Source organism: Mustela nivalis (assembly GCF_964662115.1).
Source record: "Mustela nivalis genome assembly, chromosome: 7".
Taxonomy (NCBI): Eukaryota; Metazoa; Chordata; class Mammalia; order Carnivora; family Mustelidae; genus Mustela; species Mustela nivalis.
This window is the reverse complement of record NC_139026.1, coordinates 9,774,643-9,911,027: the sequence shown is the minus strand read 5'-3', so window position 1 is coordinate 9,911,027 and position 136,385 is coordinate 9,774,643. Positions and strand designations below refer to the sequence as shown.

Below are 136,385 nucleotides of genomic sequence, written 5' to 3'. Positions count from 1 at the left end.
TCCCAGTTCAAAGGCCACCTCTTCCAGGAAGCCTTCCTCCTGGCCCCAAGCAGAAGACCCTACTTCTTCCTTCCTCTGAACACCTCTACACTTGGCCTTCACCTCCCCTGTGACATGGGGGACTGGGTGCCAGCCCAATTGTTCAGCCTCCCGCCAACCATTAGCTATCACATTATCAGGTCCATTTTACAGATGGGGGCACTGAGGCTCCCAGGGATTACACAACTTGCCTGTGTGTGGCAGAGTGCCCTGATGGCAGGATGGCAGGTGGCTTTCTCTCCACTAACTGTGTAACTGTGACACAGCATGAATGAGAGGCAGGTTTCTCCTGAGCTCTCTCTCAAGCCCTTCCTGCAGCAAAGGACCGCCCCATACACCAGGCCCTGCTCTCCACCACCCACCTGTGGGGCTTTGCTTACCTGGCCCACGGGGCCATCTTCAAAGCCAGTTCACGGCTGATGCAGAAGCCAGCACCCCCGGTGGCAAACCAAAACTGTACCAGCCTCTGGGGGGAGAGGTGGGAAGGGCCAAGGTGTAGGATGAGCCTGGGGGTGGGAGGGCCACGGCTGGGCCCCCCTCCACTGGCAACCAGCATGACTCAAAACCTTTTTATTTCACCTTTCCCTAAAGTCTTGCTACAGCTTGACATCATCATGCCCATTTTACAGACAAGAATACCGAGGCCCATTAGTCACATGGCTAATTAAGAGTGATGGGGTCACCAATTAGACATAACCTATTTGTCCGCAGAGCACACCTTACCCCTTTCCCCAGAGGAATGCCCCCACCTCACCCCAAGTGGTTCAGGAGGGGCCACCAAATACAGCACCTGCTCCCCTGGGTCCCAGGAGGGGGCACGTGCCCCAGGAAGAGTAGATCGCAAGGCCACAACCCCTGACCCAGTGATTGGTCCAGTGACAGGCACATGACTTAGGCCAGCCAATCCGAGTTCTTCCCTGAGCTCCTATGCTAGCTGGGAGGAAGAGACGCTTTCTACAGGGTCACCAGGCTTGGGAGCGGTACTCCTGAAATACCCCATACCAAGCCACCTGCACTGACTGGTTTCATCACTTCCAGCTCCAGGGACTGAGAAAGCTTTTCTGCACAAGGAGAGAATGAAGCTTCCCACGGAGTAAAGAGAGAAAGATGGGCAGGCCTGTGAGCCCCCAAGGCCAGCAAACCCCTTGACATCTCAGTCTCGGGAACCTGTAACCTCCCTTGGGGTTTAAACCACTCTCTGCCCTGCTTCTCTGGGAGGCCTCATGAAGTCACAACTCAAGAATTTCTCTAAGGCTCTGACAAACCCTGCTCCCTTTCAGCTGTCCTATCTCTTGACCAAACTCCCTATGGTTACCTTCTCCCAAGTACACAGTTGGTGCTTAATGGATGCACATTGCATGGGGTTGGGTTATCTCCTACGATGCAGCAATGAGAAGAACCCGGGGCAGGAAGCTGGGAAGCCTGATTCTGGGGCCTCAGCCTCCTCCACTGTCCAGCTGTGTAACCTAGAGAAAGCCACCACTCCTCTCTGGGCCTCAGATTTGTCACCTTTGAGCACCCCTGCTCCAGTTCAGCCATCCCTGTGTCCTCCTCCTAAAGACCTCTATGAGCTGCTTCCGGAAATGACACCCTCTTAGACAGAGGTGTTCAGGCCTCTAAGCAGAATGAACAGGTTCTTAAGATCCTGACATACAGTTGGTGCTCAATGAATGCTTGTTTAATGACCTATGGGTCCAGGGCTTCTCCTCCCAGATAATTAAAGGAACAACAGCAGTAGCAGTAGGCATACCCATCCCTGAGCACTGACGTGCAGAGAAGGGAGGTCACCAGCCTCAGGTCCCAGAGCTGGGACTGAGCCGGAGCCAGAAATCTTGCCTACTTTTGCTATCTCCCCCCACACCACATAGCCTGGGGGGAACCTCAGAATCCAAACAGGCTAGGACACATTGGGGCAGAGTCTAGGGATCCCGCCTGGGTGCAAGGGTATTAGTGCCCATTGAGGGGTTGGGACCTGCGTGTCGCCAGCAGGTGCTGAACCTCCCCAGGAGGAAGGCGCCGAGATGAAGGCTGAGCTGGGTTGGGTACCGACTGCTGACACTCACTAGTGTCATCACATGCCAGATCCCATTCCAAGCACTTGGGTATGTGACCTCATTGAATTGTTCCCTTTTCTTCTCACAACCACCCTATTAGGTGGGGACGGTTATCACCCATTTTGCAGATGAGGAAACTAAGGCAAAGAAGGGTGGGGTGACTTGAGCAAAGGTCGGGAAGCCAGGAGGTGGCAGAGCTGGCGTGTGAAGCCAGGAAGCCAGGCTCCAGAATGGCGTTCTCAACCCCTACAGCCAAGCATGGGGAGGGGGGGGGCCGGGGCACCCCTCGCTCACCTGGAGTCGACTTACACACACACACCCAGGGCCCAAGAGGATTTAATTAGGGCTCAGAGGCCGATTAGCTGCTGATAATTAAGGTTGTGTGTTTCCTACTCTTGGTTTCCCTAACGAAGCAGATGGGGAGCAGGGGTGGTAGAGAGCCCCACTGCGGGCCCAGCACCTGCTCCACGTGCGGTCTCAAGGCAGGGGCACCGCCTGACTAGCTTTTTCCCTGGGGCCAAGGGAGCCCTCTAGGGGCCTGGGCCACACCAATGCCAGAAGCCTGGGTCCTGGGGACTAGGAGAGAACCACGCTCTGTACTTACACTACAAAATTCTTCCCTGTTCAGCTCAAAGTCCAATTTAACTGTTATCCTGGTTTTTGGCTTATTCGTTTCCTAAATCTCACAACCCTCATTAACGTCCATCTAGATCTGGAGCTGAAGCTGGTGCTGGGGACCCCATTGTGCCGGGTGTCACCTCTTTAGTTGCCAGTCAGTGAAGTCCGGACAAAGGAGGGGTACAGAGGGGCGGGGAGAGCTCAGGGGGTGGGGGGCTGCGCAATTTACCACAGGGCCCAACAGTTTCCGGCATCTGAACAGTCTGTGCAACTGCCTGACAATACCAGGGGCTGGGAGCCCTGCCATGGAGTCGGCGCCTCAGCTCACCGCCCCCAACCCCCACCCCACCTCAACCCCACCCCCACATCCCTGTCACTGTGTGACCAGAAGGAGCCGCTGCTCCTCAGTGACTGAGGCCCTGCTGCATGCCGGAGTCTGCGCCTCACCTGCATCATCTGAGCCTCCCCATTTCACAGAGAAGACAGGATCGGTGGTGAAGTCAGCAACCCAAACACACAGCGAGGAGACCAAATGGGAAAGCCAGAAAACCCACCTGGCTCCGCCAGGGCCCTGGCCCCGCCCCCACATGGCCCCGCCCCATATGGCTCCGCCCTGGTGTCCCCGCCCCCATGTGGCTCCGCCCATGGTCAACGCATGAAGGAGGAAGGAGGAAGGAAGGGACCAAGGGACCCACCGTGCGGTTGTGGGGCCTGGGCTCAGAAGCGCGGATAGGCCGGTTCAGGCTGGGCCGGCCTACGTAGACGTCGCGAGTCTGTGGGAAGGCTTTCAGCAGCTTCAGCAGTGCCCTTGGGTTCACATAGTTGTCGTCATCCACGTGGCAGAACCACCTGTGGGGACAGAAAAGGGATGGGAAGCTTGGAGGAGGGTCCCCAAGGGCTGCCAGCTAGCCAGACTCCCCCTGCGCCCCCCAATAAGTCAGTCAGCAAAATTAGGCAGGGAGAGAGTAGCTAACACCAAGGGCCCATGCCCTGTGTGAGCTCCTGAGGAAAGCGTGCCCGCTTAACAAGTGGGACAGAGGCTCAGAAAGGTTAAGACACCTGCCCAAGGTCACACAGTCTGTAAATGGCAAGATTTGAACCCAGACCGTCTGCCCAGAGACAGACCCCAGGAGGCCCTTACATGCTTAAATTCACTGGACCCAGCTGACTTCACTTTTTTGTCACAACACCCTATTCAGGAACTAGACCGAGGCAAAGGTCACACTTGCCCTCAGAAACCCAGGTGCACTCACCGCAGCCTGCTGGCCAAGAAGGTGTCAAACTCAGCAGCCATCTTGCAGGACAGGGCGGGGTGACTGTGCTCAGCAGAGCAGTTGGTGACCACGAGGTGGGACCCTGAAAAGTGGGGACAAGTCAGGGGACCCTGCCCAGCTCCTCCCTGCAGCCCTGCACACCGTGAGGATGCGGAGCAAGACCCCACCCATTCCCATTTTACACACAAGGAAACAGATGCCAGGGAGGACTGACCCTCCCAGGACCCCAGAGCTAATGAATGGGAGGCTGGGCTGGGACCCAGGGGTCCAGGGTACTGCCCAGGACAGCCGCTCCTCGTGTCACACCCACTTCCAGGAAAGAAGCCTGCTCCCCTCCCCACATGGCCAAGGAGGGCAGCCCTGTTTCCTGGGGACCCGGGACCAGGGGACAGCCACACCAGCTTTCCCTGGAAACAACTGAGGAGTCTCCACCCCCATCTGGAGTTACCCAGTCTCTCCTGGAGGCCTTCATCTGGGCTGTCGGTGAAGACAAATGTCTAAGAAGGAGAAAGAGGGAGGAGTCAGGACCCAAGTCGGCCAAGGGCAGCCCGCAGCCACGCCCCTGCTGAAACACGGGTCCAGAGCTGTGCCCTCCATCAGCGACAGACACACCCCTACCAACATCATCACACACTCCTTTCAGACACCATGACTTTCTCAGCTACCCCCACAAGACACACAACACAGCCTCCCAGCATGCACCAGCCACGGTGTCACCTGCCCGAGCACCCTTATAGACCAGCGCCCATGGAGACCCTCCCAGAGTCACACCGTCTTCTCTCCCACACACATACACACGCTGCGGTCCCACTTGGCCCCTCCATCACCACATTTACACAACCCAAGACACTTTGTCAGGAGACAGACTCTACGTGGGAAGACCCACGCCCTGGGGCACCACACCAGCCTGGGGAGTTGGTCGTGTCTCTCCATAGTCGCACCGGCTGCCCCAGGGCAGGTGCGGGGTCCTTACACATCTCAGAAGTTTTACATCATGATCCAACCCTAGCTCTGTTGACCTCCCTGAACCTCAAGCTAGGTGATCTGTTCCCCTCACAGAGGGCAAGGCTGTTCTCCTCACAAAATGGCTAAGGGACAGACTATGGTTGTACAGTTGGAAACTGCTGAGCTGGGATTCAGACCCACAGGTCTCAGAACACCCCCAACCCCGGGCAGGGAGAGGCCGCTCAGGCCCTAGATAAATTGAACACAAACTGAATGAGAGACAAATTAGAGGTTGCTTGGGGCCAGACAGAACACAGCTGGGGACCTGTCTAACCCCCATTCCACGCCCTGCCCAGTACATGTCCCTTTCCCTGCCTGAGCAAGTCCTCTCATTTGCCAAGCACAGCAAGAGCCTCCTCTGACCCATAGGGGGCCCTGCCCAGATCCTGAACAATTTTGAATTCTTTCCAAGGGAGGACCAAGGAAAAAGCATCCCACCTGTTGAAAGGCCCTCAGCCACTCCGGGGCTGGCCCTGTCCTCCTTCCAGACTCAGGGCCTCCAACTGCATGCCCCTCCCTGCTCAGCCACAAACTTCTCCCTGGTTTCCAGGAACCAGCCCTTCAGATCAGGTCAACCCCTGCCTTGAGCCTCAGTTTACCTGGCTGGAAAATGGGGACTAGGGGTAGCTGTGATGGTGAAGGGAGATGATGTGAGAAAAGAGAAGAAAGAGGTGGCAGTGAAGCCAGCCTCCGCTTCCTATCTTGGGGTAAACTGAGGCATCGGGGGCCAGAATCCAGGGTTGGGCACAGGAAGGGGCACAAAGGAAGAAGTCCTATCTCCTCGGGGCCCATAACCATGGGCCTTCTGAGCTACTTACTATCTTTCAATGAATTCGTGCAAGATCTTCAGATCTGTTCTCTTGTCGGCACCAGAACCAGATAATACCCATATTCACCACCCCGCCTAGCGCCTTCTGTGGCTCCCTACTGCCCTTGGGATAAAGGCCACCTCCTAAGTGTGGCCATGAGGGGCCACCCAGCCCCTGGGCCTGACGCAGCCTATCTCGCCACTTCCTGCCCCACCCCTCTCTTAAACCCAAAGGTTTTTCAGTTCCCCAAATGTGCCACACACGTGCACGCTCCTCTGAGCCTTTGAGCATGCTGTGCCCGTTTCTTGTCCCTTAAGTCCTAGTTCAGTCGCCGCTTCCTCCAGGAAGCCTTCCCTGACACCCCTCCCATGTGTCCCTCACTGACCTGTTCCTCCTGATGGTAAGTAACAGCAGCCCCTCAGTTACAGAAATCTGTCCTTTGGACTCTCCCACCAGACAGTGAGATTCTGAAGGGCACTGGCCTGGTCTGCTTTATCTCCCTGTCCCAGCACCCAGCTCACCTCCAAGAGGCCTGGGCAGCACCCACCTCCTCAGCAGCCCCTCCCTGGAATATGTCTCCCGCCTTCAGATTTAGATAACACTGGAGGTCCCCGGATATCCCTGCAGAAAGTGCTGGTGGCCCGACACTGGCCCTCTTCTTTGTCCATTCACTGCCACAGCAACGCTATCCTGCCTCTCGGCATTCAGCCCCATCAAGAAGACATCAAACCCCAAGGCAACCACAGTTTCTCCCTGGGTGCCTCAGATTCAGTGGCCCAGCTCCCCCCAGACCTGGGCCCCTCTGGGTGCTCTCCATCTTGCTGGGTCCCAGCACCTTGGAGTCACCATGCCTCCTCTCTTCCTCACCCAGGATGCCAGCTTTCCACAGCAGCCAGCATGGCCAGCAGTGGCCCAGCCCTTCCATGGTCCTCTCCTGCCGGCTTTGCTGCAGTCACCTTTGCCCTGGTCTCCCAACTCTGTCCTGCTCTCACCCCAAGTCTGTTTTCAACACAGCCCCCTGGGGAGCCAAGGAAAGAATTCAGGCCTTTCTTGCCCTGCTCCCTGGCACTTTCGCCACCAAACAGCCATCAGACGTTGGAACTCTCTGGAGTTTGGAGCATGGGCCAGCCAAATGGGCCAGGGCATATTTGCTGATGGATGAATGAGCCCGAATCAGTGGGGAAGTGGGGGGTTCCTGCAGCAGGGCTAAGGGCTGGGCGGGGCGTGTGAGGCTGGCGTTCTGTCCCCGGGAACCCTGAGATTGGCACAGAGTAGTGGGCAGAGTTTCCTCTGAGCCAAGGGTTGCATTTAATTTGTTTGAGGAGACTCTGACAATGGTTAAAACCTCACAGGAAAACAAAAGGCCAGGCAGCCCGCTGGGGTCAGGGGAGGGGGGCTGGGGGCCATCTGCTGGAAGATGTGAGGCAGGCACTGTGGCCCCACCCCCAACCCACTGCACTCGAGGGGCCTGCGGGGAAGGGAAAGCTCTCCCCACTGATCGCAAAACAGGCCTCCCCCAGCCCGCCCCCTCTGCCTGGGACAAAGGCCACACGAGCCCCAGCCTGCCGCAACAAAGGCCCACCTGCCACCCGGCTGCCCTTAACCAGTTGGGGCGGGCGCCCAGCCCTGGAGTTAACCAGCTCAGGCCCGCTCCTGATGGCAGAGCTAAGAGAGGCTCCGAGACCCTCCTGTCCTGTGCAGATGGGGAAACTGAGGGCTGAAAAGGGGAGGGCCTCGGCCAAGGTCGCAGAGAGAGATGAGCCAAAGGATAGAGACAAAGGGGCCCCAGACGAGGTGCGAGGTGCGAGGTGCGGTGCGGTAAGAATGTGTCTCCCTGTCTCCCTTCCTCTTCCTCAATGCGAGCATCCTTCCTGTTCTCAACTCTGCATAAAGGACAAGTTTTCTCGACTCTGCCCCTTTATGCTGGGGTGGGGGTTGTGCAACTAAGTGAATTCATCTCCCACCTCAATCCCTCCCACTCGTGGCTGTCGTGGGGGTGAAAGGGAGCGAGGCATCTGATGGGCAGCCCCTGGGGTACTGAGCCGCTGACAGCTCCTCCCGCTGCCCGCCTAGCTGGCATGTGGGATTGAGCTCGAGACACAGAGTGGGTGGCTGCTTCCTCTCCTTTGCTGACCTGGTCCTGCCAGGCCCACCCAGGCTGGGGGCCCAAGGACCCTCTCTTGTAAGCCGAGTGATGAGGCAGCTTCAGGATCCTGGGTCTTAGCAACGAAAGAAGGGTCCCAGCCAGGAGGAGGGGGCTGGGTTCCCCTGGGCTCTGCACCCCTAGGCCTTTGGGGTGTCGCTGACAAGCACTTCCCCTCTCTGGCCTCAGTTTCCTCATCCGGGGCAAGGGCACCACCATGGTGATCAAGACAAGGCAGGAAGGGGCCTCAGATCACGTGAGGCAGGCTCCCGGGTACACAGACCCAGCACCATAAACAGGAAGGTCTGCGGGGAGGGCCAGACTCGGCGGCTTCCGCAGGAGAAACCGGAATCTCCCCCAAGATGAGAAGCAGCGCGGGGGCCCCAGGGAAGAACTTGGGTGCTGGCGTCCCACTGGAGGAAGGGTTAGATAGGGTGCTAGAACATCATGGTCAGGAAATCGAGGGTGGGGTGCCCTCGTCCCAGAAGGCCCTGGGCTCCTATAGACATCACCTTCCCTACTCCTTGGTCTCCCAGGAGCCTCCAGTCCCCCCCAAAGGCCTAGTCACTTCCTCCCACTGAGCCAGTCACCGTAGTAGTGTGTGTATAAAGCTGTGTGTGTGTGTGTGTGTGTGTGTGTGTGTGTGTGTGTGTGCGTTTGTGTGTGTTTGTGTAAAGCCTTCACCTTCCCCAGAGATGGTTCCCTAAATCACTGACTTGGCTTGGGGAGGGCACTGGGTCTGGGGAGGGCAAGAACCAGAGGGACTCAGCTTGTCCCCAGAAAGACACAAGTCACACACCCCTGTCATCCATCCACACACGTCTTGTCATGGCCCGTCTAAGGCGGATACCAGGCTCCATGCAGAGGCGCATACACACACACACACACACACACACACACACACACGCATGCACACACACACACATACTCACATGCTGGGCACACCTCTAACCTCTCCCCGCCATCCCTCCCTCACTTGTCCACCCCCTCACAGCAGACCTCCCTACTCCGTCCCAAACTGCCCCACAGGAAAGGAGCACAGGAGATGAGACTCAGCTGCGCTGGGCACGCCCTGGGCAGCCGCCGCACAGGGCCCAGGGCTGTCAGGAATTCTGAAAGGATGCCCCCCCTCCCCGCCCCTCTCCGCCCAAAAGGCGACCCCCAGACCTTGCCCTCCTCAGCGGCTCGGCGCCTGTTCCCCCCACCCCAGCACAGCCAGAGCAGTGGGACAGCCGCCGGGGCCTGGACTGCGGGGGCACACAGCAGAGTCAAGACCTCACAGAGGTCTCTAACCCCGCCGCCCGGCACCTCCCGCTGGCCCCATCGCCAGGCTGGGCCAAGGTGGGCAGGAGCAAACTGGTGCTGGAACAGCCAGGGACAAGAGGGACCCCCAGGAGTCTGGGGCAGGACCTGGGCTGACCCCTGAAAGACAGGGAGCAGGGGGCCTAAGGAGAACCTGGCTCCAGGGCCAGAGAGGGGCACAGGCAGGACGGCAGGAGCCCCTGATCCCAGGAGGAGGGAGAAATGGGAAGACAAGCCCAGATAGGGCAGGTGGGCAGGTGGCTTCTCCCTGGAGGCCACCGGGGACCTCAGCCCAAAAGAAAGGCCTCCGGGCATCCCTCAGGCCAGGGCCCACTCCTGGGGCCCAGAGTTGCCCACTTGTCACCTGTTCCCTGGTCCTGGAGACCCACGTGTCGAGCAGCAGCTCCAGGCGGGAGCGGTGGAAGGCTCGGGTCGTCTTGACTGCAATGAAGACATCCTGCAGCCGCAGCTCACGGGACAGAGGGCTTGGCGGGCTCAGCCTGGGGGTCTCCTGCACGCCCTGTGGGGACAGGCTCGAGTGGTACCGTAGGGAGAGGAGCCCCATGCACAGAAGGGTGAAGAGGGCTCCCGCCAGGCCCCGGAGGAGGCGGCACTGCATTGGCCCTGGGACCCCAGACAGCTCAGCCCCCGAATCCCCGCCGGACAGGGAGGCAAGGCTGGTTCGTCGGGGGCCCCAGCCAAGGCAAAAGTCTGGTAGGCATGAGGGGCAGGTGAGGAGGGGAGAGGTGGGGACTAGTGCTCTGGCCGCGGAGGCCAAGCCCGGGCAGCCCGGCCGACGACGACGCCGCCGCCGCCGCCGCCGCCGCCGGCCCTCCCCACCTGCTCCCGCCCGGCTCTGGGACGCCTGGCCCCGCCCCTGCCTCTCGCGCAGTCCGAGGGGCGGGGCCGGCCCCGGGGAGCCCCAGAGGTGGCCAGAGAAGGCTCCACTGAAGGGACAGCCCCAGCCCCGGCCGCCAGCCAGCTGCTGCAATGGGGGTGGGGACAACACCAAACCCTCCGTGCCCCATGGAAGGGAGGGGCCTTCCAGCCTCCCCACTCCCCAGAGGCTGTCGCTTAGCTCATTCAACACGCATTGTTTTTTGGTGTCCTGCTCTCCAGCCTCTCAGCTTTTGCTCACACTGTACCTCCTCCTGGATGCCCTCCCCCATCCTCCCCATTGTCACCCGTGTTCCTTTCACCCAGCTTCATACTTTTTGGACGTTAAGGCTCAGCTCAAGGGTTCCTGCCTCTAGAAAGCCTTCCCTGATACCCCCCCTCCCAACCTCCGGAGCGCCCACAGTAGTAGTTGGCTCTGCTCCTTGGCTCTTGACAACAGCTCAAGCATTGCTAGTCCCAATTGAGAGCTGAGCATATAAGGCATGGAACGATCGAAGATGACCCAGCAGCTCAGCCACAGAGCCAGTGGAACCCAGGTCTCTGGACCTCCCCTGGCCCACTGGAAACCCCAAGGAGTGCCTGTTCTGCTGTGGCTCACCGCCACCCCCCCCCCATCTCACTCAGCAGTCTTTATTGCTGCCTCTCTCCCAACCAGGTGGCGACCAAGGGCATTCTCCAGCCAGCGCCTCCATCTGGTTGGACACAAGGCCACTCACATCTCATCCTTCCTCTGTTAAAACCCTGCATCTCTCATCTCCCTCAGAACAAAATCCCAAGATCATACAGCAGCCAACAGGTCCTGTGTGAACTGGCTCCCCGTTCCCTCCAACCCCTCCTCCTCCTACTCTTCCCTTGCTTCCTCCACTCCAGACCCACTGAACTTCTGGCTAGTCCAGGCACATACCCACCTCAGGACCTTTGCACATGCTGTTCCTGCCTGGGCCTTTCCCTAGAAGTTTGCACATCTCACTCCTTCACTCCTTCAGATCTACACAAATATGTTCTCCATAAGGACTTCCCAGGCCATTTTTTTAAAATTGCAGTATCTTCTCCCCACTCCTACCTAGCACACCCCCCCACCCCCGCCGTCCCCAGGCCTGCCCCTTTTTCTGCTATGTTCTCTCCACAGCACTTTTTATCTTCCAATACACTGTATATTTCACTTGTCTATTGTCTGTCTTTCTCGTGTGTATATCAGGGCAGTAAGGGGCTTTTTTATTCACTGAATCCCCACTGCCTAAGCACATAATAGGAGCTCAAGAAATATTCATTAAATGCAAGAAAGTACCAGAAAAACACAAGAAGATACCAGATGGCTGGTGGATTGCACTGGGCCTTCCATGGTCCAAGCCTGCACTAGGTCTGCGGAGGGAGAGGAAAGTAGAACCAACCCTTTTGAATCACCTTCCTATGGGCCAAGCCCACTCATGGCCCATCCCCTCAGAATGGCATATCCAAGAGCTGATCCTAGGATTCATGCCACATGGACCAGGGTTCAAATACTGACTGGGCTACTTACTAGCTGTGTGGCTTTGGGCAAGTTACTTTACCTTTCTGAATTTCAATTTCACCATTTGACAAATGAAGACAAACTTAAGATGTGGTAAAGATTAAGGGGTTGAGGGCCTCCCAGTAAAAGCATACCTACCATGGGACCAGACAAAGGCAGCTGCCTCACTGATGTCCCACAATGTCACCCAGACTCATATTCCATAGACCAAGCACTGGTCCATGCACACAGCGAAAAGTGGGGAGGTTCATTTACCCAAATGGGCATTACCCACTCCACCCCTCCACAGGAGGGGAGAGGTGGGGACTAGTACTCTGGCCCCGGAGGCCAAACCTGGGCAGCCCCGCCGACGCTGCCGCCAGCCCTCCCCACCTGCTCCCGGGGCACGGGCCCACAGCCACCTTCAGAGATCCACCATCCTGCCACAAGGCAGCCCATGGCATGGCTAAGAAGTCCCAAGGTCTGGCAGAATCAAGTAGGCTTCATGGAGATGGTATCTGAGCCAGACCTCAAAAGACACTAAGATATAGGCAGCCCCCAACCCTGAACTTGGACTTCCCAGCCTCATCTCCCACCACTCCCCAGGGGGCCAAATTCAACCCATTTTCTGTCTCTGCGGCTTCACTCTGGAGATTCCCTCCACCTGGTAACCCACTCTCCCAAAACCTGCACAGGCTGACCCAAGTTCATCACTGTGACTGAGGGCAGTAGAGGATGACCGAGGACAGCACTTAGGCATATCGGCCTGATAAATACTTCTTGAAGGAATCCCAGACCCTGAGCTGAAGCCGCGCCCCCGCAGTGATCCTGTCTGCACTGTCCTCTCGCTGGCAGAACAGTCTTAGGACCTGAATGTGCACAGACGGTTTACTCTGGGTCCCCTGGACTTGGTAACCGGGCGCTTTAAGCCAAGACCATACCCTGCTAGCCTCAGTGTCCCCTCTCCAGGGGATGCTCTTTTGATGATCGGACACAGGCTGAGCTGAGCGTGGAGGTGGCCCATCTGTGGGGCCCTTTTTCGGTCATTCAGGGGCAGGTAAGGTGATGCCAGCAGATGGCGGGCGGCTCTGGGATGAGCCAGGAATGAAATCTGACCCTTCCCATGAGTAATCAGGGGGATGGGGGAGCCTGAGAGGTGGTATCAGCCTGATCTGGGGGTGGGACAAGTCCGGGGAGTGGAGAGGGGGCCCTGCAGCAGGGGAGGCAGGCAAGCAAAACGCCACCAGCTTCTATAACAAACCGTTTAATGTTCCATAACGTGCAGATTCTGAGTGAAAAGGGCCCGTTAAAAATCAACAGGCCATACATTCTGGTGACGGAGCAGCCACCTTCTCCCTGCTGTCCCTGCAGAGAGATGGCGCTGTGAGAACATGGTCCTCGGCGTGCTCCCGGGAACACATGACTGTTAATGCCCAAGGTCACGGGCCGGGGTCTGACATTTACACAGGAGAGAACCACAGATACACAGGAGACGAGAAAACGTGAGGGGCACGGTGGGCCAGGGAGGCCCGGTGCCCATGTGTGGAGGTATACATAAGGAGGAGTGTGAGTGGGGTAGGGGGGGCAGGGGCTCGTGGAACGGGCTTGGGGTTCCTCAGACAGAAGGGAACGAGAACCCAGAAGACCTCAGGTGCCTGCCGTGAGAACCTGGGTTTGTAAACCAGTGCACAGGAGTGAGAGCTCAGATGCTTCTGGGGAGCAAGAAGGACAAGGACACAGACGCGCACGTGAGACCCGCGAGTGGCATCACAGAGACACGGGGGGGCACACGGAAGGCCCAGAGCAGCAAGTACAGGGGTGGTGGGAGCTCTACCCCAACGGCTCCCGGGATGGGGGAGAGCCCAGAGCCGGGGGCCCCACGTCTGCAAGTCCAAGGGTCTAGTTAGGCTCAGGATGGGGAGAACCCAGCTCCATTGCAGACTCCTGGGGCCCCGTCGGGGGCTTCGCAGGCATGTGAGGAAGCCGCAGGCATCGGAAGGGGCCCCTCAGGCCTCGCTGCTGCCGCCCCCGCCACCGCCGCTGCCGCGCTCCACCCACACGAGCCGGGCCTGCTCCTGCAGGATGCGGCCGCGCACCACCTTGGCCAGCTCCTCGGAGTGTCCCCACGCGTGCGCCGGCACCTGCACCCAGGAGCAGGGCAGCCCCCACAGCACCTGCTCCGAGCGATGGCACTGCCGCAGCAGCTCGGAGTCCCGGCAGCCAGGCCGGCCCAGCAGACCCCTGCCGAGAGAGCGGGTGGGCCGTGGTCAGAGCCGGGGACAAGGACGGCCGCAGACGCAGAGACACAGCAGGGTGTGGAGAGCCGGAGAGAGGACGGACAGAGGCAGGGAGACACAGAGAGACACAGACATCCAAAGAGAAGGAAAAGGCTGGTCCTACCCACCCCCAGCCTTCCTTACCTGACTTCCCGGACATTCTTCTCTGTCACCTCCACGTGGATGACAATGGGGTAGATCTCGTTCTGGACCAGCTCCCGCACGCCCCGTGCGCCCAGCTCCAGCAGGCAGTGCTTCTTCTCCGGAGACCAAGGCTATATTTTACTCCAGCCCAGAGACTCGAACTTCCCTGCCTCCACGGGGCCCCTGGGGCACAGCCCCCCATGGGGGCCCCCATCCCCCTCCACAAGGCCCCCTCTTATGGCCTTGGCAATAAGGAAAGACACGCAAGGGAAGGCGAGAGGCCCGGAGAAGTCAGTCCCACCCCTGCTCCAGACCTCACCCTTGCCATCAGTGAGATGGAGTGAACCCCACCACCACCCCCGTGCCTGGCAGTCCCTGGCCAGCCCTCCAGGTAGCAGTGAATCTGAGATGGGACAGACAGGGGAGATGGACCAGCCAAACACGTCAAGGCTGACCCACATGTGACCAGCCCAGCCATCCTGTTCACAGGTGAGGCAACAGGCCCGTGGAAGGGCAGGGAGCAGCACAGGCCTGTGCTCAGACTCTAGCCCCCCCAGCCCAGAGAGGTAGCCCCCCACCCCAGCACCTACCTTTCCGACAGACTCCTGGATGGCACGGAGTCTGCTGCCCAGCCCGGGGGTGGCAGGCTGGGCCTTGGGGGCTCCAGGCGCTGCGGATGAGCACTGTTCCTCCCCAGAGAGGCTTTCTGCAGAGCAGCAAGAGGCAGGGAGGAGGGGCCAGTGGGCTGGGCTGCCCTGAATAGCCGCCCAGCCCTGCTCTGCCCTCCCCACCCCTTCCCCGGGCACAGGCTCACCCGCTGGGCACACTTGGAAGTCCAGCCGGGAGTTGGGCAGGTCAAGCAGGTCACGGATGAGCCGGGACGCCAGGCACTCGGGCAGCAGCACGACAGGCCGCAGGGCAGATACCAGCAGTGGCCGCACCAGGCTGTAGGGTCTGAGGCTTCGCTCAGGCTCTGCGGTGGGGTGGTGTACGGAAGAGACGAGGCTGCCCACAGGGTCCTCCTTCTCAGGGTGGCCAGCCGCGCCCATACCCAAAACCCCATCACCTCTTCTTTCCCTTCCTGAGCCCTGTTGCTGCTCCTCATACGTGTGTGTGCACGTGCACACACACACTTCAATGTGCCAGTGATTTCCCACGACCCTCAGGAAGAAGGCCACATCCTCCACCAGGTGACCCAGCCCTGCCAGCGCCCAGACAGGGGGCAACAACACCTGGTCCAGCTGCCTCCAATCACAAGGCCTCCGCATAACTTTGCAGCTGCCCCCCCGCCCCCACAAGGCAGTATGCCCCCAGGGGAGGTGCCATGGTGTCCCCTGGTCCAAGCACAATTCGCAACAGAGCTGGCGTTTGGTATATGCTTGCTGTACTCAATGGCCTGCACACACACCACACACAGCCATACCTCAGTGCCTTTGCATGGCTGTGCCTTGTGCCTGAAACAAACTCCTCTTCATCCCTGAAAATCCCACCTCAGACCATCTCCCTTCCAGAGAGTCTTCCCAAACCACCATCCTCTTGCCCATTTGGGCTCCCCCAAGCCCTTCTCCCTGATCTGACCCGAGGCCTCCCCTACTGCCTCCAGAAACCCACTCTGGGGTCTTGGTGGCGCCCGCCAGCACACAGCCATGAGAGGTGCAGTTCCGCCCACTTCGCCTGACAAGAACAATGCCGTGCTCACGTGTGCCCCAAAGTCGCACAGACCCACAATCCCACGTGCACACAGATGCCCCCTTCAACCAGCTCCCTCCACCCTGGTGGCCCACCTCCCCCCTACCCCGCCACCGGAAGCCTCTCAGGCCCCTGGACACCCAGCTCCCCATGGGAAGCTCCACAGCAGGCCCTCTCAGGCCAAAAGGACCACGGGGGGCCCAGGCCTCCCAGACAGACACTCTTACAAGCCGCACGGGGTGTGCCATGGCCACGTGTGCTCACCTGAGCAGGGCTCCGGCAGAAGCGGCTCTGGAGAATCCCCTGACGAGCTTCCCCCGTGTTTGGGCTTCACCAGCCGGAGCTGGTCCAGGGCTCGCTTCTTCAGCTGGGGAGGGGACAGAGGAAGAGGAGCCCCTGAGAGCCAGCTCTGTCCCACCCTCAGGGAGGAGAGGAGGGACGGGACCCCAGGGGCCGGGCTGCCCCTGCTGTCCATGCTCTGCGGAAGCGCTTGGGTCAGCAGGAGAGCCCCCTCCCCACCAGGCCGTCTCCCCGCCCAGTGCAGAGCGCCCCACCCCACCCCAGCAGGTGAGGGCCACCATCCCTGTGGGCTCAGGGAAGCAAGCTTGTCAGAGGCACCTGAGGTCCACCCCCCACTTTACAGATGGGGAAACCGAGGACCAGCGACCCAAGGAAACTAATGTCACATAAGAGACAAACTTTGGGACTCTTTCAATGGATGAGCAATGTGATCTTGTGTAAGGAGAAAAAGAAGGTCAATAATGACAGCACCAGGGGCACCTGGGTGGCTCAGTGGGTTAAAGCCTCTGCCTTTGGCTCAGGTCATGATCCCTGAGTCCTGGGATCAAGCCCCACAACAGGCCCCCTGCTCAGTGGGAAGCCTGCTCCCCCCCCACCTCTGCCTATTTGTGATCTCTCTCTCTGTCAAATAAATAAATAAAATCTTAAAAAGTACTAATAATAACGATGACAGCACCAATCACACCAAGAGCCACCAGGGGTCTGGTGACTACCATGTGACAAACACTGAGGCCCAGATGTCAAGAGCTCACTGAAGCCCACGAGGCAGGCAACATACCCCCCACTTTGCAGATGAGGAAACAGAGCCTCAAGGGTGGGTCAGGTGCTGGTCCAAGGCAGTGCGGCTGGCAAGTGGCAGAGCTGGGACTCGAGCCTGGACAGCCTGGCTCCAGAGCCTGAGTTCTCATCTCTGCGAGCCCCACAGCCTCGAGTTATTTTTACTTCTCTGAGCCTCACTTTGCCCCTACGGATGCCAGGAGGCTCACCCAGCCTGGCCCTTATCCAGGGACCAGGAAAAGGGGTGTGACTGCTGCTCTGTCAAGTGCTCCCAGTGGCCAGGCCGGCCCCTGAGCACCGGGCACCCACCACCTCCCTTCATCCCCCCAGCGCCCCTGGTCAGTGAGCCATTCCTCCATTTGCCTGGAACCCAGGAGACCCCAGCCACATCCAGGGGGAGGAGAGAGGTGGGGGCCTCCCTCTCCTCCTCCCCGCAGGGCTGCCAGAGAACAGAGCCCGGCCTCACCCTTTGGGACCCCATCCCTGGCAGCCCCTCACCCCAGGCCCTTGCCAGGCCACCCAGCACCACTTACGTTACTTCGGGACCCTCGGTGGCGGCTGGAGAACAGGCCCTTCTCCTGAACTTCTAGGAGCTGCTGGGCTCTGTGGGGGAAAATAGGAGGCACGTGTAAGGCATTTGTAGGGAGAAAGGGAGCCCCTCCCCTCCAGCCCCCTCATCCTGTCCGGGAGGAAGGCCAGGGGTTTGCAGGGAGAGGGGAAAAAGTCTCCCAGCCAGCTCCTGGCTCCCTGCGGGACCTGTCCCCAGACTCTTAGTTCCATGTCACCTCTGGTAATTGGGCACAGTGCCCCGGTCGAGGTCCCGCAGCGTCAGGGGGTCAACCCGGGTGCAGAACCACTCTGGCCGCCGCTTGTACGCCGGGTCCACCAGACGCAGGATCTCCTGGGCTTTCACACATAGGGCATGAGGGTCCGCTCGCTCGGGCAGGGAGAGGTTGGCTCGAATATAGAAGGGCTCGGTGCTCAGCCCCTTTGTCCAGGCATCCAGGGCCTCGTGGAAGGACTGACAGGCTGAACGTGGGCAGCAAGGAGGGCAACAGGAGGATAAAGTCAGAGAGCAGCCTCGGGACACAGACACCCCTTCCGAGGCCTGCGCTTCCACAACCCTATTCTTCCTCTTTCTAGAGCCAGAGTCTGAGGTCAGAGAGGGCAGGGGTCTGCCCAAGGCCACCAAGCCCACTAGGAACAGAGCCAGAACTTGAACCCAGGTCTCTGGACTCCTGTCGAGTGCTCCTTTCACGATAAGCTCTTACTGAGGATGAGATGGACAACCAGCAAGCGAGACAGCAGTTCGGGAGGGAAAAGCATTGCCAAGAGTCAAGCAGCAAAGTCTTTCTCTCTCTCTCTCTCTCTCTCTCGTGCCTTGGTTGTCCCACCTACACAATGGGCTGGACAAGCCCTCCCTTGGGCTCCCTCCTTCTACGACCTGGAGTCCCCAGTTCCTCCCTGCCCGGGGCCAGACTTACCCTTGAAGTCCATCAGGAAGGGGAGCGTGGACACCTGGTTCCAGGGCAAGGTTCTCTGCGGGACCTCACCTTCCAGGCTTGTGCCCTCCAGGCCAGCAGCCTCGGTCCTTGGCTGAGAGAAAACCCAGGCAGGGAAGGAAGTGAGCTTCCCAGGGCAACACAGCTCTGGGGCTGGAGGAAGACTGGGGTGGGGATGACATGTTCCATAATTCTGATGCCCCCACCTGTCAGGATGCCTATCCAATCAGATCCGTCTCCCATCAACGGGACTCCCCACCCAGGCTGGCACATCCTGTCTCTCCCGTATTCAAGGGTGGACATCCGTCCAGGTGTTGTCAGTCTGCCCCACCTCCCAGCCCCTGCCGAATCAGATTTAATTTTCTGCTGGTTGAGGTAAGACAACCAGCAGTGCCATCTCTGAGCCTCCCGCTTTGGTCAACACCTCCCCCCAACATTTGGTGACCCACATTCACCAATCAGAAAGCTCCAGGCCCAGCTAATGTGTTGGCTCCACCCCCAACTCAGAGGGGCGGGATCTCACCTCTCTGGACTCCACCCTGGCGGACCCTGGTCCAGAGAGCACCCTCCGCACGACCGCCCCAGACCAGCTGTCCCCAAGGAACGACAGGCCATCTGGGCCCTTGTCATGGGACTCGGGCCCCCCCGGGGGACTCCGGCAAGACACCCGGATGGCCAGAGACCTGGGAAGAGAAAAAGGAGAGGGGAATTTGAGTTCCGTCAGTATATACGCTCAGTTCAACGTTCTTGGGAAAACCATCACTGCTATCCCCAAAATGTGACATGACTCCCACCCGGGGGCCGCTGCCACTGCCGTGTGGCTGGAACGCCCTTCCCCCTCTTCTCTGCCTCTGCTCTGCCTGCAAAAGCTCAGCTCCGAAGCGACCTCTCCCTCCCAGACCCCTGCACATGGTGAGGCAGAGCTCTTCCTGCAGGACCGAACCACGAGCTCGGCACCTGTCGGGGAAAATCCCCTCGGAACCAGGCTGCTAGCTGGCTCGGCTCCAGCTCCCTAACACCAAACCCAGTGTCTGGCACATGGCAGACGACAAGTTTGTTAAGCCCACAGTTGAAGGAGGAAGGTCACCGTGAGAACACAACACAGACCAAAGATGGCTACAGCCGGCTGTGGGAGCACAGAGGAGAACTTCCCGGAGGAAGAGACCTCAGGGCTACACGGTGGTGGAGAAGAGATGCGCTTCAGGAATAGACAGAGAGGAGGTGGTGTTCCAGGCCAAAGGGCTGGCAGGGGCAGAGGTGTAGAGGACAGAACACAGAATGTGGGGAAGGATTCAGTAACAACAGTATCGATAGCGGCACCGAACGCTTACTGAGTTCTCCCCGTGTGCCAGACGCCACACTAAGCTCCTTGTCCTAATTAACTAATTTGACATCATGGGAAACAGCTCCCAGAAAAGGCTGGCTGGAGCCGGCCTGCAGAGGGCACAGAATGAAAGCGTCTGGCCTTCCCCTTGTGGGCAGTGGAAACCGCTGACAGTTAAGACAAAGATTCACCCAGATTCCCATCCTAGCGGCACTCTTCCTGTCCCTGGATAGAACTGGTTGGGCCCAGTGGCCAGCTCAGAGACAACTGCCTGGAATTCCCTTCTGTGAGCTGCACCCCCCACCCCACCCCAGGCCAGAGCATGGGGGAAGAGGAAAGGCCAGAGTGTGCCCGGCCTCCCCACCCGCCCCTGCAACTGCAGTGCACGGAGCCACACTGCCCCCTGCTGCCACTATGCGGTGAGCAAGGCTGCAAGGACTTTAACCCCATCAGCACCTACGAAGCGTGGAGAACTCTGATGAGGAACTTTGACATTCAGTCTTTCTTGGCTTCCACCCCCTCAAGTCAAAACAAAGAGCCAACCTCGAGGGGCTGCGGCTGGACATGGGGGCCAGAGGCATCCACGCTGCCTTCATGGGCCCCTCAGCCCCAGGACTGTCCTGGCTGCTGTCAGTGTGGCCCAGCCAGATGGGAGGTCCAGGCTGGGCCTGGCTAGGCTGCCCCACAGCTGGAGACACACGGTCCCGCCGACGCCCAGCATTCACTGGGCCCCAGATTTGGACGAGTGAGCCGGCTGCTTGATTCTGTCCCCACAGCCACAGAGCGGGGATAGTGCTGGCGCCGCCTCCCACCACAGGGGTGGTAGTCAAACTAATATAGAGATGCAGGGAGAGTGTAAACCAGAGGGCTCCAGGGAACACCCAGCTGCAGGCCCAGCCCCCCTGAGGGTTGTGAAACTCACAAGGTCATGGCCAGGGCCATTTCTGATTGGAGTGACACAGAAAACGTGCGTGGAGTAAATCCAACCATTGTTTGGGAATGTGTACTGGGTGTCTGTCACTGTGGAGTGCCGTCAGGGGAGTCTGAGGGAAGGGGCAGCAGCAGGGATTCTGGGGCCAGGCGGCCTGGGCGCTTAGCCTCTGGTCCTCAGCAGCCCCAGCGGCATCCACCCACCTCACGGTGGGACTCAGTGACTCAAACTCGGAGCACTCAGAACGTGGCCGGGTAACACTGAGAGCCCAAGAAGACTTGGACACCTACTGTCCTCAGGTGTGGCCCCCACTTTCCCCACCTGTTCCAGGCCCACAGACAACCAAGCATCACGGCTTCCCCAGTGGAGAGCCCACCCAGCAGCCTGCACTCAGCCCTTCTCATCCCACCTGCTTGCCCCACCCCCACCCTGGCACCCCACCCCACCCCCACAATCCCTCCCAGAAACCCTAGGTTTTCAGGCTCTTCCCACCAACCCGGCTCTGGCACCACCTCCTTCAGAACACCCTTGCCCAACTCCCCGAGGGACTAAGTGACTTCACTGGGGAAAAGGGGAGAATCCACCGGGGAGGTCCCTGCAGCCAGGTCCAAACTGGGTCCCTCTCGGCACCAGGCCTCAGCAGACAAGTACATGGGGACGGGGGATGGGGCTGCCTCCTCCAGCCTCTGGATTCCTGAGTCTCTAGCAACACAGTCGGACTGACCCCAACCCTGCCTGTGAGTGGTAGGAAGGATGGGGGTCCCCATATCCCAGGCCCTTCCCCAGTGTCTGGTCAGGAGTCGGGTCATAGAGGGAAACCGGGCCAGTGCTTCGCTCCGCCCACTCTAAGCAGTGATGGGCGGAGCAGCCTGGAAGAGTGCTCCCCCGCTCCATGCACGGTGGGAATTCCTCCAGGCAGTGCACATGACCACTCTGCTCCAGGCCAGGGACCTATGACCCTCAGACTCAAGCCTGTCACATAAATGACCTCATTTAATCCTCCCAATAAGGGTGCCTGGGTGGCTCAGTAGGTTAAAGCCTCTGCCTTTGGCTCAGGTCATGATCCCAGTGTCCTGAGATCGAGCCCCGAATCGGGCTCTCTGCTCAGCAGGGAGCCTGCCCCTCTCTCTCTCCCTCTCTCTCTCTCTCTCTCTGTGCCTGCCTCTCTGTCTACTTGTGATCTTTGTCTGTCAAAAAAGTAAATAAAATCTTTTTTTAAAAAATCCTCACGATAGCTCCATGGGAACCGTCTGTGAGCCCTCATGTAAAGAAGAGGGAAACTGAGGCACGGGGCAGTTATAACTTGACTTGACAAGGGTGGCCAGGCCTGCGGGTGGTGAACTAGACCAATAACATCTCTGGGCAGGGGCAGACAGTGCCAGAGCTTCGGGGTCCACGTGAGCAGTGGGCCTGCCAGCGAGCCCTACCCTGACACCCAGCGACCCTCGCCCAGTGCTCGCCCCACTCAGCGCCCCACTTACACTCTCTGGATCTTTCTTGCTATCTCCCCGCCTGCCCAGGTGTCCACCCAGCCTTCACGCTGCACCCGCTGCCCTGGCCTGAGGCCCTAGGAGCCCAGAAGGGGTCTCCTCCTAGGAGACCTGGAGGTTGCAGAGGCCCAGCACACAGTGAGCACGGAACACAACCACGAGCTGAAAGCAGCTTAGCCAGAAGCAAGGTATGACGGAATCCCCAATTCCACCACCTAGTGGCCTTGGGACAAATTCCTGACTCTCCCTGGGCCTCAATGTTCTCATCTGTATAATGGGACTAAATGTCCCGGCCCTGCAGGGTTCCTGTGGGGACCGAGCAGCACTGTTCCAAACACACTCATGGGGACCCTGGGGCCCTACGCCAACCCCACTTTACAGAGCCGGAAACTGAAGCCGTGGGAAATATAGAGACTTGCCCAATATCCCTCTGGAGCTGGTGACAGAACCTCAGTGTCTGTTCTTCCCACCATGCTCTGCACGGTACCACCAGCCCAGGACGCACACACACGTGGGCAGCACCCCGCCCACCGGTCTGGGCTCCCCCCTCCCTCCCCACCCATCTATCCACATCCTTCTCTCTCAGTCCCCCACCCCAGCCCCACTCTGATCTGTGCTCTGGTCCCCCACCAGAACTGCAGAGGTGGCCCCTGGGATCCCGGGCCCCTGGCAGGGGCGGGGCCAGAACCTCCTGCCCCCGGTGCCCCCTGGACAGCAGCCAGGACCCCTGCTGCAGGCCGAGCTGCAGGAAGGGAGGCAGGCAGGAAGGGAGGCACCTCCGCCCCTTCCCCCAGAAGCATGTCCTGCGAAGGGAGAAACAATGTAGTCCTGGGCCTGCTGCCGGAGGACCAGAGTGGGGGCGGGGGCCTGGACGAGGGCCTGGCCCAGCTGCTTCAGGCTCCTGAGCCTGCTCTGGCCCCATTTCTTGCGCGGCCAGCATTCCCACAGTCCAGCTCTGACGTTCGGTGCTGCCCCAGACCCAAATCTGGTCCGGTCACTGTGGACCTTGGCCCCAGCACTTCCCAGCTGTAGGACCTCAGGCAAGTGCCTTAACCTCTCTGAGTCGCAGTTTGCTCTTCTATAAAACAGGGATAATCATAACAACACCCACCTCCCTGAACGGAGAGGATGCTGCGAGGCAGCCGGCAGTAACAGCCGAACCTTCACCACGGTTTCCCGGAGCGTGTAAGCCGAAGTCCACACTTTCCCGCCTGACTCACACCACCAGCCTGACTCACCGAGCCTGTCCCTGCCCCTCCCCCTCGGGCTCCCATCACAGCCAAGCGCAGGGCCCTCCCTCCCCGGACAGCCTCTGGCCTCTGTTCTTCCCCAGCCGCCCTCCCTACCTGAGTTTGAAGGCCACACTCTCAGCGCGGCCTCCTCTATCACTCACCCTCCTGAGACCCACCAGCGAGCCTGACTCAGGAGGTCACCCTTCACCCAACACCGACAAAGCACTTGGCCCGCCATGCATGCTGAACCCATCTGCTTTGTGACTCCCGCCGCGAGTTGCGGCCAGCCCAGCGGCAGGGCTCCCAGGGTGGCCCACCCACAGCGCGACACTCTGCTGGGAGCTCAGAACCAGGGGGATAAGTAACAGTTAACCATTTTCTGAGCACCTAGTACCACGCCTGACAAAGCAGGGTGCTCTCCCGACACGGGTCCTAGACCCCCAAACACCCACATGCAGAAGAGATCACTGACCACCTCCAGCAGAGGCAACGGAGGCCCCGAGAGAGAAGTGACCAGTCCAGGTCACCCAAAGGATGAGAGGCAGGGACAAGATGTGCATCCCAGGTCTCTGTGAAAAGCCCGAATATTCTACAGCTACCAGAGACTGAGGCTGAGCTGCTACTCCCTCCCACCCCCCAGTGCCGCCCTGCTGCAGAAGCCTGACCCTCCCACCACCACCACCCCACCCCACACTGAACCCCCACCACCCCATCCATACCCCCACACCCCACCCCCAGCCCAGCTCCACCACCCAGGCAGCCACAATACCTGTTGATGAGATCGAGGCCACAGCCTCTGGCCAGGGGGCCGTCTGGCTTCCCCAAAGGCCACACGCTGTCGGAGGACGAGGACGAGGAGAGGCCAGGAGACCAGGGCTTAAGCGTCACACTCCCTGGTTGGGGGGGGAGGAGTGAGGTTCTGGGGTGCCAAGCCAAGAAACAAGGGCAAGCCAGGGATCATGAGCAGGGGGTAAGCCCCTTGAGCTCGGGGACTGCCCAGGACCTTGGCAGGTTTGAGGCCCCAGAAGCACACTGGACCCGTGGGGCTCAGGGCTGGGCCCAGGCTGGCCAGGGTGACCCTTCGGTTCCCTGGGAGAGGACGGATGGCGGGCTGGAACCGAGGAACCCACGTACAGCACAGCCAGGCGTGGGAGAGAGGAGTAGGCCCGGGCTCCGGGGGAGCAGCGCGTGGTCCACAGGGTCCTCCCGAGTAGCCTCCCTGCCTGGCCTGGGCACAGTGGGGCCTTGGGAAGGGGGGCCAAGGGCAGAGCTGGCAGTGCAGGCCTCAGGTGGGCTGGAAAGCCACCGCCTTCCCCCAAGATGAGCCCTCCCCACGGAGTCCCCGAGGGTCATTACCTGTGATGTCTGACATGCTGCTGAAGGACCTGGTTGGGGGGGAGAGGAGGGAGCTGAGGCACGGGGGCTCTGCCCCACTCCCTCCTCCATGCGCCCTGGCCCTGGAGGGGTCCTGCACCCCCTGCAGCTACAGCCAAGGCAGGGATCCCAAGCACAGGGCAGTTGTGCCAACCGGCCCCCCTAAATTCACAGGGCAAGAAGCTAATGTCATGACCTCCGCCTGCCCCATGTCCTTCCCCTAGAATGCTCCCTGGCCTGGCCTGGAACGCCACCCCCTCCTGGAAGCCTCCCCTGACCTCTCACCCCCTCGCCTCACCCCTACTCTCTGCCTTTGTCATTCGTGTCGCCCAGATGCCTCGTCACACACCCTATCAGTCAAGCCCATGTCGATCACAGCCCCCCCATGCCCAGCATCCGTGAGGGAACAAATCAAGAGCAACTTACCCGGAAAAAGCTGTGACAGGGGACATATACCATCCCCTGCCCTTGGTCTTGCGACCAGCAGACACAGCCTGAATTTTCGGGACCCCGTTTGCGTTCCCAACTGAACGTGGGGCTTGGTTCTCCTGCCTGAGGCTCCTGGCCCCCTGGAACATTCTCCTCATCCCCTAGTCCTAAGTGACCTAGGCTTCCCCCAGGGTTTAGGATCACTGAGGCTCGCCCTCCAGGGGCTTTCTTGCCACGGCGCTCAGCAGGGGCCTTTTGGCCTCATCTCAGCCCCAGACCTGGATCACGGCTGTGAGCCCTGAGACCTAAGTCCCCAGCACCCCCGCCATTGAAGAGCAGTCAGGGGAGGCTCGGGCCCAGCCCTGACACTGGCGCTGGCGCTAGGGATTCTGGGAGACGGCTGTTCTGAGAAAAAGCAGCAGCACCTCCCTGAGCCTCGACTGATTTCTCCCCATCCTGTTTACCTCTTTGGGGGTGCAGGGTCCTCCTCACGCTGCCGGCGGAGGATGGAGCCAGCGCTTGGGGGGAAGGGCAGGATGGAGAGCCGGTTGATCTCCTTCTCGCTGTCGGTGGCCTCCTCCTGCCAAGGGCCACAACAGGGTCTAGGTCACCTCCACGATGCTTCCCACGCCCCCACACGCCTACTTTGTGCCCATTCCATAGGTGACAAGTGGGGCCCGGGGGGGCGGGGGGGCTCTGCCAGAGTATGTCGGGAGTCCCAAGTCTCCCAGCACCCGGGCCCAGCACCGAGCTGGCTCTGGACAAGCTTGAATAAGACACTTGGCCTTGGGGCGCCTGGGTGGCTCAGTGGGTTAAAGCCTCTGCCTTCGGCTCAGGTCATGATCCCAGGGTCCTGGGATCGAGCCCCACATCGGGCTCTCTGCTCAACAGGGAGCCTGCTTCCTCCTCTCTCTCTCTGCCTGCCTCTCTGCCTACTTGTGATCTCTGTCTGTCAAATAAATAAATAAAATCTTTAAAAAAAAAAAAAGACACTTGGCCTTCAGGGGCCTCCACATCCACACGTGTGAAACAGGACTGCTGGCAAACTGGACAGCACTCCCCATGTTAGTAATTACATGAAGTGAACACTCTTAGCGTCCATGCGCAGGGAGGGCAGTTGTCTTACCGAGGTGTGGGGCTCGGATCCCCCCATGACAGGCACCTCCCCGGCTGCTTCCGGGCCTCCCAGCAGCGGGGGGAGATCGCTGAGGCTCCAGGTGCTGCTGAGGTTGGAGCACAGGGAATGGGAGGAGGCACAGGCCTGAGAGAGGAAGCGGGGAGAGGAGGTGAGCAGGGCGGGGCAAGGGTCAGCCAGTCAGTTACTGAATGCCGGGAACAGGGACACAGCAGAGAATGAGACAGCTGGATCCCTGCCCTTGTGGGAGCTCACAGACAGACTGTAAACAAGCAGGCTGACTAAGGAAATAACCCCAAACTGCCAAGAGAGCAGGGAAAGAAGGTGCCCAGGGTGAGGAAGGCATTCAAAGGGCCCACCCTACCTGGGGGTAATGAAATGCCTCCAGAGAAAGTGTGGTTTGAACTGAGGACTCAAGGGTAAGTAAATGTTAAGCTAATAAAGTTGAGGAGGATTGTCTAGGCAGAGGGAATGGTACGCACAAAGGCCCTGGGGCAGGACTGTGACACCATCCAGAAATGAAGCGATGTGACCCAGAGAACAAGGGTAGAGGAGGAAGGGGCCCACATTTCAGGTCTCTAGGGTCTGATAAGGGGCTCTGTTTTTCCCAAAGCAAAAAAGTCACTGAGAATTTTAAGTAAGAAGGGACAGATCTATGCTTCCTTTGTTCTATTCCTCCAGGCTCCATGCATTAAACACAAGGCCAAGGGAACATCTTTAAGCAAACCCAAGACAGGAAATGGCAGAGCTGCGACAAAGGTCCGAGGACTAGTATCTGGCTGAAAGGGTACTGGCTGGCTGTGTGACCTTGGGCAAGCCCTCATACCCTCTGGGCCCCATACAATGAGGGACTTGGCCTAGCTGGTCTCTGAAGGGCTTTCATGCCCTCATGAAGCTGTACTTCTCCAAGTGTACACAAAAACAAACTCCACTATTCCTAATGCCCCGGGAACAACCCCAGAGACTTGGAGACACACGTACCCCTTTCCCACTCCCTGATGTACCAACCCACACCCAACCCCGCAGAAAGCTCTACCAGACCTGCATATTCTCTGTCCTGCCCAAGAGCTCCCTCCCAGACCAGCAAGTTCTTGACCCAGACGGCTAGGGCCCCAGGCGGAGGGCCCCAGCCAGGAACTCACATATTTCCTCCCAAGCTCAGCCAAGGGTTCCCACTGGGGTCCTGTGGAGGCCCACCCCCAGGGCTGAGGTCTCCCATCAGGTCCCGCATGTTCCCAACCCGGCCAAGAACTCCAGCCAGGACCCCAGCTTTCCCACCAGCACCCCCGTAGCCTGACCCTGCTCACCTTGAGGCAGGGGCCGCCCTGGACCCGCTGCAGTTGTGCCTCCAGCAGGGCCTTGGCGCCCTCCAGGCTGGTGAGCGAGGTCAGCAGCTCGTCCCGCTCAGCCTCCAGGCCCCGCACCTGCTTGCGGTACTGGTCCTTCTCGATGAGGCTCTGGGAGTACTGCAGCTGGATCCGGTCACGGCTCTGGATGGCCTAGGAAGAGCGGGCGGGGAGAGTGAAGGGGCCGCACTCGCCCAAGGGGAGGGTGGCGGGGGATGGGGGACAAGACCAGCAGCTAACATATAGTAAGCCCGGGGCTAAAGATCAGCTTGCTTAACCTTCCCACGAACTTTCCAAGGTGGACGTTGTCTTTATTCTCACTTTCCAGACCAGCCCACCCAGAAGGGACAGAACTGGGGTTCAAACTAGGCAGTGGAGGGGCCGAGTCTGGGCTCTTACTGTCTCCCAAGGGCAACTTCAGCGTCTTCAAGGAAACCCACCACGTGCCCCGGGCTTTACTCACAGCATCTGGGCTAGTGGATGAGTTGGGATTCAAACCCAGCACCCCGCACCCAAAGCACTTGTCCCCACCATGAAGACCGGGATCCCTGGGAGGTGGACCATGGCCATACCCTGCCCCCAATGCCTCAGAGGGAGTGGGGGCACCAGAGGGGTGCAAGGTCCTGGGCCGGCTCCAGACCACAGGGTGGGGCAGGGGGGCACCTGCACTTTCACCACGCCCACCAGGGGGCCCCAGGCTCCTTCTAATGCAGACTTCAACTCCTCCAGTGGGATTCAAACTTGGGGCAAGGACAAAACCTGCCCTGCGCCCGGCAAAACGACGAGTGCGGGACCAGCTCTCCTGAACAGGGAGCTCTGGTGAGGCAGCTGTGTTCAGGGGCCAGGGCTGATGGCTCTTGAGGGCTTATGGGCGAGAGTCTGTGCTTCTGCGAGCCTCCTTGCCCTGCCCTGGGAAAGTCTCCAGCTTCAACCCCAGCCCCACTTCTCCGCCTTCCTCCCCCCCCACACCCCCCCATGAGAACCAGCGGCCGGCCCCACCTGGTCCCGCTCCTTCTCGAGCTCCTCCAGCTGGGCCAGGACCGTGGCCATGCGGTGCTTGTACAGGTCGCAGTCCTTCTGCAGCGTGCGGTGCTTCAGCCGCAGGTCCTCCATCTCCTGCAGGTACTGCGGGGTGGGGCGGGGTGGGGCGGGCCCGGTCAGACCTCAGGGCGGAGACCAGCCCCAGCGGTGCCCAGCGGGACCAGGGAGAGAGATCAGAGCCTCAAGCACAAGAGCCCACCTCCCCCGCTGGGTGGCCTGGCCCACAGACTGATTTCCCCTCCCTGGGCCCCAGTGGCGTACCCTGTCAAACAAGGAGAATCCCAACAAGGACGTCTCCCCCCCCCACTGCTGCAACCCTGGCCGCATCCCATCTAAACAGGGATCTGCCCTGCCGCGCGGCTTCTTGCCCGGCGCTGACCCTCTGCGGCGTACAGTAACGGACTCGGGATTATGCACACAGAGGACTGTGGGTCTCCCCTGCTGGGATTTGCCCTCTACAGGGCCAGAAACCTTTGTTTTGTTGGCGGCTGTTCTCAACATTCGAGAACAAACGAATGCACGTTTCTTAGCCCAGGTGCCTGGCACACAGCGGACACTCAGAGAAGGTGGGCTGCAGCCCAGCGCTGAGGCCCAGCCCCCTCCCCTCCCCAGGAGCCAGGCTGTGAGCAAGGAGGACGGAGGGGACAAGGCCGAGACAAGGCAGGGTGGTGGGGGAGGGCACGAGGGCAACACTACCTTGTCCCGCAGCTCCTCGGCCCACTGCAGCTCCCCCTGGACAGCATCCAGCTTCTGGCACAGCTCCTGCCTGCTGTCCTGAGCCTCCCGCCAGTCATGCTCCAGGATGTCCAGGAGGATACGCTCTGAGCCCGGGGCGCCCAGCCTGCTCGCTTCCTGAGGGTCACAGTTCAGAGGCCGCCTCAGCCTCTCGTGCAGGGCCCACCATGACTGGGGCAGGAGAGAGGGGGACACACAGCCCTCCGCCCTCAGCCCCGCCCCACTCGCTCTGCCACCTTGGCCAAGAGCCTTGACCTCTCTGGACCTCCACTTCCCTCGTCTGCAGAATGGGTGCGGCCCAAAGCCCTGCACACCCTCCAGGGAACATCTGGGATGGAAATGAAGTAAGTGTATGAGGGCGTGCTTACACAAGTTGGCCCGGATTTTATTCCTGAACAAGAACCAGGCCCGTTCGCTCTTGCTCCAGCCCCCACCCACAGCCCAAGGCAGCAGATGGGCCCTATTTTCAAAGTCTGTCCCCAGCCCACTGACAAGGGGTCTTCACAGGGGCTGAGCCTGGCCCAGGCAGGTAGACATGGGCCTGAGATACAGCCCCCAGATCCACACCCCATCCAGGCACCCCAACCTTTTTTTTTTTTTAAACATTGTATTTATTTATTTGACAAAGAGAGATCACAAGTAGGCAGAGAGGCAGGCAGAGAGAGAGGAGGAAGCAGGCTCTCCACGGAGCAGAGAGCCCAGTGAGGGGCTCGATCCCAGGACCCTGGGATCATGACTCGAGCCGAAGGCAGAGGCTTTAACCCACTGAGCCACCCAGCCGGCCCTGGGCACCCCAACCTTGAAAGACAAGAGAGGCCTGGCTCCCAAGCAAGTCCCAGAGTCACCCAGACCTCTGGAGTCTGATCCTTTCCAGGATCACAGACTCTACCAATCTGAGGAAAGCTGCAGGCCAATCCCCAGAAAAATGCTCACACACGAAATCAGGTGCACCGTTTTGGGATGTGTGGACACTTCCCGGGGCCACCCCCAGACCCCAGAGCAAACACCCAGGGAGAGCCGAGCACTAAGGACCCTCCACTCAGGGCCCCCGCTCTGGAATCCTCACCCTCCGGGCCCCGTGGTCCGACCCTCCCGCCCCTCGCACCTGCTGCAGGCCTTCCTGAAGCTCCCGCAGGGACGCGGCCAGCCGCTGGTTCTCGGCCCGCAGCTCGGACACCAGGTCCACGCCGTCCGGCTCCTTGTCCTTCTCCTTGTCCTCAGCCCCGGGGGGCGGCCCCCTGGCCCTCCGCAGCAGGGCGCACTCCTCCTCCAGCCGGCTCACCTGCAGCTTCAGCTGATCTACCTGCGGCCCAACACTCGGATCAGCCCCAGGAGGGACACGGCCCAGGGAAGGGCCACCAGCAAGGCCACGGGGAGAGAGAGCACCCTCTCCGCTCCCACTGCCATCCGGGTTCCCTGAGCAGGAGGAGCCCTCCCTGGACGGGTCTATGGAGAAGGGACAGGCTGGGCAATGACCACGCTTCAAGGACTCGGGGGCTGGTGTAGCAACCCCCCCCCTACCAAACAGGCTCTCCTGTCCCACAGCTGGAGCACAGGTGATCCAGCCCCAGGGCCCCATGTGACAGAGGAGCCAGGCTACACCAGGCACAGGGAGAGCCAGGGTCTGGGCCTAGCTCTGCCTCTACTTCAGCATGACCTTGGGCAAGTCATAGCCCCCTCTGTGCCTCAGTCTCCTCACCCATTAGATGGGCGCCCCCTTCCATGCTCCTGCTCCACACCCTCGCTCCTGAAGTCACTGCAAAAATGCAACAACACGGTCGACAGGTAGAGGCCTTCAAACGGTCACAGGCTGGCTTTTGGACTGCCAGGGATGGGACAGTGGCTATCTTCACAGTCTTTGCTAAAACCCCAGAACCCCAACCTATCACCAGCTGAGTGTGCACAGTCGGAAGCCGGCCCAAGAGGATGGGTGGGCAGCCGCACAGTGGCCTGGCCGATGGCGACATGCAGGCCTGGCCTGCCTGCTGGGTGAGGAGAGCACTCAGCCAGAGCTACTTCCCAGGTGGGATCTGAGGTGGCTGGGCAGTGACAAGGGCAGCAGCAGGTGGCAGGCCACAAAATGAAGTCACTGTTGGGATAAGGACGCAAGGACCTCCGGCACTTGGCACAGGCACGCCGACGTCTGGTGTCCTAGGAGGGCCCTGCGCTCTCCAGGAAATGGCGGGTAGCCCCACACCCCTCAGAGCCGGGCATGGCCGCATACACGCACACACGCGCACATACACACACGCGCGCACACACACGCACGTGGGTCTGGATGCTGGGTCAGGCAGCTCCACTCCTCCTCCACAAAGGACTCAGAAAGAAATTCATGACTCTCACATTCCTTTCCCCTCACAAAACATGCTTTGTGAACTGCCAGAGAAAGACAGCGGCTAGTTACAAGGGCAAGTGTAGTCACACCCTCTCCAGCAAATCACAACCACACACCACGGCCCTCCGGGCCTGCCCCGCGGCCAGCAGGCGCCCCCGATGAGCTCAGAGGACAGGCCACTTGGGAGTCTCCCCCCGCCCCCGCCCAAACACCAGGAAACGTGGACGTACACACTCACTGAGCACAAAATTACAGCGTTTGGGCCTGGAGTTTATGTTGCTCAGAAATAAGAGCTCATTAAATTTGCACCTTATAAAACACGGTATTAAATCACAGCCACCACACACCTGCCCGTGGCGGGAGGGGACCCAAGGGGCCAAGACAGGCGCTGTTGGCTGTTCTGTTCATTTCCACCTAAGACACCTCTCTCAACTTCGTGGCAGGAAAGCTCCAGAAAGTTAAGGCAAATTGACGCAGGCTGCCTTCAAAGAAAATCCTATCTACTGATCGAAGTTCATTCCTTGCCCTCTAGCCCCTAAAGTAGAGGAAAGCAGTCACTAACCGCCCAGGGGCAGATGACCCCGCCCAAGGGGGGGGACCTACAAAGGAACACGCTGCTAATCCGGAGACACACAGAGACACCCCCAACACCTCTTCTTCATCCCCTTACCCCACCCCTGGAGACCCCAGACAGCTGTAAACACACTCACACACACACACACAGCTGCCACTTCCAGGGCCCCAACTCACAACTACACCCAAGCCGAAGACGAAATAAGCCATGCCCCTCCTGACACCCCGGGCCGGTGGCCGCCCCCCGATCCACTCTGAGTAGCAGACCTCTTTCTTCCAGGAAACCCTCACAGCAAACCCCCGCACCCATTCCAGGAAAAGCAGACACGGTGAAGAATGGGGGACCCTCCGCCACCCCCAGTGGCAGCTGACAGCAAAGTCAGAAATCCTTCACTCTTAGAACCGGGGGAAAGTGCTCCAACCAACCTCTCTGGGCCTGTTTCCTCAACCAGAATCAGGGGCGTTCCCAGGGTGCCCCCAGCCCCAGCCTGGCCCGGTGGAGCTGCTGTAGAAGTCCGGGAGAGCTGGTGCCGGGCAGACACGGAGGACCGTGCATGAGACGGGAGGCATGGCACCGCGGGTCTAGCAGCCTCTTCCACAACCTCCCGCAAGGACGAAACGGCAACTAAGGCACAGGGAGGGAAGCCTTGTCGGGGCCACCCTTGGCTCCATCTGCAGCCATTCTGCAGGCCTCAGGCAGCCCCATCGCAGGCCAAACACTGAGCAGATGCTCAGAGGACAGCCTCACAGTCCCCTCACACCCTCGCATCGACCACCTACACGCACACCCGGCAACTCTTCAACGAGTGACCTCAATGCCCCGATCAGGATTCACTCCTCCCCAAACATCAACCCACCAGCACGCGCGGCCACAGGCTCTGGCACTTACAGCATCACGCATGCCACCCATCGTCCTGGGGAACCCGCCACACCCGCAGCACCCCAGCAACAGGGGGCTTCAAATCACACCATCAGCATCCCCCTATGCCCCCGCTGGTAGACCCCATACCGTATCGCTGGAGAGAGCCACTGGCACTACTAAATCCTGGACTAGCATTTGCTTACTACACCCTTGGGACAAGTCTCTGCAGCGGTAACACACCAGCTTTAGCCCTGTGCTAAGTCCCAGTAAAAGCGCCACAGAGGCAAGGCTCGGCTTCTCAGCCTAGACAAGGCACAGGTCATTTGCCGCCAGGAGGGAGCAGGTGAGACGGCCCCTGGATGGCAGCAGGCAGAAGAGCGTCACCGGGCAGAGGCCAGCACGGGTGCCAAGCCAGGGTGTGTCACTTCCCAGCTCTGGGACCTCGAGCCAGCGCCCCCACAATCCCAGCCCTGGTGCCTATGTTTCAGAATGAAATCTGGTGCTTGGTGCCTCAGCAGGACAGCACGACACGGCGTGTATAACCTGGGGGAGTGGCACACAGCCGCACTGAACCACAGTGGTCGACAACACTGGTGTGAGCTTAGCCAATGGTGCCAGGCCATTGTGTGTCTCAAACTCTGGGTCTTAAATTCCTGGAATCCGCACTAACCAAGGCTGCTGCTTCCCCTCGGCGCTTAGTGACATCTTGAGCTAGGTAATGTGTGGCTGTGGGGGTTGTCCCGTCCACTACATGCTGCTCGGCAGCATCCCGGAGCTCCACCCACAAGAGGCCAAGGGCACGCTCTCACTGTGATGACCGAACACGTCTCCAGACGCTGCCAAATGTTGCTGGGGGTGAGCAAAGTCACCCTCCACTGAGAACCACCATCATAACTCAATAAAATCAGTGCTACCAACATTCCCATGTTACAGATGAGGAAACTGAGGCACAGGACACAGAAGGGACCTGTGCCATGGTCTGAGGGCTGGCAGACAGTGGCTCACGGGACACAGGCCGGCTACCACAGGACTGGTCAGTTTTTGCAAAGGTGGTCTTTCCCCAGCTTCCCCACTCTACCCCACTCCCCTCCCCAGGGCCTACCGCCAGCTGCAAGTCCCGGCTGCGCAGCACAGCAGAGTTCTTCTCCTCGCTGAGCTGTGCCAGGCGCATGGCAATCATGTAGTTCTCGTCCTTGAGCCGCAGCAGCTCCAGGCTGCCCGCCTCCCAGTCCTCCCGAAGCCTCTGGCAGCGCTCCTGCGTCTGCTGCTGCTCCCGCAGCCGCTGCTCCAGTCCTGCCCGCTCCTCCTCCAGCACCCGGCCCCGAGCCTGCAATTGCTGCTCCCGCTGCAGCTGGCTCTTACGAGCCTCCCGCAGCCGGCGCACCTCTGTCATCAGGAACTGGGTCAGGCCTTCCGGCCCCTCCTCATCTGCCAGGGACAGGGGAGAGAAACGTCAGGTCGAGCAGGTAAAACCCAGGGGGACAGGGGCCCACACAGAAAAACCCAGACCATAAAAACACTAGGTGGAAATTTTGGAATGCAGTTTTATCATTCTGGAGTGGAGAAGGCCTTCCTAATCAAAGTACAAAATCTAGAACCTGTAAGAAAAAAGATGAACAAACCCATATAAAAAAAATTTTAGGGGCGCCTGGGTGGCTCAGTGGGTTAAGCCGCTGCCTTTGGCTCAGGTCATGATCTCAGGGTCCTGGGATCGAGTCCCACATCAGGCTCTCTGCTCGGCAGGGAGCCTGCTTCCCTCTCTCTCTCTCTCTGCCTGCCTCTCTGTCTACTTGTGATTTCTCTCTGTCAAATAAATAAATAAAATCTTTAAAAAAAAAATTTTAACTTCTGAACCATGTAAGAAAAGATGTAACAAAAAGTTAAAAGGTAAGCAGAACAGGAGAAAGTGTAACAAACATAACAAATGACTCAAAGCCACAATATGTAAACAGCTCCTACAAATCAATAAGAGCTATAAGAGAAAAAAAAAAACAGACAAATCCATATAAAAATTTTGTAAACTTCTAAACAATGAAAGTTTGAACAAATAAAGTTCAAATGTAAAAAGCAGAGCAGGAGAAAATATAACAAATATAACAAAGGATTTGGAGCCACATATACAAAGAGCTCCTACAAATCAAAAAAAAAGAGAAACCAACTAAACATATGGACAAAAACTAATGAGCAAGTTTCAAAACAAAGTTGGTTAATAAACAAAGAAAAGGACACTACAACTCACCAACAATAATAATGATAATTATAATTATAGTAACAGTAGCTATGAACATTTGGCTTCCTTCTTTGTACTAAGTAAATATAATAATTTACTTAACCTCATGGCAAGAGCATAGGGTACTGTTATTACAACCACTTGAAAGACAAAAAAACTGAAGCCCAGGAAGGTCAAGTCATTTGCCCAAAGTTTACTCACTCCTAAGCCGTAAACTACATCTCTCAATAAAAGTACAAATTTAAAATAAGGTATTTTTGACATAGGAAACTATAAAAAACATTTTTAAATGATCCCCAGGATTCACGAGGGTACAGCAAAATGGGTACTCATACCCTGTTGATGGGATGAACGCTGATTTAACACTTCAAATACGTATAGTCTTTGAGAAATCTTACTTCCCAGAACCTCTCCTCCCAAGACACCCATTTGCACAAACATACACATACAAAGATGTTCCCAGCATCACCGGTAAATGTTACAAAATGAGAAACAACCTGGATTTCCATGAACAGAGGGTCCGTTGAATGACTTACGGCCCTTCACTAAGGAACATCTCCAGTCATTTCAAATAAATGCACCAGATGTGCTAGAATTACTAAAATCAGTTTTCAGGAAAAGTGAAAAACGGAGCAACTCAAGTAGTTACACCTGTGAGTGTGTATGTCTGTGTGTGTGCAAATGCAAAGAAAAAAGAGCTCACCAAACTGTCACCAGCAGAACAGAGCTGAAGGAAGAAGTAAAGATCTTTTAAAGTCACCCAGAGTGTCTGAATTACTTACACAGGAAACTGTAAACCCTCGTAGGCCTGACACACGCGCGTCCAAAAACAGTTTTAGGGGGAAAGGGCCATGTTAAGTGCGCAGGCTCTGAACTCAGACTAAATTGGGCAAACTGCTTTCAGTCTCTCCATGCCTCTGTTTCCCCATCTGTTCAACAGGGATCATGGAAGCCCCTCCACGACAGGGCTGGGGTAAGGAACCTCTGCATGGTTGCCCGAGGCCAGCACCTACTGGGGACTCACCAAGGATCATGGAGCAGCGCTGGGCAGGTTCCTGGCCTGTGAGCAGCGTGAAGTGTTCGGGGTAGTAGAACTCCAGCGATTCCAAGAAGGCCTCATAACCCCTCTTGCCACGGCAGCGCAAGATGTCCATTAGGCGCCCTGGGGAGGGGCAGGGGGGGGGGGTGCCCCAGGGTCAAGTTCAGGGCTTTCCCCAGGACCTAGCTACTTCCTCCCCCTTTCCCACGCCATACTCCAGAGCCCACATTCCTCAGACTTTTTATTTGCCCAGACTTTTGAGCCAGTGACACACACAGGGGCTTGTCTCAACACATCAGTGGGCAGTGCCTATCTGCCACAGCCAGGAAAGCCAGGACCCTCCTGCTAGGGCACTTGCCCTAGGAGCTCTAGGGCTCCCCAACCCCCAGCCTGCCCCCCCCTACACACACACAGATCTGGGGCCAGCAAATACTCCCTGCCTTTTCAGTGGCACACATAAAGCCCCCTCTACCCCAAACACAAAGGAAAATACTATTATTTCTCCCAGCGGTCAATGCCTGAAATTCCACCATTAAACCCTCATCCCTCTGCCAGCTCGCTCTAGTTCAAAGACACACCCTGTGGGAGAGGGCACCCTCACCAAGTCTGATGGCTCTGAGCACTTAAGGAAAAGTGGCTCTCCAAGGAAATGTGTGCCACACAGAGGGAGAGGGCAGAGAGGACCCAGGAGATCAAAGGGCTCAGGAAGGATGGCAGGAGGTCCCAGATCTAGCCGGCACCCGCAACCACATCCACCTCCCGGCTCTAAAGTGGGCCCAGGAAGTGGAGGAAAGTCCAAGAGAGATAAACCCCAGATGTCCGAGTGGGCACCACACACCCGCTGGATCACAACGGTGGTTCAGCGGGAGGCGGGATGGTGGGCACCAGAACCCCGGGCCTCGAGCGCCAAGGCTCCGTGCGCGGCGCTCAGCCCCGGGAAGGCCCGACCCCGCGCGCCCCCCGAGGCTCACCGGTGCGGTTGACACGGCACGGGAAACGGTAGGTGCTCAGCACCTCCTCCTCGTCCTGCTCGTCGATGACCCGGCACTGGCGCAGATAGGGCGTCAGCTTGGCCGGGTTCAGGGCGCGAGTCAGCCGGTGCCGGACGCCCTCGATCCGCTCCCACAGAGCGTCCTCCTCCGCCTCGGACCCGGAGCCGGCCCCAGCCTCCTCCTCGGCCTCCCCAGCCTCGGCCCCGCCTGGCATGGCCGCGTCCTCGGGCTCTGCGGGCCAGAGGCGCGCGCGGGGTCAGGCGGGTCGCCCAGGGGCTGGGGTGGGCCGGCCGATCCCCTCCTCCGGACGGCGCCCGCGGGACCCGCCGCCAGTCGTCGCCGGAGCCCCCGCCCCGCGCCTCACCCTCCTCGCCGGGCCCTCGCGCCCCGCGCCCCCGGGACTCACCCCGCACGCCGCAGCCGCCGCGGGCTCCCGGGTCCGCGCTCGGGCGGCGGCTCCGCCGGCGCAGGGGGGCGGTGTCCGCGGCGCCCCGGGCTCCGCCTCCGTCCCCGCGGCCGCGGGGGCTGCCCGGGCCCCCCCACATCGCCGCCCCGGCCCGGGCCGAGCGTCCGGCCCCGCCAGCCACCCGCACGTCCGCCCGCACGCCCTGCCTCTCGGCCCTCCGGCCGCGCGCCTCCCCCCCGCTTCCTGTTTCCCGCCGGCGCTCCCGGCCCCGGCCCCCGCGGGGTCCAGGCGGCCCGCCCACACCTGCGCGGCCTCCGGGCGGGGCGGGGGCGGGCCACGCACGCTCTCCCCGGCCCGCGCCGGGACTCACCTCCCCCCTGCCAACCCCGCCGCCACTCGGCACCCGGCGTCCGCTGCCCCCAGCGCCGCAGTCTGCACCGCGGCCGCACGGGCCCGCGTCCCGCCCGCACGCAGCGCACCCGGCACGCGCGTCCCGCCGGCACTCGGCGTCCTCACGCGGAGCTCCCACGGCACCGGGATCCCGCTCGACGACGCACACAGCGCAGCGGCTCTGTGCAGAGCCCCACACCCAGTTTCGGTCCTATCTGCTCCGTGATCTGACCGGGAAGCGTGGGGCGAAGGCTCCCGTGCTTACAGAACCCCAGAGGCCGCCCACATCTAAAGCACGTCCATGGCCCAGCTGGGTTGTGAGGCCACTGGCGCCCTCGGTGTGGGAGCACCGCCCGAGAACACTCGATCCTGATCCCAGCCACGCCTCTGACCTGCTCCTGATCTGGGCGACTGGGCAAGTGCTTGTCCTCTTGGACCTCGGTGTTCCCAAATAGACTTCCAACTCTGTCAACTTCCCTCAAGTTTCAGGGCAGCCTCTGGATGGGCAAAAAAGGACAGAGGTCACGGCTACCGCCTCAGAGATGGGAGCCTGAACTGTAAGGCCACCACTACTAACTCCCACCTTACATAAATTCTCATTGAAGAACATGGGGCCAGGGGCCCCATGCTTCACAAAGGGGTTCCTCCAGAGGAGCAGCTGAATCCAGAAATGCTTGGGAGTAGTTCTGTGGTCAAAGCCAAGTAAGTTTGAGAAACGCTGCGTCCATACTCTCCCCTCTTCCCCCTTGGGAAACTCATGGTCACTTACCATGATAAAGTCTATACCCATATCTACTGGCACAGGCGATACTTATCTCTCTGCGCATTAGAAATTGCCGATCGTGTCTGCTGGGAGGGGGGGATCAGGTGGGGCCAAATCCTAGCCCTGCCCCTCCAGTGAGGTCATCAGTCTGGGCGGGCCTAAGAGTGGAGACAATAAACCCGTTAAATGACTTCACTAAAGTGCTTGGCACCGAGTTGGCCTCAATGACAACAATAGCAAACAGTTTTGAGCGCTTATTATGTATGTGACATATTATGTACAATCGTTTTCCAGAATATATAGCTCCTTAAATCAACAAACCCATTTGTTAGGGTTCGTGGGGCTTCTCCTATTAGCCCCATTTTCCAGATGAGAAAATAGCTAAAACACGCAGAGCCACATGGGCGATATTGTTGGTGCCGTGCTAAGCCTGGAGGGTTGGGGGTCTGCCCTGTCCTATATGAGCCCCCTGCCGCCTGCCAGCATGGTTGCCTTCCCAGTCTCTTGGAGCAACGCTGCTCCGTGCCCAGGACCAGCCACCTTAGAGCAAATTGCTTGCGGCCCTAAGAGTAGGGAATCCTCAACTCTGCCCAGGGACATTAAAAACTAAAACTCAGGAAGAGGCAAGACAGCAAAGGGCGGTCCTGCAGAAGGAACAGACAGTGCAAAGGCCCCGGGGTAGGAAATCTCACTTTACATTCCCAAAGTGTCCTTCATTCCTCTCACTTGCTCAAACTCGCACCATTCCAAGCCATCGGTCCCACTCACCAAGTCTCCATGACTCAGAACCCCCCAGGGGTAGAGATGAGGTGAGTGGGCGGTCCTGCCCAGAAGGATGGTGACTAATCACCCCACTGGCTTTGCAGAGGGAGTTCTGACCCTGTGCTGGATTCTGGACTCATTACCTCTCACGCAAGCCCAGGGGGGACGCCAGCCACTCTTCAAGGACAAGTGAGGAAGCCGAAGCTCCGGTGAGGCCACGGGCTGACCGCCCACCCCCAACCAGGAAACTGTTGACTTCAACTACCCTCTTGTGAGAATGAGCAGTCTCGGTGTAGACAAGGAAACCAGGTTGAAATCCCTACTCTGCCCCTCAATCGGTACTGGACTTCAGGGAGCTGGAAACTCCTCTCTTGACTTAGTCTCCCCCGCCCATGCAGTGGGGCCAGTCTGAACAAAATGTGCAACTGTGACCTGGCACAGGCTCTGGAACCAGACTGCTTGCATTCAAAGCCCTCTCCAGGTGCCTCAGTCTCTTTATCTGTGAAATGGGAAGTATAAGAGTACCAATCGGGGGTGCCTGGGTGGCTCAGTGGGTTAAAGCCTCTGCCTTCCGCTCGGGTCATGATCCTGGGGTTCTGGGATCGAGCCACACATCAGGCTCTCTGCTCAGCAGGGAGCCTGCTTCCTTTTCTCTCTCTGCCTGCCTCACTGCCTACTTGCAATCTCTATCTGTAAAATAAACAAATAAAATCTTTAAAAAAAAAAAAAGAGTACTAATCAGATAGGACTATTCTGAGATGAAATGAGTTAACACACGCAGTGCCTGGCACATAATAGGTGTTCAGCCTAGTACCGGCTGCTGGAATCTACAAGGGCTCTGTCTGCTGGGAAGGCCCACGACCAGCAGGTTCTACCCTGGTCCTGGCCACCCTACCTCCACATTCGTCCTGGCTTCAGTGCCGGCACACTTGGACCCCAAAGGAACCTCTGCCCTAGTCTATCTGGAATGTTCCTCCCTCCCTTTTCCTCGTGACTGGCTCCTGTCTACCCTTTAATTCTCTGCTCATAGGTTCCCCCCTCAGAGCAGTTTCCTTGTCTGTTTTGCAGAAAGGAGACCCTCCCGTTACTTCTCTTGGCTCCCCCTCCTTCTTTTGCCCTTTGGGGCTCTTGTGAAAATCTGTCAGTTCTTCAGTGCATCTGTCCACATCCAACCCTAATAGAATGCAAGCCTCTAAGAGCAAATGTGGTGTCCACGCCCGCATCCCGGCATCTGCAAAGCCTAGCTCGGTGCCTGACACACAGCGGGTACAGCAGTAATACACGGAGAGTAAATGAATGAGCGAATGAATAATACGTATTAGGGTCCCATGCATCTCACAAACCAAGTAAGCTCCCAGAGCTCAGAACTGACAGGACCCCAAGGCTTGGGGCAATAATAAGGCTCACCAACACTGTGGAAATGCTTCCTGTATGCTGGGGTCATTCTGAGGGCTATCCACAGATTAATCCTCACCACAGACCTGGGGATTAGCCACTACTACCACCCCATTCCATGGATGAGAAGACTGAGGCTAAGTAAGTTGCCCAAGGGCACCCACCTGGGAAGTCAGAAATCTGGGAATTTAACGCAGACATAATCTACTTTTGGAGTCAGCTTGCTTTTTTCTTTTTTTTTTTTTTTTTAATAGGCTTTTATTTTTTAGAGCAGTTTTAGGTTCCCAATAAAACTGACTGGAAGGTACAGAGATTTCCCAAATACTTCCTGCCTCCCCCATTATCACCATCAGCTTGCTTGTGGGCACTGCCCAACTGCAGACAGGAAGGCTTCCTGGAGGAGGCAGGGCAGAAGCTGAGCCTGGGATATTGGAAGAGATTTCTGCTTGCAGACAGGGGGAGCTGGCCCTCTCCTGCAGGAGGGAACTGAATGTACCTGGGCGCAGCTGGCAGGAGGCAAGCAGAGAGGGCCTGGAGGGAGCCCTGGGGAAGGAAGTTAGGAGGTGTTCTGGTTGCCTGTTGGTGCATATCAACTCAGCCCAAGCAGCAGCAAGAAACAACCACCACCACTTTATTTGGCTTTGTGACTTGGCAGTGGAGTAGCTGGTCTCTGTTCCCATGGCATCCGTTGGGACACGTGAAAGGGAGGCGCAGGCTAGACAGCCGCAGCTCCTCGGGCCCCTCTCTCTTTCCGTGGGCTCACGGCACGGTCTATCTCCAGGGCGTGGTGGCAGCAGGACAGCCAGCTTCCCACACGGCGGTTTCAAAAACACACGTCAAAAAGAGAGTCAGGGGAAGCCATCCCACTTTATGATCTGGCCCTGGAAGTCAGCCAGGGTCACTTTGGTCACCCTCCACTGGTCAAAGCAGTCACAAGCTCGCCCAGGTTTGGCAGGGACAGGGGACAGGGCATAGACGGCGCCTCTGGATGGAGGAGTGACAGAGTTCCGCCAGACATGTTGGGGAGACTTATTCCGTCCCAGCAGACGGCTGGGGCTGGATCAAGGTGTTAGCCAGGAAGCCCGTACTCCGCAGATTCAGTCTCTGAGGCGTGGGGGAGGGTGACCTTGTGCCCCAAGCCTTTCTTTAAGGCTCCGCAAACATTTTTACCCCTGTCTAAAACACAGGACGTTGCACAGATCTTAAGCGAGAGCTCAACTGATTTCTACATATGCGCACACCCGGGCGACCGCCGCCACCGCCACAATCGAGGTACTGACGGTTCTCCACGCCTAGGCAAGACCCCCTCCAGAGGCAGTGACTCTCCCATCCTGGATCCCCATGGATTGAGTCTCAGCAATTGTGCTCTTCCCGTTAAGGGACCCACACAGCAGGTGCCGTTTGGTCTCTGGGGTCTTTCACGGGAGTACCTGTGCCTGTAGTCTGCCCATGCTCGGTCCTGAGTGTTGTTCTGTTACGTGACCGGCCCCGTGGGGTGGGCATCGGGGAGTTCCTGTTGGAGTTCACCACTGCTGTGAACATGTGAGAGCACTTCTTTTTTTTTTTTTTTTTTTTTAAGATTTTATTTATTTATTTGTCAGAGAGAGAGAGAGCACAAGCAGGCAGAGAGAGCAGGCTCCCCACTGAGCAAGGAGCCCGATGTGGGACTTGATCCCAGGACTCTGGGATCATGACCTGAGCCAAAGGCAGCGGCTTAACTGACTGAGCCACCCAGGGGTCCCAGGGAGCACTTCTGATAAACACATTGGGCATTTCTGTTGGATTCATCCTCCAAGAGGGAGCTGGCCCGATCAGGGGGTGGGTCCCTGCGGGGCCTTGGTGATCTGCCAGGCAGTCAGCCTTCCCCATGCCAGCACCACGGTACCCTCCCGCTCCACACCCTCCACGGCACATGCTGAGATCAGTTTAATTTAAGCCAGCCTCTTGGAGGTGAAGTGGAAACCACTTTTTCGAGCTCGGTCTTCCTCCCGTTTCTAAGACAAATGAAGTGAAAGTGAGCGCTAGGGAACGCGGTGTCTGTGTTGGACTTGGTTGACCCTGTGTTATGTATCGCTACTTTTATGGGGGTGATTCTGTATGATAAGATGAAAAATAATAAACATTAGGCATGTCTGAGGCTTTCCTGGAAAGGTTGCCGGCAAGGACAAGGAGCCACATAGGAGAAGACCCTAGAGTAATGATCTCAGAAATGGGGAAGCCGTGGGGACCGAGGCGAGCACGAAATCCATCTCACGATAGAATTAAAACGAAACAAGGGAAGAAGTCAGAGTGGGGGGGGGGACCCCACAAAACGTAAGTGTCATAAACTCCAACAAAGCAAAACTCATGTAAGCAATAATAACAGAGACGTGAGAAGGAGGGCAGGTGGGAGAAAGCGGAGAGGGAATCCAGCGTCAAGGAGTCCATTCATTCTGACTAAATGGAAATATGTCGTCTTTTGGTTTTACTCCAAATATTCCAAGGGAAAGATAAAATTGTGCAACTAGATACAAATAACCAACCCAACTATGTGCTACATATGAGAGACACGATTTCAATCTAAGGACACAGAAAGGTTGAAAAGGTTAGAAAGACATACCACACAGGGCACCTGGCTGGCTCAATTGTTTGAGCGTCTGGCTCTTGGTTTCAGCTCAGGTCAAAGCAACAACATTCAGCATTGGTTTTGCAAGGAGCCATTATAGAAGCAGCCTGCCCCTGCCACCCTGAATGGCAAGGGTCACCCCACTGAGCTCCTTCCCTGGGAGTACCCTCAGCATCCAGCCGCCACAGCTTTGAACTCTGTGCATCTCTGCTTTATTTAGGTTTATTCTACGCATCTCTTAGCAAGATGTGTCCGCAGCTATCAGAAAAGGCTAAGACAGGTTGTTTCTTTGGGGTCTGGGAACACTCAGACATGTTCCCATAGAAATGAATGGTAACTGTCCCTCAGTTTACAGGACTGTGGCTTACAAAAGTTTTCATAGCAACACTCCACTTGTGCATAGTGGGGGAAACCTGTATGCCTAGGAAGTTGATGTTTTTGTTTTTGTTTTAAAGATTTTATTTATTCATTTGACAGAGAGAGATCACAAGTAGGCAGAGAGGCAGGCAGAGTAAGAGGGGGGAAGCAGGCACCCCGCTGAGCAGAAAGTCCAATGTGGGGCTTAATGCCAGGACCCTGAGATCATGACCTGAGCTGAAGGCAGAGGCTTTAACCCACTGAGCCACCCAGGTGCCCCAGAAGTTGATGTTTTTCATGCACTTATAGATGGAGCATGGATTTTATTTTTTAATTTTTTATTTTTTTAAGATCTTATTTATTTGAGAGAGAGAGAGAGAGAGAGAGAGAGATCGAGCATGAGAAGGGGAAGGGTCAGAGGGAGAAGCAGACTCCCTGCCAAGCAGGGAGCCTGATTTGGGACTTGATCCTGTGACTCCAGGATCATGACCTGAGCCAAAGGCAGTCGCTTAATCAACCGAGCCACCCAGGTGCCCAGATTTTATTTTTTAGAGCAGTTTTAGGTTCACAGCAAAACTGAGCAGAAGGGTCAGAGGGTTTCCATATATCCCTTGCACACGTAGCTCCCGCCACTACATACAGCCTGTTTTATCAAGAACCAAACTTATTAACTTATTGCCTAAAGTCCATTGCTTACATTAGGGTTGATTCTTGGTGTACGTATTATGGGTTTGGACAAATTTGAAATGACATGGGCTCATCATTATAGGACCATACAGAATAGTCTCACCGTCCTAAAAGTCCTCTGTGTTCTGTCTCTTCATCCCTCCTTCACCACCAACCCCTGGAAACCACTGATCTTTTTGACCTCTCCATAGTTTTGCTTTTTTCCAGAAAGTCACAGAGTTAGAGTCATACTATATCTTGTCTTTTCATATTAGCTTCTCTCAGGAATATACATTCGAGGTTCTTTCTTATTTTTCATGGCTTGACAGCTCATTCCTTTTTGGTGCTGAAAAATATACCATTGCTTGGGGATGCCGTAGTTTATTTATTTGTTCACCTGATGAAGAATATTTTGGTTGCTTCCAATTTTTGGCAATTGCGAATAATGCTGCCACAAACATCCATGCGTGGGTTTTTGTGTGACCTTAAGTTTTCAACTCCTCTGGGTAAAGACCAAGGAGTGTGACAGCAGGATCGTGTGGTAAAAGTCTGCTTAATTTTGTTAGAAACTGCCAAGCTGTCTTCCAAAGTGACTGTACCTTCTTGTATTCCCACCAACCATGGATGAGCCCTCCTGTGGCTCCACATCTTCGACAGCATTTGGTGTTTGTCAACGTTTTGGATTTTGGTCATGCTAATAGATGTGTAATCTCACAGTTGATTGAACACGTGCAATTCCCTAATGACATATGATGAGCATCTTTTTGAAAAAATTTCTATACTTCTCAAGTTTATTTCTTTTTTGTAATCTCTACACCCAATGTGGGGCTTGACCTCACAACCCTGAGATCAAGAGTCACATGTTCCACCAACTGGTGCCCCAGTTGTGGTAGGTTTTGCTTCTATTTTGAAGCTCTGCCCCGGGGTACAGACACATCTGGGATGATTGATATCTTCCTGACATGTCCACTTTTATTTCTAGTAATGCTTCTCATCTGCAGGTCTACTCTGAGACAGCTGTAGCAGACTTGATTGGTTATGGTTTGTGTGGTATGTCTTTCTTCTTCTTTTTTTTTAATATTTTATTTATTGATTTAATAGAGAGGGAGAGCACAAGCAGGGAGAGCAGCAGGCAGAGTGGAAGGGAGAAGCAGGCTCCCTACTGAGCCAGGAGCTGGATGTGGGACTCGATCCCAGGACCCTGGGATCATGACCTGAGCTGAAGGCAGCCACTTAACGAACTGAGCCACCCAGGCGTCCCTGTCTTTCTTTTTTGGGGAAAGACTTATTTATGAGACACAGAGAGAGAATGAGCGGGGGTGAAGGGCAGAGGGAGAGGGAGAGAGAGAAATTCAAGCAGACTCTGCATTGAACAAGGAGCCCGAAGCAGGGCTCGATTTCACGACCCGGAAATCATGGGCCTTTTTTTGTAAAACTGAAAATCTTCAGATTTCTTTCAGCTAGTGAAAACAGGTGCCAATGGAGGTCCTCTGTATAAACGAAGTGGTGAGACACGAAGTTTGGAAAATTTGAGGGGGGGGACCCAAAAATCGAACGGTGTGCAAGATCCCTACACTGAAAATACAAAATCAGATTTAGCGTCAGGAAAATAGAAACAGAAACCACAAGAAGATCATATTCCACACCCACAAGAATACCTTAATCAAAATGACAGACAGTAACAAGTGTTGGCCAGGATGCAGAGAAATGAGAATGCTCCTCCATTGCGGATAGGAATGCAAAAAAAAAAAAAAAAAAAAAAAGTGCAGCCACTTTGGAAAAGAGTTTAGCAGGTTTTCAAAAAGTTAAATATAGAGTTCCCAGATGATTCAGCCATTTTCACCTCAGGTATAAAATATCCAAGAGAATCAAAAATATATCTGCCCACACAGAGACTTACACGTGATGTCCATCACAGCGTTATTCACAAGAGCCCAAACGTGGAAACAAACCTAAATGTCCATCAGCTGATGCATGAACAAAATGTGCATATTCCTGCAATTAAATATTATCCAGCCACAAAAAGGAATGAAGTCCTGACACCTGCTACAACATGAATGAACCTGGGAGACGTTATGTGGTGTGAAAGAAGCCAGACATATTTTGATTCCATTTATTTTTTTAAGAGTTCATTTATTTAGAAAGAGTAGGGGAGGGGAGTGGGGAGCTGGAGGAAAAGAGGGAGAAAGAATCGCAAGCAGATTCCGCTCTCAGCACAGAGCCCGATGTAGGACTCTATCTCACAACCCTGAGATCATGACGTGAGCAGAAATCAAGAGTTGGATGCTTAACCGGCTGTGCCACCCAGACGTCTCTGGTTGATTCCATTTATATGAAATGTCCAGCAGAAGCAAATCCATAGAGACAGGAGGTGACAAGTGTTTGTCAAGTGTTGGGAGTGGGGATGATAATGAATGATTACTACTGGGTATGGAGTTTCTTTGGGGAGTGATAATAATAATTGGGAATTAGATAGTGGTACTGATTTTACACCTTTGTAAATATGCTAAAAAGCCACTAAACTGTACACTTTAAACTGGCGAGCTTTATGGCATGTGAATTATATCGCAGCATCTAATTTTTTAATAACATTTTAGTGTCGAGCTACAATAAGATCAAAAAGAACTGAAATTAAATAAGATCTAAATAAATCGAGGGACATGTCATGTTTATGGACTGGAAGACTCAATATTGTAAACATATCAACTCTTCTCTAATTACAGATTCAGTTGAATCCCAATCAAAATCCCAGAAGCTGAAATTAGCATGCTGATTCTCCAACTTACACGGAGATGCAAAGAAATAGCCATGATATAAAATACAAAAATAAAGGACAGGGGCGCCTGGGTGGCTCAGTGGGCTAAGCCACTGCCTTCGGCTCAGGTCATGATCTCAGGGTCCTGGGATCGAGCCCCACATCGGGCTCTCTGCTCAGCAGGAAGCCTGCTTCCTCCTCTCTCTCTGCCTGCCTCTCTGCCTACTTGTGATCTCTCTCTCTCTCTGTCAAATAAATAAATAATCTTTTTAAAAAAATGTAGACATTGTGGTGTTGCTATAAGAATAGATAAACAGATTAATGGTACAGAATAGAGTCCAAAAACAACACACACCAGATCTATGACAGAATGACACCACAGTGTGGTGAAGAAGGATGATCTTTTTAGTAAATAGTGCTGGGTCAACTGGGCAGGACTGGGAAAAACGTGCGTGTGTGTGTGTGAGAGAGAGAGAGAGAGAGAGAGAGAGAGAAAGAAATCTCCCTCTGCCTTCCTCCTATAAAGATATATGTCGTTGGGGCACGTGGGTGGCTCAGTAGGTTAAGTGTGTGCTTTCAGCTCAGGGCATTACCTCGGGGTCCTGGGATCGAGTTCCACATTGGGCTCCCTGTTCAGAGGGGAGCCTGCTTCTCCCTCTGCCCCACCCCCACTCACAAAAATAAGTAAATAAAACCTTTAAAAAAGGGTACATGTGGTTGTGTTTAAGACCCAACTAGATAAGCCAGGATAATCTCCCTATCTCAAAATCCTTAACTTAATCACATCTGCAAACACACTGCAAGGGTTGGGGTGGGCACATCTTTGGGAGCCCATTTTTTGCCTACCACAATCCCTACCTCACACCATAAACAGAAATAAATTCCATACTTAAATGTGAAAGATTAAAACAATAAAGCCTTAGAAGAAAATACAAGAGCACATCTTCATCACCTTGGAGCAGACAAAGTTCTCTTAAACCAAAAACAAAAGCACTAACCATTAAAAATAAAAACGCCATATGTAGGTGTAAATGGACGATACTAAAATTAAGAAATATGTTCAGGGCACCTGGGTGGCTCAGTGGGTTGGGCCTCTGCTTTCAGCTCAGGTCATGATCCCAGGATCCTGGGATTGAGCCCTGTGTCGGGCTCTCCACTCAGCAGCGAGTCTGCTTCTCCTTCTCCCTCTGTGATCTCTCTCGCTTTCGCTCTCTTGCAAATAAACAAATAAAATCTTTAAAAAAAAGAAGAAGAAGAAGAAGAGTTAAAAGACAACCCACAAAGTGGGGGAGGATATTTACAATATACACATACAACAAAAAACTCTACTTTATATATATACGTATAAATATAAATATGTGTGTGTGTGTATACAAAGCTCTTACAAATCAATATGAGAAAGGCAGACATCACAATAGAAACATAAGCAAAAGACTTAAACAGATAAAAGAGAATACCCAGATGGCCAGTAAATGCATGGAAAGGGGCTCAACCTCATTAGTCATCAGGGAAATACAGACTAAAACCACGAGGCAACAGCACTGTACACCTACCAGAATGGCCACAATGAAAAAGGTCAAAAATGCAAGTTAGGGAGGATGTTGAGTAATCAGAACTGGTGGGAACGTAAATTGCTTGCTACCATCACCTTAGAAAATCTTTAGGGCAGCTTCTGCTGTAACAAAACATTAGCAGACCTTTGACCCAGCAGGTCTGTCCCTAGGTATACACCCAACATACTCACCAAAAGACACATAGCACTCTAGAATACTAATAGCAACACTGTAACAGGCAAAACCTATAAACTCTCCGAATGTCCATCAATGGTAGAATAGATAAAATGCGGGCACCTGGGTGCCTCAGTCGGTTAAGTGTCCAACTCTTAATCTCAGCTCAGGTCTTGATCTCAGGGTCACGAGTTCAAGCCCCATGTTAGATGTGAACTTACTTAAAAAGAGAGAGAATGGGGCTCCTGGGTGGCTCAGTCCTTAAGGGTCTGCCTTCAACTCAGGTCATGGTCCCAGGATCCTGGGATCAAGCCCCACTTTGGGCTCCCTGCTCAGCGGGGAATCTGCTTTTCCCTCTCCCTCTGCCTCTCCCCCTGCTTGTACTCTCTCTCCCTCTGTCTCTGTCTTAAAAAAAAAAAAAAAGAAAGAAAGAAAGAAAAGAAAGAGAGAGAGAAAACTGTAGAATAGATAAAATAAAGTGTGGTATATTCGCACACTGGAGGACCACACAGCAATGTGAGCAAATAGTGTACAAGCATAGCGACAACACGGAGGGGTCCCACAAACATGGTATTGAGCAAGAGAAGCTAAAGACAAAAGAGGATATGATTCTATTCACACAGAGAACAAAAATAGGTCAAAATTTAAGAGGTCAGGACAGTGGTTCCCTTTGTGGGGAGTTGCAAGGGGCACAGAGTTCATGAGGGGCTGGTGGCGTTCAGTGTCTTGTTTTAAATTATTATTTTTAGTTTTTTAAAGGTTTTATTTATTTGAGAGAGAGAGAGAGAGTACCAGTGGGGACAGGGTGCAGGGCGGTGGGGGGAGAGGGAGAAGCAGGCTTCCCGCTGAGCAGGGAGCCTGATGTGGGGCTCGATCCCAGGACCCTGGGATCATGACCTGAGCTGGAGGCAGACTTAACAGAATGAGCCACCCAGGTGCCTTTGTTATTTTTTATTTTTTAAAAGTAGGCTCCGTGACCAACATGGGGCTTGAACTCACGAGATCAAGATTTGCTGTTTGGGGCACCTGGATGGCTCAGTCCATTAGACGTCTGCCTTCGGCTCAGGTCATGATCTCGGGATCCTGGGATCAAGCCCCACATCAGGCTCCCTGCTCAGCAGGAAGCATGCTTCTCCCTCTCCCTCTGCTGCTCCCCCAGCTTGTGCTCTCTGGCTCTCTCTCTCTCTGTCAAATACATAAATAAAATCTTTAAAAAAAAAAAAAAAGAAAAAAGAAAGAAAAAAGTTCACATGTTCTACCAACTGAGCCAGTCAGGTGCCCCTCCATGTCTTTATGTGGGTGCTGGCTGCTTGTCAAGTTCAGTCTGTATACACTTACGAGTTTTGCATGTATATGTAGAGATATATTCAATAGAAAATTGTACCCACAAAAGTAAATTACACATACTAGTATAGGTCAAATGTAAAAATGTAATAAAGTGACAAAGTAAATGCAGAATGTATATTGCATGCCACCATTTGTTTCAAAACATGGGGGGGTGTGAATATGCGTGCGTGGGTGTGTATAAGTGCATGTATATATGCAAACATATACAGATATATGCATACGCAGACTTCATCCCCTGACGGAATCTAGAAGCTGCCTTCAACTTACTGTCTTTCAGAGCGGGACCTGGAGGCCTGCGTGACGTTTTATCCAGGGAGTACATTTTCAAAACTATTAAATAGTTCACACATGTGAAAGTGTTTACAGAAAGACAATAAACCCTAAAAAAAATGTCTGAAAGACCAGTATTTGGAAAGTACTGGAAAGTGGCAAGGTCCACAGGATACCTCATTTGGGTTTCTTTTTTTTATTTTTTAACTTTTTTTTTTTTTTTTAAGATTTTATTGATTTATTCTTTGAGAAAGACAGAGAGAGAGAGCATGAGTGGAGAGAGGGAAAAGCAGACTCCTGGCTGAGCCTGGAGCTCCATCCCAAGACCCTGAGATCACGACCTGAGGGGAAGGCAGGCAGATGCTTAACTCAGGTGCCCCCTCCTTTGGGTTTCTGTTGAGATCAGAGAACTGCAAGGCGTGGGGGGCGCGCACCCCCTCTCATTTACAGGCCAGAAAACCCTGAGATAGAACGGGCAGCCCAAGTGTGCGCAGCGTGCCCCCCTCCCCCCAGGTTTGACTCCAGCCTGAGGCGGGGCTTTGGAGTCCGATGGGGGTGGAAAGCTGTGTGACCTCTGAGCCGGGCTCTGCTAGGCTGAAAGTGGGGACAATAACCCCCACTCCGTTCAGATGTCAGCAGAACCGAGGTATGTGGGTGGAGTGGCCGGCGGGCAGCAGGAGCTCTCTAAGTGGCCGCCTCACGCCGCCTGCCCGGAGAGGACTGCCCGGAGTCTCCGCGCGCTCGGGTCCAAAAGGGACACACGGTGGCGCCCTCCCCCCGCGGGTCCCGCGAAGTCCCAGCCTCCGAGGGCCGTGGAGGCTGGAGGGAGGGAGAAGTGGGAGGAAGCTGCGTGGGCACACTCGGCTCAGGCTTCAGGGCCCTGGGGTTGGAAGGGTGAAAGGCGGAGGGCGTCCCTGCTCAGGGAGGCAGGACCGTAGGGACTGGCTAATAAGCCCAGGGAGGAGGGAAAAGGGGGAAAAAACGTTCCATCGGGCTCTTGGTTAAGATCTTGCCGTGTGTTGAGGGGTGGTCCCCTAAAAGATAGGTCCACCTGGAACCCGTGAATGTGACCTTATTCAGAAAAAGAGTTTTTGCAGATGTAATTAACACAAGACTCTAGCGATGAGATCATTGGATTACCCAGGCGGGTCCTAAACCAATGACAGGTGTCCTTGGGAGGGAAGACACAGACTGGGAGAAGGCCTTGTGGTCACAGTAGAGGTTGAAGTGTTGCAGCCATGAGCCAAGGAAACCAGGGAAGAAGCAAGAAAGGACCTTCCCCCTAGAGCCTTCCGGGGAGCCTCACCTGCCAACACCTTGATTTCAGACTTCTGGCCTCCAGAACCAAGAGGGAATAAATTTCTGTTCTAAGTCACCTAGTTAGTGGTCATTCGTTCTAACGGCCCCAGGAAACCAATACATGTTTAAATTCTTTCGCTGCTGCTCAGGCCGCTGACTCCCAGCCCCAGTAGCCTACAGGACAGCACCCGAGGCCCCCTAGCTCCTGACCCCACGATTTGCTCCCCAAATCCAAGTTCTACCATACTCACTGCTTCCCAAGCATGGGCTCTTTCACACCTCTGTGCTTTTGCTTTCGGTGGCCTGCTGCCTGGGGTGCCCCTCTTTATGGGTCCTCACGCCCCCCATACAACTCCTATACACCCTTCAAAACCCTCCTTAAACATCCTCTCCATCTCTTCCCAGGACTCTTGTGCCACTCCTCACCAGAGTGTTCCGCTGAGGCCCAGAAGGAAGAACCTTCAGAAGTGGCAGAAGGATCTGACCCCCGCCTGCACTGTGGCTCCTCCCAAGGGGGGGTCCCAGTGGAACACTGCCGATGCCTTCCCTTATCCGCACCGCAGCTCCTGGCCCCAAATTCATGGCTGGCTCTTCTATGGATTCTGAACCTTGTCAACACAGTCCTCCAGTGAGCAGGAGTGACCCGATCACACGATGCTCTCCCCACTTTTTCAGGAAGCGCCTGAAAAACTCTCTTTACTTCCCTTGCTCAGTGGTAACTGGGCAATGGAAGGGGTTCCGTAAACCAGAATGAATGAGCGAGCCATTCTGAATGACAGAATGGTTTCCAAGGATGTCAGGTCCTGGGAATGTGTCACTCTCCTCAAAGGCAAGAATAAATTATGCAAATCTCTGAAGCCAGACTTTTTGCCTTCTCACTCCCTGCCTCCTTCCTCCAACCACCTCCACTCCCCCCCCCACCAGGTTTCTGGGAGGGCACTGGGCTCTCCAGAAAATGCCCCAGGCTCTCTAGTGGCCCGTTTCCTGATTACAGACGAAACTAGAGCTTAAAGCTGGGTGAATCACTAGCAGCCACCAGCCAGGGCCTGTTGGGGTGTCGGGCAGGAAGGGAGAAACCAGGCTCCCCCACCCGCCTCCCCTACTCCTGCCACCCCCAGCCCCGCCATCACTATACAACTTTGCAAACCTCTGTAGTCTTGGCCATACAAGGTGGAAAGTGCCGAGCCCTGGTGCAGGGACTTTGATCAGCTCCAAGACTGTCCCCACTCCCAGAACCCACTTGGCCACGCCCAGATCCCAAAGAACCCACAGCCTGAACAGCTTGTAAACCCTCTTCCCGTCCCTGGCAACTCACCAATGACACCCAGGTACAGCAGCCCCGTTTGAGCAGTAGGGAAACCAGTTCAGGGAGCAGGAACTACTGAGACCATCGTCAAGTGTTCCTGGGGCTGGAGGCAGAGGTGGGGGAACTATAGAACCCAATAGTTAAGAGCCCAAGTCCAGGTTCAAATGCTAAGTCAACTCTGGCAAGTCTCGGGATCCTGGCAAACTTGGGCACATTTCTTATCTTCTACAGGCCTCAGTTTCCCCATCAATAAAAATGGGAGTCCTGGGGTGCCTGGGTGGCTCAGTGGATTAAAGCCTCTGCCTTTGGCTCAGGTCATGATCCCGGGGTCCTGGGATCGAGCCCCCCCCCCCCAAAATCAGGCTCTCTGCTCAGCAGGGAGCCTGCTTCCCTTCCTTTGCTCTCTCTCTGCCTGCCTCTCTGCCTACTTGTGATCTCTGTCAAGTAAATAAATAAAATATTTTTTTTAAATTAATAATAAATAAATAAATAATAAAATAAAGTGGGAGTCCCTCTAAGTACCTGCACATCACAAGATTGTTTTAACGATCCCGTGAGTTGACACAGAGAAGGCTTAGAACAAGCAATGCATCCTCTATAAACAGTGGCTGTTTTTTAAAGGGTATTTTGAAGGAATCTTTTCCCAAGGACAAAGCATTTAGAAGAATCCTTGTCATCAGAGAGGAATGTTCCCCACACCTGTCTGGTAGAAAGCTCAGGCCTGGGGCCTCCTTATAAATCCTGAGGCCTGCCCCCCCATCCCCGCCACACCTGCCAGGTCAGAGTCTGGGGGTGGGAAGTTGATGTTTTTAATAAGGGCCCCCGGGGTTCCTTGAATCAGGCAAGTCTGGAGATCTCAAAAGACTTGGAAAGTCAAGTCTTCTGAAGATTCGTCTGGTAACATACCTTCCGCCCACCTGTCAACAGGTCCTTGGGGGGAAAACCAACTTTCTCTTTTTCCCAATTAGTAACACCACTCCTTGTAAACCAGTATAAGCACTCACCAGCAATACTGAATGCTAAACTCTTTCCATCCATCAACAGCCCTCTAAGGCAGGTTCTCTCTCTAGTCCCATTCTAGAGAGGCAGAAACTGAGGCCAGGGAACTTGGCAGAGCCAGGACTTCATTCGTCATCCCAGTGTGGCCTGTGCCAGCAGCCCCAGCTCCTCAAGGACGTGCCTAGACGCTCTGGGACAGGTGTCTCAGGAATCTGCAGTCTTCTCCAGCTGCTTCGCAGAGCTAGAGGCCAAGGTCCCGGTCCCAGTCCCCAGGACCTTCCCTTCACCTTGGTCATGAAGCCACACCGAATCCTTCGGGCTCCTTTACTGGACTCCCCTCTGCCTCCTGGCCTAAGGGCAGAAGAGGGCGCTCCAGAGCCAAGGCAAGTCCAGGCTTTGAGGCCTCCCCCATCCCACCCTCTCTCCCCTTGCTCCCTCACCTGCTCCTTTCTCCAGCCCTATCGGGTCACTAGCGTTTTCTCTGGAAGTGCAGTGCCTTTGACCAGGCTGTTTCCCACCCCTGGCCAGGCCCTCCCTTTCCCAATTGTAAGCTTCCATGTTGAGAGGGCAGCCTCCTCCAGGAAGCCCTCCTGACTGCTGCTCTGGGTTAGTTGGCTCCTCGGTGCCCCCACCGCCCTCTAGGGCATGACTGCCTCAAACAGGGATGATGCTGTGACCTAAGGCTCTATCTCCAGGTACTCTAAGCTGGTGGGGAAAGCAGGGAGGAGGAGCAGAGACAGAGAACAGGTGTCACTCACCTCCTTCCAGGCAAGGCAGGGGAAGAGGGACAGGGCCAGTCTCCCTGCCCTGCCTCTTCCACTGGCCATGACCCCAGGCCCTTAGTCAATACCTGTTGGGCAACCACAGGACACACTGGCAGGGACTGACTGGAGGGGGAGGAGCGCAGAGCTGTTTGCTTCCTGAGGGGCAACTTTGGCCAGCCCCACCCCTCTCTGCACCCCCCCAAGACACACACACCTGTGCTTGGGCCCGGGGCGGGGCTTGGAACACGGAGGAATTCCTTGAGGTGTGACTTCTTGATGGGTGGTCTCTCCAGGGGTCCCAAGCCTCCAGGCAGCCCCTGCCCCATCCTCCGGGGAACCCCGCGGGAACGAGGCTGACGTTGTCACTGGCCCGTGGCCCTTGCCCACAGATGAGAGCCTGTGGCTTCCAGAGCCCGGTCAAGCCAGAGCTGAAGTCTTGTGGCCCCAGCGAGGCAGGATGGGGTCTGGCCTCCTCCCTCCCAGCTCCCACAGCCCTCCCTTCTCCAAGCAAGGGAGGGCGCTGGGGTGGGGGGAAGAGAATGGGGCCGGGCGCCCAGAAGGTGGGGGTGGGGGCTGGGCTCTGGAGCCAGGGATGCTTCCTGCGGACATTCTGGACATTCGACTCCCACATTCCGGGCCATTCCAAAGACTCCTCACTCCTCCTCCCTTCTCCCTTTCCCGGTGTAGGGGGAGGGCAGCGGCCCGGGTCTGAGCTAGCCGGCACGGGGGCCTCTCGAGGAGGGACTGAGGTCTGGACTGGAGGGGCTGCCCCGAGTCCTGTCCGAGGCACCGCCCCAGGGGTCCTTGTGATTCTCATAAACAGGAAGTCCCCCCCCAACCGTTGCAGACAGGCCCCTGTGTGTGCAGACGCTGGCTCTGGAGGCCCAGCGGTCCTTGACCTCTCCGGCTGCTTCCTGTTAGCTGGGCCAGAGGAGAGAGAGGGAGACAGAAATGACCCGAGATGGGGAGAGGCCTGAGGGAGTGTGAGAGCAACAGAGACAAGCACAGTGAGGCCGAGAAGGGGGGAGGCCAGAAGTCTGGCCCATAGTAGGTGCTCAGGAAATAACGCGGCCTGCGGCTGAGTAGGGAGGAGCGGGCCACTCTGCGGACAGGAGCACAGTTAGGGAAGACAGAGGCACCCCACTCTCACTGAAGCCTGGCACGTAGTAGGTGCTCAGCAAGCATGGGAGGCCTATGTTTAGGATAGGCGAGAAGGGAGTATTCTTGGGAGAGTAGCACTACTGGGGGGGGCGGTGGCGGGGATAAAGGGGCTCCCCTGGCCTGGCTGCTCCCTGTGTGCGGACAGCCCCCCAAGGCTCAGCACCCCATTGTCCCTGTCTGGCCCCCACCCACACCACCCCCCACGACTGGCTGGGCCAGGCCACTGTCTCAAGGCCCTTTATTTTTAAAATCCCTGTGGTGTTCCCACCCCAAACCGAAGGAGCAGTGCCAGCCACAGATCGGCCTGCGGCCTGGGCTCAGGGCCCAGAGGCACTGGGGGCGGGGCATCCGGCCAGCCCGCAGCTGCTGGGACAATTCCGGGAGGCCAGTGAGGCCAGCTAGGCTCCTGGGATGCCCCCACACTGGGCCCAAGGGGTTAGAGCCCAGAGGCCCCCCGGGGCAGCAACCAGAGGAGCATGTTAAATCCAGTGATATATTCTTCTGCCCAGCAAACGTCCGTGTCCCCCACAGTCCACCAGACAAATAGGAGCACAGCACCTCCTGGGGGGTAAGGAAGGACCAGCAGGCTTGACCTCAAGAGGGGTGACAGGTGGGGTCTTGCAAGGATGCAAGTGCGACATCTGTGGAGCAGTTCTGGAAAGGGCCCCCAGCTCCTCCCAGGCAGTGTGGCCTTGGGCATGGCAGGTGGCCTCTCTGAGCCTCGGGCTCCTCCAGTAAGACGGGCCAGTGAGAGGCACCACAGAAAGCTGTGTGCCACCTCCCTGTGCAGCAGTGAGCAGGGCAGCAGTGATTCCTGCCCTCGGGGACCTTAATGTCCTGGGTGGAGGGGAGGAGCCCCTGTATGAGCAAGGTCATGGTAGTCTCTTAAGACACGGAGGAGAGGCACAGGAGGGAGTGTGCCCCTGAAGGCCGGTGAGGCTAGGGGTGGCACCGAAGTTCATTTAAATGGGTGGTCTAGGAGCGCCTGGGTGGCTCAGTCATTAAGCATCTCTCTTCGGCTCAGGTCATGATCCCAGGGTCCTGGGATGGAGCCCCACATCGGGCTCCCTGCTCAGTGGGAGGCCTGCTTCTCCCTCTCCCACTGGTCCATCTCTCACTGTCTTTCTCTAAAAAAAAGAAACAAACAAACAATAAAAGGTAAAACGTATCCCCTTAAATAAATAAATAAATAAATGGGTGGTCTAGCAGGCTTCTGAGGAGGTGAATTGGGGCTGACAAGGAGGCCGACTTTCACTTACCTTGGGGAAGTGTGTTCTGGGCAGAGGAAGATGCGGTGCAAAGGCCCTGAGGCAGGGATGGAGGGGAGAGCCTCAGATCATGGGTAGAAAAGGATTTTGTAAACTCTGGGGGGCTGTGCACTTGCCCTTCCAAGCCTTCTTGGTATTGTCGTTATGTCGGTTCTGGGGAGGAGACAGGAATGTCCCATACACTCAAACTGCCACTGAGGGCCCTCCAGGCATCTGTTCCCCTTCATTTACTCCACCTAGAGAATGCCAGGCTGGCTGGCTGGCCAGCCGAGGTGCGTGGGCCCTTGGACTACAAAGGGTGTTCACTCTGGCCCAACCCGTTTTCTCCTTTGATCCTCCCAATGGCTATGAGGTAGAGAGGAGGGGCGCTCATTATCGCTGGGTCCATTTGATGGATGGGCAAACCGAGACTGGGGGTGGACGCTAGATGGTGGCGGCAGCTTGCTGAGATCACCCAGCTCATTAAGGGCAAAACAAAGCCATGTACCCAAGTAGCCTGGTTCCCAGGCAAGTCCATTTCCCCCCTCAGTCGTCCCTTGAGACCTTCCCCAGGCCTCCCCCAAAAAGCATTTCCCTACCTTACCCCAGCATCTACGTTGGCACCCACAAACCAGCATGCAAACTCCACCAGGAGGTACCAGCCTCCCCCCAGGCTCTCGCCAGAGAAGAATGTGGCCTGACCCTCCCCGCGGGAGCTCTGGCCAGCAGGCCTTGGCAGAAGAGACACTGGCTGAGTCAACAAGAGACTGGCAGGGGCTCAGACTGCCCACCGAGTAGAGTCAGAGACCAAGAGGGGGCTGCCCATCTCCTGCCCCTCACTCTCCAGACCACCCACCCTCTTCCTGGTCTCGGCAACCCCCAACCCGCTTAACCCCTGCAAGCCTGCCCAGGAGGTGGCCTGGTGAGAATCAGTTGGTCAGTCCCCTGCAGAGAGGTGCTGTGTGACCTCAGGTAGGCTGCTCCACCTCTCTGGGTCTGCTTTCTTACCCGTGAGACCCTCTACTCACCCCTGAGGCTGTCGTTGGCTTTGTGAATGAATAAAGGTTACTCTGCACAGAAAACCACAAGCCACTGTGTCTCTGCGAGCTGCAGGGGGTGCTCCAGAGTCCAAAGGCAAGAGCTGTGCCCTGTCGCCTGTGCCAAGTAGGTACTTTCGGAGCGCTTGCTGGGGTGCGACAACTGAGCCCATGGAACAATGCAGAGAAGGACAAGGCTAAACATCTGCGATCATCATGACCCACATTCCCAGCCTGTGTGTGCAAAGGTCCTTACCCAGCTATTTTCCTTGATCACAGGCATTGTCATTCCCATTTTACAGATGAGAAAACTGAGGCCCTTGGAGGTGAAGGAACTGGCCCCATCCATAGCTGGGACTAATGGGAGCCAGGTCTTCTGACTCCTATGGGGGACATTGGGAGAGGGGGATCCCCTGGGGGCCTCTGTGTGCAGCACCAGGAGGTGGAGGAAGGTAGAGTGAGCAGGGGTTATAGGGAGTCCATTCTGGCTCCATTTCAGGGAAAAATTCTTGACTGGCAGAGCTGTCCCCTTGGGGTGAGCTCCCAGTCACCAGAAAGGTAGAGACAACACCCAGTAGTCAAGACTGCTTCTGAGCAAGTCCAGCCCCAGGAGGACACGTGCGTGGCCCTTCCAAGACACTAAGACTGACGGAACAGGGTCCCTCGTGGCCTCAGAGCCTTTGCCCTCAAGGTAACCGAGCACTGGGGACACCACAGGCCTGGGCTTGAATCCCGTGGGACCACTTCCACACTGTGAGAGGTTGAGGAAGTCACTTTACCTCCTCGGCCTCAGTTTCCTCGTCTGCACAATGGGGGTGTGAGGATTAGAGCAAACCCAAGTAAAGTGCCCAGCCCAGAGCTCAAGCTCGACCCAGATAACTTAGGTGGTGTTTCGTGAATGTTCTTCTGGCTTCTGATAACCTTCCTCTTGCCCTCAGTCTCAGAGAGGAAGGAGAAAACCAGCAGCTGAGAAGAGGTGGCAGGGAGAAGGGTCATTGGATGAACCCAAGACTTGGGAGCCTGGAGCACCGGGTTTGAGCCCCAGCTCCACCAGGAACAGGATACCTGCTTCCCCTCCTCTAAGAGACCACGTCCTTAAAAGCCCTTCATCGACCCAAGCGAGCCAGCTTTTGTTAGAAGAAAACAGATGGACCCATGCATCCCGGAATGAGCCTCAGGGTGAGAAAGGAACCCCGAACCTCCATCTTGGGGCCACATGAAGCCCCAAGGGCTGGGCGAGGTGGCTGGGGGGAGGTGATCCTGGAGATGGTCAGGCCAAGGCAGTGCTGGCTCCCAGCCCACAGGCCTATCTCTCAGGCCAGGCTGGACCGCAGAGAATAGTCCATTGTTTCTGCTCCTCAAATACTTTTCCTGTCCCCCTTGCCCCTCCTCTCTCCACACCCCACCCCTACCTTGAGAACAAAGATCTCCTAGAAGACCCCTTCCTCACTGCCCTTCCATCTAGGCTCCTGGACGTCTGGCCCAGCTCTGGAGAACCTGGTTCCTTCACCCCTGGGACAACAGGGTCACCAGGTCCAGACCCTTCGGCTGCCCTTCCCCACCTCCTGCGGCTACGGGCCCCTCAGACCCCCACCCCCGCCTCCATCCATCCATCGGACTGTCCTCCTCAGGGGTGGGGCTGGAGGAACTGACCCTACATCCTTCCTAGCCACCGTCCAACTTCTTGTCCTGTTCTCCAAGAGAAAGGGAGCCTGGCGGCGGGGAAGGGGGCGGGGGAGCCTTTCCCCGCCCCCATTTCCCTGCAGAGCAGGGAACAAGGAATCAGAGCTGAGTTGGCCTGCAAGGGTCCAGCTGAGAAAACTCTTCCACATGGCCGGCCCTTTTCCCAGAGCCTGGAATTCCAGAGGCGTTTCCGGCCCTGACAGCTGCCTGCCTCCGGGAGCTGAGCTCTCCCTCCAGGCCTCCCAGCCACGCCCTCCCAAATACCCTTGGGATTAACTCCCATCCTAACCCCACCGTTCCAACAAGCTACTCACACCCAGGCATCACCCCTAGAAACAGCTGAGCTGGACAGCCAGGGACTAATCTGCCATCACCTGGCCCTCAGGCCACCCGCCAGCCCCGTGGTGGGGCCCCATTGTCCCTCATCACTCAGTCATCACTCCAGCCGACGCCTCATGGGGCACACACTCGTGCCAGACATGCACACTTAGTGTACTCAGCCTGGCTCACACGCTTTCTGCTTTGCACAGCTTCACACATCTGTAGAGAGCCCCATCCTGCCTCCTCCAGGAAGCCTTCCTGGGAGCCCTGCCAAGTCGGTGCTCTGTCTGAGCCTTCACTGTCTGTGAGTTTGTGTGTTTCATCATTAGGGCTGGGAGAAGGCACCAGTAGGCACTCAGCAGATGGTCACCCACACCGAAGGCAGCCCTGGGGAGTGTGGCTTCTGGGGACTCCCAGCTCTGCTGTGGGCTGGCTGGGTAGCCCTGACAAGACCTGACTTCTCTGGGCCTCAGTGTCTCCACAGCCCTCTGAGGCCCTGACACTCCACAACCAGTGTTGACTCCTGGGGCTCTCCTGTAAAAAGGAAGGAATGAGAGGACGGAAGTTTCCTTCCAGAAGGGTCTCCATCCCGTGGCTCCCTCAGAGCACATTCTTGTCCTCAAGGTCCACCAGGGGAGAAAGACCTGGGGCTAGCTTGCTGTCTGGTCTATTAGTGAGGAAACCCCAACCAGGCTCCCAAAGCACCCCACTCCCAAAGGCAGCCCTCACTGGGGGCAGAGCAGCAGCCCAAGCTAGCTCAGGCCACAGAGGGCCTGGCATTCAAGGCTTCTATCCCATCCTCCATAGTAGACCCTTCCTAGCTCATCCTCTACCCTTCTGGCCTCTGTTCTCTACCCAACTCACCTATGGGCTATGATTCCCCAAGATATGAAGCACAGCTCAAATACCACCTCCTCCAGGAAGCCTCCCTGGCCCCTTCTACCACCGTTTTGACCCTTCATCCTCACCAGTATCTTCCCTGTGTCTTCCCTACCAGACCAGAAGTCTCTGGAGAACAGGAACGACACCCCTTACTCACAGCTGCCTCCTCACAAGACACCCCGCCTGGGGCCCTGACCCACAGCAGGAACTTACTGAAAATGTATTAAACGAAATCATCTTTGGGGAAAGAAAATAATAGTAACTGTCTTTCCTTGAGCAGTAACTATACAGGTCAGGCAGTGAACGTTCTAGCCCATCACAGACACCACAAATGAGGTCCAGGCAAAAAAAGCGGCTTGTCCAAGGTCACTTTGCTAGTGAGAGGCAAAGCCGGGATTTGGATATGGGTTGGTCCAACCTGCAGATACACGCTGGGCTATACAGGTTAGAGCATTAAGTTGGGGGGGGGGGTGTAACCCCCTCAGAGCCATTGCCAGTCTACCCTAGCAGACGACATAATCTGTCTCATGAAATTCCTCAGTGCTGTCCCCTCCCCCTGCAACATACTAATAGGTATGTCTGAGACCCTGCCAGGAGTCTGGCCCACAGAGTCTCCCTAGAGTGGTCCTAGGAGGCGGGCTCCTGCCCTTATGGTGAGGGCAGTCAAGTTCAGGGGACAAGGATCCCCTTCAGATGCTGCCTGTGACCATGCACTTCTCCAAATGTGCCAGGAGTACTGGGAGACCCTCTCCTGGGAGACCTCACAGGCCAACTGACATCAATATGCAGGACGGACCCGGTGCAGGGGAGAGGCTCGCTCTGAAGGACCACCTCCAGGAGGAGGCGATATTTCAAAGCAGCCCGTCAAGGATGTTTTGCCCCAGGGTGACCCACTGATGGAGGTGAGCGAGGTCTGTGAATGTGAGAAAGATGAAGACAAGTTCAGAGACCATTGCTGGTCCGCAGAAACCGGGTGTGAGTCGATGTAAGGGTTTGGACAGGATGGACAGGGGAAAGGAGTGAGCGCAGAAAAGGGCACGGGGGTGGGTGGGGCTAGGGGTCAGCTGAGGAGTGGCTAAGTGGTTAGGTGAGTGGAGGAGTAACAGGTCAACGGATGGGTGAGTGAGTGGATGAAGAGAGGGTGGAGGGAGAGTCGAGGCACAGATGCGAGCGTGGGTGGCATGCGGGAGGATGGAATGAATGGTGCCTGCATCCGTAGATGGATGGACCACTGGCTACTCAGGAGAGAGAGTACCGGGAACACCCATCAATGGGCCAAAAAGCCCAGGCAGACTTTGGGATGGAAAGGGTACGTGCTAAGCTCCCTAGGGAGGGGCTGGGATGAGGGCTGATAGATGTGGCCGAGCCAACTCACTCCGCTCAAGGATCCCGCTCCAAACCTCACTGGAGCCGGGTGGGCAGCCACTGGCATCCTTGAGTCCCCAAGAGGGAAGTGTCCCTCTCTAGCTGTTCCCTGAGAGGACACCCGGCCCAGAAACTGCCTCCTGCGCATAAGCCCCAAGCCTCAGCCCACCCAGTCTGCAGGGGTGAGTTGAGGGGGCAGCTGAGCTCTGTGATTCAGCCCAACTCCACCCCCTTCCCCCTCCCCAGAGGAGGAGCTACTAGTGGCTCCTGAATTCTAGGCAGCCAGAACCCACTAGCAGCTCCCAGTCCCTGGCTGGGACACATTTGTTCTGCATTCTACACGGTGATTACAGCTCCCCAGGGTTAACCCGTGCACTCCTGGACACAGACAGCCCCTCCAGAGGGGAAGGAAAGGGACCCTGAGAAGTTTGGTGGAGGAAAAAAAAAAGCACAGGAAATGGAGACTACCTAGCCTTTCATCCTTCACAGGGTGCCAAGATCTCTTCATTCTACCCATTTTCCAAAGGGAAAAACTGAGTTGGATCCTTAAATCAGGAGTAGAGCAGGGAACAGGAACACAGCCTGCATGGAGAGGTAACTTCTGTCTGGAGAGAGGCTTTTAATGAAGGGAGAGAGCGTCTCTTAGCCTCAGTTTACCTATCTGTAAAATGGGGCCAAAAAAAAAAATTCCTGACTCACAGACCGCCTTGCCGTGTGCTAGTGGAGACCAAGTACCTCGCACATAGGAGGAAGGTTCTCAGCCACTGGTTCCCTGCCCCCGGCCCGGAGCTGGAGAGGATGGAGGGAGTGTGCAGCAGGCTGTAAGCATTCCCACTGAGACTGCCTTCTCAGCCATCTCTGGGGCTGGCGACAAGTAGCAAATATCTGTCCTGGTATATTCCATTTTACAGACAAGAAACTAGAGGATCAGAGAGGCCAAGTGCCTTTCCCCCAGTCACACAGTGCCTGGGAAGCCGCTTGAGCCAAGTTTTGGGTTCAAGGCCTTTGACACGGCACTAAATTGCTTCCTTTGCTAGTTGTTCTGGGGATCCTCTGGCTAGAATGCCAAGTAATTTATTGTCTAAATAGGTCACCTTTGAGAGTAAAAGGAACTGTTGTTAATACGCTGAGGGGCCCCTGGCTCGCTCAGTCGGTATGGCCTGCAACTCTTGATACCACGGTTGTAAGTTCAAGTTAAGTTTATTTACTTAAAAATAAAACCTTAGAGGTGCCTGGGTTGCTCAGTTGGTTAAGTGTCCTACTCCTGATTTCAACTCAGGTCATGGTCTCAGGGTCGTGGGATCCGGCCCAGTGTCAGGCTTTGTGCTTGGCATGGAGTCTGCTTGAGATTGTCTCTCCCTCTGCCTCCTCCCCTCCCCCCCCCCTCTCTCTCAGATAAATAACTCTTAAAAAATTTTAATAACATCTTTTAAAAGATAAAATCATTGTGCTGGGCCCATCCTGGGCCAACAGGGAAGTATGGCCATCGTGCCAGAGCAGGAAGCTTTGGGCAAATCACTGCACGTCTCTGCAAAATGGACATGAGGCACTATTGTCCCTATGGGGCTCTCATGAGGATTAAATGTGGCAGTGCCTGTAAGAGGCTGTAAAGGACTGGTATACACTCGATGCTCAATAAATGCTGGTTATTACTACCACTATTAATGATAACAGCTCCTAGTCTCTGCCCCCATCACTGTCCTTCCAGTCCATTCCTGGCTCAGAGAAAGCGCTTCCAAATACACATCTGACTCACACTGCCGGCTGGCTCCCCATCCTGCCCGGGAGAGGTTGGACACCCGGCCCAAGGTTAAGCCCCCACCACCTGGCCCAGTTCTCTCCCAGCCCTTGACTGTGCCCCCGCCCCCATTCCTGCCTCTCAGGGGTAGTCACCCTTCTTCACTCGTGCTCTTCAGCACCCCGAGACTGTCCCCAGTTCCCCCCCCCCCAGGACAAATCACCTCTGAGCCGGACCCCGAGGAAAGGGCTCTGACCCTCAGGAGTCTCAGTCCTACTGCTGTGCCACTCGAGCAGATGCTGGAAATTCTGTGGGCCTCAGTTTCCCCACCTATTCCTCTGTCCAGCTGGGGAAATAACCCCATGCCTTGGTGGTCAGTGAGGATTCAGGGAGCCAAAGCCAGAGGTTGAGCCCTCTGTCAACAGCAAAACCTTGTCTCCTCCACCTGAGGGCAAACACACCCCTCCTCCCCAGCCCGGACATCACACTCAGACAACTTCCTTCGGCAACACCCACCTCCTCCAGGAGATCCTTAGCTCCAAATCTTTGCTTGTGCCCCTCCCCTCCGTTCCCCCTGCCTACGCGTCCCTTACAGCTTAAGTCTGCTATCACCTTTGCCCTTGCTGGCCCCCTCCTCTCCCCTGGAGGCTGTTAGGGATCTCGGTGCAATGACAGCCCCAGGGACCTTCTGCCTGTCCCCAAAGAACTCACAGTCTCAGAGAAGGGGGAAAAAAAAGAGAGAGAGAGAGAGACAGAGACAGGGATCAGAGCTCTATCTTTCCTCCTTGAGGACCTGTGCAGGGCAGTTCCCTACCCCTCCCAGCTGGGGTTGGGGGATGCTCAATAAAGCTTTCGGAACCCATCTGTCTCAGGTGTGGTCTTACCACCACTGAGTACCTGTTCAGCAGGCCTCCTAGGTGCTGACAGAGCAGAGAACAGCTAAGAACATAACATCTGATGCCTACTATTATCCTATTTTACAGATGGGAAACTGAGGGCCAGAAAGGATAAGCAGTGACTAGGCCCGGGAGGAAACCAGGCGGTTGGGTTCTAGGGCGCCCATCCTTGACTACCACACCACACACCACTCTACAAGTTGCGTACCGGGATCTGCTCACGGGTCTGGCTCAGTCAGGCCTTGTCCCAGCACCCCTGAGGCCTGCACTGGACTGAAAAGAATCCGGGATTGGGAGAAAGGCAGTGGGCATCCCAACTTGTAGAGCTCAGGGTCTACGCGGGTCTTCCTGGCATTCAAGGCCCCGGAGACCCGAAAGGATCGGCTGGGGAGACCAGGAGCCAGAGTCCTCAGGTCTGGGCGCCCCGAGGCCCTGAGGGGAGCCAGTGGGGGAGGGGAGGGCTACCGACAACGCGCGTCTCCCCACCCCCCGCCCGCCCCGGGGCACCCGCACTTCCCCCGGATCCCCCCCTGCCCGGGGCCGCGGGCCAGAATCCCGGCCCCGCGCCCCGGCCGCCCCCCCTCCGGCTCTCATCGCCCCTCGGGGCGGCCCGACTGGTGCCCCGGAGGGGGCCCCGCCCCGCCCGCAGGCGGGAGGAGCGAGGCGCGGGGAGGGAGCGCGCCCACACCCCGCCCCCGCCCCCGGAGCCAGCCCGCGGAGCCCGCGGCCAGGGCGGCGCAGACCGGCCCAGCCACTCGCCCGGGCTGCGCGCCGCGACGCGCTGCCGCCACCCCTGCCGCCGCGTCCGCCCCTCGGCCCCCGGCCCCCGGCCCCCGGGGCTCGCGGAGCGAAGGTAACAGCGCCACCTGGGTGGGCGTGGACGCCGGCTGGGGTAGGGGGAACCCGGCACCCTCCTAGGCACCCGGGGGCTGGGGTGGGGGCGAGGCCAGGCGGCCCAAGGCGCTCCTGGTGCCAACAAGGAAGGCCCAAACGCTGGCCTCGGGAGTGGCGCAGGGTCCCTCCAAGTTTGGGGGTTGTTTTATACTGTCCCCGGCGAGCGGAGGGGCGCAGAGTTGGGATGGGTGAGCGGTAAAGCGGGCTGCGGGAGGAGGGGGCGAGCGGAGGGCCGTCTACGCTCCTTCCTGCCCTGGGGAAGGAAGGGAAGGAACGGGGAGGGGGCGATGTCCCGGAATGTCGGGCCCCTTGGCGAGGCCGGCGTGGAGAGCGGGAAGTGGGGGGCGGGAGGGACCGCTGGGGAGATGGACCAGGCACCCTGCCCCCTCCCCAACCGCCGCATTCCAAGCCGAGCAGCGGATGAGGTCATCCCGTCCGGTTCCCCTCGGGCCACGGCAGCAGGCTGTCCCCTTCTTCCGCGGAGCGACCCTCCCCATTCTAAACCCCTGCCTCCCAGAGGGAATGTTTTATGGCCGAAGTCTTCACGGTACTTCCAACGCCAACTGGCCTCGAGATTGTTCTGTCCTTGCCTCTACCAGGCAGGGCCCGCAAAGTCTGAAGCCCATTTTCTAGACCGGGAAACTGAGCCCTAGAGAGGTAGAGGGACCCGCCGGAGGCCGCGCCAAGCGCCTTTCGGGGACTGGAAACCAGGACTGGGGGACACTTGGTCCGTGGCCAATCCCCTCCCCGAGTAGAGGGCTTTGGCCCTAACTTGGAGTGGTGGGCCAAGAAATGTCTCCCCCAGCCCCCCCCGCTCTTCCCTCTCACTCCCCTGTGGCCCTTGGTGCTCCCTCCTAACCCCCTCAGACTCCAGCAACTTCTGTCTTCGAAGCGACTTCGGACAGCTTGATGCCCTTTTCCTGGTTTCAGTTTGCCCGTCTCTCCACGTGCGGGGGGTGTGGGGGCTTTAAGGGCTATGAGGGTCCCCAGGGAGTTAATCTTTTATTCTAGGGCCAGTCCTGACCCAGGCAGGGCCACGCTGTCCATCGGTACTGGTGGTGGTACCTAGCTGGACACCGGTGGCGAGGGGGCTGTGTGCATGTGCGTGGCCTTTCTGGTGACAGGTGGCGCTCTGGCAGGCACGCGGGTGACCCCCAGGTGAGCCCGAGGGTGCAGCCGCCCCGCCTCTGCCCTCCCCCAATGTCAGACAGCCCCCTCCCTCCACCGCACCATGGAGCCTCCACAGCGGCCCCTGTCGGCCGCTGTGAAAGCGTGGTCCCTGCTTCCCGCCTCAAACCTTGTCCTTTGCGGTCATGACCACCATTGAGTAACAAAAGTGCTTCCGCCTGACTATCCTCTGTAGACTAAATACAAGGGCTGCTGGGACCTTGAGGCTGCTCGCTGACCACTCCTGCCTGGGTCACGGGCACTGAATCCACACAGCTGAGTCTCCTGCCTCCCAGGCCGGCCCTTCCTGAGCTCAGCTGCTGGGTATTACCTCCTCCAACAACCCTCGCTGGGCCCTTGTGGTCCTGCCTCTGCCCTGGCATTTACTAGTGATGGTGACAGAATCCCAGGGAGGCTCCCGGCCACGGCACTTTCTTTGCTCTGTGACTTGGGGCCGGTCAGTCCCCTTTTCTGCACCTCATTTTGTTCGCCTGTAAAATGGGCGTCCTGAGCGTTAACAGGTAGTAATTCTGGGCTGGGGGGAGGAAGTTGGCCTTGCACCGGGACACCTGGAGCCCCTCTTCCTCCAGGGCCAGGTGGGTGCATCTGATCTTCCCCCAGTAACCCTGCAGTCAGCACCTGGGGCCAAGTAGCTGGGACCAAGGGGGCCCCGAATGAGAGGTGTTAGTGCTGGCATGTTGGGTTTGCGCTCAGGCTGCTCTGCTCCAGGAACTGGGGCTTTTATTGCGCCTCTGGGGAAGTACCAGCTCTTGATGTTTGTACTTGTTTTCCACGTGGGAAAAGAGGTCCCCAGTAGCAATGCCCTGCCCTTGACCCCACAACCACTCTACAGGCAGGGTCTCTTTCTTGCAGTGTGCAAGGTAGAGGGTGAGGACAGACCTTCCAGAGGCATCTGGGAGGCAGGAGCATCCTAAGACTGGGGCAGAAGCTGGGCTCACAAGTCAAAGTGGCCGTGGGGATTCGGTGGGCACCATCGAATCCATCTTACCTTTTGCTGAGGTAAGAGCAGCTGCTTCGAGGTGGGGACTGGGAGAGCAGTGGGTATAGCCACAAGGCAGACATAGGGACCCCTCACATGGCATCTCAGGATGACGCCCCCCCAGTTCCTCCCCCCTCCGAAAAAGTCATCCCTCATCTCTGCAGAGCCCGGAAACGTGGCCCCTGCCGTGTACCGGCTAGGTGACCTTGGCCAAGTCCCTTCCCTCTGAACCTTGGCTCTCCCTGTAAAAATGGGCTAACCCTCAGCTTTGCGGGGCTCTAGGAGTCCGATGACGTCATGTACTGGTTGGCCAACTGCAGAGTGCTCCGTAACTTAGCAAACATTCCACGAGGACTTGGTGCCGGGGGTGCCAGGGAAAAGGATGATTCACACAGCCCCCCCCAGGGGGAGGAGTTAGCGTTGGGGGAGGATCTGAAGGTGGGAAGGGAGAGAATGTAGTCGAGAACAAAGCAAGCTTTGTTTTATTGCTTTCTTTGTTTTTATCTTGTTATTTAACCTATTTTGAATTTCAAATAACATTGAGAGGGCAGTATTGAGATTTTTCTGCTTGGAGGTGGCTGCAAAAATAAAAAAAAAAAAAAGTTGAGGCACAGATCTAGGTGTTCTTGTTAAGGATTATTATCAGCTTTTATCAGCTGAGGTCCCAGGCCCTTGGCAGTAGGTGACTTGCTCAAGGTCATACACTGAAGCTTTTTCCCACCCACCCACCCACCTACCTGCCCTCCCTTGGAAGGTGGCAAGGGGTGATCTTTCGGCAGGAAGGTCGTTGTAGCTATCTCCTGCGATTGAACCCCTGTTGATAAGGCACTTGCCACGTGCAGATCCCAAGCTGGGTGCCAGGAGGGAGGGGGACAGGAACATGGAGACATCGGCCACACCTTCACGGTATGTTGCCAATTTGGGGAAATAAGACCAGGCTCCAGGAGCCAGTCAAAGGCTATGTGAGTCAGAGGCTCTGAGTTCAAGTTTTGACTAGCTCTCTTGATGTGACCTGAGTTCAAGTCTCAACTAGCTCTCTTGAGATGACCTTGGACCCTCTCTGGGCCACAGGAAAACCAGAGATCAGGCCACAGGCTCATAGGCCTTCTCCAGGGATGGGATCAGACCAAGAGAAGCTTAGAGAAGGATGGGGCCGGGCCGGGGGGCGAGGGGAAGGTTGGAGAGCGAGGAATAGCTTCTGGCACCAACCTGACAGCAAGTCTTCTGCCTCAATTTGAAAATAGTAAAGTTCTTCCCTGCAGGCCTACTCAGAGCCTTGAATCGACTCAGGCATGCAATCAACAGCTGGGAAAAGCCACTTTTGACCACAGGATCCTTTTTCCGGGAAGCACCTTGAAGGTGGAGGGTTCTGAGAAACCTTGGTGCAGGCTATTTACACAGAAGTTGCCAAAGCCCGTGTGGCAGGGCACCACCTCCTTCCTGGCCTCTCTGAGTGGAAGACAGTTTAACCCACAGAGAAGGAGGCTGATTTGCTCAACCTGGCAGCAGAGGAGACTGTAACTTGGGGCTCAAGGACTCTGAGTTGGTGGGGTGGGGTAAGGGATGGGCTGTGCCTTGGCCTTTTTTTTCTTTTTTTTTTTTTAACAGAAGAAACTTTTTTTATTTTTAAAAGATTTTATTTAGTTAGTTGACACAGAGACACAGCGGGAGAGGGAACACAAGCAAGGCAAGTGAGAGGGAGAAGCAGGCTCCCCGCTGAGCAGGAAGCCTGATTCGGGGCTCAGTCCTAGGACCCTGAAATCATGACCTGAGGCAAAGGCAGACGCTTAATGCCTGAGCCACCCAGGCTCCCCTGCCTTGGCCTTTTGACCGTGTAGACTCATGTAAGTCAGTTCACTTCTCGGTGCTGCCATTGCTGTAAAACAGTGCCTCCTCCCTCAGGGCTGTCGTGTGAGTTTCATGAGTGACAGAGGTAATTTACCAGCATTTAGTAGGTGCGTCGCAGACGGGTGGCTATAAGGACCATCCACGCTTCTTCCTGCTGCACATCTCGAGTGGACAGCTGGGTGGACTATTCTGTCCCCCCTCCCAGTGGACCCTGCTCAGTGGCAACCACAATGCCGACCTAACCCCTGTCATTTCCTTTGCCTACTGTTTAATGTCAGGTGCCCAGAATTATACAGCGTGTCCTCCTCGTGCACTGGTGACCCCCATCTCTGTCCGGTGGGTGTAGTCCCCTCCCTCGAGATGATTTGGACCCAGGATTCCCTGGGCCCACCATCATTTTCTCTCTTTCTTTCAGGAATCTACCCCTGGGCAGAGAGGGGCTGACCACACTCGAGACACAACCTGTTCCTTCCCTGTTCTGAGACCGAACACCTACAGGGGCTTCCCCGGGGCCAGGAGGCAGGCCCCAGGGAGAGAACAGCCATGGGCCTTCCATAGCCGCAGCCTTTGGGGGTGACCCCTTAGGAGCACAGGGGGCGAGGGGGGGCAGCTTTCGTGCACCCCCCTTCTGCAGGGAAGGAGGGAGCTGAGACGCGGACCCCGAGCCCGAGCCCCGGGCAGGGGCATGGACCAGCAGCGGTGAAGAGCCAGAGCTGATGCCAGGCCCCCAGGGGGCAGGAAGAGCCCCCGCCATGAGCCTGGGCAAGCTCTCACCCGTGGGCTGGGTGTCCAGCTCGCACGGGAAGAGGCGGCTAACGGCAGACATGATCAGCCCCCCGCTCGGGGACTTCCGCCACACCATGCACGTGGGCCGTGGTGGGGATGTCTTCGGCGACACCTCCTTTCTCAGCAACCACGGGGGCAACTCGGGGAGCACTCACCGCTCACCCCGAAGCTTCCTGGCCAAGAAGCTCCAGCAGGTGCGGCGGGTGGGGGCTCCGCCCCGGCGGATGGCCTCCCCTCCCGCACCCTCCCCTGCTCCACCCGCGGTCTCCCCGATCATCAAGAACGCCATCTCCCTGCCCCAGCTCAACCAGGCTGCCTACGACAGCCTCGTGGTGGGCAAATTCACCTTCGACCGCAGCCCTGCCAGCTCCATGGACGGCCGCTCCAGTTACGGTGAGGGTCCGGGCTCGCTGCTCGTTCTGTAGGTGCTGAAAGGGTTTGATGGGTCAGCCCAGCCTCCGAGTGGCCGCTTTTCCCCCGCGTTAGTTCGGTTTCCCTACGGAGGTCAGGCCCAGTCTGCAGACCGTGGATGGGGTAGGGGCCAAGGGGGACAAGCCAGCTCACTCCCCAAAACCCAAAACACACTGAGGTTGAGAGGTGAGGAGCTTGGGTTGGAGTCCCAGGGGCCTCTAACCTGCCCTGCTGTGTCTGGGCCCCTGGCTGAGCCAGCCCATCCCCTCCCGTCCCCTTCAACCCCTTCAACCGAAGCAGCCCTCTTGAATCAGAATGACAGAGTGGAGAGACTGGGAGTCTGGACTCAGGATTAAAATCCTGGTTCTGCTTGATGTCCGACAAGCCAGCTGACCTCTGTCAGGTCAAGGCCTGGCCTGTATCATGGGTCCACGAAGGTCATTGCTGGGATCCACAGATGGGATAACATGCATCAGGGATGGCCCCGAGTCGCAGAGTAGGTGCTTAGGACACAGGACTCACTGCTGTGTTGTTATTTGAACAGAAGTTCCTGTAACTTGGCCAGTTTGGAAGAAACACTCCCAGGGACAAAAGCCATAGGTCCCTCCTGCTGTGGGGGCACGTGGCCAGGGCCACTTGGGAGCCACTGCTCAGCTCACCTGGGAAGTGGAGCCCCTGCTGCCCCCTGGTGGCCGTTTCCTGCCATGTGGCTTTGCCTCACTGCCAGGGGCTTCCTCCAGGGCTCCGCCTCTCCCCTGTGCTGCTCAGATCTCCCATGGGGGGCTGGTCCACAGTAAACACCCCAGGCCTCGGGCCTGGCGGTCCTGGAGCGAGAGTGTGGTCCAGAGGTCCGTCGCAGGGCATCTGCCTGTCCTTTCGGTCTGTGATTTCTGTGCAGTCAGATCCTGGTTGCTGGTTCTTTCCCTGTGCCTACAAACCAGCCCACGAGCTGTGGGTTCGCCTGCAACCCTTGGCCCCTGTCATGGAAGGGGACCAGGAACCATGACCATCAGTTGGGAATGAGAGCCAGGAGGTTTGAGCTCCAGGCTTGACTCCACCCCCTCAAACTCTGTGACCCAGGGCAAGCCTTTCCCCTTGTCTCCAACTGAGTCCTGCTTTCTTAATCTGCCAAATGGGAATGAGGACTGTGTGTCCACTTTCCACTTCTAGACTTGATAAGAAGATCCTCGTGAGAGACTCCAGGGTTCACTATATTGGAAAGAGGGGAGAAACTGAGGCCAGATGGGAGAGCGACATGCTAGAGGCCACTTAGCAACCTGGGCCCGGTCCTGGCTCTCCCCTCCCCAGTTCCTGGTTAGGGACCTCAGCTATGACCCTGCTCCCCATTTTTCTTCCAGGCGTGGACTCTGGGTTCTGCACTATCTCCCGCCTGCCTCGCCAGGAAAAGCCTCGTGACCGAGACCGTGATAGTACCTTCCCCCCGGAGACCGGGCTTCACCGCTCTGACTCCCTCCTGTCCTTCCACCTGGACCTCGACCTTGGCCCGTCTCTCCTCAGTGAGCTCCTTGGGGTCATGAGCCTTTCAGAAGCCTCTGCAGCTGAGACCCCAGCCCCCAACACAAGCCCCCCGGCCCCTGCCACCAGTCCCCCGGCCCCTGCTACCAGTCCCTCAGCCCCTGCATCAAGCCCCCAGTCCCGTGGACACTGCCCCAATGGGGTAACTACTGGGTTGGGCCCAGCAGCTGAGATGAGGGCCAGCCCGGTGGAAGAGGATCCCCGTGCACCTGCTCACATGGCCCCTGGCAGGCACTGGGGAGCAGGCTGGGGGGACAGGGACAGGGACAGGCAGGGCAGCCACCACCACACTGAGATAGATTCCTGGCCAGAGCCCAGGAAGGTGCTTCCCCAGGCTCGGGCTTCTTGGGAGAGCCTGGACGAAGAGTGGGGGGCTCCCCAGGCAGCCAGCAGGACCCCCGTGCCCAGCACAGTGCAAGCAAACACCTTCGAGTTTGCTGATGCCGAGGAGGACGATGAAGTCAAGGTGTGAGCTCAGGATCCTGCCTGGGCCCAGGGCGCCGCCCAGGAAGAGCCCAGGTGCAGAGCCTGCACCCGACAACTGGGTCTCCCCGTGATTGATGGGAGAGCCGAGTCGCCCCCAAGCTCCTCCGCACCTCTGCAGGACAGACAAGGGAGGGAGGCCAGAGGAGACCAGGCTCGTTCTGGGTCCTGCTGGGCTGCCTCGCCCTGCTCCCCCTGCCACTCTGGACCCACGGCCATTCCTGAGGCCCACCCCCACCCCTGTGCCACCCCCCGCTGCTTGTGGAGGGCCCAGCCTCACAGTGCAGCCTTTGTGCTGGAAAAACTGTCTTTGCTGGGGGTGGCAGGGGGGGGCAGCGGGGTGCATACCACACAGGGCCATTGTCTCCTCTCGCAAAGGGACCGCCTGTCCCTAGCTCATCCTAGAGCTGCCCCCAGCAGGGTCCCTGCTCCATGCCCGAGAGCCCTAGCCCTTGCCTAAGGCTGCTTCCCTGACATGACAAACCTAACCCCTGGCTTATCCCAAATGTCTCAGAGAAAAGTCAGGTGTGACCTCACAGGGGAGGAGTCCCATCTTCTTGTGCACCCCAGACCCGCTTCTGGGTCCTGATTAAAAAAAGCTTTTTTTAAAAAGTGTCCTGCAAGATGCTTGGGGACCTGGGAGAACAGGGTCCCCTCCACCTGCTTAAACAGCCTCCCATCATGTTTGGAAAACCAAAGAATCACACCTTCTCCCCCCCCCCCATCACCCACACCCCCGGGGGGGCCCCCAGTGAGGGGAGGGGCCAAGGCAGGGGGTAATGAGTAACCAGGTTGGAATGAATGTTTCCGCGATAAAGAGGCGCAGGTGGGAGCCTTATCTACAGTTCCTGGAACAGCCCCTGGCCCAGGTGCCTGGAAGCAGGGCCTGCCCCATGATCCCAGGGGGGGCAGCTTGGCGCTTGGCCTGGTGATAATCAGAGACAAATAGGCAGCCGTGGGTGCTTGCAAGTGTTTGTGAACACGTCCTGACCCCCACCTTGCAGCCCCGTGACCTCGAGCCTCAGTTTCCTTCTCTGTAGCATGAGAATGCTGAGGGCGGGACAATGTATGGAAAACACTGGCCATGGAAAGACTGGCTAAAGACAGGTTCTTTTTGTTGGTTCTTAGCCTTAGGGAAGGAGGGGAGGGGCTCAGGGGCAGGAACCGCTGGTCCTGTGTGAGTGGGTAGAGAAGCCCGGGAGAGGGCATCTGCACCCGGGGTCTTCACTCCAGGGAGGTGCTGTCCCTTCAGTTGATTTTGAAGGAGGAGACGCTCAGCCCGTCCAGCACGCTCAGGTAGCTCAGGTGGCTGTGGCCCAGCCTGTTGGGAAAGGTCAGCTGGTGCCCATCTGGCAGCTTCACTTCGAATCCGTCATTCCCAAAGGTCACGGTGATCTGTGGAGGAGGGTGTCAGGGAGGCAGGAGGCCCCAGAAGTGGGCCGGGGCGGCCCGCGGTGGCTCAAAACAGTGCCAACACACGTCTAGGCCAGGGGGCCCTACCCTCTGGGCTCTCCCAGTGACTTCCTCCTCAGGCGCCTTTCCCCTTCGACCTCACCTTGACCTCTGACCCGGGGCTGAAGCACATGTGACCTTCCCGTTGCTCCTCCCCCCAGCTGCCATCCCGCGAGTTGCAGACGATAGTGGAGTCATTGAAGCGTGGGTTGAAATGCAGATTGAGCTGCTCCGACCCCTGGCCCAGATTGATCACAAATCTGCGGGGGAAAAGGGTGACAAGTCAGGATTGGGGAAGAAGGGGGCAGGGGAGCTGGAGGCCAGCCCTGGGGAAAACTGCTTGGGTTGACCGCAAGCTGAAAGGATCACGAGAGAAAGTTGTTCATTGCAGCCCGTGCCTTAAAACAAAAGAGGCGACAACCCGGTCAAACTTAGCATGGGAAGTACTGAGTTCCGTTTGGTGCCCGGATTCAGGCTCTGGACAGGAGGGTCACTGAGAGGGACAGTCTCCGGGATGGGAGATGCCCATCCGGTGGGGGGAAGAACTGCTGTCCTCAGGTATCTGGAGGCCTATTAAGTTTGACCCTAAACATTTTAAACGTTAAATGTGAGCTCCCCGTCATTGCAGGTTCTCGATCAGGGCTTGTGTGAGTTCTTGAAAGCATCACTACAGCCTGACTTAGGCTGTCAAGGTGCTTGAGAGAAGGACATGCTGAGTCACAAAGAAGGTGCCTTCAGAGGGGTGTCTCAGACCCGAGGGCTCACAAATGTCTGTAAACTTGAGGAACCCAAGTAGGAGGAGGGGGTGACCTTGCTCTTGGCTCCTCCCACCTATATTAGGCCGCCCCTCCCCAACCAAAAGTTCGTGGAGATCGGCCCCAAGAAATTCTCTACCGGTTCAGCACACAGGTAGACCCTGATGCTGAGCAGCAACACGGGGAGGGTCACTGAGGCCCCTTCTAATGGAGAGGAGGCAAGTGAGACCCCTTGGCGCCCCCTGGTGGCTGTCTCTGGTGTAACGTGAGAGGCTGGCCCTCTGCCGGTTCAGCGGGGTAAGAGGGTGATGGAGGGGGCGGGCGTGGGGTTTCAATAGATACACCTGACCCCGGGGGGACTGGGCAGAGCTCCAGGGGCTTCTCCACCTGCCCCTTCAACATTTTGGGGGACCATCTTTGGGGAGTTTAGCATATAGCATGAGCTGTGAAATTCTGAGGGTCCCCAAGCAGCCCCAGCCATGAAGGCAGGCCCCTCACAAGAGGGGAGCCAGCGGGGGCATGGGAGGGTGTGAGAATGAGCAAGGATGTAAAAAAGGCCCCTTTGGCCTGAGGTCGCTGTTCTGTGTGCATCTCACAGGGCTGCCCTGCTGGCTGCCACCTTCCAGGCCTGTTGGGGCCTGTGCACAGCTCCCCTGCCCGCTTCTGCCCCACCCCATCCCCCGCTCCCCGCCCCTCCCCTTGCTCACCCATCAGCATCACTGGCAATCTTGCCCTTGATCTTCAGGGTTGTCCCCAACTTCATGTCCATGTTCGTTATCTCAAATTTTCCCTGTGCCGACAGAGAAGCATTCCACAAAAAGCCCATCACCCGCGTGCCCAGAGCCTTTCTGCCGGCGGCGCCCATTCACGAGCATTGTCTCATGGGGCTGCACACTCGAGGACACTGAGCTGGGAAGGGTTCCCCCACCATTAATAGAAGAGATTTGGACTGGGTGCTCTCTGGAGCAGGAGGGAAGAGAGGGCAGAGATGGGATGAGTGGAGACGCGGAAAGAGGGTCGGGAAGGTCTCTGGGCCACAGAGCGCCCCCCCCCCAGAGGCCGATGACAGGGACGACGTCATCCCTGCCACACATGACCCCACCCGTGGCATTCACCACCTGCATCTTTTTTTTCTTTTTTAAGATGGTATTTATTTATTTGACAGAGAGATAGCGAGCACAAGTAGGCAGAGCGACTGGCAGAGGGAGAGGGAGAAGCAGGCTCCCCGCTGTGCAGGGGGACCCTAAATCCCAAGACCCTGGGATCATGACCTGAGCTGAAGGTCACTGCTCAACCGACTGAGCCACCCAGGTGCCCCACACATTCTGCATCTTATTCGTACTGGCTTGAACGGTGTTTCCCAAAAAGTCACGGCCACCTAACACCCAAGGCTGTGACCTATCTGGAGATAGGGTCTTTGGAGATGCAATCAAGTTAAGAATTCCTTAGGGCAGGCCTTAAGCCCAATATGATTGGCATCCTGATAAGCAAAGGGAAAGTGGGTCCAAAGGCACAGACATGCAGAGGAGAAGGCTCCGAGGACAGAGGCAGAGATGGGAGTCATCCGGCCACAGCCAAGGAACACCGGACTCCCTGCAACCACCGGAAGCTGAAAGAGACCAGAAAGGATCCTTGCCTGGAGCCTTCAGGGGAGACCTGACCCTGCCGACCCCTGGATTTCAGACTTCTACCCTCTGAAACTCTGAATCAGTGTGTTACGGCAGCCACGGAACACTAAGACTCCTTCTGATCCTCAGACACCGTCTGTGACCAGTTCCACAAAGGCAGGAAACTGAGGCTCAGAGAGGGAGAGTGACTTGTCTGAAGCCACACAGGCAGCTATGACAGAGAACCAGGGACTGCAAAGAGGATCCACTCAAACTCCTGCACTTCACAGGCTGTGACCTTGGGCCACTTCCTCCCCCAGCCTCAGTTTCTTCATCTTTGGAAAGCTCAGTCGAGAGGCGCCTAGAGGGCTCCGCCGGTTCGCCTGCCTTGGTCTCAGGTCACGATCTATCATTATTACTATTATGGATAAGCAAGGAGTATAGACGGGGAGAGGCAGGTGCGGGCTCCTGCTGCAAGGTGGTGGAAAGAGCAGAAAACATCCCTGCGACAGGGCGTGGAGGCCATCTGTCTGTCCGTCCCACTCGGTCACTATACAGATAGGGAAACCGAGGCCCAGAGTAGGGCAGTGATGCTCTACTCCAGCCCCCCTCCCCACCAAGCCGCTGTGCTCAGGCAGAGATCTGGGAACAGAGGAGGGGAGCAGCCGGGAAGCCGGCATCCTCACCGACATGGTGGCAGCTCCTGGCCGCTGCTCTCAGGGGCTCCTGAAGGCCTGGGCTCGGGATCGCACTTCCTGGCCCAGTTTATATTCTAGAATATTACACATTAACTCTCTCAAGGCCATAAATGGGGACTTTGGTCCCTTCTGCCGGGTGTCTCTCCACGGGCATCTCCCAGTACCCAGAACAAACAGGTGAGATGCTTCTCACCTGGGCGCGCCCAGCCCCACCCAGAGCATCCTCCAGACTTCCCTTCTCCCAGCCTCCTGCCTCCAGCCCCCCGCACCCAGCCTCCAGACCCCCCTGCTCCTAACAGCCCACCCCCTGCCCAGCCCGGCCCCAGCTGGGTGTCAGAGCCAGCACGAATCCCGTGTGAGCTTGGCAAGCCACCCGAGGTCCCCAGCCCTGCTTCCTCATCCTCAAACAGAGAGAGACTTGCTCTGTAAAAAAAACCTTGAAGCTTCTCATTTTCTCTGATGTCAAGATTCATTCCGAGAGCCTTTTGTTTTGTTTTCTCCCCTCACCCTGTGATTTTTCTGATTGTATGAGTAAGTCTTAAAAGCAACCCGTGGTGGATTCAAGGAAAACTCTCGAAGTACCTACATCCAACTGTTAAAAATCAGAGAAGAGGGGGGGCTGGGGTGGGCAGGTACTGGGGGTTTAAATGCTTTGATCTTCGGTGACTTGCGTCACTGACAGGCTCACAAAGGCAGTTCCAGATAGGAAGGGTGAAAAAAGCCAGAAACAAAGCAGGCACTCACAGCCCTCCCACCAGAAGGAAACCTGCTTGCTCTCCGGGTGCCTTTCCCTCCTCCCGCTTTTCTGTGGACTCTGTCGATGCAGTTTTCTGTCCTGCTTCATTGAGTAAACGTTAACGCTCACAAATCTGTATTTCACAACGATCGTGTAATGCCCCTGAACTATTACGCTGTTCACTGGCTAAATTGATTGGACCCATTTCCTTTTGCTGAACACTTAACCTTAATTCTAAATGTTTGCTCTTAAAAGTGCAGCTGCATTAAATCTATTTGCATAGGACGTTTGACTGCATCCTGACCACGAATTTAGGGTGGATTCCTGAAAAAGCAGAATTTTTCTAGAACCCTGGTTTGGAGGGCCCGAGTGGTTTCCATCCGAGCTGGCTGCCGCCGCTCTGGGAAGGGGTGCGGGGAAGCCGGCCCCGCGGGGAGCCCTCGGGTGCCAGGAGCTGACGGGTGGCTTGCTGCCCAGTGCTCACAGAGGACACCACCTCCAGGCCCCTGCCCGCCTCGAGAGGAGGGTGATTTCCTCATCTTAACCACAAGGAAATCAATCCCTTCTCGGCCTTCCTCCCAGGGCTGCGGCAAAGCCCAAGCAAGATAAGGAGTTTCCAAGTGCTCTGTACACAAAAACCCCTAATCAACAGAAACTACACCTTGTAAAGGTGCTATTTTTCTGATTATAGCGTAATTCTAGCTCCCCGAGGAAGGTTTCGATAAGCTCACAAAGTAGAAAGAACTTACACGCTCGCTCACTTGTTTTAGAAAAGTCCTGAAAGAGAGGAGCTCATGCCCACGTTCTTAATCGGACACTCTTCTGTGTGTATGTGTGACATCAGTGAAAGATTTGTTGAAAGAGGGGCGCCTGAGTTTCTCAGTTAGTTGAACGACTGCCTTCGGCTCAGGTCAGGATCCCAGGATTCTGGGATCGAGCCCCAAGTTGGGATCCTTGTTCAGCAGGGAACCTGCTTCTCCCTCGCCCTCTGCCTGTCACTCTACCTGCTTGTACTCTCTCTATCTCTCTCTCTGTGTCAAATAAAAAAATAAATAAATTTTCAAAAAATCTTTTAAAAGGAAGGGGAAAAGTAAGGGAGGGAGGAAAGAAAGAGAAGAAAAGAGAATATCTAAATGTCCAATTCTTGCATCACCAATCTTGTTTTCTTAATAACATCTGCCTTCTGGGGCGCCTGGGTGGCTCAGTCTGTTTAAGCATCTGCCTTTGGCTCAGGTCATGATCTCAGGATCCTAGGATGGAGCCCCGCACCGGGCTCTCTGTTCAGCAGGGAGCCTGCTTCCCCTTCTCTCTCTCACTCTTTCTCAAGAAAATAAATAAAATAAAGCCTTCCTCCTATAGGGTACTCTGTCCAGCAGTTCATCCAGCCCTCATCACAATAAACTCAACACATGTTCAAGGTGATATTTATTTATTTATTTACTTATTTATTTGACAGACAGAGATCACAAGGAGGCAGAGAGGCAGGCAGAGAGAGAGGAGGAAGCAGGCTCCCTGCTGAGCAGAGAGCCCCATGCGGGGCTCGATCCCAGGACCCCGGGATCACGACCTGAGCCGAAGGCAGAGGCTTTAACCACTGAGCCACCCAGGCGCCCCTCAAGGTGATATTTATCATGATCCCATTTTTTGGATGGGGAAGGAAGGTCCCATATAAGGACTGAGTAGCAGAGCTTGCCTTAGCTCCCAGCCCATGGTTCGCGGCCCTCACTTAGCGCAAGGAAGAGTTGCCCTCCAGAAGGATGACCTTGGTGTGACACACGGCCTGGGTCGCGGTGCCCAGAAATCCCTACCTCCCGCCGTTCACACCTTCATATATTGACTCCCCTCAACTGGGGCCGGACCCAGAGACTTTCATGTAACCAGGAGAATACTAGAATAGGGCAAAAGTCACAAGGTGTCACTTCCAAAATTAGGTTCTGAAAAGACTGATTACAAAAAGGAACATTAAAGAGGACTGTCCCCTCTCCGTCTCTCGCCCTCCTCTCCTCTCTCTCTGTGTCCTAACTCCGGGAAACAGACCACATTATGATCAGTCCTACCGACGAGGCCCGTGTGCCACGTGCCAAGGAATCCATGTCCCCAGCCCACTGCCAGTGAAGACCCGAGGCTCGCAGACAGCCCGCCGAGTGAACCTGGCAATGGATTCCACCCCCCTCCGCCCCCTGGCCAACTTAAGCCATGAGGTGGCTGAGGTCGCCAACAGCTTGACCGCAGCCTTGTGAGAGACCCCGCCAAGTCCTGTCTGGATTCCGGAGCACAGAAGCTGTGCAAAATCTGTTTCTGGTTTTATGTATCTACGTTTGGATGAATTTGTTACACGGCGAGGGTAACTAGTACACTTGGCGTAACAATTACTACCAAAAGCTCCGTGGAAGAAATATCCACGAAGGCCCCCACTGAGGAATCTGCAGTCCAGGCATGTCCCTAGACATCCTATCATACTGGTCTTTAAAGACCCAGCTCTTGGTTTTGTGTCCTTAATTGTCCTAATTCCTTCCTTTATGTCCTATTAGCTCTTCCTCTTGACGTTTCGTTTATTTTATTGCTCTTTTTCTCACTTCTCAAGTTGAATGTTCAGTTCATTCATTTTTCATCTCATCTTTATTTATTTATTTATTTATTTATTTTAAAGATTTTATTTATTTATTTATTTGACAGACAGAGATCACAAGGAGGCAGAGAGGCAGGCAGAGAGAGAGGAGGAAGCAGGCTCCCTGCTGAGCAGAGAGCCCCATGCGGGGCTCGATCCCAGGACCCCGGGATGCTAATGTATTTGAAGCTATATATTTCCCTCGCTGCCTCCTTGACCACTTCTCAGAAAATTTTTTTTAAAGATTTTATCTCTTTATTTGAGAGAGAGAGAAAGAATGAGCAGTAGGGGGCGAGCGGAGGGAAAGGGAGAAGCAGGCTCCCCGCCATGGAGGGAGCCCAATGCGGCGCTCGATCCCAGGACCCTGAGATCATGACCTGAGCCAAAGGCAGACGCTTAACCCACTGAGCCACCCAGGCGCCCCACGTCTCAGAAGTTTCAAGATGTTCTGCTCATGATCCCAGTGTTACCTTGAACCGAAGCCAGACCACCAGAATGTGTTCTCAGAACTCAGTACATGCTTAATAACTATTTGGGGACTGACCTACGGAAGAGAGACTCACCACCACCATCATCACTGGGGAACGGTTGGAAAATAAAATATCACAAATCAGAGTTGGCTACATTCACATTTGCTAAGCAAACGAACCATCATAAGGCCATCAAAGGTCACAGTTCCGGGGGTGCTGCTCTAAGAGGCAACACTGAGGATGAACCACAGCAAAGCTGCTCGTGTGGGCACCTCCGGGGTGCCGAGAAGGACATCTCCAAGCTGGCCACACAGGGTCTCCATCCTGGAACACAGGCACCTACGACTTTATTCAAAACACAGCGGACTGGGGGCGCCTGGGTGGCTCAGTGGGTTGAGCCTCTCTCTTCGGCCTAGGTCATGATCTCGGGGTCCTGGGACAGAGCCCCGCATCGGGCTCTCTGCTCAGCAGGGAGCCTGCTTCCTCCTCTCTCTCTGCCTGCTTCTCTGCCTACTTGTGATCTCTGTCTGTCAAATAAATAAATGAAATCTTTTAAATAAATAAAGAGATCAAGCTTCAGCAGGGAGACAAGCTTGAGCACAGGAAACAACCAGAAAACAATTAATTACCCCCCCCACCTCCGGCGGAAGGCTGCAGAAAGTTCCAGACTCCTGGGGCGGAAGGGGTCCTCGGATGTCCTTGAGAGGGCAATATGGAACCAATGGAATCCTGGTTCTGCCACTTGCCAGCTGTGTGACCTCGGGCCCAGTTACTTAACCTCTCAGATCGATCTCTTCCTCTGTAAAATGAGAACAAAAGTGTTAAAAAGATTAACGGAGATAACGCCTGGAGTTTGGTTAATAGTTAACGGATATTATTTGTTTTTAGGACCAGGAGTGCAGTGCCCCCCTTGTGTTGGCTGTGAGGTGGGTAATGTACCCCCTGACACACACCCACACCTGGCAGCTGCGTATGGACCCTCAGTCTCAGACCTCAGGCCTGTGAGAATGTTCTGACAACCCCCTAGGGCCCCGTTATGACTTCTGTGAGTCCAGGGTACTTCGGCCTTCGTGGGCCTCTTCCTGCAGTAACTACGTGTATTTTCATGTACACATACATAAACACACACACCTATTGTCATTTCCACTGCACTCAATGAATGTGTCAGTGTTTCTATATTAACACACCGGAAACCAACTTAACACTGTATGTTACAACCTGACTCTGGATTTCAGCTCAGGTTGTGATCTCAGGGTTGTGAGATCGAGCCCCATGGGGGGCTCTGTGCTGAGCAGGGATCTGCTGGAGATTGTCTCTCCCTCCCCCTCTGCCTGTCTCCCCCCCCCAAAAAAAATTAACGTTATATATTAAACATTTTCTCAGGGATGGGCGAAACAGATGAAGGGGTCAGAAGGTATAAACTTTCAGTTATAAAATAAAGAAGTCACGGGAGGTACACATGGTGACTATGCGTAAGTATACTCTAGCATATTTGAAAGCTGCTAACAGAATAGGTCTGAAAAGTCCTCATCACGAGAAAAAGCCAAGAGAAACAAAACAGGGACACGCGGTGGCGATGGTAGGCGGTGGTCACTTCTCCACAAACACGGATGTCAAATCCTTCTCTTGTGTACCTGGAACTAACACTGTGTGATATGTCAACTATTCCTCAATTAAAAAAATAAAAACACCCAGAACACCCACACTTTTTTCAACCTGAAAGTTCATTTTTTTCCGATTTTATAAGAAATGGAAACCTTCCGGTGAGCCTCCGAAGGCTGCTGGGTTCACAGCACGGGGTCTGCCGTGCCCACGGTGGGAGCCAGTCCCGTGGGGTTCTGGGGACTGCTGCCCACTGGCCTTTTGCTGTTGGGGGACTTTGGTCCTGAGGTCTGTGAGATCCCGGCCTATCTCCTCTCCTGTCCTGCTCCTCCCAAAGAACAAACAGCCCAACGCATCCTTGGTCTTCTTCCTGCTTCTCTTCCGGCTCCTCTCCACCCCAACAGCCTCCTTCAGATGGCAGAGGGAACAGGGCAGAGGGAACAGAAGCCCCGAGCTCTGGGCATCGAATGGGAACCTGTCAAGTGTCACCTACGAGCCGAGGAGCCATGGCGAGTCACTCTGAGCCTCGGCTTCTTCATCTGTGAGACGGAGCTACGAGCGCCTTCTTCACGGGGGGACTGGGAGAATGTTTTTTTTAATTTAATTTAAAAACTTACATGGCATGTGGGGCACATTCCTAGATGCTAAAAAGATAAATAAACTGGTATCTTCCTTCCTTTGGGAGGATTCCTGGAATGGTTCCACCTGTACTGATGACCTCAGAGCCCAGGAGAGTGGACAGAGCAGAAGCTCGGGTGAATCTGGAGCGAGCAGCCCCCACCAGCCACGGACGGTGGGGGGTGTGCACACTCCTTCCCCTGCCCCCTGGGAGGACAGTTCTCCTTGGGAAGCCAGTGTCCATTCTGCCAGAGCCCGGGATCCTGGACAGGAGCATGGGGCATGAGAAGAAAGATGCTGGTGACAGCCAGATGTACCATACACAAATATCGAATCCGTTGGGGGCCCCGTCTCCCAGACAGAGCTGGGGCTCATGATCTATGCTTTGCAATCCCCATGGAGATTAAAACCCTCCTAGCCTCGGTCTTTCTTCAGGTGTGTTAGCCTCAGGCACAGGGAGGCTGGTCTATAGCTGTGTGACCTTGGGCAAGTCACGCAACCTCTCTGGGCTTCAGTTTGTCCATCTGTAAAATGGGAACTGTCACACCTCAGGGGGTCACACCTGACTGGGTAGATATGAATCTTAAAGGAGAATATGCATGAAATGCTAAACACAGTGCTGAGCCAAATTCAGTGTTAGATAAGCATTTGCTGGTATTGAATGTTATCTCTTGGGACGACGACTTGGACGTTAGGGCTGCCAGAGTAGATGTCTAGCCCTGCTGCTCTAGCACCAAACAGCCGCCCATCCGTCCGTCCTTCAAGAGACTTCCACTGGGTTCTTGCCTCATCTGCCTCAGGGATCTTCCTTATTTAACCTGACCCCAGTTTCTGTGGCTCCACTCTGAGCCCCAGCTGCTGGCTAGACCTGGCCGCAGGCCTGGCTCACATCCCTCCAGGACCGCTGAGGTCCCCTGGAGCCCTGGGGTCATCCTCACCTCACCTGGAATTGGGGAGGGACCTCGAAGAAGGAAGGATTTTGGAGAAGTGGTAGGAGGGAATGGGCCACAGTCACTTAGCTGTACCCCCAACCCGTCCTCCACTTTTTCTTTTTTTTTTTTTTAAGATTTAATTTATTCATTTGACACAGAGAGAGAGCACAGGCAGAGGGAGTGGCAGGCAGAGGGAGAAGCAGGTTCCCACTGAGCAAGGAGCCCGACGCATGGCTCAACCCCAGGACCCTGGGATCATGACCTGAGCTGAAGGCAGACGCTTGACCCACTGAGCCACCCAGGCATCCCAGGTCTCGCCGTGTCCTCCACTCTTGCCCCACAACCTTAGCCACCCACTGGGATCTTTATAAATCTAAGTGACAACACCCCAGCCTCCTGCACTAAACCCTCCAGTAGCTTCTTCCGGCATTTAGAACAAAATCCTAACTCCCCTCTTGGCTGATGAGACCTATTTCCACCTTGGAGCCTCATGTGACCTCCCATGTCCCCCCCGGCCAGGCTGACCCTTGAATTCACCAAGCTCATTCCAGCCTCAAGCCTTTGTCCTGGCTGTTGCCTCTACCTAGAACTCTTCCCCAGCTCTTGGATGGAACTTATCATATCCATCTCAGCCCCAAGGTGGGTGGGTGTTGAATTTAAGTTAAAAAAAAAATTGGGGTGCCTGGGTGGCTCAGTTGGTTGGGCGGCTGTCTTGGGCTCAGATCATGATCCTGGAGTCCCAGATCGAGTCCCGCATCAGGCTCCCTGCTCAGTGGGGAGTCTGCTTCTCCCTCTGACCCTCCCCACCTCATGCTCTCTCTCTTTCATTCTCTCTCTCAAATAAATAAAATCTTTAAAAAAGAAAAAAAAAAGGTGGGTGCCTGGATGGTGGATGGGTGGCTGGATGGTGGATTGGCAGCAGAAGCCCTCATCAGAGAGTCCAGAAGTGGGGGAATTTGAAGAAGCTCCATTCTAGGGACGCATGGCCCCATCACTTCCCTCCCTGCCCCCCAACTTATTACCCAGGCCCTTTGGACTAGGAAGGCTCCCTGTCAGGGTAACACCTCCCTATGCCCAGACAGTGCTGGGGAGATTTACAGAGGAGGCCATCATGTGCTGGGTTGTGTTTCATGTAAGTGGCAAGAGGAACATGTCCATAGAGAACGTCTCTCTAGAAATTAAGCAAGTATATCAAACTGTTTCTGTCCTTAGGTGGTCCTGTAGTGCTCTTCCTGGCGGAGGGGAGACCCCAGCCCTGAGTCCCACTGCTCCTCCCGGGGCCACTCCGTCTTCCTGCGGACAATGGTCTGCTTTGATGTCCCTTATCACACAGCTGATGGAGCAGATCTGTGGGGGACAGAAATAGCCCCAAACTGACATTCCCATCCTGCTCCCCACCCCTGTCCTGGCAAACTCAAGGGCAGGACTCTCTCTGCCTCGGGGCAGATGGGCGGTCTTTGTGTGGGTGAGGGAAGGGGAAGGGGCCTTTATCTGCCCTGTTTTAGTAAACAGCAGAGGAAGCCCACTCCCTCCCAAGGCCTCTGGTCCACCTTGAGCTCCGGAAGCCACGAGAAAGACCTCCCTCTTATTGAGTCAACATCCGTCACCATCTTGCATCCCAGAATCAGAGTAGATGCTGCAGGATTCCAGGGGCTGGTGAAGTCCTTGGGGGAAATACCCATTTCAGAGTCTGGCCCTCTCTCTTTAAAGTGGGGATGGAAACTGGGACCCATAATACTTCTATGAGTCAACATCACAATTCAGAGAGCCACCGCCCAGAGCTGTAATGGGCCCCTGTCCAACTCCCAGAGGCCCTGCAGGAGACCAGAGGCCGCTGGCACAAGGCTAGAGAAGAGCAGTGAGGATGGAGACCCCAAGTCCAGAAGAGCTGCGGGGGGTGGGGGGCGTCAGTGGAATGACGTCATCCTCAAATCCTGGCTCCCCCCCCTTACTGCGTGACCTTGGCCAGGCCAGGTGGCCTCAGTTTCCCTGCCAGGAAAGTCATTTTATTATTATTTTTTTAAGATTGCGTTTACTGGGGCGCCTGGGTGGCTTAGTGGGTTAAGCCTCTGCCTTCAGCTCAGGTCATGATCTCAGGGTCCTGAGATCGAGCCCCCCATCCGGCTCTCTGCTCAGCAGGAAGCCTGCTTCACCCTCTCTCTCTGTCTGCCTCTCTGCCTACTTGTGATCTCTCTGTCAAATAAATAAATAAATAGAATCTTAAAAAAAAAAAAAAAAGATTGTATTTATTTATTTGAGAGAGAGAGTGACGGGGGAGGGGCAGGGGGAGAGAGAGAATCTCAAGCAGGGTCTACCCTGAGCCCAGAGCGTTACCCGGGGCTGATCTCCGGACCCTGAGATCAGGACCTGAGCCAAAATCAAGAGTCTGGTGTCTGAGCCCCACTGGCGCCCTTGGAAAGTCGTTTTGGAGATTTCTATTTCCCAGTATTGCCATGGGGCTAAACAGGAGAACACACGTGATGGGCTTCACTATAGAGTCTGGCACGTGGTAGGACCTCCACTACTACGACTCTTCTGTCACCAGTAGCTGACGGCTGGCATTTACCGGGTGGCTCCCACACTCTCCCTCGCCGGCATCATCACATTTACCGTGAGGCACTCTGGGGCCTCCACAGAGCAAGCACTCTGGCTACAATCATCCTCTCATCCCAACCCATGACAGCCCCCACCCTCAGTCTCCCCAGCTGCACGGAGAGGAGTTGGGAGCAATGACTCTCCAGCTCAATGTCCAGGGGTCTCTCTGGGTATTGGTTTCTCCCTCTGCCACTCTGCCCTGCCATGGCCACCCACCTCTCAGCGGCTGGCAGTCCTGAGTGCCCCTCCCCTCAGCAGAATTCTAGAGGCTTCCCAGCCCCTCCTCCCTGGTCTCCCCTCCCTTGGTCACCCTGGGCCCCGCCCCCAGAAACTGATTTGCAAAGAGGATAAGGGACTTCACCCTCAGCTCACTGGAGTCTGTCCATTTCCCTGCAAGCCACGGAGGCAACCCTTTAAGTTTTGGGGGCATCTGGGTGGCTCAGTCAGTCAAACATCTGACTCTTGATCACAGCTCAGGTCTTGATCTTAGGGTCGTGAGTTCAAGTCCTGCTCTGGGCTCCACGCTGGGTGTAGAGCTTACTTTTAAAAAAAGAAAGAAAGAAAGAAAGAAAGAAAGAATAAGTGAAAGAAAAAGAAAGAAAAGAAAAATCAAGGTTTCAACCCCGATTCATTGCAGGTAGGAATGTAAAAGCATGCAGCCATTACGGAAAACAGTTTGACCGTTCCTCAAAAAGCTCAAAGTAGGATTACCACGTGACCCAACAGTTTGACTCCTAGGTAGGGTCAAAAGGGATGGACAAGGACTTGAACAGATCCGTGTACACTCCTGTTTACAGCAACGTCAGTCACAACACACAGAAGATGGAAACAGCCCAGCATCCGTCAGCGGGTAGATGCATAAACAGGACGGGCCATGCTCCCACGATGGAACAATATTCAGCCTTAAAAAGGAACAAGAAGCCAATCCACGCCGCCACGTGGATGAAGTGAAGGAAGGAAGACACGAGAAGCCACACATCGCATGATTCCACTTTGATGAAGTCTCTGTCATAGATAAATCCATAGAGACAGAAAGGGCATAAGCGGGTATGGGGGGGCTGGGGCTGGGGAGTTACTATCTGATGAACACAGAGTTTCTATCTGGAGCGATAAAAAAAGTTTTGGAAATAGATGGGGACGTTGCGCAACATTGTGAATGCGATTACTGCCACTGAGTTATGCACTTAAATAGTTAAAATGGAAATTTTTATGTTATAGGTATTTTGCTATGATTTTTTGTTTGTTTGTTTGAGAGAGTGTGCACGTGCACGAGCCGTGCAGCTAGGGGGGAGGGCGGGTGTGCCCAGCGCTCAGAGGGAAAGAATATTTTTTTAAAATTTTATTTATTTATTTGACAGACAGAGATCACAAGTAGGCAGAGAGGCAAGCAGAGAGAGAGGAAGGGAAGCAGGCTCCCTGCTGAGCAGAGAGCCCGATGGCTGGATCCCAGGACCCTAGGATCATGACCTGAGGAGAAGGCAGAGGCTTTAACCCACTGAGCCACCCAGGCACCCGGAAAGAGAGAATCTTAAGCAGCCTCTACCCCCAGGCTCCATCTCATGACCCCTGAGATCATGACCTAAAATGAAGAGTCAGACACCTAACTGACCGAGCCATCCAGGCATCCCAATTTTGCTACAGTTTTTTAAAATTAACAATGCAATTTACAAAAAAAAAAAAAAAATTGAACTGTACACTTTAAGTGGCTGAGTTTTTTAGTATGTGAATTATACACCCCTAGAGCTATTTTTTTAAGATTTTATTTTTATGTAATGCCTACACCCAATGCAGGGCTTGAACTCATAACCCCGAGATCAAGAGTTGCCCACTCCACCAGCTAAGCCAGATGGGAGCCCCACGACAGAACTATTTTAAAATCAGAGCTTGCCTGGAGTTCATGATGGCAACTTCTTTCAGTTATTTTCCTCCTGAGGCCCTTCCTGGAGTCTGGGGTCCAGCCACAGAGCAGAGCCACTGTGTTTTTAGGAAGCTGTGAAAGGGATCGCCTCTCTCCAGGAGAGAGAAAGCATTTGCCTCCTCCTGGTGGCCACTAAGAGAACAGTCTCAATTAGAAAAAAAAAAAAAAAAAAAAAAAAAAAGTGGGGTGGTGGGGGTAAGCATCTACCTTTGGCTCAGGTCATGATCTCAGGGTCCTGGGACTGAGCCCCACGTAGCTCAGCAGGGAGCCTGCTTCTCCCTCTCCCTCTGCCTGCTGCTCCTCCTGCGTGTGCTCTCTCTCTCTGTGTCAAATAAATAAATGAAATACATATTTTTTTAAGATTTAATTTTATTTAGTTATTTGACAGACAGAGATCACAAATAGGCAGAGAAGCAGGCAGAGAGAGAGGAGGAAGCAGGCTCCTCGCTGAGCAGAGAGCCCGATGTGGGGCTCAATCCCAGAACCCTGGGATCATGATCTGAGCGAAAGGCAGAGGCTTTAATCCACTCAGCCACCCAGGCGCCCCTGAAATATTTTCAAAAGAATAAAGTAAGTTAACAAAAAAATTAGCTTATCAATTGCTAAGCATCTATATTAGAAAAATGAGAATTTATGACATGCACGTGATTTAGAAAATACTTCGTAGAGCTCGAAACGGTTCGACAGGGAAAAAGCAAGTGTTCCTTACGAAAATTCCCAGGGCCACCCAGAGGAGAACACCATTCTCGAGTTTCCTTCCAGAGTGACGCTCCATGCCTCTCAAGTCGGAGCCTGCCATACCTACTGTCCCGTATCTTGGTTTTATTCTCTTAACGATTTGTCTCGGAAATTGTTCCATATCACTAAAACAATTTTCTCTCTCTAGAGGCTGGGTCTACCTTGAGGTCCAGCCATGGGAGGCCGAGTTGAATATGGCTTTAGTTGGAGTGTTAGTGGGTTATTATGATAAAGCTGACAGTCACTGCCAGGAACAGTTAGGTGATGGCTCCCTGCCCCAGCGCAGACAGCCAAAGTCTCCAGAAATTCAGCCGTCACGAATACCATCCCCCCTCTGCTGATCCAGCTGGTGTCCTGACAAAAAGGTGCAGGGAAAGAGGTCCCATCACTCTGTCACCAAGACTATACCCCAGGCACCCGAAGCAGGAAGAATGTGGGAGAACCGAGGTCTGCATAGTACAGACCAGCAGGTGGTCTACGGAAAACACTTCCAGTTCTCAGACAAGCGGTGAACTCCGTTCTGTCACCTAGCGACAAGGGAACTCCGCACAGTCGGGAAGACAGTCAGTCAATGACATGTCGTGATGTGTGACTCTAAATGTACCACACGCTGTTTTCTTCTTTGTTGGGAATCCTGTGCAATCGAATGGACCAGAACGTCTCTGCTGTAGGACCCAAGCCTGTAACTAGCGCAAACAAGTGCCTTTGTGTGTTACGCTGAAGGTTTTCCAGAACGCAGCGCGTGGAGGTGTGTCTTAGCGTAGAAAGCATTTTGTTCTGACCAAACTTTACAGTTCCTGACGAAACCACACACCAAGTTAGGCTTCCCCAAGCCTGAAAATATGAGAAATTTAAGATTTATGTGACATTTCCAATAACAGATTATAAAAAGCAGAATAAAATAAAAAATAAAATACAAAACTTTTTTGATCAAACAGGCTAGATGCCTGACTTTTCTTTTTCATTATAGAAAATGTAATAGGGCGCCTGGGTGGCTCAGTGGGTTAAAGCCCCTGCTTTTGGCTCAGGTCATGATCCCAGGATCCTGGGATCAAGTCCCGCATCAGGCTCTCTGCTTGGCAGGGAGCCTGCTTCCCTTCCTCTCTCTCTGCCTGCCTCTCTGCCTACTTGTGATCTCTGTCAAATAAATAAATAAAATCTTTTAAAAAATGTAACAAAATCACTCGGAGTGCCTTGGTGGCTCAGTAGGTTAAGTGACTGCCTTCAGCTCAGGTCATGATCCCAGGGTCCTGGGATTGAGCCCCACATCAGGCTCCCTGCTCAGTGGGGAGACTGCTTCTCCCTCACCCTCTGCTGCTCTGCCTGCTTGTGTCTCTCACTCTGTCAAATAAATAAATAAAATCTTAAAAAAAAAAAAATTCACTGGTCTCTGAAGAGCATACAGCCCAAATTGTAGGAAAAAAAACTGTTGGGGTGCCTGGGTGGCTCAGTCAGTTGGGTATCTGCCTTCAGCTCAGGTCGTGACCTCGGGGTCCTAAGCGAGCCCCCCCCCTCAGGATCCTTGCCCAGCAGGGAATCTGCTTCTCCCTCTCCTTCTGCCCCTCCCCCTGCTCATGCACGCACTCTCTCTCTCAAATAAATAAATTTTAAAAATGTACTACGGTGGCATGTCAGGTAGTTAGGTAAAAATTTCTTATTGTTCTGATCTTACAAGTATGGTATTCATCAGCTTTTTTAAAGTTTGAAATTCATAGGAATTTATTTTCTCACTCTCCATGAATACCTAATTTTGCATGTGTCAATTCATATTCTTTTGTTTTCATGAGGTCTCCAAAGTCTTATAAGCTTCAGGCTCCATAAAACTTGAGTTCCCCTTGTCCTTATGTAAAGCGCGTTGCTTACACTGGGTACCTGTCAAAAAAAAAAGGACTGAACACCCCCCCTCTTTTTTTCCCTAGTTATAGTCAGATGTTTATTTAAAAATCTGATCCAGGGGTTCCCCGGTGGCTTAGTTGTTATGCGTCTGCCTTCGGCTCAGGTCATGATCCTGGGATTGAGTCCCGCACTGGACTCCCCGCTCATTGGGATGCCTGCTTCTCTCTCTTCCATTCCTCCTGCTTGTGTTCCCTCTCTCACTCTCTGTCAAATAAATAAATAAAATCCTTAAAATAAATAAAGTAAAATAAAAATCTGATAGCCCAATGTAGCATTTTCCACGGTGGAGGAAAGATGCAGAAACCTTCCCAGGCTTCACAATCTCTTGCTTAGTCGCTGTCTTCGTGGGAGCCATTGCTGTTGTTTTAGAAACTTGCTTAGCCTTTTTTGCTTCCTTGGCAGCCCTGATGGCCTCTTTGCTCCTTGAGCCTTCCTAACTTCAGGCTTCTGATTCCTCTGGGCCTTTGTACCAGCAAGAAATGCACCAGGGATGGCCCTTTGGAATTTGATTGCATGGCGGGTTCTTTTCTTTTGAATTTCTTCCAACTGTCCCTTGTTGTGCTTTCTTCTGTAGCGGACTGTCCGGTTTATCTGCCAAGGATTAGATAAACGATCTCAGAGATTTCCTCCAGCTCCAGAATTCTCTCTGTGGGAAATGCGCCCTGCCCCCCTCCTCCCCTCAGTTTGACTCTGCAGAAAGACAAGGAAGTCCTGTCTTGGAGCTTATCCAAGTCTTTCCTGCTGTACTCCGTGTCCTTTTCTGGCAGGGAGACGAAAGTACTGGGATGCAGCGCCCTGGAGGGCGAGGTGAAGACGGATACCTTGAAGGTATAAACTTTGGGGCAAAGGGAAGACAAAAGAGTAGGAACCAAACCCTAAATCTAGGGGATAGAACAGGGTGGGGGGGAGAACTCCCACTATAACAGCACTAGTGACCGTTCAGAGCCTTCTTGCATTTAGCATTTAGTGAGTGCCTACTGTATGCTAGGTGTGGCGCCGTGTTATCTCTAATCCTCCTGGCTGTCCCGACTCAAAGTGGAGTGCCCTGCCCGAAGTCACAAGGAGCTCTGCTCTCTCCTGCCCTGCATGCCCTTCCCTCCAGCCAAGCCATACTTCCACATCCTGTCCCCTTCTCTCGGGGAGGGCATTCCCACTTGTACTTTAGTTCCCTGCTCAAGGGCACCTCCCCTCTCACCCCTCAGTTCGCCACCAGGATTACTGGTTTCCCCGCCATTGCCCCCCCCCCCCCCGGCCCTCCGCAGCCCCTGCCCCTGCAACACTTAGAAGACACCCTAAAGGATGATGACTGTGCAGCCAGCTCACAGCTCCCTGGGGCATCATCTTCCTGGCATCACCCAATTGGAAATTATACTGTTCATTTACAGGTTTGTCGGTTTCGTAGAATGTAAATCCCACCAGGGCACATTATTGAATGGTAAGCACCTGTCCATCCACAATTAGAGAAGAGCCATGTTTGAATATTGCCTTCCGATTGGTGAATTCTTGGGTTGCTTCTTTCCTTCCAGCCAATAGGGTGAGGGTCATAGTGTGGTGTCTGTGGCCACACACCCCGGTAAACCAGCTCTCCCTGCCAGCTGCAAACCGGTGTAGGGGGAAAGCGGGGTTGCTTAGAGCCTTCATTCCCCCACCTTTTCCTCCTCCCTACCAGCTGGGTTGGCATGTACAATTCAGTCCCTGGAAACTGTGCCTTTCGCTTGGTACATCTGAGAACCAAAGCAGGGAAAGGTTGATATTACAATGAGCCGGGGCAGAGGGAGGCCAGGAATCGGGGTCCCATTCTGCTGCAGAGATCATCCGTATGACCTCTGGTCGGACTTTTGAGGATGAGTCCATGTAACGCTAAATGTGCTCATCTCAGATCCGAGGATCCTCCGGTGCTGGGGGCCCGGGGAGCAGGGGGTGGTACAGCTAACTTTGGACCGTGAATTCCTGGGCTACAACAGCAGCAAGTCCGAACTGAATATGAGGTTGTCCAGGAGCCTGTATCCTTCAGCAGCTCCCCAGGAGACATTGACACATAAAGTCACCTTGGAGGAAATCAGCAGTGTAGTCCCAGCGCAACTTCAGAAATCAAACAGAAATTGGTCCCAGCTCCCCACTAACTTGCAGCCTCAGTCGTGATCCTCTTTAACCTCTCTGGGCCTCAGTTCCCTCCTCTGCAAAATGGGGAGATGAATCCCCATCTCAGAGATGTGATATATTTGTAAGAGTCACGGCACACTTGACTTTCAAGTCAAGTCATTGGCACACACAGCCGGTGAGTCGATAACCGGTAGCAGGTTATCTTTGTCACGGAATCAAAGCGAAGACAGTGAAACTGTCACAGGAGAGATACCCACCCATGGTCCAACCCCCCAGGACATGGAAAAGTTCAATGAACAAGTTCATTTCCCCCAAGGGCCTCAACCCTCTCTCTCCCTCTACACACAAGAAATGACCCAGTCCCCTGAGAACACATGTTTACTGTCCCATTATTTCAGGCAATCCAGATTTGCTGGGACAGCTCTCATTGTCAACAACCAATTAGATCCTTTTCTGTAATAGAGGCTTTAGATCTGCGCTGAATTTATCCTTCCTTCCACCTCAAAGGTCAATCTTCTCAATAAGGATAATTCATTAAATGTACGCAGGGAGAAGGGACTAAATGTACTGGGAAATAGGGCTGAATTTTAATACCTCATGAGCCTTCTCACTTATGTCAATTAATAAATCAGGGCAATAATCTTTCCTATACCATGTGGCCTAGTTCTGATTCAGAAAATAGGAGCCCCTGTCCCTGTCCCCGTGCACATACGGTAATGACTGAAGACATAAGCCACGTGAACCCTCTCGCCGTTCTGATGCCTGCTTTCCCCTTCGCTAGCAGTCAAACCCAGAATCATCGTTTCTGGAACCAAGCACATACTGGGTGCAGAGACCCAAGCTTGAGCTCAGATTCTGTCTCAGGTTTGCAGAGTCTGATGACCTCAGGACCTCTGCACTCAACGATTCTTTTGGCTTGGACATACTTCCTACAGCTAGCTCCTTCTCAGCTATAATGTGAACTCATCAGAAAGGGCTGCCTCCCCCCACCTCACCCCCCAGCACCCAGCCTCCACTCCCACAGCAGCCCATCACAGTGTTTTTATAATGAATTCAGCATATTTTGTTTTTGTATTTTCTGTCCTTGGAAGGCAAGGACTCAGGTCTTACGTTGGTCCTTGTGATGGAGGCCACGTGGTGACACTGGTCAAACACAGCCATACGCAGGGCCTCAGAATTCTCATCTGTAGGACTGGGAGCATAACACCCAGCTTTGAGGTCTGTGTGAGGATTACGGGACACAAGGACACCTGTGGTGCTTTGTCATCCTACCCCCCCACCCCCACCCTCCTCAACAGGCTGGAAGGGAGATGTGAGCACAGCTTACATTCTGGGGGGGGAAGAGTGACTAGCAAACACAATGAAAAAAGAAAATACATAATAAAGATAAGTACTAAAGAGAAAAGTTCAGCAAAGAAAGTGGGTAGGAAGCATGTGTTGGGGGGGTTCACTTTGCAGACACGTTTCTTTGGATTCTCACAACGATGTTTCAGATGAAATCATAGCCTGAGATCTAGGGAGGCTAAGTGACTGCCCAAGGTCATATAGCTTGGAAAGCAGTGAAGGCAGAATTTGAATCCAGGTCAAATCTAGGCTACCTTTAAAAAAGTTGACTCCTGACTGCCCTTAAATCAGTACGGTAAATACGGTTGCCTTTTATTTCTGGGATAATTCATTTCAGTAAAAAAAGAAGCAGAAAGAGGTCGAAGTACACATTACCTTAACGGCTTTTATTGAGCAATGCAATAAACGTACATATCACTTTCTTGCATAATTTTAACGGCCTGCGGGGAGAATTTTAGAAAAGCATCTCAGTCAGCTGCATGGTGAGTTTAGGGGAAAAACTGCCCCAGCACAGCCTAACCCCTTCATCTCCCAGATGAGGTCACTGCAGTTCTGCAAGGTGACTCGAGGTCCTTCAAGGCGCTCACCAAGCCCAACCGGCTTCACCAGATTTCCCGGTCTCTGCGGCTTTAACCCTCCCCGGGCCTGAGTGGCTCCAGAGGGCGCTATGGACTGGTTCCCCCGAGGGCCGCCAGAGGGCGATAGACTGCAAAGGACTTGGGAGCCGGGGACCGGCTCCCCCCGGGCATGACGTCATCTTGCGATCCACCGGCCGCAGGTGGGAAAGCCAGAGGCGAGAGACCTTAGATGGAGGGAGAAACGGCAGGAGAAAAGACACTGTGGCTAGGAAGTGTGTCCATTCCGCCCTCCCTGACTTCAGACTAGCCCCCACCGGTACCGTCTCCCCGCTGTTGCCGCCTGGACCGCGCTAAAACAAAAGCCTGACTTTGTCGCCACCAAAACTCTTCCACGACACCAACAAAGCTTACTGAAAAAAAGCTAAACACGGACCTGCATGATCTTGCCCTGGCCTAATTCCAGGCCCACCTCCTCTGGGGCCCTACGGACATGCTATCAATTCTCTAAACGCACCCTACTCTTTCTACCCTGTGGACCCTGCGGACCCTGCGGGCCCTGCGGGCCCCGCAACGTTTGGTTCCCTCCACCTGAAAGACCCTTCCGCACCAGGTTTATCCGGAGAGACCCGTCTGTCTCTCTGCTGAATGTCACCTCCGTGAAACCTCCCCACACAAGAGCCCCTGCCTCATCCCCGAGACCCCTCAACTCCAGTGTGGAGCCGGGGCAACCCCCTGAGCTGCCACGACCCCACAGCTTCCGCTACCGCACTGTAATAAATATCCGGCCTCGCCTTTCCCCTCCGGTTCTCCTCCAGCGCAAAGCAAAGGCAGAGTTCATTAAAAGATCGCAGAATGAATGCAGAGACAGCACGGGGTTTAGGTTCTGCCACTTGCGTGCCCTCAAACTATCTCATGGGCTCATGGGTTTGTTGTGGGAGTGAACGCATTCATGCATAAAAAGTGCTTAGAACAACGCCTGGAACACTGTAAGCCCGCAACAAACTTTAACTTGTCATTTTCGCCGCGACCAACGTACGTCATTGCCCTTTTAAGGGCCCCTCCCACTTTCGCACCTAAGCGGAAATAGCCCCTCAGGGTTCCGGAAGTGACCTCAGAGCCCCTCAGAAACATGGCCGCGGAGCGTTCTTCCGGAAGCGGTCACGGGCATCTTCGTGACGCAGAACGAGTTACAGCGTCCCGTGAGGTTTCCATGGTAGAGCTCTCGGCCCCCAGTCCCTGCGCTTCCTCTTCGACTTGAGCGCCCTGAACGGGAAGGCAGGCGCCGGGTCCCTCCCGCGCCGTCAACTCCACCTGGGGGGAGAAGTTAGGGGAGCTGGTGACGCTCTAGGCGAGCTCGTTCGCGTCTCTATGGTGCCGAGCACTCCTGTGCGCCGCTCCCGTGCGTCGGGGCGGACGTTGCCCCTTTAATCGGCGGAGGGCGGTGCCGAGGAGGTCCCGCGAGAGCAGCGGGGGGCGGGGGGCGGTGCCGAGGCCGGGGGCCCGTGGCGGATGGAGCCCGCGATGGAGCCGGAGACTCTGGAGGCGCGAATCAGTGAGTGTCCGGGAGGGGCGCGGGCCGGACCGGAACCGGAACCGGGGGCACGAGGCGGGCCCCTTCCCGGCGGGGGCGGGGTACGCGGCGCCCCCTCCCCACGCTCCGCCTCCGGCCGAGGAGAGGCGGTGCCGGGAGCCGGTTCTTCCGACCCTGAGGTGAAGGAAGACCCCACTAGCAGCGCGGGCCCGCGGTGGAAGCGGGCACCGCCCACCCATCCGACCTGTGGGCCGCGACCCTCGGGGAGGAGTGAGCTGCGCCCAGAACCCCCAGGACGGAGACCGTAGTGTCTAAGCCCCTGAGGCCCAGACTTCTCCACCGAGTGTCGGACCCCCAAGTCTTTCCTTTAGGCCCGGGAGGGGGAAAGCCAGCGGCCTTAGGGCTGCACATCAGCGGCCCTAGGGCTGCATCTCCCCGAGGGAGGGACCCTACTCTCTCCGGGCCCAAGTCCTCCACTCTCTGGCCCTGCATGGCGTGATTCCCTCCTATCCGTTCCTTGATCCTGGAGCTCCTCTCAAATTTGCTCGTTTCCTCGCCCAGGAAAGGAGGACTCACTGGCCCATCAGATCCTCCAAGCTCTGGCCACACAGTGAGAAACCCTTAAACCACACAGGCTTAGGAGGGTCCCATTTGAGACTCCAGAAGTAATGTCAAGTTCTCTGTCACTACCCTCAGCCCAGCCCCTCAGGTTCTGTACCTCCACCCGAGACCCCATTCCCAGCCCTTGCTGACCTTCCTCCAGAGGCCCCTGAACGCTTTTCTGTGTGTGTCCTCAGGCAATGGTTCCTACTAGTCAGACCTCCTATCCCATATTGCTGATGGAGCTCCACGGCTCTCGCAGCCCCACGCAGCCCCACGCTGGACTCTCCCTGGGCTAATGACAGCTCCCTCCCAGGTCTCTTCTCTCCTGGGTCCACGTCAGTGTCAGGGCCTCAGGGACCCGTCGGTCATCTACCTTCAGTTCAGGCCCTTGGCACACCAGGGAGCTATGCAGGGTGATTTGAGGTCACAGTCAGCCCTTTTTGAGCTAGTCTTGAGCAGAATTGAACCCTGAGGTTGGCCCTGGAACCACCACTTTTCCAGACATGTTTCAGAGTCAGTCTAGTCAGTGGAGGGGGATGGCGTGGAAAGGAAGCACTAGGTGGCCCTCGAGACTGTTCCAGAATGCCACAAGTGTCCAGCTCCCAGCAGCAGCTTGGGAGGATGGGCAGGGCCCTGGCTGACAGATCTGACAAACCTCAGGACTTGAGCTGAAGGTGATACAAAGCACTGTCAGGTTTAACAACAGTGGGGATTTTCTGAGAGTCCCAAGTCTCATCTGAGAAACAGGAGTCAGGACACCCGGGTTTGGCAGTAGGCTGGATTTTCAATAGACTGAGGCCACAGTCATTCTCTCTTTTTCTTCCCCTTTGTGCCCCACCCAAATTATAAGCTCTTCCCTCAGCATTGGTTTGGAGGTAAAGAGTAGTTTCTGGTAGATAAGTGATGATATTGTCACCACCGTGGAGTGACAGGGTAGAGTCGTGCCCTATTGTGAAAGACTTCCCTCTTGCCCTCCCTGGGTGTTCTCCCTTGCTTCCTGCCAGGGAAAGTGCTCCCCCCAGGTGGAGGTAAGAGGGCTGGGGGTTGGGGCCCCAGGCCACAGAGGTTGGTCAGGCCTTCTTGGACCCAGCAGTTCTCACTCTGAGCCAGATGCAGGGGAGAAAGCTGATGTCTCGTGATGCCCTCGCTTCTTCCTCACTGGCTTCTGACTCGGGAACAGTTTCTAGAATTAGCTTCTCTGTCCTCACTCAGACTCATGTGTCCGATACTTGTACGGGACTTCCCGTTTTAGGGTCTCCCTGCCAGTCCCATTCTATCTTTCTAACTCCAGAAGGGTGTGCCCCAGCCTCTGTCCACACTAGAGGACTAGAAGGCAGAGTAGTTGGGGTAGATTGAGTAGATTGGTTGGGGGTGGGGCAAGAGCGTCTGTTCCTGGATCCCTGGGCAGTCAGCAGGGGCTTCATCGCCCAGGGACAAGAGGGCTCTGCAGGGCTCCTGGAACAGAGATTTGTACCCAGAGAAAAAATGTTTCATTCAGATCTCTGCTCAGCTGTGCCTCCTCCGAGAGCTCTGCCCGAGAGAGCAGCAGCCCCCCTCCCAATCAAGACACCTTCTATACGTTCTCCTTGTTTTGATTTTCTTTATGGTGCTTAACAGCAGCATGCAGTGTCTTGTTTATTTGTTTGTCTGAGTCGTTGGTGTTTCTCTTGCTGGGCTCTGAGCTCCTGGAGAGCAGGAATTTTGTCTTTTTCACCTCTGTGACCCCAGCCCTCAGAATATTTCTTGAATAAATAGGAATGGACTAAACGGCTGCCAGGCACTGGAATCCCAGAGCTCTGGGCCTCCCACCACAGCATAGAACCCAAGTGGGCAGGCGCCACACGCTGGGTCCCCAGCCTCCTGCCATCCACAGATCCTTCTCTGTCCCACCTGCTAGGCTGTGTTCCCTCCACACCCCGGCTCAATGTCAGGCTTGGGCAGAAGAGGCCAGGATAGGGAGAAGCTTAGAGACAGGCTTCTGGGAAGGTGATAAGGATCCAGCTCTGGCTGTCGCCATGGCCCCACTTTATGTCACGAGTTTTGTCCTCTAAATCAGTCCACGTTTCACTCCAGTTTTACAAATGGAGAAATAGAGGTTCAGGGAAGTTATATTAGCTACTTGATTGTTTTCTAACCAGCGCTGGGTGTCAGGGAGGTGACTGTCTGGCCTGGTGTGTCACCCTCTCCTGTAGGCCTGTACCCTTTCCTGGCCACTGCCTGTACCTGGGTTCAGACTCCCCCAGACCCCGCGCCCACCTGCCAGCAGCTGAGCCCTCCTTCGTTCATTCGGTTGCCGAGGGGAAACGGGCTTGTGCCCAAGAGGCTGGGATGCCGCACAACGGCGGGCTTGGGCCCTCTGATGAAGGTCAGAGCTGAGGCACGCACGAGAAAGAGCTGATCCGGCCGTGCCCCCCTGGGCAAGAGCCTGGGTTAGGGAAGACTTCGTGGAGGAAGTGATATTTGAGCCGCACTCCTTACCAAGGTCCTTCATGCCCTGCTCTGTGCCCAGTGATCCACATCTCACCTCCGCCTGCACAGCCCTTGTGCTATCCCCAGCCCCGTTAACTCCTGCTTGAGTGTTGCCTCTTCCGGGCAGCCTGCCTGGCCTCAGGCCCAACTGAGCCCCCTGCTCGTGGCTCCCTCACCTCCCTTTTTTCACACTGTGTTGAGAACCTAGCTTCCCTTGGCCCACTTCCCAGCCACATGGCTCCTTGAGAGCCAAACTATGGTTTTTTTTTTTTTTTACCTCTGGATCTGAGTGTGTAAATTCCATGAGAATTATGAGGACACTTTCTGAAGCAGAATCAGAGGAGGTACAGGCAGGCAGGCGGACAGGCATGCAGCTGCGGAGATGGGAGCCCTGGGGAGCGGGGGAACTCCACCCCGAGTACCATCTCTACAAGTAGGGCTCTCTGGGGGGAGGCCACAAGGGGAAGCCCATGTACGGGAGCTCATCTGTCCACTGATCCAGCCGAAAGATAATCGCTCAGGTCTTGAAGCTTTTGGGCCAGGAAGCCAAGGGGAGTCTTTTTGTTTTGCTCAGTCCTCTCTCCCCGTCCCCTACCTGCCAACCTTGCTGCCAGAGTAGGGAGCGGGAGAGGCAGGAACCCTTTCACCAGGCTGCGGGGGCCCTCTCTCTCCTCCTGCAGACAGAGCCACCAACCCCCTGAACAAGGAACTGAATTGGGCCAGCATCAACGGCTTCTGCGAGCAGCTTAACGAGGACTTTGAGGGGTAGGTGGCCTCCTCTTTTGCTCACGTACTCAACAGAATCCACCGTGCGCCTGCGTGCCCACTCCACACCCTGGCCTGAGGCAGAGACTTGAGTGGGTTGCAACTCCATTTTCATTCTCAACGAGCTCACAAACTCAGGATGGCACCACTACTGTAAGGCGCGCCCCCTGTAAACCGGGCCTCGCTGAACCCATCGTACAAGTGAAGAAGCTGAGGTCCAGGGGACTCGGGGGTTCCCCACAAAGAAAGTGGTAGTCCTGGACCTAATTAAGCCCAGGTCCGCCTGAGCCCTAGCCAGTGTTTTGTTGGCACATGCTCCCCAGCTGGGAGGAGGCCAGCGGGCCGTCTGCGCAAGGGAGAGCGAGAACCACCAGTGTTAGAACCACCAGCGTTAGAATTAGTGCTTGTCATTAATGCACATTTGGGGTTTGGTGCAGGCAGGGGCTAGAGTGACAGGTAGCATGGGGTGGCTTTGCTAGCAGGCTCCCCAGGTGGTGCTCAAGTCTGGGGAGCACAGCATGCCACCCCGTGCAGGCGCTGTGCTCTGGGAGGCCGTGCATACAGCATGATGGGCGCGACCCGGAGTCTAGCTGCTGGGGTGCGAGTCCTGTCCCTCTGTCGGCTGAGTCAGCCAGGCAAGCTTCCATATTTTCTGTTGTAAAATGGGGGCGAGAGGGCTGTCGACTCTGAAGGGCCCCATTGAAGGCTGTGCAGGGAAAGGCATCTGGGGTGCTTCATCCATTCTAAGCACTCTGTCCATGTTCAGTGTCACGGTCACCGGTGATGGGTCTTTTGTGATCTAGTAGATGGTATCACCACCTCCACTGTGAGCTGCTTTGCCTTCGCCCAGCAAAATGTCCCAGGGAGCTCTGTCTGCCTGTCTTTCATGGTCCATTGTCATGGTGTACTCCCAGACCAGGCCCTTGGAGGCCGTGGCCCCCTCTCCAGCTCACAGTTCTCAGCAAAGCCAGCTAAGAGGCTGAGCTGATGCCTTTTGAAGGTCCCCGGCTCTGCATCCTTGCTTGGTCCTTCCCTGTTGGGCTGCCATCTCTGGCCCCATCAGACCAGAAAAGAAGCTGGGCCTTTGCATCTCCCTGCCCTGCTGATGCAGCCAAGGGCTGCGGTCCCAGCAGGGTGGTGTGGCAGCCCTCCCCTGGGGCGCCTCGGACTCTGGCCATTTGGGATCTGTGCTGTTCCTCTTGTCCAGGCCTCCACTTGCCACCCGGCTCTTGGCTCACAAGATCCAGTCACCGCAGGAGTGGGAGGCGATCCAAGCCCTGACGGTGAGAAGGGGAGAGAGGGTGCCATCTGGGCCCTGACCATGGGGATGGCACCCGGGGAGGCCACGATTGAGGTTGATTTGGGGTCCCGACAGGCTCTTCTTTAGAACCCAAAGGAGTAGTGCCAGAATGGCCTAGACTGGGAGTCTGGGCCAGCCCCTGGGGGCCCGTGGCCTCCTGCGCCAGCCCCTACACAGTTAGGCTTCTTCTTGGGGGGAAAGGCCCGAGGATCGTCTGGCCCAGGGGTTCCCTGCTCGAGACCTGTGTCAGATCTCCAGGAGGCTGGGCACATGCTGAATGAGGGCTGCACCCCAGGCTCGGTGAACCTGAACTTCAGTATCTGCTCCCAGGAACCAGCATATTCATAAAGGTCCCAGGAGCAGTGTGCAGCCTGTGGAGCGCATCAGGGGTCTCCAGACCCAGGACGGTGCTGCCCTTCCCATGACAGTTTGAGTGCTGATGCTGGGCTCAGGCCAGAGCTTTCAAAGCTGTATCAGCGGAAGACTGGGTTGGGGGGTGCGCTGTGGCCCCCAGGCATGGGCCACACGGCAGCCCACTGTAGAGCATGGCTGATCTTGGCTGGTAAACAGTTTTTCTTTTCATAGTTCCGTATTTATTTTGATGGAATAGGGTTTTCTCAGATATATCTGAGGGCACGGATGTGTAGGATAAGGCAAAGTAGATGGTGCCTGTTGAACTTTTTAAAAAATCATCAAAGAAAAATCACAGGAAAATCATTTATAAGCAGTGCTGCTCCATGGGCAGGCTAAAGCGGGGCTCCCCTGGCACTGCTATTAGGTATCACCAGCCCTCGAGGTCGCGTTGGGGTGTGGCAGTCAGGCTCAGGGCTCTGACCCTCAGAGTCCTCTGGTCCTCAGGAGTCATTCCCCCCTACCTTCCAAATGCCCACCCCTGAGCTCCTGGGCCCTGACCAAGGTGTGAGGGGAGGCTGTCTCCTCTGACTTCCCTCCCTGGGATCCCCCCAACCCAGGTTCTGGAAACATGCATGAAGAGCTGCGGCAAAAGGTTCCATGACGAGGTGGGCAAGTTCCGCTTTCTCAACGAGCTCATCAAGGTCGTGTCTCCCAAGGTGGGTGCTCTGAGCCCCAGCTCAGGCCTGCACTGTCGCTTGGGGGAGTTGGGGAAGGAGGACCCCTGCTCGGCCCCCGTTAGAAGTCTGGCACAAACACTTCACAGCGAAGTCCGGGGCAGCGTGGGGTCTGGGACGGGGGCTTCCAGGCCACCTGCTGGCCGGCGGCTCTGGACCTGCTCACAGATGGGGCTGCCCAGGCTTGGTGAGGGGTGACTGCAGGGCATGCACATAGCTCGGCCACCCCAGCTCTGCTCTCTCCCCACGGACCTGACTGCAGTGCCCCCCACAAGGGTCTAGTGGAAGGTCTCCCTGTCCCCACCTCAGGATGCTGAGGCCCCACACCTAAGTGGGGAGCCGCTAATGGGCCCAGCCCCAGCCTTGGCCTGGGGGGTCCTCCCATAGTACATGCACCTGTTTGAGGCCCCTTGGATGAGACCCCAGTCCTTCGGCCCCTGCTTCGCTCGTACGCCCCTCTTGACCAGAGCAGCTGAATGTCCCTGCCAGCCCCGCGTTCTTTTCCCACAAAGCAACTGGTGTGAGAGCCAGCTGCCACAGCCTAGTCTGCTGCTAAGAGACTGGGAGTGGGACCCGCTGAGTGGTGCCACACCTGTCCCTTCCCTGGCCCACCCCCAGCCAGGTGGCTCCTCCTTGCCGAGGTCGCAGGGTTAAGCCCTAGATGAGCTGGCCTCGGGCACTGGGCTCTGCGCCTTCCCCGGGTCAGCCTGCATCCTCGCTGTGGTGCCGCTTCTCTCATCCCTGCTTAGCAGGTGGGCCAGCGGCGCTCGGAGGTGAGCTCAGTGTGCACTGGGCCACTCAGGGGCAGGGAGGGAATGCCAGGGCCCTGCAGGCTGAGCTTTCCAGAGGGAGTCCTGGGGAGGCGGCCAGCTCAGGCCGGGGGTTGGGGCTGCAGCGAGCGGGGCTGGACAGTGGCAGCGGCCTCCTCTCCCCTCGGTCTCTGAAGTACCTGGGCTCGAGGACGTCAGAGAAGGTGAAGAACAAAATCTTGGAGCTCCTCTACAGCTGGACGGTCGGCCTGCCCGAGGAGGTGAAAATCGCCGAGGCCTACCAGATGCTGAAGAAGCAGGGTGAGGGCCCAAGGGTGAGGTGTGGGCAGCGCCTTCGCCCCTCCTCCCCGAGCTGGGGCTTCTGGCAGCTTCTGGCAGTGAGGTCATGGGGCTCTCCTTTACCTTTTCAAGAAGCTTTAGCTAGTGGGGCCTTTCTATGGCTCTGTCTGAAGCTAGGTTGGGTGGAGGGAAGGTGAATTTGGGTCAGACTTCTCCTCAGAGAGTGGCCCCCACAGAGTGGCCTCAAAATATGTCTGCCTAGACTCCGCCACGCAGTTCGACACTGTAGTTCCGAGCCAGCCCTGGCCCACCAGAGTCCAGAGCCGGCAAGCTGGAGAAAGACCCCTCCTGCCCTCGCCTGCTCCCCCTTCCCATCCCCCACCCTGGCCCGAGGCCTTTTTCACAGCCTTCCCACCACCGTCTACTCCAGGGATTGTGAAGTCTGACCCGAAGCTTCCAGATGATGCCACCTTTCCTCTTCCTCCTCCACGACCCAAGAATGTGATCTTCGAAGACGAGGAGAAGTCCAAGGTGCAGCTCCAGGGGCGGGTAGGAGGGGTACAGGAGGACCTTCAGGGCCTACGGGGTCTGAGCTCCCGGCGCTGGCTGTCCCGCCCCGAAGCAGGGGCTCATGAGGGCCGGGTCACCGAAGTGGGTGACAGGAGGGTCGGTGAAGCACTTCTGTGCTCTGAGCACATCCCACCCAGAGTCCTAGCATTCAGTAGACACGAGCGCACGTCTGGTGTCCCTGGGATTAGTTTGAGGGCATTTCATAGGTTGAGCAAGAGTTTGCATATTTTTGTCTTGAGTCCTTGTGATGATAATTTTACTAACTTCATGTTAAAGAAGCATGTGCTCACGGGCAAGAAACTAAACACTATGGAGGAGGTAAGATAAAAAGCAAATATCTTATCTCGTCCTGACCTAGAGAGTAAGCACTGTTGAGTTCCTGGTACATCCTTCCAGAAGATTCTCTGGTGAGAATAACATAACATTCTGTACCATCTGTCGAGGATTTTCTCAGGGAATATTCACATGCAGTGTTTCAGTGCTCCCCAGTTAGGCTTCGGGAGATGCTCACTGTCTCACGGAGAGCTTAGTACGTACCCCACAACCCCCAGCGAGGACATGGGGAGCCGGGATAAGACCCAGGCCCAGTACTGGTGTCCCAGGTGTGCCCCTCTGTCCCTGCAGATGCTGGCCCGCTTGCTGAAGAGCTCCCACCCCGAGGACCTCCGAGCAGCCAACAAACTCATCAAGGAGATGGTGCAGGAGGTGATCGCCAAGCCCACAGTGCGGGGAGGAGGAAGAGGCGGGATTTGAGCTGGGCCACTGAGGGGGCGTTGTGTATGTGCGTACGAGAGCCCTGTGGTAGCCCCGTAAAGGGCTGTGCCAGCCAAGAAAGAACTCACTGGGGGAGCCCAGTGGGCAGAGCCAGGACCCACATGGAGGGAGAATTTCCCAGCAGCCGAGCTAGCCTGCTCTAGCTGGGCTTCTGGGAGGCTGACGGCCTCTTCCACAAGAGGTAGAAATAAATGAGGCCTCTCTCTATGTAAGGTACTTCTGTACGTATATTTATCACAAGAGAGAGAAGCGTGCGTGTTTAAGTTCTAAGTGAGTGTACGGACGCTGAAGGTGCGCACTGAAACTTTTTGTGTGGACGAGGGCAGGTCATCCGAGCTTATGGTCTGGAGACCTGCAGGGCAGGAGTCCCAGGCTGTCTCCCAAGGGCCAGCTGTGCGCCCTGACAGTGCAGCAGGAGGTCGGGGCGGCCCCCCACAAGGAGGGTGACTATGGCACAGCACAGCACAAGCCCAACTTCCATCCCTCAAGGAAGGAGCTTATATAGTCAGCACAGGGGGCCTGGGGTGGGAGGTTCCCTGTCCTAGCTTCTGGTTGTACTGGATGGCCTAATGGCCCCCGTTTTCTTTCTTGAGTGTAGGCTCCTCCTTTCAAAGGACAAACGCAAGGAGGGCAAGGGTCACGGAGAGCCACACGTGTGGTCTGCAGCTCTGGTCCTCCAGAATCACCTGGGCCAGATTCCTGAGTGATCCTGGAGGTGGTGTCTGAGGGCCCCAGCCGTTCTGACAGCCTCATGTGGAGGCCAGGGGCGAGGGACCGTCGGCAGAATGAGAGGAAGTGAGCATAGGGTTGGCAGAGGACTTCTTGGTCTAGAGGGCCTTGTGGTGGGCACGAACCCCGTGAGCAGGGTCACAGCAAGCCAGTGCGAACTCTAGAGTGCGTGGCTCAGAGCCGGCGTGACCTGGGCTCCCCGGGCGGTGGCCTCCCTAGGACCAAAAGCGGATGGAGAAGATCTCAAAGCGGGTGAGCGCCATTGAGGAGGTCAACAACAACGTGAAACTGCTGACCGAGATGGTGATGAGCCACAGCCAGGGCGGGGCCTCAGCCCGCAGCAGCGAGGACCTCATGAAGGTGCGCCTCCTCCTCTGCCCAGCCCCTGCCCTCTCTAGGCCCCTGCTGGCCTGACCCCCCCGCCCCCAACCCTACTGCCCCAGGAGCTGTACCAGCGCTGTGAGCGGATGCGGCCAACACTCTTCCGACTGGCCAGTGACACAGAAGACAATGACGAGGCCTTAGGTGAGCCCCTGGCTAAGTCGGTCCTGTTCCTCTGCCTCCTTCCCTCTCTCCTTTCCCAGGCCTTGTTAAGTATCTGCAGTTGGCAGGAGCTGCCACCAGGGGGCCCCCTTCTCCAGCCCCGACCTTGGGTTCCTCCACATCAAAGAGAAAGCAGAGAGCAGGGGCTGATAGGGTGACCGGACCACCCAGGGGCCAAGTCCCTTCTCAGGCATTTCATGTGCTGCTCCTGAGCTGAACAGCTTGGAATGGGGAGAAGGGACTGGCCCAGGTCACCGAGCCTGACAGTGGCGGAGCCAGGGTATGCTGGGGGCTCTCCCCAGACACTGCCTTCCAGGTAAGGGCCAGAAGCTGAGCACAGATCCCACAGACCAGAGCAGTTCCAGAGCTGGGCCCCATGACTGCTGCCACGGATCAGGTTCTCGTCCTTATTCTCTGCTGCTGTGTCAGCCAGAGTCTCTGGGGCCACAGTCTGGGGACCATCTCAGCCCCTGACTCCTTGGAAGCCCACTGAGGGCCTCCCTGTGCCAAGTGCATGGTCCCTGCCCATGGGACTCGCTGCCCGGACCCCTCTGAGCCCGGCCCCTGAGGGCGTGATGTTGGTACGGGCCTAGTCTATGCCGGGTGCTATTCTAGTCCCTGGGGACGTGGTGTGCTTAAAATGGACCAAAACCACGTCCTCAGTAGAGCGTGTAGCCTAAGGAGAGGGGATGGACAAGGAACCAAGGCCGTGAGAATGGTCGTTTCTCAGGTGGTCATCAGGGACGCAGAGACCAGCCAGCAGGGAGTGGACAGAGTGGGGAGGGGTGATGAAAGGCCTCCTGAGGGGACTTAGCGTGAAGACCTGAAGGCAGGCAGGAAAGAAGCCACGCAGAGATGCACGGGGCATCAGAGCAGCAGAGCCAGTGCCAAGACCTGGAGGCCAGAGTGTGCTGTCATGGTCAGGGCGGCAGGGACACTGGACAAGGGGAGGTGGCAGAGGGTCCGAGGGAGCAGAGCCGTTGGGCTGCTCCCGGCCCCACACCCTCACACGAGGGTTCGGATGGGCACAGGGTGTTCTTCTCCCCCAAGAGCCCCCCACCTTCCTTCAGCCTAGTCTCTCCTCCTGCGTGTTCCAGCCGAGATCCTGCAGGCCAACGACAACCTCACGCAGGTGATCAGCCTGTACAAGCAGCTGGTGAGGGGGGAGGAGGTGAACGGCGAAGCGGCAGCCGGCTCCGGCTCCCTGCCTGGTGAGCGGGCGGCGGGGGCGCCCGGGAGGGGCCTGGCAGTGGAGCAGGGCAGAGCCCAGAGGGGAAGCGCAGGTTCTAGAGCCTGGGGCTGGGACTGCCAGGGTGACCCTGGCCCCTTAAGATGGGGAAGGCCTCTAGGGAGAGAGCTGGAGGGCGTCTATGCCCAGGCTGCAGCTATTGTGGGGAGGAAAGTGTGGACGTGGGGCAGAGGGGGTTGGGAGCCAGGTTTTGGCAAGGACAGAAGAGGGAAGACATTTCTTTCATTTGATAAATCTGGTACCTGTTGTGCAGGGCTGGATGGCGCCCTCCAGGCCTAGTCACTTCTCAAAAGGTGGTTGGTGGGAGGGAATGACACAGAAGTTGCGGGCTCGGCTCCAGTCAGGGTGAAGGGACAGCCATGGAGGTGTCTGTTCTCTATTCTAACCACAGAGGTTAGAAGAGGCCCTGTTGGGGCGTGGGAGGTGCGGCGGGGGCGGGCACCACACAGAAGCAGCAGAGTTCAAGCAAGATCTCAAAGGATGAGAGGTCGTTGGCCAAGTAGAGGGAAGGAGGAAATAGGTTCTGGACAGAGGAACACCATGGGCTAGACAAAGGGCCTAGTGGCAGATTTGGGAGCCAGGGCAGTGTGGCCAAGAGGGGGAAGGAAGCAGGAGGGCTGTGAGGGGAAGGGGTGCAGCTTGCTGCCTCCCCCCGCCCCCCGCAGGCACCTTGGCTTCCAAGAGCCTTACTGTCCTTCATCCAGGGCATGCCTGACTCCTTTCCCCACAGGGAGCACCTCAGCCTTGTTGGACCTCTCTGGCCTGGATCTCCCTCCTGCGGGCACCGCCTACCCTCCTATGCCCACGCGCCCTGCTGACCCGGCCAGCCCTGAGCAGCCTAGCACCTCAGTTTCCCTGCTTGACGATGAGCTCATGTCTCTGGGTGAGGAGGGGGCGGGGCCTGGAGGAGGGCGGGGCAGCTGCAGGAGTGGGTGAGGCCTCTGGAGGCTGGGGTGGGGGTTAGGCCCATTTCACGACTGAGGAGACTGAGGCTCAGGGAGGTTAGAGAGCTGACACAAGTTCTCAGTCCGTGGGTGAGGCCAGCCAGCTTCTAAACCCACCTCCAGTGAGCCCGTCACAGCTGGGCTCCTGTGGCCCCCGGGAAACCAGTGGGACTTCCCTGCAGCGGGTTAGAGCCGAGAATGGGGCACAGGCTGGCAGCAGACCCGCAGGGAAGTGGGGAGCAATAGCGGGCCCTGTCACACCAGAGCCCCAGGCACCTTGTGCCCTATGCTGGTCCTAGACCATAGGCCACGCGCAGGGCTCCAGAGCCCATGGGGAACTGGGCGCACTCCTGGGGAAAACAGTTGTCAGGAGTCTAGCTTTCTGGTGCAGCGGCCCCATCTGAGGGCTTGGAAGTAGAGGACCGTAGTGACAACCTGAAGTTATTAAAGGCAGAGAGAGCTTGAGCTCTGTCAAAAGAATCTGGAAGATTTTGTTGGGGAACCGATTTGGGAGGCAAGAGTCAGACTGTGTTCTCTTGAGCCAAGTCTGAGGTTAAAAACCCAACCTGACGGACCGGAAAAAGTGCTCATGTGCCGGGGTCCTGGGCAGGGTACTGGGCAGGGGGCTTCCCTAACAGCTGCTACCGCACCGTCGTATCACAGACCATCCTCCAAGGAGCAGGGGCCACCGACGTCCCCGCTTCACAGATGCGAAGCAAGGCTTGGGAAGGTGGGGTGACTTGCCCTAAGGGGGGCGCGCAGGTTAGAACGAGGCGCTCTGATCCTAAGGCCTCTCTCTGAGCCTCTCTGCTGCTTGAACTCCCCTCCTCGGCCAGGAAAGGGACATAGGGACTTGGAATGGGACACAAAGGAGGGGGACAGTGGACCACCAGCAGACACCCTGCCTAAGAGGGTCTGACCACAGGATGTCCAGGCTCAGGTGGCCCAGCAGGGCCGGCACCCGGTGGCCGGTGCCCCACGGGGCAGTTGGAGAGTGGGGCCTGGCCCCCCGGTGACCAGCAGGGACCGAGCTGCCACCTCATGAGAAGCAAGGTGTGCCTGGTACTTCCTGTCCAGCCACTGAGCGCCTGCAGCAGAGCCCTGAGCCTCCAGCTTCCGTTCATTTCTACTCAAAGGCAGAGAAAATGTGGGAACAGGAACCGCAAGTGCCAGAGCTGCACCCGCCCGGCTTGGCGGAATAGAGGAAGCCCCAGGACCACAGAGGGGGCTTGTCCTAAACGGTTCTTTGTGGCAGGAAGGGTGAGGGCTGGGGGCAGGGGAAGCCACGCGGACTTCCCACCCGCCAAGGAGGGTGTCCCGGCCCTGCTCAGGCACTTCCTCTGAAGGGCTGGTTTGTCGTGGTCCCCTCATGCAGACGCTGTCATCAGCTTGGTTTTACAGATGAGGCGCAGGGAGGTTGTCACCAGCCTGAAGTCACACAGCCGACTGGCCGGGCTGCGTTCCCACCCCTATAAGGAGGTTACAAACTCTGTTCAGGCCCCGATACTGCCCCTTGCCGGCCGCGTGGCCTGGGGCAGATTCCCTGACCCCTCTTGGCATCCGTTTCCTCAGCCCGGAAAGAGGGGTGATATCTCTACACCGACTTCCATGGTTGTTCGAGGAGTCAGTGAGCCCCGTGCCTGAGGAGCCTGACGTGTCAGGGGCCGGGGGTACGTGTGGGAAATGTTAGCGGCCACCCCCGTGTCGTCCCGGTTCTCGGGGCGGTGTGCCCGGAGGAGACCGAGTCTTCTGAGCTGCCTGCGCCAGGCTGCAGCTTGCTCCTGCAGGATTTGCTAGAAACAGGATGACTTGTCTTCCCTAGGTAAAGCCTGTGGTGAACTTGGCAGGGGTTAGACTGGTTGGTGACCTGCCGTACGGCAAGCCGGCGAGCAGAGCCATGCGGAGGGCCGCCGGCTCCCCTCAGCCCCAGCCAGCCCGCGCTGTGGGCATGGGCCAGGGCAGAGAGGGCCTGTAGGGTCTGCGCCAGCTCCGCCGGCCAGTGTGCACGTGGGGACACCCCAGCCCAGCCAGGGGAGCTTGTTCAGAGTCTGGGGCTCCACCTGCCCCCCAACCTGGACGCTCAGAGGCCATTGTGGTGGGTGGGGGAGTGCAGAATGGTGCCTCCTGTCCGTAGCTTCTCACCTGGTGTCTCCCACCCTCCCTCCCTCCCCACCACCCCTACGCTGGCCAGCCGCCAGCGCACTTTGAAGACAGAATTCTGGGGTCCAGTGGTGGAGATGGCTTTAGAGTGGCAGGCACGGAAGCATGAAGGGTTGCGGGGAATGGGCCTTTGGGCTCTCTGGTTTCTGCTTCTGCTCTGCCACTGGTTCCCTCTAAAAGTGGGTTCTCCCCTTTGAGCTAAGCCTCTCGAGGGGAATGCAGGTGGGCAGGCGCCAGCGATACCCAGGCCAGCACGCAGCACCCCCAGCTCCTGTGCTTCTGCTCAGGAATCTGTCTCCTTCACCTCCGTCTCGCTTCCTTGCAGGACTCAGCGACCCCACACCTCCTCCAGGCCCAAGCTTGGATGGTGCCGGATGGAACAGCTTCCAGGTAGGAGGGCCAGGAAGCAGCCTGAGCCGTCCCAGTGGGAGGATGACTGGGCCAGGCAGCCTGCAGGGCTCAGTGAGGAGGGAGGACCACGTGGGGGCCCTGGGCTAAGGCACCGTGCGCGGATGGTGGAGGGCCGGCGTGCTTCCTCACCCCCGCACCCTCTCCCTGTGTCTCCGTGTTCAGTTGTGATGGGGTTCCCCATTCTTTTTCTTTTGAGGGCGACTTTAAGGTCCTTGGAATATATGGTTTCTAGACTAGACCCCCGGATCAGGCCAGCCCACGAGAGGGGTGTGGGCCAGCAGGAATGTTGTCCCCTTCCGAGCTGCTGCTTCCCCAGATGTCACCTGCCAGGTGGAGAAGGGGCCTCAGGGCAGTTCCAGTGACTGCTCCTTCTCCAGCACAGCTCTCCCCGTCTGCACGCTTTGTATATGCCCAACAGTCCTCCGATGGCGCAGAACCCCCAGCCCCGCCTCGGGTCCCCAACACGGACAGCCAGCCCTCCGCGCAGACGCCCCTGCCAGCGAGCAGTGGTCTGGACGACCTGGATCTCCTGGGGAAGACCCTCCTGCAGCAGTCACTGCCCCCAGAGTCCCAGCAAGTGCGGTGGTGAGCGCCACCCCCACCCCCCCGGGCTGACGTGGGGTGGGAGTCACGCCCATTCTGTCCCCCACCCATCCCCATGGGTGGCAGCTTCGGGGCTCTCCCAGGCCCAGCAGGGAGAGACCCGGTGCCTGTGTGCTCCTGTGAGCAGCAGCTGCTGGAGGACCACCATGTGCCTGGCTCTGTGCTGGGCTAGAGGAGGTGGTGGTGCCCAGGGCAGGTGCAGGGCCCCCGTCCCGTGGAGCAGAGGTTATGGGAGAAGGGGGATCTGCGCCCTACAGGGCAGGGGTGGTGGGCAGGAGAGCAAGAGCTGCCTGTTCCAAGGTAAGGAGACCAAGGCCCAAGAGACAGGAGGCATCTGAGCTGGCTATTGGGGATGGTCAGGAAGCACAGCCTTTCCTGTGCCCCTGATCTCTCAGCCCCCCAAGATTCACACCCCAATGCCACATCCCCCAACAAGGGAGAAGCAGCAACCGGCCCCCCGGCTCACACTTCGGGACCTGCAGAATAAAAGCAATTGCAGCTCGCCCAGCTCCAGCGCCCCCAGCCTCCTCCACGCCGCCTCCCCCGAGCCCCCCGGGCCTCTGCAACAGCCCACGACGACTGATTTCTCACTGGCCAGCATCACTGTGCCCCTGGAGTCCATCAAACCCAGTGAGTGGGCTGGGGGCGCCAGCGGGTACGGGCTGGGCCGGGACCCCCTCGCCGTCCACTTGGGAGCTCTGGGCAAGGCCCTTGCCCTTTTGGGGCCTCTGCCAGAGTGAGGGCAGAGCACTCCGCAGAGCCCGGGCTCCCATAGGCAGGAGGACATTTTTTGCTAGGTGCGCCTTCCCCAGAAAGGCAGGGCCAGGACAGAGAGGTTCAGGGTCTCTCCAAGATCGTGAAACTAAATGAGGCTCAAGCTGGAGGCCCAAGCCTGAGCTGCCCCTGCCCAGGAGCAAGAGGGAGGCCAGCCCAGCCCAGGCCTTGAACAGACCGATGAAGACGGGCAGGTCTTCTCGGCCTTGTCCCTCTCGTGACGACTCTGTCACCAAGGGCCTCACCCCCAGTGCTCCCAAGAAGTGGGGAGTGGGAGCACCCTGAACAGCAGGGTGACCATCCCGGGGTCGCGTGGCGAGAGCGTGACCCCAGCTAACCCCTTGGCCTGCGCTCCAGCACTCCGGGAGTCCTAGCTGCGACCCCGTCTGGGGTGGGTGTCCTGCCACCACCAACACAGTGAAAGTGTCCCTGCCCCATCTGGGTGCCAGCCTGCAGCCCCTGGCCGCCCTGCTACCCAGGGACCTGAGCTCCCGGACCCATCCACCCCTTCCCAGCAGCTCGGCGAGTGCCTGCGGGGAGCTGGGTGTGAGGAGTGGGCTGGTCTGGCCCGGGCTCGGGCCTAGCACCACCCATCAGCCCTCCCTTTCCCCCTGCCAGGCAGCATCTTGCCAGTGACGGTGTATGACCAGCATGGCTTCCGGGTCCTCTTCCACTTTGCGCGAGACCCGCTGCCCGGGCGCTCGGACGTGCTGGTGGTGGTGGTTTCCATGCTGAGCACCGCCCCCCAGCCCATCCGCAACATCGTTTTCCAGTCAGCTGTTCCCAAGGTGACACACGCATGTCTCCCTCCTTTGGAGGCAGGGTGACTTGGGGCTGGAAGGGAGCCAGCTGGCGGGGAGGGGGGGGGGCAGGGGACAGGGTCCCTCTGGGAATGAGGGGATAGAAGAGAACCAAAGGACAGAGCCCCGGGACCCCCAGAGGAGGAGCTGGCAGGCGGACTGGGCCCGGCCCACCAGGATGGGGCCAGGAAGCCGGGCTAGCCGGGTGCCGTCCTGCCCTACGGTCTGCAGGTCATGAAAGTGAAGCTGCAGCCGCCCTCAGGCACGGAGCTGCCAGCATTTAACCCCATCGTCCACCCCTCAGCCATCACCCAGGTCCTGCTCCTTGCCAACCCCCAGAAGGTGAGGGGCCTGGCTGTGACTGTGCACCGCTGTGGGGGTGGGGCGGCCTCTTCTCTCCCCCTGACTCTGCCTTCATCTCTGCCTCAGGAGAAGGTTCGGCTCCGCTACAAGCTTCTCTTCACCATGGGCGACCAGACCTACAACGAGATGGGGGATGTGGACCAGTTCCCCCCACCCGAGACCTGGGGGAGCCTCTAGAACAGGGAGGGGGCGGGGAGAGGAGAGGGCAGCGGGACCGGGCACCGTCTAGCCTGGGTGGGAGGCTGTGGTGGCCTCGGACACCCTTTATTCCCATGGTGAGATCCCTTGGGCCTGGTGCTTCTCCCCTCACCCCTGTGGCCCCCCTCCTTCCTCGTCCCCCTCCCCTGCGGAGCTGAACCCAGCAGGAGGCTGGGCCTGGGTTTTCACTGCTGGGGACCTTCGCCACAGCGGGGAGCGTGGAGCAGGGAGCAGCTGTGTGGCCCTGAAAGGACCTGGGGTCATGGGGGAGAAGCATGGCTGTCAGGCAGGGGCCAAGACGTCAGGCCCAGCCCCGACCCCAGCCCGGGGTGGGGTCATCCCCACCTTTCTCTTATGCCTTATGGGAAGGCCCAGCCATAACTTGGGGGGCCATGCTGGTGCAGGAACCAGCTCAGGTCTCTTCCATAGGAACCGGGTGACTGGGGGGGTGACGCCTGCCCCCCCAGCTCTTTGCACTCTGTGGTGTGTGGTTTGACTCTGCTTTTCTTTCTCCGTGGCCCTGGGGTCACCATCTCAGGAGGCCCAGTTGGGGGAGCCTCATGTGCCCCCCACTTCTCATGGGGGTTTCACTCCACTCACCTGCCCCCTTTGCCATCAGGCCTCCTGAGGAGCTGTGGGGGCTGTGGCTGCTGGCGCAGAGGTTGTGGCGGAGCCGGGTGCCCCAGGGCTCCTGGGCTCCAGGGCTCCTGGCCGAGGGAGGCCCTGCACTGGAGCTCCTCAGTGCATCTCCTTCAGTCGCCAGCCTCTGCTGGGGCCTCCCAGGGGTGCCTCCCCTCTGCCCATCCATCTGTCGGGGGGCTGAGTGGGGTGGGTGTGTGAGTGAGAGCAGGAGTATTTATGGAAATAAAAACGTCCTTTTTTCCTGTACCGGCTGCCCTCCTGGCCTTTCTGAGGTGGAGGGAGATGAGGGTCCAGGAGCTGGAGGGCCCTGGGGCTGCCCCGCAGGCTTCTCTGGCTCAGTCTTTGGAGCTGCAGCCCCCCCCCCCCCGTCTCCCCGCCCCCCATCATCCCTGAGCCCTTCACCGGAAGAGGCCCTGCATGGGGGCCTGTGGTGGTGCTGAGTCACCAGAGAGGGCCCAGGGCTGCGGCGGGCCCAGAGCCGTCCCAGCTGGAAGTGAGTGGCCGCTCAGGCCTGCCAGGAGCCCCAGCTGCTGCAGATGCTGAGTGGGAGCCGACCTCCCCCCCCCCCCCCCCCCGCCCCGGCTGCTCACAACTTCCTCCTGCTGCTCTCAGCCCTCCAAACACTACTTCGTGGAGGCCCCAGAGGGCCCTGCCTCGCCTTCTCTTCTCGCTTTCCCCAGAGGCCGCTCCCAGGAAGCAGGGTGCTAATGGCAGCTCAGTTCTAGAGAGGCCTGGGGATGCTGCACTGGGCCCCCTGCCAGGCCCAGCTGCGGCTGGCTCACCCCCCTACCCCCACCCCCGGTGCTACCAGAGTCCTCTCTTCCCTCGGAGGCTCCAGTCCGGTCCCCAGGAACGACTCAGCTTCTCAGCCAGCAAGGATCGGAGTAAGGGGCGGTTCACTGGGGGGGTTGCTGAGCCGTGTGGGGCCAGCCCTCCCGTGCTGTTCTGCAGGCAAGGCTTCCCCTCGAGCCTGGGCAAGGCCGCCCACCATTTCCCCTCCCAAGCACATGATGGGGAGTCCTATATTTCAAAAAACCAGTTTCACTTTGCCTTACTTGTTTCCCGGGCTGAACCCCTTCCGGCAGACGCCACTGGGACGTCTTCCCAGAGCCCAGCATGCTCACTCTTTTCCATCCAGCAGGTGAGGAGGGCTGCCTATCTGCCCCAGGTCTTGCTGGGTGCGCGTGGGAGAGCTTCACGTCCCTGCAGAACCCCCAACCCCCACCCCAGACACAGGCCTCCTGCAGTGGGACTTCTGGGTGCCCTGACCCCTGCACCCCCCCAGCCGCGTGGCTGCTTCCTGTTCCCTTCCCCAACAGGCCAGACTCCGCGGGGACACCTGTGATGTCCCCGAAAGACTAGTAGGAGGGCTCTTGTAACCCAGATGAAACCCTGCTCCTGGCGCTCCTGCCCCGGGGTCCCGGAGTCCCGGGGTCCCGGAGTACCAGCTGGGGCGGGGGGCGGTCTCGTGCAAACCGTGCTAGGGCTGCAGAGTGGGATGGGCCTGTGCACAGCCTTGGCTGGGAGTCTCTCTGCTCCCAGTGGGGGCCCTGGCACACTATGTGACTTTGAGCGAGGGGCTGCCTTTTCTTGCCTTTTGGTTCCTTGTCTGTAGTGGGGAGGGACCCAGGGAGCTGTAAGGCCCCCTGAGGCCTTCTCAAAGAGCCCTTGAGCAAACTGGTTCCCCAAGGTGTTGGCCTAGAGTGACCCAAAGGTGACAGAGACAGGGATATCTTTTTCATCTTCCCGACCTACCCCCTTCCCTTTTCCCTAGTCGGTCCGGCCTTCTGCCATGCTGCAGGGGCCTCTGAAGTGACCCGCATGGGAAGCAGGCCCCATGGTTAGCTCAGAGGCCGGCATGGAACCCATGAGCCGGGAGCTCAGCATGTCACACAGCCCGGAGGGACGTGGACCCAAGGGACCCACCACGGGAGCCCTGCTTCTGTCCGAGGGGCTGGGGTCTGATGATGGGTGATGGTCCTCAGGCTCCACTTGCAGAGGAGTCCTAACCAAATAACACATGTCAGCTTGGCCCACGGTCGGGGGCACCGAGCAGCACACAGGAGACCCAGAGCCTCTGGAGCCCTCAGGCTGGAACTCAGAACAGGGAAGACGCATTCTCTTGTCTCTCAAAGGGTGACCCCCAACCCCCACGCCAGGGGCAGTGGGACTTCCCGGACCCCAAAGTCACACTTCCACTTCTATTCCTGTGGCTAGAAGCTGCCGCTCGTTTGGGTTTCTCTTTTGACAACCGCAGCACACTGCTCCTCTGTTGGTGGCCGCCACTGGCCACGGAGGGGCCGCCACCCGCCGGAGAGCCTGTCTCCACCGCCATCCTGCTGCCCCTGCCCCCAGTCTCAGGCCAGGCGGAGACCATAGGAGCTGGAGCCTGACCAAGGCCCGGCCTAGCCCTGTGGCAGGCCTGCTGCTCGAACCCTCCCCTTCCGTCCTCAAAGGCCTGCAGCGATGAGAAATGGAGGCTCTTGGAGCTTGCCAAGTGCCCAAGGACACATGTTAAGGCTGAGGCCAACCAGCAGTCCCGCCAGGTGCCCCTGTGGCGGCATGTTGCCCCCCCATCTCCCGAGCCCCCTCTCCTTGGCCCTCCATGGGCTGCCTTCCCTTGGAGCCAGGGTTAAGGCTTGAGGGCATGGGCTCTCAAGGGCTGTCAGGACTGGGATGTCATGGCTCCGCCCCACCCAGGGTTTCCTTCTAGGAGAGCCCTTCTGCCTTGAGGAGGAGACAAGCAAGTTCTCAGAGCCCCAGAAATCGCACCCCCATAACTGGCTGCCCTGGGCAGCAGCCTCTGCTCAGAGCTGGGCACCAAGAGGACCAGACCACAAACCAGTGACGCGTCCACAGTGCCAGATTCTTGCTCAGTCCTGTGGCTGCACAGCTGACCCCTGCTCCCACCCACCCCACCCCCCAGCCTCTGCACCAGCCACCGGGCCTCCCAGCCCGAGTCCTGCTTGAGCTTCACCTGCAGGCACTTCCCAGACTGTCCCTGGTCGGCCCCAGCCCTGGGGATGAAGGAAAGGGCAGGGGGCAGCCTTTCGGGAGCCTCCAGACTGCGCCACCCCGCACAGCAGGAGAGCACATAGGGGCTTAGAAGCCTGTCAGATCAGCTTTCTAACTTGGCCCCTACCCCTTAACCAGCGAGGGCCCTGGCACCCTGAGCCTTGGTGTATTCACCTAAAAATGGTAATAATGACTCCAATCTTGCTGTCAGAGGGGGTGTGCTCAAGTAGGTGACAAAGCAGCCTACTGTCCCCAGAAGGCAGCAGGACACCTGGAGGGGGCAACTAGGCAGGCCCAGGGGCAAGGTTCTTTTCAGGCCAGATAGTACAGGCTGGATAAGAAGAAGCAGAGCCTGTTCTACGCTTGTTTTTGTTTTTGTTTAAGATTTTATTTATTCATTCCACAAACAGCACAAGTAGGCAGAGAGGCAGGCATGGGCGGGAGGGAGCAGGCTCCCTGCTGAGAAGAGAGCCCGATGCGGGGCTCGATCCCAGGACCCTGGGACCATGACCTGAGCCAAAGGCAGAGGCTTTAACCCACTGAGCCACCCAGGTACCCCTGTTCTAAGTATTTTACATAGAAACTCTGGTCTACAGAGCAGGTCAGGTCCCGGTTCTCATTCTTCTCATCTGACCCAGGACACTGAGGCTCAGACAGGTGAACTCCCCGGCCCAAGGTCACCCAGCTAGCTAGAGGCTGAGCCCAGCTGGCCGGCTTCTTCCACACACACTCAAGCTCTGTTCTAGCTGTCTCTGGGCTGGAAATAAGCATCCATTGATGCAATGCCTTCACTTGCATTCAAGTCAGCCCTGTCTGTTGAGCTCCTGTGACCCTGGCACGTCGCTAGACCATGCAGGATTCGGCACAAGCAGAGGAGAGCCAGCCAAGCCAAAGAGCCCTCCCAACGCCCAGTGGAGAGGTCTCCTGATCGGAGATGGTATTGGCCGGTGATCTCTGATGCCCCCTTCCTGCACCTGCAGCTCTCAAACTGTGATCTTGACATTTCCCGATAAAACCTCATAGTCCAAAAGTCTCTGATTACAACATCCTTCGAAGCCTATGATCCAACCTTTGGGGCTTCCAACCCTTTATGATTCAGCATCCAAGTGTGCTCAAGCTTAAATATAACCTAAAACATACCCCTCACCCAAGCCAAGAGGCACAGCAGCCCCACCCAGGCCAGTCAGAGAAGAGCTCTTGGGTCAGGCTGGAGGGGAGCCCGGATCCTGGGTGAGAGGCCCAGAGCTCCACTGGGCTGATCAGACGGCCCTTCCTGGTGGTTTCCAGCCGCTGCTTCTCCAGGTCGGGTGTCCTGACCCTTGTGAGCTTGGGTTTAGGCCTGGGCAAGCCTAGAGGGGATAAAGGTAGAAGCCAGACCATGCCCTCGGGGACCTTCACAGCAGCTAGGGAAGTGGACAAGCCCAGACCCAGAGTGTTCCAGGCTGGAGGCAGGGCTGAAACAGGGTGGGGACACCCTGTAACCCAGGATTTCCCAGACAGCTAGGCAGCGGCACCTGGTGTCAAGCTGCTGGCTTAGGAGCCTTCAGCTTCCTAATTGTGTACACAGTAGGCTCTGCCCTTTGCAGAGATGGGGGAAACTTAAGCCACCCTGGTGTTCTGGGATCTGGCCAGTGAGGAAGGCGGAAAGGCCAGGAGTAACACCCAGGCCTTGCAAACCCCAGCCCCACGTTTTAAGAAGCCAGGTCTACACTGGACTCTGATTGCTCCTTCCATCAAGGCATTCCTCAAGCCCTGCCCTTTTTCTAGAATCCCCTCCAGGGGACTTCCAGTTGGGGAAAAAGAGGTGGGTTAGGAAACCTTGTCTGGGGTCTCCTTATGCAAGCTTGAGCCTTCACTCCAGTGGACTCCACGCTCAGGTGGCCTCCCAGCTGGGAGGCTCTGACTCAGCAGCAGCAGCTGGGGGGTTCCCTTCTCAGCCCCTCCCGACTCCCACTGGGCTGGGTGTCCCTTGCGCAGGGGGTGGCGAAGAGCAGCCAGCATCCCGTAAGCGCTCACTGTGTGCCAGATCCCTTGTCTGAGGCCACTGGTCCTGCCCTCGTGCAGTACGAAGTCTGCCCACCCACACACAGTAGGTGCTCAAGTAATCCTCAAACTGAGTTAAAACTCAAAGCAAAGGGCGGGGGGGCATGGCAGACCACACGGATGTCCCTCTCCCCCCACCCCTGGGGCCTGGAGGGTACGGGGGTTCAGAGTAAGCAAAGACTACTGTGTGTGGTCCCTCATCTTGTTTGAACAGATATGGAGCACCTACTGTATGCCCAACTGTGATTCGGGTGGAGGGCCAAAGAAAGAACTACTACTGAGTCTGGGGGATGAAAGCAGCACCGCCATCACTGCCTTACAAGAGGAAAGGCAAGGACTCCCAAAGTTCGCTGAAAGGAGAGGCTCTACAGATGGTGGAGGCAACTGCTGGGGCTGGGAGGGAGCCAGGTGTCAGGGAGCTGGGAAGGAGGGTGGGCCACCCTCCTTAAAGGGAGACAGGAATAGGCAGGGTCATTGTTCACTCTCCAGGATGGGCAGCTGTCCGGCCCATCAGACCATTAAAGGCAGCAAGTCCAGAGTTCCAGGGACTTGTCCAACGGCACAAAGCAGCAAGGTGGCCCCAGGAAGCCAAAGTCCCCCAGCCGGTCTCCAGCAGGGGAGGAGGGAGGGGTAATCTTTAGCTCAAGTTGGCCAAGAGGTCCTCTGGAGAGGGAGTCCAAGGCAGCATCCTTGGGCAAGCCCAGATGGGCCAGTACGGGCTGGAGAGGCCCGTCCTTGGCCTCTGGCTCCCAAGCATGGAACCCTCCTTGCCTTTAAGAGGGGTGCAGAAGTTACTGAAACCCAGGGCCCTCGGGCCGGCGGGAGGGGTGGAGCCCAGAGTGCGGCCGCGCGGTGGCAGGAGCCGGCTTACCTGCTTCCCGCCACCCGGGTTGGGCGGGGCGGGACCGGGGGGCGGGGCCGCCACACAACCTGTGGACCGCCAGGCGGTCGCCGGCGCGACCGTCGCGGGGACCGGCCGGGGGCCTGCGGGGCGCCCGGAAGCCGGGGGCGAACAAGAAAACAAACTTGGAGAGAGGAGTGACCTGGGGGCCGGGGGCGGAGTCGCGCGCGGAGGAGGAGGGAGCGAGCGGCCGCCGGAGCGCGGCTGGCCCAGGAAGCGGAGAGCGCCGCCCACCCATCCGGGGCGAGAGCGGCGCTGCGGGCGCAGGCAGGCTGGGCCGGGGGCTGCCGGGCCCTCGCCCCCTTCCCCCTCGTGACCCCGCGGTCCCCAGTCCGCGCCCAAGATGATGAAGAGGCAGCTGCATCGCATGCGGCAGCTGGCCCAGACGGGCAGCTTGGGACGGTGAGTATCAACCCGCTCCCTCCCAGCCCCACGCTCACCCCCGCCGGATCCTCGGGTACGTGGAGGGGTGGGAGAGGTCGGGGACAGCCAACCTCGAACTGGCCAGAGGTCTACTCTCATTCCCATGCCTCTGAATGCCACCCCCACCTCTCGGCCAGGGCAGGAGGGGCAAGGTCCTTTGGGGAAGGGGGCACTCCCACTGCTTTGCCTGCCAGGGAGGATCTAGGATGCTGGGTCTTCTCAGCCTCCATGAGCCTCTTGAGCGAACGGTCTTCCCTGGCCTTACTTGTCCCCTCCGTACAATGGGGACAGCTAACCATCTCTGGTTGCCTGGGGGGAAGGGGCAGCGGTCAGTGCCCTAGACTTTGGGGGAGGGGAGGAGACAAGGTCCCGGTGTGGTGTGGTGGGAGGAGGGGCCTGCTTGTCCAGCTTTGTGCCTCTCCCCCACCCTACCCGCAGCCTGGAGGCCTCCAGCTTCTCTATCTTGCTTCTGCTTTTCCCAGCCTCAGGTGGAAACATCCCTGGGCCTCTTTGCTCTCACCTACCCCACCCCCAGGGTCCCAGAGCCTATGGGGTGGAGGCCAGAAGTTTGGGGAGCTCCCAGGGCCCATCATCTCTCCTCTTCCCCCTGCATTGGGAGTTTCCCATTCTCTGGGCCCCGAGGAGGGGACCGAGTGTCCAGGCTCACATAGGCATCTGTGCCTTGGGAGACTAGAGCCAGGGAGGTCAATCCCCCTTGCTCTGGGCCTCAGTGTCCCCATGTGTCCCTGGGCAGAGGACCAGGGCCTGCACACCACTCCAGTCCAGAGTCCTGTGTGTCTGACAGCCCAGGAGTCTGAGATCTCACACTTCCCGTTCTTGGGGCCGGCCCGGCCTCCTCTCCCTAGGGTCAGCGCAACAGAGGCTGGGGTGGCTTCCCAAGCCCGCCGCTTAGGGTTTCATCCGCCCTCTCTCAGGACACAGCCCTGGGTGGAGGAGGAAAAAGCCGAGTATCCTATTCCCGCCCCCATGGAATGTGCTCCGACTGGGATGAGGCAGACAGGCTGGCCACCCAGGGCGGGCCCCTCAAGGAGAGGAGGGGCACTGGAAGCGACCAGGGTCCAGGTGCCCTCTTGAGGGGCCAGGGGGAGGCAGGGGGTTTCCTAACCTGGGCAGCCTCAGCAGAAGCTCCTCCCTCCCTCACAGCACCCCGGAGACCGCCGAGTTCCTGGGGGAGGACCTGCAGCAGGTACAAGCCTGGGCTGGCAGCGGGTGGCAAGGCAGGCCCGCGCAAGCTGTTAGCGGAGGACCCGGCCAGGACGCCACCTGGGGGGGGCCGGGCTGAGTCATTCCCCAAGCTGTTGGCCATGGGGTCTCCAGGAGGAGGGAAGGGAAAGGTGGTTCCTGCTCTGGGAATGAATGGGGGGGGGGGTCGGGGGGACAGCAACCTCCCACGAGCCACCAACTCTGAGCACCCCCCACCCAGGTGGAACAGCGGCTGGAGCCGGCCAAGCGAGCAGCCCACAATGTCCACAAGCGGCTGCAGGCCTGTCTGCAGGGCCAGAGCGGGGCGGACATGGACAAGCGGGTGGTGAGTGGGGGTCCCAGGAAGTTGGGGCCCAAACAGGACACCTCTACCCAGTGGGAGAGTGAGGTCAGGGCTGGGGTCTCCCTGCTAGTTTGAGCCTCTGGCACACCAAGGGGGTGAAGCCTGCGCTGTCCCAAGACCCCTCGGGCACCCCACTCACGAGGCTCTGTTTTTACCCCATCCCTTCTCCACCCTGGCCACCGCAGCACGGATCCCCTGAGACAAGGCCAGGCCTCTGACAGCTCCCAAACTTCTCTGTCCTGTCAGCCCCCAGAGCGGAGCAGAGCAGGCCCTCTGAACTGAGGCAGTGCCTGAGGGCTTCCTGAAGGAAGTGGCATTTAAGCTGATACTAATACTCACTGGTATTAATCAACGAGTCTGTTGCTATGCTCTGTTAGCGTATTGCCTCACGTCCCGCTGACGACACCCCTAGGAGGAGGCTGCCTTTATTAGTACTTTGTACAGACGAGGAAACAGAGAGGTAAAGTCTTAAGGTCACACAGTGCGTTAATGGCAAAACCGAGGCTTGATCCCTGGTCTTTCTGACTCAAGCTGGGGCTCTTCCTAACTCTAGATGGGAGTGTTTTGAGTTTAGCAGTGACTAAGTGCAGAGCCACCGATGCCCTGGGGCAGGGGAAGAGCCCCACCCCCAGACTGCTCCCAGGGCCTCCATTCATCGTCCTCCGTCCAGCTGTGTGACCTTGGGCCGGCTGCCTGCCCCCTCTGTGCGAGAGTACTCGATGGTTTCTTCAGGCCCAGTTGATTGGTTTCTGGGAGAGGGTAAAGATGGGGTGGGGTGACATGGTCACAGGGAGATGCCACTCTGCCCTGCCTGGCCATCCTCCCTTCTCCACTCCCACTTAAGACTGTGGCCCTCTTGGCTTCCCTCCTCCCCTGGCCATACCAAGAGTCTCAGCAGGGGCCCTGTCCCCAAGGAGCCCTCTGTGTGCTTAGGTGGGGTGGAGGGAGACCCGGCAAGTGAGCACATTCATGCTCACAGCCAGACCCTGGCCTTCCTGCAGAAGAAGCTTCCCCTCATGGCTCTGTCCACCACGATGGCTGAGAGCTTCAAGGAGCTGGACCCCGATTCCAGCATGGGGTAAGCATGGACCGGGCCCCAGCCCTCACCCAGAGGTGCCAAGGGGGGCAGATCTGGGCTGGGAGGGGGTCCAGGTGAGGAAGGGCATCCCCCATGGAAGGATGACCAGGCTGAGGGTCAGTTAGCATCTGCGCTAGGGATAGGGGAGTGGTCAGTGTCCAGATCAGAGAAGGCTGCCAGGCCTGGGAGGGGGGGTGCTTAGCTGACAGATGAAGGAGAGCTAGAAGGGACAGGGGGTGATGGGGAGGGAGGAGGCCCCACCCAGTGTTTCTGCGTGGGTGTGAGGAGCTGGGCCCAATGGGTGCTGTGTCCACAGGAAGGCCTTAGAGATGAGCTGCGCCATTCAGAACCAGCTGGCCCGCATTCTGGCTGAGTTTGAGATGACTCTGGAGAGGGATGTCCTGCAGCCGCTCAGCAAGCTGAGCGAGGTGATCCTCCCGACTCCCCCCCCCAGCCCCACCCCCTCCCCAGCCTCCTCTGCCCGCTGACCTCCACCCTCCCCACGCCTCCCCCCTAGGAAGAGCTGCCAATCATTCTTAAGCACAAGAAGAGCCTGCAGAAGCTGGTGTCAGACTGGAACACCCTGAAAAGCAGGTGGGAGCCAGAGCCCCTAGGTGGGCTCCACACCTTGGTCAGCCCCCATAGGCAGCCGCAGAACCCACACTTGGAGGCTGTGGCAGGGCCCGCTGGCGACAGTGTGTGCCCTCGTGTACACACCTAGTCTCTGTGAACATGTGTGTGCACATGCTCATGCTAGCTGAGGGTGACCCCCCAGAGCCTAGGAGAGCCAGAAATGATCCTCCAAGATGCCTGGACTGCAGGAAGGCCCCGCCCACCTGGGGCTGGCTGGCTGCGATCACCAAGCCCGCCACCAGGGGGCGGCCTCGAGCACTCATAGCCCCCCAGGCTGAAAAGGAGGCTCAGGGCAAGTGGGGCTCTGGGATGTTAATCCATAAATCCCAGAATCCTGGGCGGTCAGGCATATGGAAGGGACCCTTGGCTCTGGACAGGCAGTGTGGGGGACACTGACCACCCCACCTCGGGATCGTTGTTGCCAGGCTCACTCAGGCAGCTAAGAACTCAGGCGGCGGTCAGGGCCTGGGCGGCGGCACTGGCAGTTACGGTCATACTGCCACGGCCACCAAGATGGAGACGCTGAAGGAGGAGGAGGAGGAGCTGAAGAAGAGGGTGGAGACCAGCAAGGTGAGTGGCGCTTGTGGGTTCCCAGGATGGGGGTGAGGGGCGGCAAGCGTGGGTCCTGTCCCCATTTCAGGGAGGGGAAGCTCCGGGAGGTGATCTGCCTCACCCAGGGCCACACAGCTGGCGAGCGGCAGAGCCGGGATTTGATCCCAGGGAGTGAGCCTCCGAGCTCTTAGCCTCCTGTCTATGCCGCATACTCGGTTCCTGGGAGGCAGGGACCTGGTGTCCTGGCCGCCATCCCCGCAGGCTTGCTGAGTGAGTCGAGGAGCGAATGGTCAAGGACATAAGCACCTCGCGAAGGGTGTGGCACAGAGGTGAGGGCTAGAAGCTGTCAACGTCCCTTGGGAGTTCCAGGGGGCTCCTGTGGGCCGTCCCCAAGTGCAGACTATACCAGAGAGAAGAGACGTGACCAGGGCCCTCCACAGAGAGCTTGGACAAGTCATTCACTCCTCTGGGTCTCAGTTTCCCCTCTGGGCCCCAGCCTCACCAGTGCGAGCCCCCCCCTTTCTGTCTCCAAGGACGAGTACTTGGCCGACCTCTACCACTTCGCCACCAAGGAGGACACGTATGCCAACTACTTCATCCACGTGAGTCCCTAGACGGGGCTCCAGCCACTGGAACTCAGGGGTGGACACCAGGGGCCACTGGGACACCCTTCCAGATGTGGGAGGGAGGAGTGTGTTCTTAGGGACTCCAAGGTGGCGTAACTTCCCTCACTCCCTCTGGGGGTGCCCCCCTGTCTCCGCAGCTCATGGAGATTCAAGCTGATTACCATCGCAAGTCTCTGAGCTCGCTGGACACAGCCCTGGCTGAGCTGAGGGAGAACCACAGCCAAGCAGGTACAGACAGAGGCAGGGCCCGGCCCCACACCCCCAACCCCGGCCCTACTCCGGGCCTGTTAAGAAGCTGGCAGATTAGTTCCGATGAGATTTGTGATAGAGAGGTCGTCTGCTACGTAGAGGATGGAGTGAAGGGGCAGGACTGGAGTCAGGAGAACTTTAGGAGGCAGAAGGGAGGGAATGGTGGCCTGGACTGGGGTGGCATCGGTGGAGTTGGGGGGTTTCGGGAGAGATGTTGGATGATTTCAGGATCTGTGGTGTGGGTGATTGGGCGGGAGGTGGTACCATTGGCCAAAGCAGTAGGCTTTGCGGATGTCTAGGGGTACCCTGGCTGCCAGGGAGGGGAGGACCCTGGGCCGCTGATCTGTCTCATCCCTGCAGACCCCTCCCCCTTGATGACGGCCACCCCCCTCGGGGTGTATGGGGTGCCCCTGGAGACCCACCTGCAAAATCTGGGCCGGGACATCGCCCTGCCCATCGAGGCCTGTGTCATGATGCTGCTTTCTGACGGCATGAAGGAAGAGGTGGGACCCACGGGGGCAGGTCGGGCCAGAGTCCTGGGGCCCTCCCTCTGTCCACAGCCCCCTCAGGCTGCCCTGTGCTGGTGCTGTGACCCCACCGTTAGAGCCCAGGTCCCGTGAGGCCACGGCCTCCTGCTGCCAGGCTGACACCACCACCCACTTGGGGATGCCCGTGAGGCAGCCGCTGTGCCCTAAGGCCTTTACGTTTCTTGTTCCGTTTAGTAATCCCAGACACCCCTGCAGGAAGCCTTCACTGGCTGCCTTCTATAAGGGGGAGACGGAGGCAACGAGTAACATGTGCCCGCGGCACAGGGGAGGGTGTCAGGAAGGCCTGGGCCCCACCGTGCGGCCCCTGCTGCAGGCCGCCGCGTCCATCCGCCTGCATCAGGCGGTCCCTAGTGTGTCAGCTCCGTTCCTGAGCCCAGACTCTTAGGGGGTAGAACCTGCTCAAAGGCCAACTTAGGCTTCTTTTTTTTTTTTTTTTTTTAAGATTTTATTTATTTATTTGAGAGAGAGAGAGCATGAGAGGAGAGAGGTCAGTGGGGGAAGCAGACTCCCTGCCGAGCAGGAAGCCCGATGTGGGACTCGATCCCAGCCTCCACGATCATGACCTGAGCCAAAGGCAGTTGCTTAACCAACTGAGCCACCCAGGCACCCCTTAGCTTAGGCTTCTTGACGGCGCTGCCTGGCCTCTGCTCTCCCTCCCACTCCTAACCAGACCCCTGTCTCCCCACCTCTTCGCCAGCTTCTCCCAGATCTCCCACTTTGGGCCAAACCCTAGACCTTGAGAGCAAGGGCAGCTGTACACACCGTGGGCCCCACACCGCCCGTCAGACTGGGGGGGACATGTGCCCCGTGACTGCCGGGGGCCCACCCCAAGTGAGCCAGGGCATCCTCCCCTGCCCACCCGTCCGTGACCCCCTGTCCATTTCCTCTCGTACCCCAGGGCCTTTTCCGTCTGGCCGCGGGAGCCTCAGTGCTGAAGCGTCTCAAGCAGACCATGGCCTCGGACCCCTGCAGCCTGCAGGAGTTCTGCTCTGACCCCCATGCCGTGGCAGGTGCCTGCTCCCTGGAGCCCCGGGAAGAGGGCTTTCCCCCCGAATCCCTTCCTCTCAGCTGCCTGGAGCACTCCCGCCCGTGGTAGTTTGGCTGAAGGCCTGGTGATCGACACCTCAGGACACACAGGGGTCCGTGGAGGGGGAGGGGAGGGCTTGGTGATGAACCCCCTTGCATGCGTGGACATCTGGCTGGGAACAAGTCTGCCAGACGTCATCATTTTCTCCAAAAGGCCCAGGGCCCAAAGAAATGATCAGACCTGGTCACGTCCGTGTGAACAGGGCCTGGTTCCTAACAGATGCCGAGTGCCGGGCACCGGGGTGGAGGTGGGGGCCTCGGGAACCGTGTCTGAGACTCTTGCCACCACTTCAGGTGCCCTCAAGTCCTATCTGCGGGAGCTGCCAGAGCCCCTGATGACCTTTGACCTCTATGATGATTGGTTGAGGGCAGCCAGGTGAGGTGGGGGGCAGATGGGGATGCTGGAGACGGTGGGCCTGTGGAGGTGGGTTCCTGGACTGGCTCACCAGGTCTCTCCCCATCCCCAGCCTGAAGGAGTCAGGGGCCCGGCTGGAGGCCCTCCAACAGGTGTGCGGCCGCCTGCCCTGGGAGAGCTTCAACAACCTCAGGTGAGCCCAAGCCCGGCCCCTCATCCTAGGCAGTATCTCGGAAACCACAGCCAAGACGGGCTAGTCATGTTTTTCCTACTAGACCCTGAGCTAAACGCACTCCTAAAACCTTTGAAGCCATGCCACTTGGCTTGAAGTTCCCACCTCTGCTGCTGTGTGGCCTTGGGCAGGTGGTCTGACCTCTCTGTGCCTCCGTGCCCTCATCAGGAAAACACAGAGCACACCAGTTCCTACCTCACAGGGCAGGGAGGAAGATTCTCAGCTTAGCTCCGCGCCCCACACATGTGTGGCACTCAGCAGGTCAAATCATTTAGCTATTAAAAAATTTTAGGGACACATGGGTGGCTCAGTCAGTTAAGCGTCAGCCTTCAGCTCAGGTTATGATTCCAGGATCCTGGGATTGAGTCCCACATTGGGCTCCTTGCTCAGCAGGGAGCCTGCTTGTCCCTCTCCCACTCCTCTTGCTTGTGTCCTTCTCTCGCTGTGTCTCTCTCCGTCAAATAATAAATAAAATCTTTAAAAAGAAAAAAAAAAGGCATCCTGAGGGGGACCTTTGCCACTCTTTGGAAACCCCAGGCTGAGAAAGTCTCGGGCCTCAGGGGCATCACTGGGTGTTCGTGGCCCTGTCCGTGACCGTACCTACCTTCTGCCTCCCCAGGTACCTGCTGAAGTTCCTGGCACGGCTGGCCGAGGAGCAGGAGGTGAATAAGATGACCCCCAGCAACATCGCCATCGTCCTGGGGCCCAACCTGCTGTGGCCCCCAGAGAAAGAAGGGTGAGGGGAAGAGGGCAGTCCCCCCGCCAACCACCGCCGTCTGCTGCTTACTTCTCCCCTGGGCCTCAGCTTCCCCATCCTTGCAGTGGGTTGAGTTCCCCATCTCAAGGCTTGCCGTGAGCAGCGGCCCAAAGGGAACGTGGACCCCACAGGGTTTTGGAGCGAGGCGTCCCGGGTGAGAGTGATAATGGGGAGCTTGGAGTGCGGGGAGCCCGGAGATCTGGTTGTAGCCCCACCCCCTCGCCCTTCCAGAAATGCCTTCAGACATCATCACTCTCTGGATCTCCATTTCTTTATCTGTAAATTGGAGAGAAATTATACCGACTCTGAAGGGGTTTTGCTTTGGGAATTAGACAATGAATGGAGAAATGGTTTCCAAGCTGTGAAGTGCCGTGTGTGCTATGGAAGGGGTCATTTCAATGCACCTGGCCACAGAGGGCAGAAAGATTTCATTCATTTGCTGAGGATGGTTACTCGGTAGAGGCTCCCTAGATCCCAGAACTGCGAGGGAAAGGGAACCATCCTGCCTAGTGAAGCCTGTCACGGGAGAAGGAGGGGGAACGGGCCTGTGAGCGACACACTGGCCGCCCACTGGTGGTCTGCGAGTTTTCTTTTTTTTCTGAAGATTTATTTATGTGAGAGAGAGAAGGTGTGTGAGAGACAGAGCACGAGCGGTGGGGAGGGAGCAGCGGAGGGAGAGGGAGAAGCAGACTCCCCGCTGAGCAGGGAGCATGACCTGAGTTGAAGGCAGATGCTTCACCCCCTGAGCCACCCAGGCGCCCGTCTGCGAGCTTGGTGAGAACAGGCACTTGATCTCATTGGGCCAGAAAGAGAATTGGGCTCATGAAGACTTTACGAAGTAGACCGCTCGCTTTTGTTCCCTTTTGCTCCAGGGACCAGGCCCAGCTAGATGCGGCCTCCGTGTCCTCCATCCAGGTGGTGGGCGTGGTGGAGGCTCTGATACAAAAGGCGGACACCCTCTTCCCTGGAGGTAAAGCTCCTGCCTTTGTTTGGTTTTGTTTTAAGACTTTGTTTATTTGAAAGAGAGAGAGCTTGAGAAAGCAGAGCAGGGGCAGAGGGGCAGAGGGAGAGGGTGAAGTAGACCTTCCCTGCTGAGCAGGGAGCCAGATACGGGGCTCCAGTCCCAGGACCCTGGGATCATGGCCTCAGCCAAAGGCAACACTTCGCCCACGGAGCCACCCAGGCACCCTGAAGTGCCTGCCTTTGAGAACGTGTCCCTCTGCGCCCTCCTCTGCCCAGCTCGGTGCCCTCCAGACTCAGCTCAGTCCCTGGCAGCTCCATGAACTCACTACGAGACCTGGAGCAAATTGCTTCTCTGTTCCGAGCCTCAGTGTCTCATCTGTAAAATGGGCATGATCCTGCCTACCTTGCGGGATTATTGTGAGGCTCGTGTGGGAGCGGGAAGGTGAAACGTGGGCCACGGAGTGTCAGGGGAAAGGGAAGGGAGGGCCTGACACTGGCTGAGGTCCTGGAATTTAAGACATGGCTTCCTTCTGTCTGCAGACATCAACTTCAACGTGTCAGGCCTGTTCTCAGCCCCTGATTCCCAGGACAAAGTCAGCCACAGGCCAGAGGCTGAGGAGCTTCCAACGATTGCTGTGGCCACCCCAGGCCCTGCTCCGCCCCCGGCCCCTGCCCCTGCCCCTGCTCCTGCCCCAGCTCCGGCCTCGGCCCCAGCCCCAGTCTCAGTGGCTACCAAGGAAAGGTAAGGACTGACAAATAGGAATGACCCCGTCTTTGCCCGAAGACATCAGCCTGAGGCATCATCTCAGGGCTTCCAACAATACCTTAGGAAATGTAATTATTGTGTTTTCATCCCAAATACCAGGTTTCCCCAATTGGAGGGGGAGGGATGGAGACTCGGGAGCGATATTCCTCCCCGCCTCTGATGTGTTCCCTCGTTCATCATATGGCTCTTTACTGAGCACCTACTGTGTGCCGGGCACTGTTTGGGGTCCTGGGGATTTAGGGAACAAGGGTGCTGGTTAGCTGGAACTTATAAATACCTTCCAGTCTTCTCTTTGAGCCTTTCGATCTGGAAGGGCTGCATGGTCCCCTGGAAGTACCCTGGCTCTGTGCCAAGCAGGCATGGCTTGTTATCGCACAGCGGGGGCCCAAACGGAGACCTTCCCTAGATGAGCAAGGCAGACAAAGGTGGCCCTTAGCGCTTGCTTTCCCGGAGCAGGGGAGAGAGAGTCACCAAGCCCACCGACAGATGGATGCTGTCGTGCCGGGCAGGGACTCGTGCCCTCGTAGGAGAGGGGAGCAGGTTGGGGAGCTGGACTGGGCAGCTGCTTTAACACAGGATCCCTAAGAGGAGCCAGTGAGCAGAGAACTGGGGGGAGCCAGGAATGAGCCGTGGCCTCCCCTTCCGCTTCTCAGCCGCTCTCTGACTTCTAGTGGCTAAAGCATCCAGTGACGTTCATTCAGATGGGGCTTAAAAGCCCATACAGGCCCTGCGCTCCACCCGCCTTCCTTGCCCACGGGAATCCAAGGACCCTGTCACATGTCACACAGAAACCAGGGCTTCCCTAGATGCAAACCCTGGCCAAAGCCAGAAGCATCCTCTGGGGGAGAGGGGGGCAGCCTGGGGACAGATCCCAGGCCCAGCCACAAGGTGGTGGGGGACAAGTCTTGGGAGAACCCAAACTCAGCCTGTTGGCTGGGAGTCTCCCCACGATTCCAGGAGACCTCCTGGGAGGTGGCCAGGCCTGACCCTGATCCTGTTCTTCCTTCCTAGGGCAGAGTCTGAGGTGCCCCCCAGACCAGCCTCCCCCAAGGTCAGTAGGAGTCCCTCAGAGGCAGCCACTCCAACGGAGGACATGGCTCGGAAGAGTAAGTTGGCTTGGGGATGGAGAGGGGAAAGGCGGGCAGGGAGCGGGCCGTGTTTTCAGACAGCTGGCGAGGCCAGGAGTCCAGCCGGCCAAGAGCTCATGTTTGCTGCCTGGCACTCAGGGTTCAGATTCCAGCTCTGTGACCCTGGGCAGGTGACTTCACAGGCCTGCCCCTCCTCCCCTGCGTCATGGAACAAGACCCACACCTGCCTTGTAGGGCTGTTTGTTAAACGCTGCTGCCTAACCCTACCCGGCACACAGCTCTCGCTCCGTGAAGCTTAGCCATCTCGGGGTGGGCGGCTGAGGGGTCCAGTCTGTCAAGAAGTCCAGAGAGTGGAGCCAATACGAGGGAACATGGGGTGGAGGCTTCCAAGGGCAACAAAGTGGGGGGAGGCAGTGGTGGTGAGAAGAATTCTGGAGTTCCTCTGCATCCCTGTGGTGCCCACACCTGTTGACTTGGCCTAACGCCAAGGCCCAGGGTTCCGATGGGGAGTCACTGCCAGGGACCAGGACCCTTGGGAGGGCCCAACCAGCCCATGAGGCCCTGGAGTTTTCTACCTGGGGGTACAGTGTAGAGCCAGGAGCAGCCGTCAGAGCCTCTGGACCAGCAGGAGTTGACAAGTCATAGAGGGACTGTCCTGCAGGATGGGGTGTCTAGGGATACGTGTGCACTGGGGCACTGCACTTCAGGGGCCCGAAGGTTCTCGTGCCAGCCCTGGGAAGTCCAGGCTTGCTTCCCATCTCACCGATGAGGAAACTGAAGACCCGGGGGGCATGATCTGCCCCAAACCCACAGTGGGAGTGGGAGGAGGTGAGGCTGTAACCAAAGTCCGGGCCTCCTGGCCTCAGCCATCTCATGAGGTTGGAACCGTGCAGTGGGATCTCTGAAAACTGGGCTGGAGGCCTTCTGGTGGGCTCCCAAGAGGCGAGCAAGACCCCAGAGTCAGGGGGGACTGCCAGCACTTCTTTGTTCAACAAAGACGTATGGATATCCACTCTGTGCCCCCAACACTGGGCTGGGTGACCCCACACAGGACGGCCTCTTCCCGTTTACCTGCTCCTCAGGGAGTCAAGCAAAATTAAAGTGGACATGCTCCCTTCGGAGGGCAGCGAGTCCTATGAAGAATGTACAACAGGAAACTATGACAGTACCTAGAGTGGGACGGGCGAAGGGGAACTCTAGCAAGGGTGAGACCCATGGAGGGAGGCCTAAGTGAGGAGGAGTCAACCATGGAATAGAGTTCCTGGCAGAAGGAATGGCAGATACAAAGGTCCTGAGGTGGATGCCTAATCATCTCCCCACCCCATCCTTCCTCCACAGCCAAGCGCCCAGCGCCGGCCCGGCCCACCATGCCGCCCCCCCAGGTCTCCAGCACACGCTCCTCCCCTCCAGCCCCACTCGCGCCCCCCGGCTCTAGCAGCCCTGTGACCCCCCAGGCTCTGCCCCGCCGTCTGGTGGGCGGCAACCTCCGGGCCCCCACAGTGCCACCCCCATTGCCCCCCAATCCTCCCCAGCCCGCCCGGCGCCAGAGCCGGCGTTCACCAGCCTCCCCCAGCCCAGCCTCCCCTGGGCCGGCCTCCCCCAGCCCCGGTGCAAATGTGCAGGTGGACCTGGGGGCGGCCCCAGAGGATGGAGGGGCCCCTGAGGCTGTAGGCAGGGCCTCTACTCCCCCCGCTATCCCCCCTCAACCCCGGCCCAGGAGCCTCGCCTCGGAGACCGACTGAGCCTGCCGCCCCTCGCCAACAGCCCCTCAGCATTTCCTCCCTCCCACCTGTCCCCCCAGGACACGGCCCTCGCCCTTTCCCGGGCTGGGGGCCTTCAGCCTTTGCATACAAGTGCCTCGGTGCCCGCTGGGTCGGCCCCCATGGCAAGGAGGACTCAGGACAGTCCTCCACTTCCAGACCCTTTCCTCTGTAGCTGCCCTGGGCTTGGCGGGGGGGCCCTCACCCGACTCCCAGCTCTCTGGCAGGGTCCCCGGGGAGCCGCCAGAAAGAAGGAGGGGCTTGCCTGTTCCTACAGGACTGTTATTTTTCTCTTGCCAACGTATTGTTTTTAAGGCTGGCAAATAAATTATTTTGGACAAAACTGGAGCAGCTGCCCCCATGATCGTCGGTTTTTTCCTTTCTGCCCTCAAAATAAAGAAGCCACTTGCGTGAAAGGGAAGATACTCCCTCTTCTTTGCTGTCTTCCATCTTTCTTGTCTGAAATAAAAAGGGCCAGCGTTTTCAGCGCTTACTCCCTCTCTTCCCTTGTGCTTTTCTGTGCGTGGTTTTTCCATAGAACCCTCTCCCGGGCAAGTGAATCCCATCACCTTTGACTGGTTGAGTAGAGACTGAGGCTCAGAAAGCGACCTGCCAGGCATACAGTAGATGAGGCACGGACGTGGAATCAGGACCCAGGTCTCCCTGATTCCAGAGCCTGGGTCCATCCCTCACAGCCCGAGCAATTCACTTCTTGGTGCTCCGGGAAACAGGACAGCAGTCTCTACCCCAGAAGTGTCTTGAGGATTACACGAGACATTCCCGTAAAGGCCCGAGCACCAACCTTGCACACACAAGTGCCCTGTAAACGCTGGCCGCTGTGGATGTCAGTGCCCCCAACTTCTGCTGTTCCCAGAGTGGGGACAGGTAGGGCTCCCTCAAGTAGTAGAGCTGGATCTGTGTGCAGACCACGGTGGCTGCTCGGTGTGGGAACCTGGGCCAGGCCCCCAGCTCAGCCCTATGCCCAAAGAGCTCCTGGGAACAGACATACAGGAGAGCTGACAGTCAGAATCAAGTATGATGGCACTGGGAGCCCATGTCAAGCCAGTTAGGGGCCCACCGGCTAACCCAGACTGTGTGTGGAGGGCACAGGAAGGCTTCATGGAAGAGGTGGTTCAAAGAGTCTTTTAGGGGCACCTGGGGGGCTCAGCTGTTAAGCGTCTGCCGTCAGCTCAGGTCGTGATCTCAGGGTTCTGGGATCGAGTCCCGCATCATCAGGCTCCCTGCTCGGCGGGAAGCCTGCTTCTCCCTCTCCTCTCCCTCCTTGGGTTCCCTCTCTTGCTTTCTCTCTGTCAAATAAGTAAAATCTTTAAGGAAAAGAAAAAAAAAAAGTCTTTTAGGAGTTGTCCAGGTGAAAAAGTCAGGGAAGAAGGAAAAACAATCCAAGCTAAGGAAAGCACCTGAGACAGGAGCAAAAGGCCAGGGCATGGGGGAGCAGGAATTATCTGAGCCTCAGAGAGGGGGGACAGGATGGCTTTTTGCAGGTCTTTGGAGCTCTGGTTGCTCCTGGAGGCCAGGTTTTCAGCGCCTTCTCAGAGGTTGGCTGACAACTTGGAATTGTGACACAAGCCTCCCCAGATGGGGACCAAGGCAACCAAGTCACCCCAATCACTGTCCTGGGCAACTGGGTCTTCTGTCCCCCTCCATCCCCTCCCATCCCCAGGGTGCTGAATGACAGGCTGCCTCTAGCAGCTTGGTGACCCAGTGCCTCTCCACCCTGGCCTGGGGTGTTTTAAAAAAAAGCCCAAAATATCTCGGCCCCACCCAAAACAAATCAGAATCTCTGGGGTGCAGCTACGCTTTAGTATTTTTTTAAAAAATATTTTGTTTATTTACTTGTCAGAGAGAGAGAGCGCGC

The 136,385-nt window shown here is 57.1% G+C and overlaps 6 protein-coding genes and 1 long non-coding RNA gene across 22 annotated transcripts in view; 3 read left to right on the top strand and 4 right to left on the bottom strand.

The window, feature by feature from the left end:
* Positions 1–12,027, bottom strand: part of MFNG (MFNG O-fucosylpeptide 3-beta-N-acetylglucosaminyltransferase) — a 17,320-nt gene extending 5,293 nt beyond the window's left edge. Inside the window, exons 1-6 of one of the 2 annotated variants that reach the window (XM_082740205.1) lie at positions 11,965–12,027; positions 9,609–10,005; positions 4,434–4,482; positions 3,965–4,067; positions 3,407–3,560; positions 420–505 (exon numbers count right to left, since the gene is read on the bottom strand). In XM_082740205.1, the coding sequence (XP_082596331.1) occupies positions 420–505; positions 3,407–3,560; positions 3,965–4,067; positions 4,434–4,482; positions 9,609–9,863 (647 nt within the window). In that variant the 5' untranslated portion in view covers positions 9,864–10,005; positions 11,965–12,027. Of the gene's footprint in view, positions 1–419; positions 506–3,406; positions 3,561–3,964; positions 4,068–4,433; positions 4,483–9,608; positions 10,135–11,964 lie in introns of those variants that run through there. The other variant, XM_082740206.1, reaches the window with a different exon arrangement.
* An 851-nt stretch (positions 12,028–12,878) lies between these two features.
* Positions 12,879–38,677, bottom strand: CARD10 (caspase recruitment domain family member 10). Of its 6 annotated transcripts, none has more exons than XM_082740192.1 (21): positions 38,575–38,677; positions 37,366–37,617; positions 36,380–36,517; positions 34,228–34,553; positions 30,461–30,658; positions 29,317–29,472; positions 28,579–28,704; positions 27,541–27,732; positions 26,225–26,359; positions 25,563–25,678; positions 24,652–24,680; positions 24,065–24,188; positions 18,842–19,001; positions 18,301–18,412; positions 17,602–17,845; positions 17,350–17,419; positions 16,004–16,106; positions 14,865–15,023; positions 14,641–14,756; positions 14,051–14,166; positions 12,879–13,871 (listed from the first exon to the last, which is right to left on the bottom strand). In XM_082740192.1, the coding sequence occupies exons 2-21, from the start codon at positions 37,598–37,600 to the stop codon at positions 13,637–13,639; spliced, it is 3,090 nt and encodes a 1,029-aa protein (XP_082596318.1). In that variant the 5' UTR covers positions 37,601–37,617; positions 38,575–38,677; the 3' UTR covers positions 12,879–13,636. The 6 variants fall into 6 exon arrangements, with proteins under 6 accessions (XP_082596318.1, XP_082596321.1, XP_082596320.1 ...); XM_082740195.1 differs by lacking the exon at positions 38,575–38,677 and adding an exon at positions 38,272–38,505 and having other exon boundaries at positions 14,051–14,163; XM_082740194.1 differs by lacking the exon at positions 38,575–38,677 and adding an exon at positions 38,309–38,505.
* A 27,549-nt stretch (positions 38,678–66,226) lies between these two features.
* On the top strand, positions 66,227–74,264 carry CDC42EP1 (CDC42 effector protein 1). The gene is made up of 3 exons (XM_082740184.1): positions 66,227–66,380; positions 70,852–71,615; positions 72,992–74,264. Exons 2-3 carry the CDS (start codon positions 71,153–71,155, stop codon positions 73,639–73,641), a joined length of 1,113 nt encoding a protein of 370 aa, XP_082596310.1. The 5' UTR covers positions 66,227–66,380; positions 70,852–71,152; the 3' UTR covers positions 73,642–74,264.
* A 479-nt stretch (positions 74,265–74,743) lies between these two features.
* Positions 74,744–79,038, bottom strand: LGALS2 (galectin 2). Of its 5 annotated transcripts, none has more exons than XM_082740185.1 (4): positions 78,931–79,038; positions 76,567–76,649; positions 75,208–75,364; positions 74,744–75,047 (listed from the first exon to the last, which is right to left on the bottom strand). In XM_082740185.1, exons 1-4 carry the CDS (start codon positions 79,006–79,008, stop codon positions 74,901–74,903), a joined length of 465 nt encoding a protein of 154 aa, XP_082596311.1. In that variant the 5' UTR covers positions 79,009–79,038; the 3' UTR covers positions 74,744–74,900. The 5 variants fall into 5 exon arrangements, with proteins under 5 accessions (XP_082596311.1, XP_082596314.1, XP_082596315.1 ...); XM_082740188.1 differs by having other exon boundaries at positions 78,909–79,027; XM_082740189.1 differs by lacking the exon at positions 78,931–79,038 and adding an exon at positions 78,672–78,729.
* A 17,051-nt stretch (positions 79,039–96,089) lies between these two features.
* Positions 96,090–97,839, bottom strand: LOC309869323. Its single transcript, XR_014314118.1, has 2 exons — positions 97,376–97,839; positions 96,090–96,526 (listed from the first exon to the last, which is right to left on the bottom strand). It is a non-coding gene; the product is annotated as an uncharacterized lncRNA (long non-coding RNA).
* Positions 97,404–116,113, top strand: GGA1 (golgi associated, gamma adaptin ear containing, ARF binding protein 1). 6 transcript variants are annotated; one of them, XM_082740174.1, is made up of 17 exons: positions 97,404–97,854; positions 101,586–101,670; positions 102,878–102,953; positions 103,942–104,040; positions 105,005–105,128; positions 105,538–105,638; positions 106,302–106,382; positions 107,400–107,540; positions 107,624–107,705; positions 108,821–108,934; positions 109,703–109,855; positions 112,402–112,466; positions 112,906–113,072; positions 113,527–113,720; positions 114,483–114,652; positions 114,896–115,006; positions 115,094–116,113. In XM_082740174.1, exons 1-17 carry the CDS (start codon positions 97,812–97,814, stop codon positions 115,202–115,204), a joined length of 1,917 nt encoding a protein of 638 aa, XP_082596300.1. In that variant the 5' UTR covers positions 97,404–97,811; the 3' UTR covers positions 115,205–116,113. The 6 variants fall into 6 exon arrangements, with proteins under 6 accessions (XP_082596300.1, XP_082596299.1, XP_082596302.1 ...); XM_082740173.1 differs by having other exon boundaries at positions 112,870–113,072; XM_082740176.1 differs by lacking the exon at positions 114,896–115,006.
* A 5,865-nt stretch (positions 116,114–121,978) lies between these two features.
* SH3BP1 (SH3 domain binding protein 1) lies at positions 121,979–134,930 on the top strand. The gene is made up of 18 exons (XM_082740172.1): positions 121,979–122,228; positions 123,414–123,456; positions 123,694–123,798; positions 124,818–124,894; positions 125,211–125,322; positions 125,412–125,488; positions 125,953–126,097; positions 126,613–126,681; positions 126,843–126,933; positions 127,315–127,457; positions 128,401–128,512; positions 128,883–128,964; positions 129,056–129,136; positions 129,795–129,911; positions 130,805–130,902; positions 131,436–131,637; positions 132,673–132,767; positions 134,088–134,930. Exons 1-18 carry the CDS (start codon positions 122,170–122,172, stop codon positions 134,489–134,491), a joined length of 2,112 nt encoding a protein of 703 aa, XP_082596298.1. The 5' UTR covers positions 121,979–122,169; the 3' UTR covers positions 134,492–134,930.
* Positions 134,931–136,385: the final 1,455 nt, after the last annotated feature.

Bases quoted from the DNA above. Each gene is read 5' to 3' on its own strand.
- SH3BP1 (XM_082740172.1), top strand. From the start codon at position 122,170: ATGATGAAGAGGCAGCTGCATCGCATGCGGCAGCTGGCCCAGACGGGC. The intron at 129,912-130,804 runs GTGAGGGGAAGA...CTTTTGCTCCAG, and splicing joins TGGCCCCCAGAGAAAGAAGG to GGACCAGGCCCAGCTAGATG. The intron at 132,768-134,087 runs GTAAGTTGGCTT...CTTCCTCCACAG, and splicing joins GGAGGACATGGCTCGGAAGA to CCAAGCGCCCAGCGCCGGCC.
- CARD10 (XM_082740190.1), bottom strand. From the start codon at position 37,931: ATGTGGGGGGGCCCGGGCAGCCCCCGCGGCCGCGGGGACGGAGGCGGA. The intron at 34,554-36,379 runs GTGAGTCCCCAG...TGTCCCTGGCAG, and splicing joins GCGCTGCTCCATGATCCTTG to ATGAGGAGGGGCCGGAAGGC. The intron at 25,679-26,224 runs GTAAGACAACTG...GGCCCTTGGCAG, and splicing joins GATCCGAGCCCCACACCTCG to GAGGAGGCCACCGACAGCGA.
- CDC42EP1 (XM_082740184.1), top strand. From the start codon at position 71,153: ATGCCAGGCCCCCAGGGGGCAGGAAGAGCCCCCGCCATGAGCCTGGGC. The intron at 71,616-72,991 runs GTGAGGGTCCGG...TTTTTCTTCCAG, and splicing joins GGACGGCCGCTCCAGTTACG to GCGTGGACTCTGGGTTCTGC.
- LGALS2 (XM_082740185.1), bottom strand. From the start codon at position 79,008: ATGAAGCAGGACAGAAAACTGCATCGACAGAGTCCACAGAAAAGCGGG. The intron at 76,650-78,930 runs GTTTCCTTCTGG...CTGTCGGCACAG, and splicing joins GGCACCCGGAGAGCAAGCAG to GGAAAATTTGAGATAACGAA. The intron at 75,365-76,566 runs GTGAGCAAGGGG...TTTCCCCCGCAG, and splicing joins ATTGCCAGTGATGCTGATGG to ATTTGTGATCAATCTGGGCC.
- GGA1 (XM_082740173.1), top strand. From the start codon at position 97,812: ATGGAGCCCGCGATGGAGCCGGAGACTCTGGAGGCGCGAATCA. The intron at 105,129-105,537 runs GTGAGGGCCCAA...CGTCTACTCCAG, and splicing joins CCAGATGCTGAAGAAGCAGG to GGATTGTGAAGTCTGACCCG. The intron at 113,073-113,526 runs GTGAGCGCCACC...TCCCCCAACAAG, and splicing joins GAGTCCCAGCAAGTGCGGTG to GGAGAAGCAGCAACCGGCCC.